Source organism: Buteo buteo, chromosome 22 (assembly GCF_964188355.1).
Source record: "Buteo buteo chromosome 22, bButBut1.hap1.1, whole genome shotgun sequence".
Lineage (NCBI taxonomy): Eukaryota > Metazoa > Chordata > Aves > Accipitriformes > Accipitridae > Buteo > Buteo buteo.
The window spans coordinates 2,455,599-2,564,820 of NC_134192.1; the positions used below are offsets into that span (position 1 = coordinate 2,455,599).

General features: G+C 41.4%; 4 protein-coding genes and 1 long non-coding RNA gene across 8 annotated transcripts in view; 3 read left to right on the top strand and 2 right to left on the bottom strand.

Moving 5' to 3' along the window:
- LOC142043136 (homeobox protein CDX-4-like) overlaps positions 1–50 on the top strand; it is an 8,573-nt gene extending 8,523 nt beyond the window's left edge. The window contains exon 3 of the mRNA XM_075053936.1: positions 1–50. This exon is cut by the window's left edge and continues 224 nt beyond it. The gene's annotated coding sequence lies outside the window, so the exon portion shown is untranslated.
- Positions 51–12,496: 12,446 nt separating this feature from the next.
- On the top strand, positions 12,497–34,754 carry CHIC1 (cysteine rich hydrophobic domain 1). 3 transcript variants are annotated; one of them, XM_075054143.1, is made up of 6 exons: positions 12,497–12,666; positions 19,874–19,928; positions 26,725–26,880; positions 29,490–29,546; positions 29,781–29,840; positions 30,636–34,754. In XM_075054143.1, exons 1-6 carry the CDS (start codon positions 12,500–12,502, stop codon positions 30,684–30,686), a joined length of 546 nt encoding a protein of 181 aa, XP_074910244.1. In that variant the 5' UTR covers positions 12,497–12,499; the 3' UTR covers positions 30,687–34,754. The 3 variants fall into 3 exon arrangements, with proteins under 3 accessions (XP_074910244.1, XP_074910245.1, XP_074910246.1); XM_075054144.1 differs by having other exon boundaries at positions 32,689–34,754; XM_075054145.1 differs by lacking the exon at positions 19,874–19,928 and having other exon boundaries at positions 12,497–12,640.
- Positions 34,701–39,001, bottom strand: LOC142043238 (uncharacterized). The gene is made up of 2 exons (XR_012653979.1): positions 38,505–39,001; positions 34,701–36,394 (listed from the first exon to the last, which is right to left on the bottom strand). It is a non-coding gene; the product is annotated as an uncharacterized LOC142043238 (long non-coding RNA).
- A 187-nt stretch (positions 39,002–39,188) lies between these two features.
- LOC142043234 (uncharacterized) lies at positions 39,189–67,799 on the top strand. Its single transcript, XM_075054140.1, is given in 17 exon segments — positions 39,189–39,263; positions 39,265–39,757; positions 40,682–40,721; positions 43,733–43,817; positions 45,271–45,377; positions 46,457–46,515; positions 47,568–47,678; positions 50,308–50,438; positions 51,200–51,324; positions 53,403–53,508; positions 54,704–54,902; positions 56,915–56,941; positions 59,446–59,503; positions 60,071–60,126; positions 61,514–61,712; positions 63,692–63,850; positions 66,715–67,799. Coding segments are annotated over 17 exon segments (2,163 nt in total). The 3' UTR covers positions 66,848–67,799.
- A 2,606-nt stretch (positions 67,800–70,405) lies between these two features.
- On the bottom strand, positions 70,406–104,175 carry LOC142043235 (ligand of Numb protein X 2-like). 2 transcript variants are annotated; one of them, XM_075054141.1, is made up of 10 exons: positions 103,974–104,175; positions 90,120–90,582; positions 87,241–87,467; positions 85,610–85,806; positions 83,898–84,266; positions 81,359–81,538; positions 80,082–80,256; positions 79,695–79,905; positions 74,649–74,807; positions 70,406–73,434 (listed from the first exon to the last, which is right to left on the bottom strand). In XM_075054141.1, the coding sequence occupies exons 2-10, from the start codon at positions 90,518–90,520 to the stop codon at positions 73,299–73,301; spliced, it is 2,055 nt and encodes a 684-aa protein (XP_074910242.1). In that variant the 5' UTR covers positions 90,521–90,582; positions 103,974–104,175; the 3' UTR covers positions 70,406–73,298. The 2 variants fall into 2 exon arrangements, with proteins under 2 accessions (XP_074910242.1, XP_074910243.1); XM_075054142.1 differs by lacking the exon at positions 103,974–104,175 and adding an exon at positions 103,405–103,637.
- Between the last annotated feature and the right edge of the window lie 5,047 nt (positions 104,176–109,222).

Here is a 109,222-nt window from a genome sequence, read left to right on the forward strand (position 1 = left end):
GGAAAAAAGAAAAAGCAAGAACACATTTCTCTGCCACCCCTTGAAAACTTGAAAGCTCAACTTCGCAAAGGACCATTCTCATTTAACTGTCTTCAGGATCTGGGACTATTATCAAAACATTTTAATTATTGCAGAAATCTCAGGGAACTTGCACTGCTAAGATTCATCACTCAAAATCTTTGAGTAGGAGGTAATTTGCTTCAGACATTGACACAAAGAATGATACAACTGAAGATTCAAGTAAACGTAGTTCTAGTCTGATCATATATATACACACAGAAAACTAAGTGAACTGATTATAAAATAGAGTACTATTGCATAAAATATAAGATGCTGGGTGTATTTGGTTTGTTACATTCTATATAATTAGAGTCAACCGTAGATGTTAATAAATATTGACGCTTAAGTGTACTGAAAAGAACGCTACTTTTTGAAAACAACAAAAACATTTAAAACACCAACACATTGCATTTAATCAAATAAAATAAATCTTCTTTGCCCTATGTAACTGAATTCAAGCATGCCAATCTCATGAGCAATAGTTACAGATATATAATATCATACCAAACCTGCCAAGATTTGTTCAATTGTAAGAAATGCAAGAATTTGTCACACACATTAGTAAACACCAAGTAGTTTGGAGGATAGAAGTATTACTTCAATCTTCAGTGAATGCACATATTATTGCTCAAAAATATGAGCACAAATGTAATGGAAACAGAACTGTTACTACGAGCAAACCACCAATATGGAAATAAAGAATTTGTCTAATGTCTTTAAACCTTTTAAGTGAAATAGTAGCAGTCTTGGACCACTGATTTTATACATAGACACTTATTTGGCGCTAAAGGCAAGAAATATCCCAAAGTAGCTGACACTGTATTTCGAAGCTGTTATCAAGCAGCTTAGCATTCACAAAGTCACAGCAAGCATGTAACAAAAGAAGCATCCACTCCATGTGCACTCCCGAAAGAGCATAAATTAAGCATAAACATGCTCACAGTGTGGTTAGCTTTAATTATTGGTCCATGTTGGCAGGTGAGAAGGTAGCAATGGTATGTAGAAGACAACTGATGAGTCTGGAAAAAGTAGAGAGAAAACCAAAAGCACTAAAAAACTGCCCAAACCCTTCAGCAGTACTATTCATTGGAATTTCATAATATGAGCGTTTTGATAGCATACAAGTAAGTGCGCTATTGGAAAAAATTTAATATTGCTGAAAAGGTCATCAGGAGCAAAGGTAATAAAAAGGGAAAATGGAAGAAAACAAAGAGGAAACACCATTATCTGGCATATGAAAAGTCATGCGTCACTTATTTCAACATCATCAAACTCCTGGTCTCAGAAACAGCACATCAAATTCTGCTTTTCTTAGTGTAAACAAGCATTGATAATGCACTGAACAACATGGACAAAACTTGTCAAAGCACTCATTATCTGGATTCAATCAATTAGATAACTTAAATTTGAAAATGTGCCTTACTGTTTCCAAATTAATTAAAAATAACTCTGTTAAGAGTAACTCCATGAAAGTAATTCTATTAGGAGTTACAAGAATAACACTCTTCAAAAATAAATATTAAATTATATAATTGTAGACACAAATATCTCAAGCTAAACTAGGATGAAAATATGTAACACAGGGTAAGATCTTACTGACTCTCAGTATTTTGTGGATGGTTCTCCAATATATTTCTAATAATCTCCTATTCATATGGTTAAAATAAATGGGCATATCTTAATGCAAACAAACTGTAAACAGAAAATCCTATGTATATAAATACTTATATAACTCAATCCTATGAGAAATTGAGACTACATCTGCATGGCTTTAATTCAGGATCTTCCAAAACTGCTTATGGATATTATAGTGTTAAGTGATTGCACAGACATTTTAGAAGACAGAAGCATGTTATAGAACATACACACAAACAGATCTACTTTTGTTTATATTAACAGAAGTTTACATGCTAGCAGACAGTGAGACACAAACATGCTGCTCTGCTTTTCGTTCAAAGAAATCCATACATTTGCTCTGTAACAGATTTGGGAGAGGGGTTTTTCCCAGTTCCACCAGCCCCTCTACCTGTGTTGTTCTTTTATACATGAAGGATGTAGAAGATAAAGATAATTTCCCAAGAAACTCATGAAGAAAGAAGACGTAATACTTTAGACATAGAAGTAAAAAGGGAAGAGGACCTTTACCTTGCTACCCAAATCTCAAATCATCAGAAGGCCTACCTCTATGGGAGAGCAGGTGATGGCTTTTGTGAAGGTTATCAGTGACAAAGAAATGGAGAGTGAGAGAAAACTTTTTTTCTAGTTTCCAGATTTTCTTTTCTGTGACCAGTTTTCAAACCAACATGGAAGAATGGCAAGTAAAGAGCTATAACCTACAACACATCATTCATTATATTTGTATACTAGAAATGCGTGGCTTAACTTAAAATTTGTCTTTCCTTCTAATTTATGTCAAAATTGAAATAAAAAACTTACATGGTTATTTACCAGGCTCACATTCAACATATTCAAAATTATCACCTTGAAGTTTCTAAACAAGCTCCAGTCTATCTTTTTGAATTGCCAGACAGTCAGGAAACACCGTGCTGTTCTGACAAACCAGGCAGAAGAGCCACTGAAGCCACTGACTGTACTTAGAACAACCACTGTCCATAAACATTTTAAATGAGACTATTTTAGACGCCAAATGGGAGTTTGAATGGGATACAAAGCACCTCCTATGACATGTTTAAAATCAGTCTTGTCAATAAAAAGTGTTCTCCTTTTTCATGATCTTCACCTTGAATTTTTTCCATCGGGTCTATTTTAAATGTATTCAAAGCATATATTCATAAGTATTTGGGTGAGACAGTCTCTTTCACGCACTAGATAATTATCTCTAAGCCTAAACACTGTATCAGATTATCTTCTCTGGCTACAGGTAAGTCAGATAAGAAGTTATTCCCCCTGTCTTGTACTGTGCATAACTGCCCCCATCTAGATCATAATGTCTCTTTAAATCTAAGAGTAGTGGCACAGCTGTTTTTCAAAATAATCTAAGCAAAAAAAAATTATTAAATTATTTTGGACTAATCAAGATCATTTTGAGTAAACTTGATTACAGAGTGATTAAATATACAGTCATATTACCAGATCAGGAGGATGGTAAGCCATAAAGAGGGGAAAATGGCAAGCAGCTGAAAGAAGAAAATTCTTACTCTGTCTCTGACAGGGTTTGGACACTGTATCTTACTGTAGCCTACACCATTTTTTTTTTTTTTTTGCCAGAATCCAAATCAAAATACAGTTCAGGACTACATGCTAGCACATTTTAATGGCCCATTAAAGACTAAATGACAGCCTGACAGGAGTCCATCCTATATTCATGTTCTGCCAAGATCAACATGGGAACACAAGGATCAGGATATGCATTTGGGTGGAGGCAACACAGCCATTACAAAGTCCCTACATCGCTATTATTTTCTGGGCAGCTGTGTTTGACTCTTCTATACTGCTTATGTAAAGGAAAAGCTTCACAAGATGTGATCCAGCCCTTATATTTAATTTTTATACTTGTGTGGGTGAGAACAAACACTAAAGGCTATAAATAACATTTTCCAATATTTATCTTTCATCCTTTGAAGACTTCTCCAGGGACTTTAATTAAACTCTCCCTTAGCACTATTAGGCAATTAAAATAATAATAAATCAAACTCCATCCTTCTCACCCAGTGGGTATCTTCCCCAAGCTCTCTCAGTTTCCTGTCTTTTTCACTTTATGTAAATAGAAAACCAGCACACTGTTTAAATTCAGCTGTTTGATTGGTATTTCGAGTTTGCAAAGTAGCGAGCCACTTTAACACCATGCTGATATCAAAAGAAAATTCTGCACCACACAACCGTCTAATTCCAGCAGCCAGAAAATCCCTTCTGACATTTATTTGAATCATCTTTATTCTTATGAGAATACTGTAGAGGTGCCAAAGCTTTGGGAACAATTGCCTTTCTCAGTCTCACTATCTATAAATACTTAATCAAGAAGGAACACTTTACCACAAACTGTTTATGCTGAGACTCAATGTGGCAGCACAGTGATTTGGCTTCATTAGCTAACTTCTAAATATTGATCTGTGGGAGAAATTAAAGAAAATTACAGATTTATCTGTAGTTACAGTAATGACAGTTTAGACTAGAAATTGGAAAGGACATTATTATAAGATATTTTTAAAAAATCGTTAATTCACAGAGAAGAGAGCAGAACTTAAACACCTAATTGGCTGCTCGTAGGTAGTAGTAATACAAGTCAAATAAAAACCTGGATCAGAAACTTGACAACCTCTTGAAACTAAGATTACTTTTGAAATTTGATCTATCTCTACATTAGGCACTTTCAGTATAAGCAGCACAGAGCTGCACACCCCTGCACAAAGCCAAAAACCTTCTAGACTTTACAAAATATTTCTATCACAAAAATAGTTTCATTAAAGCTCTCACATCACTCTTGACTTGCCTTACTTCAACAAATTAACATATCCAAATTTGCCTAATGAATTATGCATTTCTAGTTCTAAAGAAAAGAATGTGAACTTGCAATGAGATGCTGGATGCACCTGGAAGGGGAAAAAGAATTCTGCTAAATGCAACAACCAAACCCACAGAAATTACCCAGGTCTTTTTCTCATAATAAATTCCACAACATTAAACAGGATCACTTATACATTGGTTACAGTTCCCAGTCAAAAGTTACAGTTTTATTTCCCAAAGAGGAAACTAGTAGGCAATGCTAACATTTTGGGAGTTATTTCAAAAAAGCCTCAGGTAGCTATCAAACAATCTTAAAATGTGTGGTTAATATTATTTTTAGAAGAAAGTATTATCTGCATCAAAGGAATGATTTTTATTATTCAATGGATGGACTAAACACCAATGATCCTACTGAAATTATCTGCAGCATATGGTATCATGCTGTTTGGGTAAAGGTTTCATAATTTGAGAGTGAAAAACACTATCACAGGTGAATGGCTCAACAGAGGCCTGAATGCTAGATGGCCAAATTGTAATCATGGAACCGAAACCCATTATTAGCTGCTGCTTCTCATGTGCAATTGAGGCTAAAATTTTTGAAATACCTATCAACTCTTATCAACCTAATACTTTGATCCATTAACTGAAACTCCCTAGAGCCTGATATTCTTCCTATCACCCCAGATACCAAAAGTAGAGTAAATAAAACATGAAACATTAAAATTAGTGAAAACTTAGAATACTGCCTATGGATATCTCAGAGACAGGATACAGAACACCAGGCCAGTAAAAATCTCAACATTTCACATGGTTGTTTCCTACAGGTTGCAGGATTCCTCTCTGAAACCCCTTATCAATACCAGTTTTCAGGCAGCCAGCGTAACTTTCTCTGAATGAGGCGTAGTTCTGCCTCAAGACATTGGCAAGAACACGCACGATTTTAGCAGCATGCATTGGGCATGCTGCCACCTGATAGCTCTAGCTCTGAAAGTCAAACACTGCAACATCTAACGAGGCTGGCTACAGCAACCAGAGCAGCAATAAACACATCCTCCCCATCTCACTGTATGGCTGAACTAAGAGGCAACAAGAACACAGTGAGGATGGGAAGGATGAAAACAAATTCAGACACATATCTCACAAAAGTGTCTTGAATTTTCAGTGTTTGACACAATTCCAAACTGAGTGATGCAACCATGCAGGCCTCCCAAATTTCATTATGCATCACATGCTATTAAAGGGAACAGTCCAGCTCCTTAAGATTTCTCCCCACTAACCCCTTATCTGTTTTTCATGGAATAACTTCAATCAGATTCCTTTATCAACTTGGGAAATGAACTTGTATTAGTGGGAAAATAATACTTCAGCAGTATTTTGGAATTCCAAAATGGCTAAAAACATTTTCATTGAGATCTGGGCAGAGCTTTCCAGTACTGCAGAGCTGGTTCATCAACACGAGTATTACTTAACTAGTTCAGAAGCACAGGTCTCCCAACTGCATTAGTGAAAGTCATGGAATCATATCCCTCCTGCAACAAGGCTCAGAATCGATAACTAAAAAGAAATTCAACCTCTGATATGAGCTATCATGTTGTTTAAAAGTTGTTTAAAAATGTTACTGGAAAAATGTTATGAGGTTTTCAATGACAAAGATCATAAAAACATACTTGCAGTCACTTTCTATGCCTCAAAATTCAGTGTGTAATTAGAACCACCCTAAGCTCAGTTATTGGTAAACTTATTTCCATGTTAAAAAACTCAGCAGTTAAGCATGCATCACTATGTTCAGGAATAAACCCGCCCTAGGTCTGAAGTAAAAGGGCAACCTAGCAAAACTGTGGTTTGTAGTAAGGCTTATACATACTGTGCACTGGCAGAGTTAGAAGCAGTTGGATATGAAAGAGGACACTTTTAAAAGTGGGTATGCAAGGAAAAACTGAAACACAGAAGAAAGCAATTCTAAACTTAGATTTTAAGTACCTAGATAGAAGCATTCTGGACAGAGAAATACACAACTGCCACTCGTCAGGCATTCAGTAGTGATTCTTTGTACTGATGGAAAGAGCAAGACCACATACTCACAGGGCAGCTGGCAGCATGAAGGCTCTAAGGGGCAGAAGGCTGCCTGACAATGTGACATTACCATACAGCATTCAGTATGGCTTTTAAGGGCACTCAGCCTCCAGCAAAACAAAACAGACTCTGGCTTTTTGGCATAAACCTGTACGTAGTCATTGACCTCTGCCTTCTTGACATCTAGTTCATCATCCACATCCAACACAAAACACACCTCTACATTCAGTCATGTGTAAAAATCCTGTCCAGCCCCTCATACCACAGACGGATGGCTGGAGCACAGCTAGACTGCCAGTTTCATATTTAATACACTTGCAGACCATTTTCAAGCTTTGTCTTCATGCAGTTCTGTATGCATTCTGCTACAGAGTCACTGCCTGCTGCCATGGCAAATTCTTCAAATGTGACGTGAGTTCTGTGCTCAGACAGGACCATTTACTGCATCCTCCTCTCTTGGAAGACGAGAAAGTGCAAAAATCCTTTTGGAAGGCAATCTAAGTCACCAGCAGCCTAGCACATGCAGGGCAGCCAAGAAAAGAGAAAGCTTAACTGAAACAGGTTTGAAAGCAGCACTGAAAGAAGGTGGTTGTTCGCCAAAACACTACAAAGCATAAACACAGATGTTCTGACTTTACCACAGCTTAACTTGCTCCTGTGTCAAGTTAATCCTGATTCCAACAGAGGTTAAGTTCTCCAAAGCTGCTCTTGTGTCACACAGGTGGAAACAGTTCTTATAAAACCACTCTTTTTACACCACACAATGATTTTACATCAGTGGAAATGATTTGTACCAAAAGACACCTCATTACTAACCACCACATCCTACCAGCCGATTTCTTCTACAAGGTTATTTCCATCTTTCCAGAACTTTTCACGTTAGGAACTGAAGAAACAAGCTAACCAGGCAAAAAAAAAAAACCCACCCCAAAACACCCAATGCACCCCCCCCCCCCCCCAAAAAAAATCTCAAGAACTTGTACTCTGAACTCTCTCTTTCTCTCAAAAAGGAATCAGGAATCTCAGCCTGTATAGACCGACTCAGGAAGGGGGTGCCTTACAGGTGCGGTCCAATACTGTTTATTCTGTTCACTCTTTTTGAAAAGAAAATATTTCCACTGTATCAAAACTGAGGCATTCACATCTCCAGTGGGGCCCTGAAGTTCTGAATCCCCTCCACTTCTTGAGCCAATGTTGATCAAGAAACATGATGGTTCATCCAACAGCCTTGAAATACATTCTCCAAACTCCAAGAGGATATTCCTATTATGCAACAAACTCTTCCTTTGCTGAAACACCTAAGCATCTGAAATGAGTGAATTATGACAGCCGACATGACATCTCTTGTTGCATATTCTCCCTTCTGAATAATGACTGTGTGGTGGAGATTTATATGGAACAAAGAAGGAAAAAAATATATTGGCAGGAGACTCAATATCTCTCAGGCCCACATTAGCATTCACTTTCCATGTTCTCCCAATAGTGCTTTTATTTAATACTGTGCTTTGTTTTAACTCCTATCTTTCCTGTATCTTTTCAGGTTTCATGCTCTATATAAGAACACTTTTTATTCCAAGAAAGAAAGTGATTTGGGTGGATAAACATCGCCAGTGACCCATCTACTCTCCATAAATCATTCAGTTTTTATGACATAATCATTTATCTAATAAATAGCATCCTAAGAAAATATTGAAAATGGGACATCTAAATACTTCTTCCTGTGAAGCCATAAAGTTTGATAAATCATACTGAAAAAATTCCCTATAGTATTTACATCTGAAACTCAATACTAAGCAGGCATTCTTCAAATACAGATACAGGTTACAAAAGGTGTTTTTCTAAAATGGTCTATTTTTACCCAGACAGCCATCATTCCTGCTAGGAGAGAATCCACCAAAAAAAAAAAAATCTACTGAAACTTCAGCTGAACTTTGACTTCAACCTATTAATTAAAAAGCATAAGACGTTGAATATGAAGCTAGTACAGCAAAGTATCTTTTTCAATTAAAGAGACTTCCTTTCTTGGTTTGCTAATACCCTAGACACTCATTATAAAGAGGTCATGCAGTATATTATGCCAAAACTCTACACTTCCTCATTTTATGCTTCAACTCAGCAAATTCTACCACTTGTTTTAGCACCTAACAGAATTCATGCCTTAATTCCACCAAATGCTCGCTTCTGTCACAATGTCCATTTAAATGTCTGTAACACTAGCTTATTTATTAAATTAGAACACAAGTTGCACTAAAACATAGGCTTTTCAATTAAACTTGCATGATACTGCTGCTGGATCTCTCATTGTTCACCACACCTTTCCCTACCACCTGCATCTCATCATTGTCATATCTAACATTAAAGTTGTAAATCCTTGCAGACAAGTACATTTCTTTATTTCACTTTATAGGAAACATACGTCTTGTCTCTCCTTTTGTTTCATCCTTCTAGAATTTTCAAGTTTTTTATTTGAACAAAACTGAACACATGCAAGGAACAGGAAGCAAGCTTGGCTTTATAGCATCCAAGGGGGGTCCTAAGCACTCTAAAAAACCCAAAAATCTAGCACAAATCTTCTTAAAGGGCTTGATTCACATCCCAAGTCAGTGCAGAAGTGCTTATCCCAGTGAAAACTGGATCACATCAGCAGGGCACAGTGTTGTGACAATGTGAAACCCCTGACTACAACCCTCACAAGTTGCCTCTTTTGCCCTCATTTATTCACACAAGCAGGCTATGAACTGCTTCTTAGCCACCTGTAATTGTCTGTTCCCATGGTTTGTTTACCTTTCTCCTTTATGTATTAAAGTGTTATGCAGAGCAATATGCATAAATTGTCAGACAAGGCTGAAATAGGGTTAACTCCCTCGCCCTCCCTAGCTCTGCACAGTGTGGAGCCAGTTCTGCCAAAAGACAGTGAGACATCTCAGTGGCAAACTTTGCCACCCTCTTATTCCAAATCATTTATAATGATGTTAAACAGCACTTACAGCTGCTGGACTTCATTAGTAATCTTTCCCTGTTGTGCGGGCTGTCTTTAACACTATCTTTTGTTTTCTATCATTTAACTGGTCATTAAGCTATCCTTCATCTCAAAACAGCTTGGTTTCAGCAGCTGAGACATTTTTATGGAAAACTATTCTGAAATCCAAACACTCTGTATCAATGGAATCGCCACCAGTGCCATTTTAGTTTTATAAAAAACAGGCACAAAACCACACATCCTTCAGCAGACAGGGTCAGGATCTCTCCACTCATAAGGTTACAGAAATGCTGTTACAAGTGGTCAAGAAATCTTCGCTATTTCTTTCAATGTCAAGAAATCCTTGCTACTGATGTATCCACAATCCCATTAATGGGACTACTGCAAAGCCACGGTCCAGATGAAATGATGATAATCAAGAAGTACAGACACAGATAGTTAAACACAGAAAAAGGTACCAAGTATGTTTACAAACATGCCTTAGTCTAGTTAAGACAACACATTTCATATCTATCTTGGTAAGAGTTAGAAACCCTACCTGTGGTCCTCTATTCAAATTATTCCTTTGAGTAGGGAAGCACCTGCAAAAACTCTTCACTTGTCACCTTAAAGTATTCTAAGAAATGGAAACAATACTGCAAGGTTTACAAAAATCAGTGGCCATACAAAGCTTTAAAAAAACCAAGAAGTGTTGTAGCACTGTGAAGAAGATAAAGCAATTAAGTTTTCACTATTTTATTCTACAGGGACACTGTTGGAAAATGCTTCCATAATAAACTAAGAACATGTTTCATGGATTGCTCTGAAACAGTCCCAGAGCTGTCTGACTTCTACTCAGCAGCAGCACATAGCCTTGAACCAAAGAGCTCGTGTTTAGCTCTTTCTCATAGGAAATGCTGGCCAAAAGGACAGCAGGTTACATCCCCCGCAGTTATATTTTAAATACAATTACTTTTCTCATGGACAGTTCACCAAAGCTGCCAAGAACTAAGAGAATCTCAACTAAATATTAAAGCTTGTAATCTCAATGCACTGCATCAGACCTATCATTTCTTAAAGTGTTCTCAGGTCTGATTATAAGTTTTATCATTTTGACTTTCACATCAGTTAAAGCAGACATCCTGAATTTAACGGAGAATAAAATAAAGGCCAGTACCTTACTAGCAACTCCATATACAAATTTATTTCAGTGGTTTCAAGACTTTCTTTCCATGGGTTATGAATGGCAATCATGTATATACAAATGAAGATAACTGGAAAAAATATTAGATCATCAATTATAGAATTATTTTCACTTTTTTAATTTTGATTCACTTTCATTTCTAAATAGGACATCTTTTTAATATTTGGTCAATGACAGTGAAATATATAGCATCCCAGACTTACTTTCTCTGCAATTTATCGACAATATTCATCACTAAACAAACAAAAAATTTGACAAAAATAGAACATAGAACATGTATTTTAATTTCATTTTATAACAATATCTCATCCCTTGGTTATGATTTTTTTCTCAAGTCATTACAGTGGGATTTACCTGCAACTCCACATAAGGTGGATAACGTGCTGAAGTAAAGAGTATGCGGCACTCATAAAACTGTAGCTCATACAATTTTGCTTTCAGAAGCAGCAAAAATTTTCACAATCAAGCCATCTGCATTTTGCTGCAGTCTAGAAAGTCCTGAAAAAACAGCAAAGACAATTAAGAACAGCAGACAGGGATGGAGACCCATTCTTCCTCTTTCGGGAGATAAGCTCCCTTCCTTACAGTAGCTGTGGGTCAGGAATTCAGATTTGGCCATACACCAGACCAAACACATCACTTCATAGTAGCTACACTAACAATAAAACAAAACAAACACCCCCACCCACCCACCTCACCCCCCAAAAACCCAAAGCCAACACCCCACCCAAAAACTCTCTCAGAATTTTATTTCCAATTCCTCTATTGCCATTAAGAAGAGCAATCCTTTTTTGGCTCATCTTCCATTTATAGGTGACTAACATAAGTGCTTAAACTTACCTCACTAATCATTCATTGCACTTGGGGGGCAGGGAGGGAAGCGGAGGGTGGGTGGCATTCCTCTGCTCTGACCTATTGTGCTTTTCTTCCCCAATTTTGGGGCTCCTATGTGGATTTTCTTCCCATTCACCACCCCATTACCCCGCACAGGACTCAACTCGATTTCCAAACCGACCAACAGCCCCCAGACAGTCGGGTAAAGCTTCAGGAAAATTCAACAACCACTGGCCTCGTCGTTAAAACCACCCCCTCTTCCTTCACCTCAGTCTTCGCGCCCCTCCCTGCCCACAACCCCGCCATCGCGGTGAGCGTCGAGTAAAACCTAACCCCGCAGGCAGCTAAAACCGAGAAGTGACATGGGGAAGGTCTCTACCGGGCTGAGTTTTATTAAAAACGCCACAGAATTACACCTGGAAAAGGGGTAAAACCGAGAGGAGTACCCGCTCCCCCACCTCCCCTCAGCAGCCCCCTCACGACCACCGCGCCGGGGGCGGGGCGGAGGGCTGGGCGGGAAGGGGCGCGCGCACCTGCGGCGCGGCAGCGGCGGGTTCCCGTCAGCGGGGCCGGCATCACCTCCTCCCCCGCGGGCACCGCCACCCGAGAGACCGCGGCAGTCTGCGGGGGATACCAAAGTCCCCTCAAAACAGACGCTCCCGCCGCGGGCCGGGCGGGGAGGAAGGCAGCCCGCCGCTCACCCTCCGCCCCCAGCGGGGCGCGCTCCCCTCAACGCTCTCTCAGCCACCGGCGCACGCACACACATACACGCCGCCTACCGGGCTCCACTGCGCTTGCGCGCCAGCCTCCCGCCGCCGCCAGCGCACGGGGCTCCGCCCCCCCACCTCCGGTGCGCAGTGCGCAGGCGCGCGGCGAGGCCGCGCGGCGGGGGGGGAGGGGTTGAGATGAGCGTACTACTCCCCAATATGGCGGACTTCGACACTATCTATGAGCTGGAGGAGGAGGAAGAGGAGGAGGAGGAGTCCGAACCTGTGGTGCGGAGCCAGGAGCTGCCCCGGCCCCGCGATGCGCCGGATCCCGTAGCGGTACGGGGTGCCGGGCACATCACCGTGTAAGGAGTAGGGGGGGGGCTGGCGGCGGGCAGGAGGCAGCGTGACAGGCCGGTGTGGTGTGGAGGGGGAGGCGGCGGCCGGGCCGGAGCACCGTGCTGCCGGCGGTACCGTGCTGCCGGGGACACGGCTGCCCGCTGGCGGTGCCGGGAGGGGGTAAGGACACGAGGAGGACTGTGCCCCATCCCTTTTTGCCCCGAGCCCCTCTTCCCCCGCGGAGGCGAGCTGCCCGCCTTGCCGCGGTCTTGCAGCCCTGCTCCCTCTCCACCCCCCCTCCCCCCCCGTCACCTGATTTGTGAGGGGAGTTTTGCTTTTAACCTGTTAAAACGGGAAACTTCGTGTTTTCCAGTAGCTCAAGGCAACCCAAAGTCACGAAGGAACAACTGAAGTTCAGCTGGCTGTTCCGTGCAGAAGCAGCAGCTAATCAGCCCTGGCAGTCCTGGGTATACTTCTTTTTCCAAACAATCTGTTAGATAAAAAGTGAACGCCACACAGTGTGAGGATGAGCAGTCTGTTCAGACGATTTCACTGACCCTTCTCTGTCTCAGCTGAGCCATGGAGCTCCCCCCCCTCCCCCGCCCCGCACTGCAGAGGAGGTACATGGCTGTGTTGTAGTTTATCTGCTCCAAACTTAGTCGTGAGTTTGTTTTAGGCTAAGTGTTTTTATCATTAGAAGGCAATGTGAGCCAGAATGTTTGCTGCTCACTTAAACAGTTGGAACAGAAGATGAGCAAACTGTGTGATCTTATACGTAATGTTTACTCGTAGGGATTTTCTTAATATGCCTACTCCTGCAAGTGGAGGGATTAATATAACAAAGTACATCCATAACAAGCTGTTGGTCGTTGCAGTCATTTTCATGGCAGGGAGGGAGGTATTGAAATTTTTGTATTGCAGAGATCCATCAAGCTTGTGTTGCTTTCAGTCTGCCTTTGGATTGCATAAAAGAATGCACATTTTTTTCTGTAAATAGGTGCAGTGTGATCTAGCTATCTGCAGCAAAAACACTGGGTGGGGAAGGCTCTCATCCTAAGAGAACTAATGTTGGATTTGATTCTGTGTCCGTCATGTAAGTCTAAATCAGGTTTGCATTGAGCTAGTACCAGTGGATAGTTGCTCTGCTGCACCGCAGTGTACTTGCTTGTGTTGATGGCATTTCTTTCTGTCGTGACCCGAAATAGCATGTGGCCTGACTAAAGGAGGGGTGTAACACAAGCAAAATGATCAGAATACCACATACCCATCTTATTAGTTATCTGGTTTTAAGCACTAAACTGGAAAAAATGTTACGTACTTATTTGCTTTGTCTGCTGTGATGCTTTTTGTGTATTAGTGATGTTCCTTAAAGCTCCTTCTTGGCTCCAGCATCTTTTGGGGATGGGCAGGAGCATCTCCAAGAACTCTGTCAACTAGTGATGTCTACATCAAAAGAAAACAATACTTGTAAGTGATGCGGAAATCATGAGCTAGCATACATGCCCTTGTAACTTCTTGAACTGAATTCCCATCGGCTTTATTTTCCCTTTCTTCTGCTCCTCCCAGCTTTCTTCCTGTAACAAGTCTAACTACCTGAATGGTAGAAGGCAGCTTTAATCAGTTCGTGACATATTTTTAAATCACCTTATATTAACAAAACCAGTGGATGTTACCAGTAAAATGCAAATAAACTCTGGACACTACAATATGTAATCCTAACCTCCTTATTAAATGGGAAATATTTTGCTTCCTAGAGTTTCTGGTTAGTATGTATCAGCTCTGAAATTCTGTCACTTTTTGATCACACAGATGCTGCTGCTTTTGAAATCAGTTGGCTTCAGAAGCAGCCTGCTCTAGTTACTGAAGTGAGATAGAACATTGAGTAAAACTTGTGTTTGTTTTCTGAACCTGTCTGGAACATTGCTGATAAAAAATTTCTGTCCTGACAAGTCAGACACTCTATGGAAAAAAAAAAAGAAAAAAAGGGTGAAAACAAGAAAAGAAAACCAGTTATTTTTAAAAAGCCATTGTTTTCCTTGGATTTTTGTTTCAGATGCCTTGTGTTCCTCATCTGATACTGGCCTTCTTGGATACTTTTGGTGTATAGAGAAGGGATAATTCTCGAATTCCAGGGTCATCTTCTGGTCCAGCTTTTCATGTGCAGTCCTCTTATAAAACTCCTATGTTAGTAGATTCAAACTATGTATTAGTTTCTTGCATGAGAGTTTTTATTCTTATGACCTTGTCAGTGAGCTGCTGACCCTAACAGAGTTCTACTGCAGTATCCAACAGTACTAAATATAAATTCCAAGAATCTTCTGAGGGTTTTTAGCAGGATCTTGCTTTTTCCACTTACTGTTTTGCTAACCCTTTTACCCCTCTGCATGGTAAGAGTGATCATGTAAAGTGTATTTGTTTTGTTTTACTCAGAGAGAGAAAATATATGTGAAAGCAGTTAGCAAAATTTATGCTCATCTTGTTCAATGCTCTTTCACTCTAGAAGATTCTTACTTTGAAACAATTAAACATCAGTCATATTTATTGTTTTCAGAAGGCTTTTGGATTTTAGTACAGAGAAATTGCTAGGACCTAGTAAATGCCTTTTCTTTGCTTCTGAAATTCCATTTGAATGAGTTATAAACCCATTGTTCGCTGTTTCTTGCATAGTCAGTGTGACTCTGGTTGGTGTATCCAAATATCTCAACATAAACATTTTTATTGAAGACTGAGTCATATGCCTACCAAAGCAACAGCAATAACTTTCAAAAACAGAGCAGTAAACAAACTCTTAACTTGGTTATAAGTTTTTGTTTATCTAATGTAATTTTTCCATATCATTAAGTCCATGTAGATGGATAGTAATGAGGTAATGAAATAGCCATTAAGTATATTCTTCACCTTAGTATGCAGCTTGTGATTCCTGCTTAAGTCTGCAAACCTCCTAGTTTTGGATACACGTTAAGTTTCTTATTCCATTGAATTTTCTGTAGGAGTGCCCCAGGTGTCCACAGTCCAGGTGCTAATGAAAAGCATATTGTCATCAATTAGGAAAGGCAGGGAAGAGCCAGGTGCTCTCAGTTGTGATAAGATGACATTTGATTATTATCTGATATTACTCCACCTTCTGCATATTTAAAATAGCAGATTCCACGTGTTTAAAATAGCAAATGACCTCAGGCTTCCGCTAGTTACCAAGAACTTAGTTTTCCAAAACATCATCCACAGGTAAGGGTGTTCTTCAGTAGTTCTTTTGGCTTCATAGGAAAAGGTCCTAGATGAGGAAGAGAAATGTTAAGTGTTCAAAGAGATTTCAGCTCAGGGCTCTTGATGAATGTCTTCTTTATTCTTTAATGCTGGACAAAGCTTAGATGATACCTCATAAAGAATAGTATGTAGGATTTGAGTTTCTCTGTTCAAGATAGGTTAAACCTAACCTGGATTAGGTGTGGGGAAAGGAGCCATGCTGAAAGGAGTTTGGAGGGCACATTGTAAGAGAGTTGACTAAATGGGTTTAGCTTGCGTAGTCTAGTAAGACTGATTACTATCTATAAATACAGTAGCTGGATAAATAAGAACTAAGTGCTATTTAAGTCAAAAGAAAAAAAAAGTAAGCACTTGTAAGTATATCTGTTCTAGATATGAGAAGGTGTTTTTCAAAGTCTTCCCCTTTCAGTTCTGGGAACAGGAAATGTTACTTCCCTATGCTTTGTAAACTAAGGGAAAGAATTTTATAGTGTGATACCTGTTGCAGGTGGGGTTTGCAACTGATGATTCAGGGTGTTTGTTTCAGTCTTGAATTTGAGGGATTTATGAATATATCTTATTACAGCTCCCTGTGAGAAGTTGCATTCTCCCCGCTTTACAGATGGGGGAAGAAGAGATAATGGGACTTGTATGATGCTATGCATTAAAACAGGGAAAGAGAGACACAAGAACTAGAAAGTGAGGTCATCCTAATTCTATTCCAGTGTTATTTCCTATAGGAAACAGTGCCTTGCTTTTAGAGATATATGTCATCCAGTGAGAAAATTGCAACTGAAGTAATATGGGTGACTTACCTGAATTTCTGAAGGTTAGACTTTGGGCAGCTTTCACTGAGGAGCCAGAGAACTAGCCCAGAAATAAGTTGCCACCAGCTGATGTTTTAAATGATCTAAAGGACAGGTACTGGAATTTAATTTACATAGTGATTTTTAAATATACTGAATTTTAGAAGACTTCATAGGCCAAATCATGGTAGATCATTAGTCTGTTGTAGAAGGTCTAATGAAGTTACTTATCTCTTAATCAAGACTTTAGATCTTAACTTTTTTTTTTCCCTAATAACACTTCAGTACTTTTACAAAGTTGCTCACAAAACTGTAGAACTATACAACATTCTGCTTTAACATTTCTAAAAATCATTATTTTTTTATTTGGTTCTTGAATTCCACCCCCTGCTCCCTGGTCTAATAGGAGTTTAATGTTTCTGAACTGTGTGGTAAATCATCACGAGGATAGTCTGTAACAAACTTGTAGAGATGCTTTAGTAAAACTGTGCTAAAGGCCATCAGTAATGCTGACTAAACATGGTTTTATAATGCAGCATAGTCCTGTGTTCAGTATAGACAAAACCCTTTATATTAGCCATTTGCAGGTGTCTGTGTAAAAGAGATGCATTTCTGTAACAGGTTTCTTGGATGTGTTATAGCAATGGAATGTTTTGGCAACTGATAAAAGTTTGGGGGTTTAAATACGTTTCATGACATCAGCCTTCAAATTTAATGTAATAAAATACATTGTGGTCTTGTATTCTTAATAGATCTAAATCAGAAAGCACTAATTTATGTTACTCTTTATGGAAATTGGTGGTGCAATGGGAATTTTAATGAATATGTATGACCAATGAGATAAAAGACACTACCTATGGCTTAGGGAGTTTTTGAACTATGAATTGTTGAAGGTCAGAAGAGTCTTCTGGGGAAATGCTAGTACATGTTTGCTCTTTTTTTTTTTTCTTTTTTTTTTTTTCTTTTGCTGTTTCCTAGACGTCTGCTACTGGCCACTGCAAGAGTCAGTGTTCTGGGCTAGGTGGACCTTTGGCATGGTTTAGTGGAATTACTCTGTTATATGGGTAGATTAAATAACTCTGAAGTATTGCCTGAACTTTCCAGTAGTTAATTTATTATGTTGTCTCATTGCTACAACTTCGTGATCATTTTAGGTAGTTTCATTGCTGATATGCAGAAAAGTCCATATTCCTCTAAACAAGCTTGTGTATGTGCTTCATATCGTTAGTCTTTAGAGGATTTTGTAAAGACTGAAAAGATTACCTCATTTCTCTTCATGTCTCCTTAAAAATAAATATATAGTATAATAACACTTGGAAGATTTTAGTTTAAAAAGAAAAGCTACAAAATGCGGAGGCTGACTTGCCAGATTACATTCACAGAGAATGGAAATGCACTTTTATTAGTAGCCTTTGTGCTTGCCTAAAATTTTACTGGTTTTACTCTTTGTTTTTGTAGCATTAATATAACAGCATGGCTTTCCAGTTCACTTGAATATGCAGTAGCTCATGCTGTGCTGATGTTCAGTTCACTCACATTTCATGTCTAGAAACTTTCCTGTGAAAATATGTTAAATGAAACAAACACAAATAGGTGGCAATTGGTTATGGTGCTTAGAATAGCTTAAGAGACAAAGGTTGAGAAATACTTCAATTAAGATAGACTTTCTTTTTTTTAATGTTTTACACAACTAGTGCTCCAATATGCTGCTCTTTACAAGAGTCAAATCTCTGACTTAAATTAGCCATTGAAGAACTTGATTGGACTTCACCAGTATTGTTGACAAACATTTAAATTGGCTTACTGGATTTCTAGAGACACCACAAGTTATTTTATTATGCTTCTCTCTTCTTTAAGGTTTATTTTACATTTTTGTATACTTGTAAACAAGTTACATTGCCCAGTTTGGATATGTGAGTTACTACACTTTGCACATGAGCGTGTATGTATTATATAATGGTAGGGGACTGATAACATTTCAGCAAGACTAGTATTTGTACAAGTGACCTGTAAGGAGTACTTCAGGTGTCAGTTTGACTCAAAGCAAATTCTGTCTCTCCATAAAGTTTGTTTCTACAATGGGTATTACAGTACCAAATGTATTTGTGCTTGTCTTTTTGGCTGAGATCCTTTGGGGTTTTTTCTTTTTTTTGGAACAAAGATACTCAGGACATAGTTTAGCAGAGCTGACAGTGAACTTGATGTACAGTATATTTAACTTTATGTTTGAACAGAGCTTAATGTTAAGTTTGTAAAGGTTGTTAAATTACTGAATTGTAAAGGATAAAGATTTCAGTTAAGGTAGAGGGGATGGAAGATCAAAGCTCTTGTTCTGCAGAGGCTAGCAGGTTTAGCATCAGAGCTTAGTTAACTTCTTGCCTACTTACATGCTTTAAATATAATAATAAAAAAGTCGAGTCAGCCTGCATTGTTGGTGTCCTGCTGATCTACAACACTAGCTTTTTGGAAGTTTCAGTTGGTTCAGTAGTTTTGGAACTAGTGGTAACACAGGTCTACAAGCAAAGTCTAGCTTCCTGTAGGTTTCGCTGGTTATAATGAAGACTTACCTCTTGCTCAAAACCAAGAACACTTCAATGAAGAATAGTCACAGTGATACCTAAGGCTTCATTTTCTTGAAGTTCATAGTTGTATTAAAACTGTTCTTTGTGGGGGCTCTTACATGTTTTGGATGAGAGAGTTTAACTCAGCCCAAAGCAATTTTTTAAAACTATGTGGTTATAAATTTCTAAGATGATGATGAATGGGTTCTTTATAACTAGCTTTATCTGTTGCATGTGAATAAATTGCATGAGTAAGAAAAATAGCAGTAAAAGGATTATTGAACCTAGTAAAACTGGAATTTAATAGCTGGAGTTTTTTTTCTTAAAGAAAGCAAAGATTGAAACTTACTGCCATCCAATCGTAAAAGAATTTTTGTGCTTTTAGCAACTTCAAGGTATTGAAGTAAGGCAACAAGCTATATTTCTCTGCCTTGTAAATGGCCTTATGAATGATACATGAGACCTTATACAAATTTAGGTTGAAAGCTCATGAAATAATGTAAATGTAAGGGCAAAAGAAATTAATATATTTTTTTTAAGTACAAAATCTATTACATTTTTTTATTAAGGGAAACAAAATAAGTTAGGTGGAATATATTTTGTTTGTCTCTTTTGTTTTCAAGGTTTGGCTTGAGCAACAAGTTTGATACAGAATTTCCTTCTGTTCTGACAGGGAAGGTAAGTGTGAGATTAAACTGTTCTTTTAAATGGAAAGATCCAGTGCATCCAGTGGTTTCTGTTACAAATAACATGCTCATGAATCCACAGTGCAGTGCAGGCCAGCGCTGCATTGGAGACTGTTTGAACTGTATGAACTAGCTGGTTGATGACCAGTCCCTACAGTGTACTTTGAAAGAAGAAAAAATGATATGCAGTGATTGCTATCATTATTGACATTCTAAACACAGAAAAGCTCAACATGGCATCATACTGTTTTCATGCAGGCAATCTACATGAAAGCAAGACTCACTTAACCTTGCTTTATAGATATCTGGAGTTTGTGCTACCTCCTGTGTGAATTAAATTATTGCAAATACTAGACTTGTCTTTTTAATGTGTCTTGTCAAGCCTTGAGTTTATATTTAGACAGATCTCTGGAAGAGAATATTTTATCTGAAGCTTTAAGGAACAAAACATTATAGTGTTAAATCTACAGATCAAGTAGCTTTTTAGTACATTTTCAGAAATACAACAATTGTTTAGGTCTGAAAATTAGTGGTGACAGGTCTCTTGCTTTCTCTGGAGTCCTGTCATCTTACTAAATGCAAGTTTAATAAATACTCATTTGTAGCTATTAATGAAAACTTGTAGCAAAATTCTTGGTTATGGTTTTAAATTCTTTTCTTTTTTTTTTTTAAGATTTTAAAATTTTGAATTCTTTTTGTCTTTTTTTTTGTTGTTGTTGTTTCTGCTGTTTCACACTCTGGTGCTTTTCTTTTGCTTCATTTTATATCCCCCTTGTGTATCTTTTCCAGAAGTTGTGAGGAAAAAGTTTATTTGGCTCTTACTGCTTTCTCTAATGTCATACCATACAGCTATGCTGTCTCTGCAGCCTCTTGCAGTAGCTGTTGAGTCATATTAACAATACACTAAAATGCAGCTGGATGGCATCTCCTGGTTCTGCCAAATGCATCTGGGTTTTTTCTCCTTCATTTTCACCCCAGAGTATAATGAATAAAATAGTTGTGTTGAATTTGTCCAGCTTTTTTGACAGCAGTACAATTGAAAAGCAGGTTGCTATTTGGAGTTTTTGGTTGTTAAAAGACAGCCTGGGAACTCTGGCCTTGCTTCAGAATCTCACAGAGCTCAAAATGAAAAGTCTTAACTGATTCCACACAGTCTAATGTGAGGGCTGGCGATAACACCATTTGCATTTCTCTACCTTGCATGTCTAAGGTTTATTCTTTTCTGTGAAGCTCTTTCTGATCACCAAAAAGCCATAGAATACTTTTTGGAAATAACATTTTTATGTTCTTTTAGTCAAGTTGTAGTTTGTTATAAATAAGCCTACAGAAAATACCTAGCAGGAAGTGTTAAAACTTGACTTGATTATATAATTACATCTCTTTCTGTCTCTCTAAAATACATTGGTGTGTATTAAAAAAAAAAAAAACAAAACAAACCCAACACCCAAACCTACACTTTTTAATACGAGCATCAATGCTTACCACATTTTCCACTTGATTGTCCTCCTCTTGTTAAATAGACAGTGAACAAAAGTTTAATTTAAAGTTCAGTTGACTGGTTGGACTTAATTTAACAAAGAAAGGAAAAAGGAAGTTCTACTTGGCATTTACCCTTCTTGTTCTATAGATCTAATCAGTGACAACATAAGTCACATGAGCAGGGATTTGCTCTATATAGATATGCTGCTTCTGTTGAGAATCTTGATATCCTGTTATCTTTTTCTCATGTGGATTTGAGGGGCTTTCTGAGTAAGACCTTGAAAATAAATTAGTTCCCTTTTGTGAGGGGAAAACACCGATCAAATGAGATAGTAAACACATTTTTCTTACTGCCTGCCATACACTGCCATGAAAGACATTAAAAACCACAGTTGTGGGTTTTTTGGTTTTTAATGCTTTCATGAGTTGCAAGAAATAAATAATCTGCTTCTTCCTCTGGTTGTGGCAGTCAATCATGTTTATCCCTATTGAAAATGAAAAATCAGTCAGGTTTTTCCAGTAAGAAGGTTTTCTTCAAATACCCTGATAAATAATTCACAATAATAAGCCTTGTAGTCAATTGATACACCACTTTAAGATCTTTTACTGTTCTTAAAATACAAATTTTTACTTTTTATGGAGTCACAATTTATGAATAGCATAGTGACTGTTTATATTAACAATCTGTGATTAAAATGTTTACTATGAACTTGCATTAGTATGCCGCTAGTATAAGGCAATGTCATACTTTATTAAGAATGTCTGTGTAACACTAAGTTTAATGGCTTTGTTGACCATTGTGAATTGATACTAATAACATCAATGGAGTGTAAAAGATGAAGCCATTAGGTGGGGTTGATAGACTTCTCTATGGTATTGTTTTTCTTTTTAATAAATACAGATGGAGTGCTAGCTTTTTAAGCACAGGATGAAAATCTATCCAATGCATAATAAAAACCCTAAATAGATAAACACTATCTAGCTACACCTTTCTCCCAGAAGCACTAACTTTTTGGTTTTATGCCACTGTGTAGTCTTAGGAATTTACTTAGGCAAACTGAGGGTCAGGAATCTTATCTACATGATGATGATAGTAAAACTTCTGCTAATTTTCTTTTTTTAAAATCTGAAATACGCCTCCTTCTTCACCCATCTCCCCTGCCTCGTCATCCCCCAGTTTTTACCTAGTCTGGATAGTTATTATAAATTAACCTAGACCTAAGATGCATGTAATTACATCTTAGATATTTAATTGAGATGTGTTTGTTGCTTTTTTGGGGAGAGGTAAATGTGTATATTTGAGCATAAAACATGGGCAATAAAACAATAAAGAAAAGAAAAATACCAGGTGGGTCAGATGATGGGCCTAGCTAATTCAGCTAGATTGACTTAATATGCATCTTGCAGGATGAGATACAAGCTTCAGCTGGTTTATAAATACTGAGCTAGGCTTTCAAACAGTGCATTCTTTTAAATGGAATATTTTGAGAAAAGATTTGACTACACTTAATACAGAGGTGATATTTAACTTAATAATGTGATTGAACTTTGGCCTAAATTTAAATTCTGGCTAAATTTAAATTCTGTGGGCTACAGTTTTATACGATGGTTAATTATTTTAAAACAAGCATTTAAAAGCTTTTAACAAAATATTCTTCATGATATATGGCAAAATAGCACACACTGTTCCAGGTGACAAGAAAATGATGGAGGCAGTGAACCTTAAGGAAGAAAGTGGAGTTTCCTGCCCTGATCTTAAAACAACAAGGGTCCTATACAGAGACTACTGTGCAATGCATGGAAATGTAAGCCATAAAATGTGGTCTTGGTATTGTGATCCCAATGCAACATGTGATTGATAGGGTTTGTGATCACGATGATTGAAGGAGAAAGATCAGGCCTGCTGGGCTTTACTTGCTCTCTTCCTGTGTTTGTAGATTCTCTTGCATCCTGTTGTAAAATATTATGACACCCCCTCCTTTCCTTTTATGTTGGTTTGGTTTCTTTTTTTTCCCCCCCTCCCTTAAAGACCTAAAAGGAACTAATGTCACTTTACAAGGTGTACTGCACAGCCAGGAGCTATGTACTTATCTCATTCTTTTCAAGACCCAGACAGAAACTCTCCAAGAGACTTTCCAAAATTACTTAAAACTAGACTTTCTTAGGGAGCTTGCTTTGTGCAGGAGGTGCTGTTAATTCTCTGTTTGTTTGAAATACATTAGTCATTTCATATTAACCTTTCAATATCTGTACCTGTGAGAAAGGCAAGATTTAAAATTATGCCAGAAAATCAACAAAATGCTTTGGTGACTGTTTCATTTGGATACCATTTTATTATTAAATTAGAACAGTTATTTTATTTAGAGATATTTTGTTCTTTGTCACTGTGTAACAATGCTTAACTGTTACTGAGCTGTAAACTGAGAGCAACAAAACTGTGTTTTGCTTCTATTTACCACAGAATGAGCCTTATCTTGGTCACCGGTTCCTTTAGTTTCAAATGAAGATGTGTAATTGACTGACAGAAATACTGTGATTACATTTCCTAAAGGGAGAAATATGTCCAATAGTTTGGGTGAGCCAAAACCATCTTAAGTAATTTCATCTTATGTTGCAGCTAAGACATTTACTTTTACATGAAAGCATTTGGTGCATTAGCAGGTAGTAGCTTTTATAATACTATGTTAAGGTACACATCATACCAAAATTTCTGAAATAGAAATTTTCTCTTTCTTGGTGGCATCCCAAGTTAGTTTCTAGTTTAGCCATTTGCAGTGCTATGCTCTACAGGAAGGAGAGTACTTCAACATTGTTCTTATAAAGTAGCATCAAACTGTGAACCTGATGTGAACCGTGACTCCCTTAAAAGTAGCACAGAAATATGGAATCTCATCATCCCAGTGCTTTCTTATTAGGTCCCAAATTTTTCTGCCAGCTGTGATCTAAGAATCTGGTTGACTTCTCATGTTGGATGTTATCACTGATGATAAGGTTTCTTCATGGTAAAGTAAATTCTAGACTGTGCAATTCCATTGTCTTTGGTAGCTTTCTACAGCTGTATTTTGGGGTTGGGGTGTGTTGTTGTCAAGGTCCGGTAAACTTTGTGCCTAATAGAAAAGGAAACATTCTCTTTTCTTAGTGGGATTCATTGCAGAAGTACTAATGGGCTCAAGCGAAAAACCTACTTATTTTTATCTTTCAAATAAACAGATAGAATGATACATGTACAAATTTCAAAAGACTTCTCAAAGAAAGTGCCATTTGTATATATCTAAATGTTAGGAGCATGTAAACTTCCTTAAGAGTTGAGAGTGCTGATTTGTTAATGTACGTAATCTGAATTTACTTTGAAGCGTGTCTGACTGCAGAAGCTGTACAATGTTACCCATACTGCACACAACCACCCCAACTGTACTTTACTACAGAGCGTTTTCCCACACTGAAGATGAAATGGTCTTGCTCACGTGCATCTGATATTTGTTAGAGCCTAAATACAAGAAGCCAGTGTTGGCAAAGAGATCTGTAAAACCTCCCGTTTCAGATACATGCAAGTACAGGCTAGTTTTCCACATTACAATGTGATATTTTTTTTTTCTGTTCATTCAAAATGTCCCAATATGTGGGATCTGTTTCTTTTTGCCATTTTCTTTCTTTTTTTTTCCTCCAAACTAAGGTGTCTGTTGTAAAATATATTTAAATGTTGATGTTCCAGTCAGTCTAAAAAAAATTTTCTTACTTGCTCTGTTTGTGTATGTAAAAAAAATTATAAGACAGTCTATTTAATATGGGGAGGGGGGTGCCTGTATAATTGCAAAAGAAATACTTTCTGTGTACTTATTAATTCCTGCTATAAAATAATCACAATGTTAAATTATGTTCTTATATTACTAACTGTAGGTCTGGCTTGTGTACAAACCCAGATGACCTCTGACTCTATACTGCATGGTGATCTGAATAGCCAGGAAACAGATGTTGTATTTATTTACTCCCTTTCCTGCAATGTTTTAATGAATTTAGGTCTTGTGAATAGGCGGAGGTAGCAGAATCAGGTCCTCTCCATTTCCTGTCCCATAGTTTTGCTCCTTTGGTGAAAGGAGTCTTTGTCATTAAATTAATGCTTTTGTTGTTGTTGCCCCTGTTTGCAGAATCAAATGAACAGAGTTGGGCTTGCTTGATTGGAAGGATTATGTAGTAGTTGCACAGCTTTTTATACAGACTAATTCTAGGGATTTTTTTTCTTCAACATGACAAGTAGTTAGGAAAGATTTTATAAATTTTTTTTTAAGTTGTTGTGCCTGACTGGTCAAGTCTATTGAAGTTGGATCCGATTGTGCTGCTTTGTGCGTTCGAATGCTGGATTGTGTTGCAGTTAAGAGTGCCATCTTGGAGTCAATACCACGAATCTATATTTGACTTGTCAAGTATAAGTTACTTAGATTCTGTAGAGAGATGAGGGATTTGGGGTATGTAAATAGGTAAGTGCACTCACTTGTTTGTAAGAAACATGCTGCTATCAGAGGAAGGAGCTTATTTCTCATAGAAAATGTGGTTTTCCACTGTGACTCTGCAGGGGCAATATATAGAAAATATTGAGTAAGCTCTGCTGAATATTCCTTAATTTAAATAAGTTGTTTTTCAACAGCTAGGATTTATTCATAACCCTGTACAAGATGCATTTCTTTGCCTTGAATATAATCCCGTATATGTCTCTCCAGCCTTCCCTATTTTAGGAAGTGGCCACAAGTGAAGTTGTGGCCTCATGTCAATATGGACCACTTCAGGAATTTATCCATGGACAGAGGTCCACCTTCTCCCAGGCACAGTGTAGACTTGCATTGGTATGAAATGAATTTGGACAATATTATCCCTTTTTCTATGTGACACACAGGTGTATTTACTACAAAGCTGCCCCACATTCCCTTGGAAACCAGATATTTGTCATTCCTACTTTTTTTTTGGCCACCACAGCCAGTGTGTATGTTGCACAGCTGTCTCCAATTTCTAGTTTTGTTTGGGGCCACTATATTATCAGGACAGTTGATTTATTAATGGTGCAATAAATAAGGATGAGGCTGTTCATCTAACTGATGTTTAGCTTTTTAATGCAAGTTTTTGCAAAGCATGCACCATAAATGAATTTCTTACAGGAATGTGACTTTTTCATGTTCACTGAGTGGCCAGTGTTTTAGAAGATGGGGTCATGTTGTATAGTGGTATTATGGTTCATTTACATTTTAATCTGTACAGGCAGTTATTGAGAAAATACACCTGTAATGGCTTTCCACTGAAGTTCAGCACTTCTTTTGCAGGTTGCCCCAGAAGAATTCAAGACCAGCATCAGTCGTGTGAATGCCTGTTTAAGAAAGAATCTCCCTGTCAATGTAAAATGGCTGCTTTGTGGCTGTCTGTGCTGCTGCTGCACACTGGGCTGTAGCCTGTGGCCTGTAGTCTGTCTTAACAAAAGAGTAAGTACATGTTGCATTATTCTGATTCTATTTATTTTGCAATTACTGATAACATCAAATAATGTTTAATAGTATCATCCCCATTTCAAACTCCTTTTTTGTCTCACTTGCATTCAAAAGGTTATTCTGTTTTCCATTCCTTAGAAAGTAGAAAAAATGTTTGTTAATGAAGTAAATTATACCAAATTACCAATTGAATTAATAGTTTTAGGAATAGCTAATCCCATCTCAGTTCAAAGAACAGGATCGAGTATATGATAACTTAAATTTCCAGGATTTCTAAAGGTCTAAGAATTGAATTAAATGAAACAAACACAAATTTGTTTTCTATTTGGGAAGTTTAAAGACTTCCCATTTATTTATTTATGTATTTATTTTCTTTCGACAGAAAGTTGACAATTCTTGTAATCAGGTCCAAAGTAATAATTTTGAAAAGAGCTTTAGCAATATCAAGTAAACATGATCCTAATTACCTCTATGGTTTACATTTAAATTGATTTATCACAGCAGTAAATGTTTAGGAAATACATAAACAGATATAGTATAATGATATTCTTTGCAGCTACATAGTTTGTAAGACTTGTAGCCGTAAAATCTTATTATCCAAAAATGTAAATAGTATGTAGGTGCACTAGGGGAAAAAACTCTCACACTTGTCAATTTAATTATAGTAAAAGATCTTAAGTAAAAAATCTGTTAAAAAGTAATACTTCTGGCTTTTGAAAGTTTATGATCTTTAATAAAACAATCTGAAAGCAAAAACAAGGAATAGGCATTGCTTTTCAGAGAAAATAAAACAGTATCATTTTGCCAAACTTTCCAACTTCCTCAAAGAAAACCCAGTTGCGTTGACTGGTATCGCGTTTTTTGGTTAAAAAAAACCAAAATGCACTAAAGTCATAATATGTTAACTTGTTGAACTGCTGATTGCTGAAGCCTATATCACTAAAAAGTTAAAGGACTTGTTTTAGCTCATTTTATCTGCGTTTATAAACATTGTTATTGCAGAGGAATAGGCTTGAGGTATACTGATGGAATATTTGCAGTTTTAAAACCATATTTAATATTCTTGTGCTAGTGAAAATCTAAGTAAATGCCCATGTGATGTTGTAGCATTAATGTAATTCTCAAGGGTACAAACAATATGTACCAAGTAGGAGTAGGGAGGATCATGTTAACTTCTGTGGGTATGTGTGTGTCTATAAGAGCGATTTGATCACTCTAACAATCACAAGTATGAGATGGTTCTTAATTTTCTCTTGTGGTGGGTTGAACCTGGCCAGCAACTAAGCACCCACCAGCCACTTGCTTACTCAGCACCTTCCCCCCTGCCCCTAAGCAGGATCGAGGAGAGAATCAGAAGAACAAAAGTAAGAAAAACTCATGTGTTCAGATAAAGACAGTTGAGTAAGTGAAGGAGAAAAAGGGAAGAAGACCCAAGTGATGCAAAGGCAAATTGGTTGCCACCTCCCACCAGCAGACCGATGTGCAGCCTGTCTTTGGGCAGTGGGCTACTTTGGAAAGAATAGCCCCCAGTTTTATTGCTGACCATGATGTTACATGTCATGGAATATCCCTTTGGTCAATGCTGTTCAGCAGTAGCTAAAACATTGATGTGGTATCAACACTATTTTAGTCATAGATCTAAAACACAGCACCAAACAAGCTGCTATGAAGAAAATTAACTCCAGCCCAGCCAGTCCCCATACACCCATCTAGCAACAAAAGGCGTTATGAGATGCAAAGGTTGGAATATGAAACTAAGGCTATTGAAACAGGAAACAACATGTACTTTTTAATTCCAAGGATAGTTTTGTCCCTGGAAAAAATTACAAAGAAGTGGTGGATTCTCCACCATTAAGTCTTTGACTCATAATTGGATAGCGTTCTATCTTTTTTTAATGAGATTGTGTAGCTCACCTACCATTATTAGCTTTAGCAAAGAAATTGGTGGATGGAATTCTGTGGCATACCATGCAGGAACTGGAGTAGATCATCACAGTGGTATTTTTGTGACCTTAAAAATCACTGAAACTCAAAAAAATCTTCTCCTTTCCCACAGTTGTGGAAAGAGCAGAATATGAAGGTCATATGCACTTTGGTATCCAAGAGTTGAAAATACAGGCACTGTTTGTTGTGAGCTTGAGTTCTGTAGCGTTGAGATTTTTTTCAGGATTCAGATAACAATTACATTAGCAAAATCTGGAAATTACATGTATGTAAATTGTGTTGTCAGTAGCCCACCTGTAGCGAGTGCAGTATTTGGCCAAGAGAACGTGGGAGATTCTGTTTTGGCTTGGCTATGGCCGGTAAAAATACTACATTCAAAAGGATCTCTTACTAAGTAAATGAATTCTGGGAAAGTTACAGTCCTAAGTTAACAAAAAACACATATACATGGGTGTTTTTTTTCTGAAGAAGATCTGATGTTGAGGAGTGGGGAGTTGAAGTTGTAGGACTTCCATTCATAATTTCTCTTTTGCTTGGTTCTACTTTTATAAAACTAGCTTATTTTAGATTAATCTTAAGCCAGAAATGCAATAGTAAGATTCTTCTGGTTGAGGCTGGCTACTGAACCTTTTATAATGCAGTTTTGACTTACTTTTTAGACTAGAAGATCAATTCAGAAGTTATTAGAATGGGAAAATAACAGACTGTATCATAAGGTAAGAAAAGTTAGAGTGCTTGGTTTTTTCAGCTTTAAGAATAGTAAATATTTTTTTGTGTAATTGGCATGTAGGAATTTTACAGTCTTGTTATAATTCCATACTTTATACTGATCTTAAACCTGTATCTGAGGTGTTCCAGATCCTAATAATTTGATATTGCTAATGCTTGTTATCTTACTCATCAAAACAATGCTGTGGTATGCATTAATCCTTTGATAATTACTTTCTTAGCTTGGTTTGCACTGGAAGCTGAGTAAAAGGAAATGCGAAACTAGCAATATGATGGAATATGTAAGTATTCTGTTACTTATTTGGTATTCAGCATACCTATGATTTTATAGAGAAAATCCTTAACTTACTAGACTGTCACCTATCCAAGAAAATCTCTCAAAAACGTGCAGTTGTGTTTGACATACACCCATGAAGGCCGCTTTTAACAGGAGTAGCCATGGCTTATATTGAGACTTCGAAATTGTCACCACTAAACATGTCGTCTTTTCATAACAATCCTACATTTGCACTGCAGGTACACTTGTTTTGATCTCTAATTTGGAATGAGGGAGATCCACCGTGACTTTGTGCATTGGTGTGTTTCCCACACTAGGCCATAGTTGTTTAACGCTTACCCACCTTTTCCATTGGTATTCATAATTGCTTTGATTCAAATTCTTTGTGCAGAAATATTGCATTTTTATAGTAGTATGGTTTTTGTCTGGATTTTTTTTTTTCTTTTTGCTAGCTCTGAATTTCATAAAGTTTTAACCAAGACAGTCCATTTAGGAAAGCAGAATTCAAAATATTTCTGTGGTCCTACTATTCCCCATACACTTTCACGTATAGCTGTGAAGATTGTGTAGGCTTGAAGAAAAGAGATAGTCACCCCTGAAAAAGTGAAGTGTCCAGAAGCCCTGTATTTCAAAATGACTGAAATCTCTGCTTTGTTATTCTGGGAAACATTCCCTCCTTATAGAGTATCTCAGATATGTTTAGTCTTATGTACTAGCTAACGTTGCATGGAAATTGTGCTGAAGGTCTGAACTTTTTGGTTACTCTGTTCTGTTCTTGTCTTTTTCCCTTCTTCAACAGGTAATATTAATAGAATTCTTACCAAAATATCCCATATTTCGACCTGACTGAGGAACAGCATTTGGTCTTTCATGTTACCTGTCATTTTCTACCCTTAGTGCCTTGTAGATGATTTTGGAAAGAAGATGGTCTACTTTGCTGTGACTTAAAAATGTTCTTCAGTAGAGTATCTTCCTTGCTATGTTACTTTTTTTCATTAAGAAGAGAACAATTTGCACATTTTTTTATGTTAAATGAGGCTTCTATGTTGCACTCTGAATTTTTAACATTAACAATAACTGATATAGTTGCCACTAGGGATCTAACATCAGTGCTGCTTAAACTTGTTCTGAGCATGCTGCCTTATTAATTTCTATATTTGCTGTCCTCAAACATGCATCCTAATGCCATGTCATACTATATTTCATTCTAAATGTCGCAATCCTATAAACCCTCAGTAGAAATGTCCAGGTAAGCGTCTAGTAGTAATGATTTTAGTATAACTTGCTTGCATAGGACTTGCAATCAACAGCACTGGTTTTGTCCTGCACTTTGCAAAATCATCATTTACATTAGGGGGTTAATTATTTTACCCACTATGGATTTGTAAATATTGACTCTTTGCATAATGTAAAGTGTGGTATGCCAAGGTTTACAGAATGTAATATAGCTCTTATTCTATTGCCAACAGTCTGACATCATTTTATTCGTTACATTTGCTAGTATCCTTCTGATTGTATAGACCCATCCACATGCTGTTTTTATGGTAAAGCCATAATAAGTTTGTACATACTATCAAATGTGTAGGGCTCAGTTGCACTTTCTTTAGTAAATGGATGAAAAATGCATAGCATTTCTGTCTTCTTTTTTTTGTTTTTTTTTTTTTTTTAGTATTTCAGGTGGTGTTTGTAGCACCTGAAATAGGAAGTTTAAATACTGTTCACCTTTGGAAAAGTTGTATTTGTGGGGTAGATGGCAGCTGCCAAATATCCCAAAGCCTCTAAGTTAGGAATATATGGATGCCAAGTTTTGTTTTTAAGTAAGGCAAAAAAATGTTTCATAATTGGGAGACCTTCATTACTAAGGAGAAGAATTTGGAACAGCCAAATCAAAGCTGAAGTAACACTTTCAGTGTTTTCGTAGTGTAATAGTACTTCAACATTTTAACAGTTAAGTGACATGGCATCCTTTCCAGTGGAAATAAATTTTATCTAAATCAGAGTAGTGTTTCAAAATATGCTGATGGGAGGAAGTGGTCCAGTTGAAAGGGTTCATGCATATGTTTTGGTGTTCAGGTACAGTCTGAAGAGTCATAAATGCCTTGTGGAATTCACAAGTATTTTTGGATTCTTCCCAGTTTGCCCAATCTCAGGAAGGGAAGTAATTGTAGAAAAACTTACTGTAATGGCTGGCCAAAGCAAGACCACTTGATAATAGTAAGCAAATGAAAACTGATGCAAGTTCCCTCCCCTTCCTAACTAGAAATAAGAAATCGGAGAAAAAAACAGCAGATGACTTGAGTATCTGCAAATTGTGATGAATATCATCGTAAGTGTCCAGGCATTTCTTTGCAGCAACTTGACTCCTTGTGACATCATTCCAAGTCGCTTTTTAGTTTCAAGGTGACTTGGGATTTCCTCTGAATGTATTTGCATCTTTTCAGTATGCAATATTGTCTGAAAATATAGTATTTGTAAGACCATTGCATTCTAATAACCGTAGTAGGCCAGATTTCTTGTACGCAGTGTTTACAGAAGGCCAGTTTTATGCGAGTTGTTAATTCGAATCAAATTTTGTGCTATTCTTACTGTACAGCTGAGGATTGTCAGACTCCAGTGCTTACAGTAGTTTCCAATCACAGACTGATGCTTCAGATTCTGAAATCTGTATACTTAGTGCAGAGGTTTCATTTGACTGGTAGATTGGTGACAACTAACTGTGTAATTACATTTGTAACATAATGAATAAAAACCTACTGTGTTTGAATTTAACATTAGCTACACCTTGCAACTCAGATTTCTATCGCAGAACCAAGCGAAGTGTTCTCTCCAATTTATTTATTTTTTTTTTTTAGGATGAGTGTTAACTGGAAGCAGAGAAAATACTTAATGGCAGAAAAATGCAGTGTAAACCAAAACTGAAATAGCACATCCAATTCTATGTATTTCCCTTACAAATCAGTTTCTGGAGTAAATGAAGGGAACTTGGCTTAATTAACGGAACAATGGAAGTTTCTTACTGTTATGCCAGAACTTTGTTAGTAATTTTCTTTTTTTGTGTGTGTGTGTAAGAAACTCAAGAAATCTCAGCAGGTTCTTATTTTCTTCTTTATGTGACTATATTTTCAAATGTTCTTTTCCAACTGAGAGAACAGGCAAGCTGAATGAGAGCTCTAGTAATTGCCAGTAGTGAATGCTGAGCAGTCTTCAGTCTCGCTGCTAAAAGAAATCCTCTTCAGTCTGTGCTGACTTCATTGTATTCAGTTGAAAATTTCTCAAACTGATTTGTCTTGTTTCTGTGAAATGCTGTGCCAAACTGAGAGAATACCCTGAGCTACAGGAGCCCCTAGTCCCTCTGGGCTGTTCCCTGGCCACCCCGTGCTGCGATATGACCAGAGATCCAAGGCAGAACAAAACAAGATCGCGGCTTTTGCTTTCCCACCCCCATACCTTTGTCCCCTTCCTGCAGGCCTGGCCATGTCCAGTGCCACAGGCTGCTCTGCCCGCAGCAGATCGTCTGCCTCTGAGTCTCTCCTGGGCACTAAAGCACAGAATAATTAGTTTTTAAAGTTTACATTTTAAGTATGTAAATTCTATACATTTTACTTTGTCCTTAATTGTTAATAGTATAGTCTTCAAACCGTGAAAGGGTCTCTTCTTTTTGTGTTTTAATAGACGTTTAAGTATGTGGCCATAAAGCAACTAGTAAAGAATGAGAGCGCCAAAACTGCCATTTACAGTAAGCTGTAATGTTTTAATAAGTAGATAAATTTGCATTAAAATGCAAAACCAGCAAGCAGTATTATATTTGCATCTGAAAGACACAGGTTCTGTAGCTCATTTAAAGATGAAGGCAGCTCTAAGTACTGCTCTGAACTCTGTGCACTTCTGCTCTGCCTACAGGTTCTTTTTTGCCTGGCCTATCCTTTGCTTTAATATAAAGACATTCAGGTGTAATTGTATCTCACGAGACTGAAAATCTCATTTTTGACAATAAGTCAGCATTAATTGGTAAACCTGTTTATGGAGGATACTTGTTAATTGGAGAAAGAATTTGTAGCAATATAACAGAGATTAATGTTAGCAAAGCATAGTGGAAGTGGTAAAGAAAGTGCCTTGACTGGCTCTAACAAAAGAGAAAGCATTGTGCAGAGAGTGAGGAGAAAAGGGAACTAGTAAGTATCAGCAGTGTGAGTTTGCAGCAGATCTTTAAAAGCAGTTACTGTCTACCAGATCAATGTTTAATTTTTCATATAAAGATGTTGACACTAACTTTCCTTTCTAGTTTTTATCTAGGAAATATTTGGGTTTCTATCTAGTAAGTTTTGTATCTAAGGAGTATTGAAGTATTAAAGAATACTGGCAGAGCATCAAAGCTCTTACCTACCGTTTCCCCACCTGCATCTGTGAAGTTGTTTTACCGTAGGAGGAAAAAAAGCGTTCCAAGGCATGCACAGACAAGTTTAGGAAGTGTGAATTGAGTTGTAGATGGGTGACTTTAAAACAGGAAACATTTTTTGCTAAATCTGGTGTGGTCTTGATAAATAAAAAAAAGTTCCTATGCTTTTCTTGATAGGTACAAAACTCCATATGCAAAAACATATATATGTATATGATTGTCCCACTATGACAGTTTTTACTACATTCACTTGTCAACACACTACCATTGGAGCAATAAAAAAGTCAAGCTATTAATACTCAATGTAAATAATTTATCATTTTAGTAAGCAATGTTATATGATTCTTCTGCCTTTTTTGTTTTCTGTTTTTGGTGTTCTTATGGTGTTGTAACATTACTTGTACTGCTTAAGAAAAGTGGTTTTGTTTAAGCTGTATGAAACTTTGTGTTCTTAACATTTTTATTCTGTTTACAAGTGAACAGCCACTTTTTTAATAGGACCTCACATCTTGAGACTTTTTTTTTTAATTAAAATAAAATTCTAACTGAGCTCGATTTCTACAATTTACTGCACTGGCTTGTGCCATTAAAAGAAGCTGGAAGTCAGACATGCTTAATCACTTTGAGACATTTTTCTTTAATTAAATTTAAAGATTAAAACCTTTGAATAGTGCAATGTGTTTATGGAGAAAAAAAACTTTTGCGTCTCTCCCTGTAGCAGTGTGCTGATCAGCTGTGAATGGAATGGCAATAGTGGTGGGTTTTCTTTAAATGAGACACATTCCTGGTACAGCCAGATCAAGTGCTTGTATTGGGACTTTTAAGTATGGTTTGGCAGGTTTAAAGAACAAGACTTGGAAAGCTTAGGAAGGCTTTCCAAAAAAACCCTGCAGAATGATCATCACATTTAGTCTTCCAGATAATTTGTTTGGTTGGCTTACCAACCTCTCTTGTAAGGACTTCTTGTAGGAGTCTCTTGCTGCAGCATTCCTCTCCAAAAAGCAGAGGGTTTTCTGCTGTGCTATGGTAGTTGCATCTCAAAGGGAGCCTAACCCGAGCATGGGTAGTGTGTGTTAGTGAAATAAATCATTAGCTTATATAGAGGATTGTGAACGTAGGACAGTGCAGCCTTTTGTGTGTGTTAACAGGCTAGATTTGTAGCTGTGAAAGCAGGACTTAAAATTAAAGCCTTTGGCTCATCCCTGAGGGAAAAATACTGCATTCCTGAAATGGGCACGTGCAATGTTTTTGTTGAAAGTTGGTGTCCTCAGTTGTTTGGGCAAATATAGGAGCATCTGGGCTGACATGCTGTTTAAGCATGAAACTGTTACTGAATATCGTTTGAGAAATTTAGAGAATGTTACTGTGGTGTTAGGCCAAATACAGGAACACTGGGCTGACTCATGAAGCTAATACACTGTTAGGGTTTATGAGATGTAATTGCCTAGACTACTAGCAAAGGTCCATTTTAAGAATATTTGGGATTTGGCCCTGACTTCTCCTATTGGAAGGTAGTTTTAGAACTGTTTGGTAGTGAAGCTTACTATAATGTCTGTGCCAGTGTATTTATAATGCTATATGTCTGTCGTGTCAGTATCGTTCTTCAGCATAAATAGCTGAAGTATTCCAGCTGAGTTTCTTTTTCTACTTAAGCTTATAGAGATTTAAACCCTTTAGTCTTCATTTGCTAGACAAAATGAAATATGTTAGTCTCCTCTCAAAAGCAGAGTTCTCTGTTTCTGATCATCCTACTTGCATTTGCTTGCATTTATTCCAGTTTGAATTAATTTTCCTTGAATAGGGGTGGCCAGAAGCAATCGGATATTCCAGATAACGGCTCATGGCTAAGGCACCAGGTATTCCCATGTAGATAGTTCCCTCTCTTCTGTGAAAATAATGTGATCCATTAAATTTAAAGGATCACATTTGTCTCCTTAATGGCCGTATTGTACTTCTGATTCATAGCCATTCTGTGATAAATTTGGGACTTTTTCTCTTCAGTCACTTCTAGTTTATACAAGCTCCCAACAGACACTCTCATTACTGGTCCCATCAGTCCAGACTCATCATTTGACACTTTGTACTGTTGAATTTCTTGATACTTATATTACAGTAGTCCTCCTAATCCTCCAACTCTTCTTGTATATGCACTCCCATTCCTCCTGTAAAAAAAAAATAAATATATCTTTGTCACTGACTGATTCCATCTACAAAGTTAACAGAAATGTTCTTACTAAAAAGATTAGCGCCAAGGTTGATGCCTGAATTCTGCTTGTAATTTTCTGAAAGCCCTTTTACTTAGTCCCTTACCCGATCTGAATTTTTCTGTTATTTCTCCATCAGACTGAACCAGTAATTTCCTTGCTGTAGTTTGTCTGGTAGATCTAACCTGTTTGGACTTTGTTGATTTACACCTGTTTATTTTGTAAACATGTGAACAGGACAGATTTGGGGTCTAGGCTAAACTACTGAATTTTTGGCATTTTCTGTAATCACTGGATCTGTTTAGAGGATTGTCCTTTTAATATATTCACATTTTATTTCACATTCTTTTATATAAAACTGTATGATCCATGGTAGCCTTTTGAACAGTAAACTAAAATTTCTGCAGGAAAGAGATTTGTATATCTAAGTTCACTGATAACAAATACAACCTGAGATTCCTGCTAGAAAAAAACCCACTTGTTAAGAACACTCCAGGTAACAAGGGATATCCAAAATTGTAATAAATCTGGGAGGAGGTATTACAGTAGTCTTAGAGTAAAAAGAATTTAAAATTAAACTAAAAGGTGTATATTAAACAAAAGGTAATGACTGATCTGTATTTAGTGTAAATTATGTGATGTACAAGCCTAAATAAGTAATTGAAAATTACTGGTTCTCCAGACAGTACCTACAGGAATGCCCTTGGACATTGATGACAATGAAGTGCCTGAATAGGGCAGCAACAGTAAAAAGGAGTTCTCATTTTAGCAGTGTTGTAGACAAAGCACTAACATGCGTAGTGGTTGTGACAGGTGCCCTGTTTGAGATGCTTTGAAGCTGTATGACTTGCAGAATATGGTCTATTAGGACTTTCTGCAAACAATAGCCCTAAGGTTGAGCACCTAAAATGGCTCAGAGTGCCCAAATAATAATGGGGATGGCTAGGAGAAACCACAGCAATGTGGTGCAGCTCATGAACTTAATTCCACACTAGTTTCCTACATACCTGAACGTTTCATCCTTCATCAAAGATGAGTTTATTTTGACCTTAAAATGCCAGTCTATTGGGTGGTGAAATCCATAGCCCCAGAGGGTCAGTCCACATCTTAATCTGAACTAGATTTTGAAGTGCGACCTAACTGCTGTTTCTATCAAAGTACAAATAAGTTACTTTCCAATATAATTTAATTCCTATTGGGTTGGTTTTGGTGGTGGGATTTTTTTGTTTTGGTTTGGTTTTTTGTTTTGTGGGGGTTTTTTTAGGTAATTCTCAAGTGTTTGTAAGGTGCTATTTTGGGACCATCTGGAAAAAAAACCACAAAACTATTGTAAACCTGTTAATAGAGGCAACAAGAGTTGTTGGCCAGTGCTGAGGCTCTTTGTATGAGTGGCAATTTTCCACCTCTGTGTGAGTTAATCTGAAACCACTGGTAGTATATAATAAGGGCATCTCAGGGGTTGACTCTCAATATATTTTGTGAGTCCTGTGGAACAGTTGTCTAATTCCTATTCCAATTGCTACGGTGAGTGTTTGTTCAGCATTTCTTTCCACCTGTAGCAGAAAGCAGGGGACAAGGAGGAGGAATGGATCCTAGCCACACTTCGACCACAAAGAGAAGAGACGCTTCCAAGGTAACTTTTTGATAACGGTATTTTTTTGTCATTGTTGAGCGTATGGAAATGGTAACTTGCTTTATGACTCTTTATAATTTTCGGTAGCATTGAGTAGTGCTGAAAATCACATTGCTGTAAGTTTCCATGTAGTACTGATGGAATTAAGAGCTTTGAAACTCAGAAAGGGTGATACTAACTGGTACAGCTACTCTAAAGCAGAAGCTACCAGATGGCTTTGAACTGGCAGAAGAATAAGCATCAGGCGCTACACCTTCAGGGTGTAAAATGTGAAATTCACTTAACGAGCTGTAAAGCCAGAAATGGGTCGTGTAAATCCCACCCCAGAAGTACTGAACTCCTCCATAGCGTCACCAGCTGTTTTGTGAATACCGCTGTGTTGGCAGTACAGCTGTTGGGACTTGTGAAGCGAACACAAATAGCAGTGTTACTTGCCTCCAGTCGCTTCCAGAAACCTCGCTGGAAACGGTGCTGGGCTCCTCGAGCCCTGCGGGTGGCTCCTCGCAGGAGGCCCACGAGCGAGCCTCAGGCGCAGGAGCCACGATGGCTGTTTGTGCTCTTCTGCTCTCCATGTTGAGCTAATTTCAGCAGCTGAACCTCTCTGGAGTCTCAGTCCTACCTGCCTCGTTGTAAAAGACTGAAGAAAATGTTGGTGTTCTCGAACAGTCTAAAGGCGACATCCACGTTGCCAGACGTAAAACACGGGTGCGCGGCTCTGCTTGGGAAGTGGTTGTTAAACCCAGCCCGTGGTGTGGGTCGAGACCCGTACGGGATGCGGCTGCGGAGCACCACGCCAGCTCCTGTCGGCGAGATTTGCGATGCAAAAGATTGGGTCGATCGTGAGAGGGGGAAGCCGTCGCCGTTCACGTGCCGCCGGGCTCCCCGGGACAAGGCTCGACTCTTTGCTGGGGAGATAGAAACCCGCCTGTCCACCTGACAAGCGTCTGCTGTGGCTGCGGGGCAGCGCCCCGCGTACCCCCCGCTCCCCTCCGCCCTGCCGTGCCCGCCGGGGCTGCGGTACGGCGGGCGGCCCCTCCCGCCCAGCGCGGCCTGAGGGAAGCCGCTCCCGCCCTTCCCGCCCGCCTCAGGCAGCGCCGCCGCCGCCGCCCCTCATGGCGCATGCGCCTGGGCGCCGCGCATGCGTTCCCCGCCGCTCCGTCCTCCGCCGCGGCGGGGCTCTCGGGGCCCGGCTCCTTTTTGTAACGGCGGAGCGGGCGGCGCTAAAGCCCGGCGGCGGCCTCCGCTCCCACGCCGGGGGGTCTCGCCCTCCTCCGCGCCTCCCTTTCCCCCCCTCCCCTCACGCCCCCCCCGCCCACCTCCCCGCCCGCGGGAGCCAAAGAAAGAGCAATGGCGGCGCGTTAGCCAGGCGTCCTCGGCGCGGCCCGGCGGCTGCGGACCTTCCCCGCCCAGCGCCGACCGCGGCGGATGCGCGCCTCGCCTCAGGGCCCGGCGGGAGCCTAGCGGGGCCCCGGCGGCCGCCTCCGCTTCTCCTCCTCCTCCTCCTCCTCCTGCTAAGGCCGCGGGGGAGGGCGGGCAGCTCGGGGCGCCCCGCTCCCCTCAGCCCCGCTCCCCTCAGCCCCGCGGGGCGGCGGCCATGGCCACCGAGCTGGAGCCGCCGGCGGCTGGCGCCGTGCCGGGCGCGGCTCCGCTGGAGGCGGAGGAGGACGAGGAGCACTGGCTCTACGGGGGTAGGTACCGCCGGCCGCGCTGCCAGGCCTCGCCCCCCGGGCCGGCGGTGGTTTTGGGGGGGGGGTGGGGGGGGGGAAGAGGGGAGAGGGGGGTCTGTGAGGCGATGGAAAGGAGCCGGCCGCCCCTGCGGCATCTCTGCCCCGACCCCGCCTTACGGGCCGCCCCCGGGCTGGGGGAGGAACGGGGGGGGGGGGGCTGTCCCCGCCAGCCCCCGGTGTGCGGGGCCCGGGCCGTGTCAGCCGCCGGCGCTGCCCGGCTCCCGGCGGGATGCGCTAGGGAGGGGGCGGCAGCTCCCCCAGGGCGGCTGCTGGGATTTTTTATTTCTTTTTTTGGGGGGGGAGGGTAGGCGGGTGATTGGCCTTTTACCGATAACACCGTGACGCGAAGAGGTTAACGTGATGCTTTGGTAGGATGTCAGTTTCCTGGTCATCCAGATCTTACTGACCTGATCGATGCAGGTGAACCCCTGGGCTGACAGGGGGCTGGTGTGCCTGTGTCTAGGAAAAAGTGTAGGACTTTATTTAAACGTCTTTGTCCTCCGCATAGACTTTCCAGCTGAATACTTTTATGTTTCTTCTTCCCTGGCATGTTAAAAGTCTATATAAAGACCTTCACAGCTGACTTCAGTTCCTTGTGTGATGTTTGCCTTTACTCCTTCTGCTCGGAGACTTTGGATACGTATTTTGAATTTTGGTCTGTGTCGGTGGTGTGAGACTTCACTTCTGCAGATAGGTTTTGTTTGGTGGTTTTGGGTTTTTTCTTAGTTGCTCAATTTCTAGTTGATCTGTGTTGAAAAGAGAACATTGGGGTTATAGTGCCTTGGCACTACTAGGTATTTCTGTAGCTGTGACGCATTTTGTGCTTAAATTTAGCGCTTGTTTTTCCTTTCACTTGAATAATTTTATTATTACTGGTTTTTGCAGATGACACCACTGGTAAGCAAGAAGATGGACCAATTTCTGGGTAAGTCCAGAGACTACTTATTTGTTATAACTATATGCTGCAAAGAAGATCAAGCCGTGTTAAGCATAGCTTCATGAATGCTTCAGACCAGTGCTGTTGCCAGAAGCAGCAGCCTATCCTTTTCCCATCCTGTGGGGTCATCCTCAGCTGCCAGGCTTGGGCTGGCACAGCATTTATGGATTCAGCAGGTGAACTGGATCAGTCAACTGATTTGACTTAAAACTAACTTTTAACCCCCTTTTTCCCCCTCCCTGATTAGTTTTAAATCAGATCTGTTTTCTGGTTTAATTCTTGGGGAAAAAAGGTGCCTAGAGGTTTGGTCTTTGTGCTGGCCTGGGATTGGTAAAACTGTGGCCTGTCCTGGAAGAGCTAAAAACTTTGAGCCTAGGTTAAAATCTTGACATGATCAAATCAACAAATTATATGAGATCTGTGAAGTATGTGTTTTGGGTAAGACTTTCAGATAAAAGCATTGGGGACAACTCAGTGTTCAGTTTTGCTTTCCATGTATGGAAAGTGTCATCTGTCCTTGATAGTAACTCCCCTCACTATATTTGTAGCAGTGTGTATTGCACCAGCAGAGTTTTCTCTCAGCAGAAATATTACCTGTTTGCCATTTTCAAATGTAACATGGTTTTCAGAAGACTTGATCTTCACTGGACTTCTGTGTGCTCAGCACCTTCAAAAGTTCAGTTTAATATTTATTGTCCTTTAAGGTCATTGTGAATTCAGCATCTGGAATTTCTGACATTGTTATGGATGCTGTCCTACTTCTGTAGTAAGTATCCTGTGCTTAGGGAATATGAAAACTTGTTCAAAAACAAGTTTTAGGCAGACTTGGTAAATTGTTACCCAAAACCATCAAATGTGCTTTGTGAGAAGGAACAACTTCTAGTTTAGATAGACATTTACTGCTAACTTGCATAAATCTGTTGTTCCTTGCCGTTTTCCTCTGAATGTAATTTTACTTTACAAGCAGGATTAAAAATCTGAATTTCCACCAACTGTCTCCAATAACCACAAGGTGCATGAAGGAAAAGTATTAGTGGTCATGCTAGCTCTCCCCCCCTCCCCTTTGTTTGGTTGGGGTTTTTTTTTTCCTTTTCTTTGTTGCACAATGAGAATCTTCCTAAACGATGAGTTGTGGGGTGTTTTAAGAAAAATGACTCTTTGTTTGCTATGTTGTTGACGGCTGCAGCTCCAGGGATACATTGCTGGCTTATCTGGAGTATTTGTCTCTACCCATGAAGCAGAAATCAGTGTAGTGCGGGATGCAGTATCCATTAACATTCCTTAGCCTAAAGGATGTATTAAATACCAGCAGTCTGTGCAGGATACTGTTATGCCCACAATGCACAGAGTTATGGTGACATTCTGGGGAAATTAAATAGTTGCGACATTTTTTTGCATGCAGATGATGGCTGTGGACCTGTCAGATTGTTCATTCCTGGGAAGCAAACAGGTTAGGGAAAGACTGTTACTTAGCAAATGTTTATTTGAACTCCGATTCATAAATTTTAATGCACACCCACGGATACTTCATGTGACTTGAAGCTGAAGGTAATACTTGTCACTCTTCCTTAATTCAGTCATCTTGGATTCTTAAGAAAATTCTGGGGTTGAGGTCAATGTTACAAGTTGCTTGGATTTGGCAAACAAAATGCAAAAGGTTTTGGAGCCATCTGTGAGATTTTCTCCAGTGGTATGTCTTTTGGTCCTTATGTAATAGCCTATGTCTGCATCTTTGAAATACTGTTAGAAGCTGATTTTCCCTTAGACATCTTGGCTACTTTTTATAACTTAAAAGTGTCTTCAGCTGTCACCTCAGGAACTTGGCAAAAATGGGACCTGTGCTTCCTTGGTTAGCTGCTGAACCTTCATCCCTTCTTTTTGATCTTGGCTTGATTGTTGAATTTCTTTGTATATGGGGCTTTTCTAATATGGGAGCTTCAGGAACTGCTCAAATTGTTCTTGTTCGTTTGTTCTTTTTTTATGCTCGGTAACTGCTTTCTGAGTTGCATTAGTGTGATCTTTTGGCTTACTTGTTTGGTGTTTCCTTTCCTGCCACCTCTGAAATGGCTTTAATCTGACCAGTGTTTGGATTCTGTTAGGTGTTACGTATGTTTCTTTTTGAAGATAATCTTGTGTATGTTTATTATCTGACATGAGGTTTTAGATTAGTAGCAACATTTCCACAAAGTACTGATGGAGAATTGGGTTTCCTGGACCTGGGCTATTCTAATTGTCTCTTTCAAAAAACCAGAATTATTTTGAAGTTCTACTAGGTTTTACCTATGACATTAGAGAAAATATTATCTCTCTTTGTATTTTAGTTTTGTAACACTTAGCATACTCTTCTCTAGCACATGTATACCAATTTGACTTTCTTGCTTGGCTAATGCAATAAACAATGTTACCATTTGTACAAACTCTTTAATTGGAGATAAATCTGAACCTGACTACTGTTGCATTAGAACTAATTTGTAATGAATGAGAAGATTGGATGGATAATTATCTGTCCTTTCTTCTTTGAATTTTAACTACTCATTAATATGTGAGCTATTTGTAGAAACACTGAAATCACTTCTTCCTTAATTTCTACGGGATAGATGCTTACTGAATATATGTATAATTATTAGCATCTTCAAGGACAAGGTGAAGTTTTGCTTGTTATGGTCTTATTCCTATCAGTTGTGATTGTGCCGAACCAAAGCTGAAAGCTCTTATGGCTGTCGCTTATATATTAGCTGTTGAGTGTGTTTGGCTAGGCAAGCCATGCTGTGTGTCAGGCACTCTTTGAAAGCACCAAACTGATTCTTCCCAACAAAAGCAAAGCCAAGCAAGGGTGATTAATTTTTTGTCGTATAGTTGAGCTAACTGCCAGCAGAATAAACACAGTATATGAATAAAGCCATTATATGAAAGTCACCTGGACGAATGCTTTAGAAATGTTTATAGGTGAACCTCTAGATTGGGCTTGTCCACTTTCTTTTATCTGTCACATTTACTAGACATGCAGAATCTTCTCATCCTTTGCAAGATGCTCCTCAGGAGAACCGGCCTGTCAGCAATGAAGACCGAGAGATGTCACAACATGTAAGTGTTCCACTGCAAATGGTAGACTTAGTTATTTTTGTGCTTCTCGGTACTCACGGATAAAAAGATGTAAGTGTAAAGATGCTGGTACTACCTAACATGTTACATTGGTACTGTAGGACTGTACTGATAGTCAATTCCCAATGCTAACTACAGCAACAGGCTTCTCTTCTCAGCCTACCTTGTGTAGTAGGTAGCGAACCCTGATCTAAGTATTGGAATAGGCTGCCCAGGAGGGAAGTGGTTGAGTCACCATCCCTTGAAGTATTCAAAAAGCGTGTAGACGGGGTGTTCCATAACATGGTTTAGTGGGCATGGATGATGGTTGGACTCGATGATCTTGAAGGTCTTTTCCAATCTAAATGATTCTATGATTCTATTGCTTATGCCCACTGAAGAGGCACATGAGGGCCTCTGATGCTGCAGTCTGGCAGGAAAAGCAGAACGTGGTGTTACCTCTAGCTCAGTGTTTAGTATGACTTCTTGAGGGTCAGTAAAATATGGGAAACACTGGGATAGAAAGCCCAAAGTGCTGGGAATCAGTTTTGATTCAGGCTCAGACCTCTTAGAATGTAATCTCATGGCTCAGTGCTGAAAGAGTAGGAAGAGGCTTGCTTCTCCACCCCCTCTTCCTCTAGTCTTTTTGATGGCTTTATTTTCTGGTACTGTGGTATGTCAAGAGGGCTCACGTAGAGTTCTGACAAACGCGAGTGCTGTGGAGAAGGAGAGAGGGTTAGGAACACCTTCCTCGTACTTTCTTGAGGTGGTAAGGTGTTAATTCAGCTTATGCATCTTGCAAAACTGCACTGCTGGATACCTGGAAGACTTCTTTGCTTTTGTGCCCCAGCAGTGGTGCTACACTGGAGTCAAATCGGCAGTTGTAAAGTTCTTACGTAAAGTTAAGTGACTTGGGGACTGATTGTGCTAAATAAGCCAAGCCAAGCTCCTCAGCAGCTTCCTACCACAAAAGTTGTGGTGAGAGAATATTTGCTTCAAGGTTCTTAGGTGAAGCCTGGTGAATGTATTTTGGTGTTTTTTATTTGTGATTGTATACTTTCATCATGGACCTGTGAAGGAGATGTGTCAGAAAAACCCTAGCTCTTTCAGAGAGAGTAGGGAAGAGGAACTGTGGGACATGATGAAATTCTTAGAACTGAGCTAAACCTTCCCCACCTTTGGAAATCTTACCCTGATTCTCAGGATCACTTCTTCAAAGGACCTAGCAGTTTCCTCGTAGGCACCTGTGCTGAAGGCTTGTTACTTCCATGTTTTTTTGCCTCCAGAGACAACTTTGTATAGCCTTGGAGTGCAGTAGAAAGTTATGTCTTTATATCAGAATCATTCTTTCTAATAGTCCTTCATCATAGAAGCTTTGTAAGATTTGGCTTACTGTCCCAGGGAATTTATCAGGTTTATGTATTAATGAGCTCCTGTGTGCTTTTATTGTTGCTAGGCCCTTCCAAGTGGTGAAGATGATGAAGATGACAGTGATAGTGACAGTGATGATGATGACGTGAAAGTTACTATTGGCAACATTAAAACAGGAGCACCATCGTACATGTATGTGTTGCTGATTATGGCGTTGATTTTTTTTGATCATGAGGTAGCTCTGGCACGTTGATAGGGATTGAAAATGGGGATGAGAGCTGATCTCTCTTCTGAGAGACATGGGAGTAATGGCTAGAACACCAAAATGGGATTAGAAACTGATGGGCAGCTCTGTCCTGCGATTGCTTGTTGGAGAATCCATCTATAAAATTGGAGCAATAATTCATGGATCTGCTGTTGGAAAAATTAATCAAATAATTACTGTGCTTCATTGGGCAAAATCAAAGGTGTGAAGTTACATTTAACTCCTCATCTGTGAAAACTTCAAGAACCAAAGTCTGTATTGATAAGAATTTGCATAAGCTGTGAATTTACTAATTTTCAGCTGTCTGATTTTTCATGATTCAGAAATGGTGAGGCTGGATTTGCAAATCAGGAAATTATGTCACTGACTCAAAATTCTACCTAATTTGCATTGAATAAAAATAATAAGACAGCATTTTTGCTTGCTGCTAGCAGCCTTCCTCTTAAGGAAATGACTTGCCTGTGCATTGCAGCATATTCTAATTTTTCCACTTTATGGATAATTTCCTTCTCTTGTTGTAGAGGTGGTTTCAGTCTGATGGATTACTCTGAATAGCAATGCTCCATCCGTTGTCTGCAAAATCTAGTGAGCTGCTATCCTTTTCAAAATCTGCTGCTTTCACCTTTCCTCATTCCGTGATCTCTGTGGAGCTCTGCTTTCCATGTTGTTCAGTTCCATTTAAATACTGAGTACGTTCCTGGGCAGAATGGTAACTACCACTCTTTGAAATAACCTTTCCTTTCATATTCAAGACAATCCTCTTGTATTCTGTTGTTGGTCAGTAAGTTTGTTTGCTGGGTTTCTGTAGGGTTAGAGAAACTTATGTGGCAGATGAACCGCACTTTTGAGGTGTTGAAACTTAGTACTAAAAATCATAGAGAGGCACAAATAAACCCAAGTGAAGTAAGCATCTTCTGAAGGGTGTCAGGGTTTGAATATATTTTGCATGAAAATCCTCACCAAGTAATTTGTTCAAATACCAATGTAGTGATTCTTTTTCATATAGGGGAACTCCTATGAATCTAAACTTAAAAACGGGTAGAGGCTATGGAGCATCTGCTTCAGGTATTGCTGTTATTTTTATCCTTCACCTTTTGCAGTATTTCACTTATCTGGCACTGACAGCTGGAGCAGCTGCGAGTCTTGGTCTCTGTTTGGAAGGATATAAAATTAGTGCATCTTATTTAAACTAGGATTAGTAAGTGCATTTCCTAAAGATAAGCACTCCTGGGACAGTCTGGGGTCCAGGGTGCAATGGAATGATTTGATTACCCATCACTGAACAAGTTGATTATAATTCTGTTTAAATTAGAAAAAAATACACATTGATTATTACTTTCATAGTAAAAAACCCAGAATATTTCTAAACTATATTGTTGCACTGGGGCCAAACTTTCTAAATTGCCTGGAGAAGAACTTAAACTCTGTGGTCAGTACACTGACCTACTTGCAGTGTAAGAAACAAACTCTGGTCTTGAGTATAAGCCATGCATATTTCTGCAGATGAAATTTTCCCCACCATTCAGTTTAGTTTATACTATGTATTGAGACTTGGATTCTGTCCTTCCTCATGTGTGAGACTGTCCTTTCATGGGCTTCATATACTTCCTTCCATTAATTTCTTTATGCAAATGACTTATCTTCTGATTGGGAAAATAAGAACAAATTCCCCTTGAAGATGCTGTACGCAACAGATTTTTGCTGACTCCAGTTGGTACACGGTCCACTTAAGACTGATCCTGAAAACATCTTGTGTTATGAGAAAATGTGTGTATCTTGGGAGGGAAAAATTACTGTTTTGCCTGGGGAGAAAAATAATTTTTTTTCATTTGGGGTAAATTTCATGCATGCTCTAAGAATTTACTCTGTCTGTAGTACCAATCTGGGTTGAATTTGCTTCTCTGCTGTTCAACTGCAAGTGCTGTATACCCTGGCTATTTATTTGTAGAGTGACAGAAGTAATTTTTATTAAGAAGTTGATTGTGGTTACCTACGTGCTATAAAGCCAACAATGAATTCACAGTAGTGCTTTATTTTTGACTGGAATAATTTGCTCAGCAAATTAGTGGATTAAAGGCATTGCATTAAAAGTAGTAACGGTTTCTTTCTCTCCAAAGCCAAGTTGCAGCCCAAAGGTATTGACTTGGATGCTGCAGGGAATATAAATGGATTGCCTGTTATAGAAGTGGATTTAGATTCATTTGAAGACAAACCGTGGAGGAAACCAGGTGGGGCCTCACAGTTTCTTGTGGTAAATATTTTTTGCAGTTTTAGTTCACTCTCTTTAATTTCACATGTAATTTCTGTCCATTTATTGCTGCCAGGCAACAGGAAAGTCAGAACAATGCTTATTGCTCAGCCTCTAATGCTTGTCTAGACAACCAGTGACATTTACCAATTGATCAAGCCATGCTTCTACCTAAAATTGGGTTGCATTTACTCTATTAATTTCAATTCCCTAAAGGGAGCAACTCCTTTTCTTTAATGTTCTATTTTATTAATTCCTTAGTTCCAGAAAATATTGTACTGATATCAATACAATAATGTTTGTTGGCCTTTAAGTCAATCGAGTAGGATCAAGATTTGGTTGTTGACAACATGTGGTCTCCTCTTCATGTGCAGCAGCTTGCTTATTCTGTCTCACCATGGCCAAGCTCAGAGTCATCCCCATGCACCCTCCTCATATGGGTCCTGGGCATGTCCACACTTCTGCAGGAAAGTACCACTTGCAGAGGGCAATGATGATGGGAATTACCACTTGAGTGCATGTCATGATAGGAAAGCCATCTTTTTGTGTTGAAATCTCCGGCTGCAAACAGTTGAATAAAAGGACGGAAAACGCTGGTTACTCTTACAAGAAAGGCTAGGATTTTTCTTTTAGAAAAGCTGCATTGCCTAATTCTTTACTGGATTCTGCCCCTAGGTGTGTAACTGTGAGTGAGCAGGTCCCCACTTATTTCTTCTGGACAGTATTATCTAGACTGTGTCCTGACAAATAGTACTTGCATAGCAGGTTTTAATATGCACGTGTTCTCTTTTGTCTTCCTGATTAGTATTAGGGAGATTTCTACTCGAAAGCCATTTTTGCACAACAGCTGTAGGATGCTGTGAATAAACTTCTGTTTTTCATCTGAATTTGATACAAAAGTAAACGAAGGAACCAAAGAGATCCAAATTTTTGTTGTGCTACTCTCACAAAATATGCTATGATGAAGCAAAAAATCCAGTTGCCTCTTCTCAGAAATAATTCTCCCTACCAGCCCCTGTACTTTATTTATCTTCCAGCAATACTACTATGCTAAGTAGCGCTTTTATAAGGTGGTCTGTGGTGTGGGTTTGGGATCTCTTGTCCACCTGAAATGAAGGGCATCAGAGTATGTAACAGTGCTGATAACTACATGGACGTGTCATGGTATCAAACCAGCACTAAAGCACTCTGTGATGAACAGTAGCTAGTACAGACATAACAGAAAATGTAGCCTTTCTTCTGCAGGGGATTTCCCATTGTTTGTGAAGTGAGAAAGAGGGGTTTGGGAAGAAAATAAGTTAGAAGGAAAACAATGAAGTTAAGTTCAGAGATGAAGCATAGAAATTGTTGTGGTCATCCTGACATCCCTGGACCAGAATGAAGCCAGCTAGCCTTAAAACAGTATTGAAGTACAAAGAGAGGAAAGATGTCCGCAGAGGTGTATGGCCTGTAAATTTATTTTAGATGGCAAGCAGCTTGTTACTCAACAACCTTTCAGGTTTATATCCTTTACGATTAATTGTTCAGCAAGTTGGTATCTCTTTGAGTGAGGGAGAGGAAGAAGAAATACGGTGTGGAAGAACTGATAGAGGGCTGAAATATAGGCTGATAAAATAGATATGCAAATGTCATGTTGCTGAGTCTGTGTTGGTGCAATTTGCATATTTGGGTGGTACAACAGGAAGAGCTGCCTACCTAGAAGATAAACTTAAACCTCACTATGTAGATCCAAGCTCAGCATGGTCACAGTGTTTTGCTTAGCTGTTACGTATCAGCTCCTTGTTTAAGAATTGGTCTGTCTAGGAATACCTTTGCGAGGGGGATGTTTGAGGGACACCTCAGCAGGGCTAGGAGATGCTTTGTAATGCTTCCTGTTGTGAGGTATGCCTTACAGAGTTAGTTGCAGCTCTGTCCCTCTGCATCTACGTTTTCTTGGCAAGCAGTTTGTGGCCACCTCTGTTATTCAGAAGTGCTCGTGCTGAATTGGCACATTTCACAGAAGACTGTTAAGTAAGGTAACAATCTTGGAAGGCTGTAGTTAGGATCGTGACTGAACTGTAATTACTTGTGTAGTCTGAGACATATCAATAAAAAACTTCCACTTTAGCCCTGTTTCACAAACTGGGTACGTCCTGGAATCTCTTCTCAAAACAGCAAAGGCAATGATGGTCAGGAGCAGAACGTGTTGGTTTAGCTCTGCCAAGAAAAAGGTTCTGTGGCACCATCCCATTTTTGTGGTTGTAGCTGGAACAGTCATTCCTGTGCTGTCCCCAGCACTTGGCTCATTTGGACAATTGCAAGAAACCAGTCTGAAAAAATCTGGTTGGTGAATAAGTGGTTGCAAGCATCTCTTTTAATAGCCTGCATATGTGCTGTATTTTATGTCCCAAATGGTCCCACTGCTATTCAGGCTGTAGTCCCCCTCCCACCGAAAGATGCCGCCATCTCCTCTGTGACACTCAGCGGCTTTCTGACAGAACGAAACTGAGATTAAGCTGTGCTCCCTAGAAGGTTTTTGTTTTCTTAACTCTTAATTTAAGCAGTTAAAGGACAATTAGAGAATGCAAGTCTGTTAGAATCCCTGTGTGAACTTCTGCTCCCTTTGTCAGGTGCTGATCTTTCTGATTACTTTAATTACGGATTCAATGAAGAAACATGGAAAGCTTATTGTGAAAAGCAGCGACGGCTTCAGCTTGGACTGGATCCTGCTCCTCCCATCAGCACTGAAAATAAGATCACAGTAGGTGACGTTACTCCTGGATATGGCTACAATAAAACTGTTTTTGTAATCACAGAGATGAGCGTGTAAGAGCAGAAGATACCTTAATACTTAACTGTTCTATGTTCCTTTCAGTGATGAGAAATACAAAAATATATCTTTAATGATTAAATCTCTCTGCTAAAAATCTTTATTGAATGAACAGTTTCAGCTGCCTGGCAGGTTTGGAGCACTACACTAGCAAGACTTGAGTGAATTTGCAGTTGACTTTGAGGGTACCCAGCTATAGGGGTGTCTGGCTGGAAGATCCTGTGGATGTGAGAGGTGTAGAGAGGGGAGCTGGGCATCCATGGCTGTTTTGCGTGTTGCTGTTGACTGTTGCAGTTGTGTGGCTGCCTTTTGTGCTTGGAGGCTGCTTTAGCCATCAGCTTTTGCAGAAGTCCATCAGGGGGCCAACCGGTGTTAATCAGAGCTTCAGCCAAAGAGTCAATACAGTAGGTATTACTATTTCCCATTTTGACTTAAGGACTACATGAAAAAGGATATGAGATTATTAAACTTGGGGACTTCTAATGGGGACAGTGGACAGCAGGCTGAGGCTGGAATAGCCAACTAGTTTACAGAAATGTCTGCCACCCTGACTGAAGAATAGGTTTGCTTGTTTGCAAGAGCCCTGTGATTGTTCCTCAGGGGAAAATTCTTTGCTGAGGGTTAATCTCTGATGCTACATTCAGTTGCAAGTAAGGGCATTAAACCTGTGTGTTATGTATTGCCTTCCATAGGTTCAGCAAGGAAGAACAGGCAATGCTGAAAAAGAAGTGGAAAACAACATCATCAAAACAGAATTCAAAACAGACTTCTTGGCTCTGGTGGGAGGGCGCATGAAGGCTGGGCCTCCTCCTAATAGGTAAGGGATGATGCAGACGTAAAGCCTGGGTGCACTGTGTTCTGCATGGGGGTGGCTGGGATCCACCTGGGCCATATCTGAATCTCCTCAAGCCTGAAACAGAAGAAGCTTTTGAACTTTATAGGAAGCTGCTGTGGTGACTCGTTAACTATTCTGTTCAGCAGTGCTCTCCTGAGGGTTGTGCAACCCCTACCTACCCATTTAGCTCTCCTTGGTGACATCCTCAGTATAGTACTGCACAGAGGGGGAAACCTATATCCCAGCTGAAGGGACACATCTCTGGGAGTAGAAAAAAAAAAGGCAAATACCTCAGCTTTGAGGGCTTACATTGCTGGCTGCTTGTGCTTACTTGGCTTATTCTTACTCCCACGATCTTAATCTTTGCCTCCTTAAGTGGAAGTGGATTACATGTTTGGCAGCTGATAAGAGGAGCTATTGGTTTCTGAATCTGTATGCTATGCTGCTTGATGCATGCTAATTAGTTATTTTTTCCAATGAGAGAGAGGATCCACAAAGCTGGATAAAGCAAAACAATTGAGTCATTTTGATTGGCAGCTTCTGCTGGGAAAACCACTTTGACCTTATGAGGTTGATGGGTTTTTATCAAAAGCTTCAGAAAAACAAAGCTATGTGAAACCAGAAGAGCCAGAGCTTTGGGATCTGGGTGTTTCTATTGCTTTATTCACATATCTTTTGCACACCTGGCTTGCAGAAATCAGTCTTGCATTCCAACTTTCCACTTTGTCTGAGAGAGAACCAACTATATGCTTCAAGTATAAGCTTTAAAGCTCTACTTAGTCTGTTTACACTTGGTGGCATTTCTGTCCCCCTTCATAGTGCCATCAGGTCAGTCAGATTTGTTTCCAGCTGTTATTCCTGTCTCCTGAGACTTTCAAAAATTTACACCACTGCAAAATAAGCTGATCCTATTGTAACTATACGGTACTTTTGTCCATTTTAACTTGAAGTGTGGTTTTGAAAGTATTGATACACGAGATTCTGTTCCTGCAGCAGAGCTTTTGGTCAGGACCAGAGTGAGTATCTTCATATACTGCAGCAGCATCAAAACCATGGGCTTAGCAATGAGTTGTTGGGTTTGGGGTTTTTTTGTTAAACAAAGATTTCAGTGAGAAAACTTTATCTCGACAACTAGCCAGCATTTTTATATCTACTTTGTCTAAATTTCCCACTGAGATAGAAATTTCTGCAGTCTAACTTGAAAAAGTGCTGATATTTTTCTGTCCTAACTGCAGGAAAATATGTCTGAGGCTATACTTACACAAATCAATTGTTGCATGAATATAGGATGAGGGATTCTTAAACTTCAGTTGTGGGTGCTTCTCTCTCTCACAAATCTTTACTTGTGATGACCTTAAAACAAGCTACTATAAAAATGTTCTTCCCCTAAAAGTGACCTGGGTATGGAGATAAAAGAACATGGAAAACTGTAGATTCTGTGACTGATTTCCACTGGTGCATAGACAGCACTGTTTCTTGGCTACATTAGTTTATTTTTTTTTCAAGGATCCAGCCTTGATTTCATTGAAGGCAGTAGCAAAACTTTTGACTTTAATAGAAACAGAGTAGGCTCCAAGGAAGTGGGCTAGAAAGTGTCTGAGAATCTGATTTGTAAATAACTTCAGTGGTATCAGCAACACTTGGAATATTGGACAGAAAGTAGGAAAAAATTGGGCTGATAACATTAAAGGCTTCTCCTGATAAATATTCTCCACTTTCTCTGAGCCTGATCTGGGAATGATTATTCAAATCTGGAGAGTGAGTAAAGGATTTCAGCTGTGAACCAGAGCCTGCAATCCATGCTATTACAGCCTTATGTGGTGATTCTTTGGATCTTGTTTCCAGATGTTCAGAGAGACGTAATTCACCCCTGCCAGCAGAGCTCAAATTGCTCAAAAGTGAAAAAGGACTACTTATCCACCTCTTGTCCAATTTGAGTGCTGCCTCTAGAGACTTTTCCCTGGTGGAAGAGAATGTATGAGAGAAGTCTGTCTAATAGTGGGGAAAACTGCTCCTTCTAATGTCTTTGAGCCTAAAAAGATGCATCTGCTTTGTACCAGGAAGCTGGGTGGAACAATTGATGTGATCGGTGGCCAGGCAGGCACAATTAGGAGAGTAGAAGGAAGACGTCGTGATAAGCATGCCTCTGAGGAAAACCCAATTCAGGTAAATGTTTTGCACCATCTTGACAAATTTCTGATTTTATTGCACTTCTAGTGAACCCCGAGCAACTGTCTGTGCATTCCTGACCTCCCATGTCACAGCCCCTCTACTGTCAGGTTAGAATCTCCAGTTCTGCGGTGGAGAACTTCTACCTGGGGCTTGTGTTTCTTTTTGCTTTGAAGTAATATTTAGTCTAAGTGTCATTAGATGCAGCCCACGCTTCAGACTTAGGGTGGGCCTGTGTTACTGGATCTTGTTCCTTACAGGAAATAAAAGCCTAGGGTTTAAAACTGGACTCAGTTCTGATCTTGCATGTCCAGTGTATGACCATAATGTTCTGGTTAGTTTCTAGGTAGGAAGGTGCTATGTGTAGGGTTTGAGGACCATCTGCTGAGAGCTCTTCTCTTCACCACATTCCTCCTACCAACCACTCCTAACTCATCAAAAAAAACCCAAATATGGAATCTTTCCTCTGCCTAGACACAGTTCCTGGTTTTGTTTTTACATGTGGTTTTGTGGTCTGTTTGTTTTTGTAGCAGTGAATTTTCCAAATTTTGCCAACAATGGCCCAAAAAAGAGTTTGCCAAAGAGAAAGAATTTGCTGAGAAATGGTTGTTGTTCCTCCCATTTACAGGCATTGATACCTGTATTTCCAGGTCATTCTGGTATCTCTGCATATTGATCATTCCTTCAGCCATAGTGGGTATGTGACCTGCTTTTGTCAGACAGATGTGAATCCAGTCTTCCTTTGACCTACGTGGGCACAATCTAGAGCAGAATTTGGCGTCTTGCTGCCCTTGGGAAGGATAAATTGGGTTAAATAAAATAAGGAAGCACTACTGTGTCACCCTCAAATATGACAGCTTTTAATCTGAAGCCTGTACCAGTGGCAGTTCCCATGAACAAAAGGTGTTCATAACACTGAAAATGTCTTGCACAATTGTGTATACAGCTAGAATCTAGTCTTGCTGCTGTTCTGCGTAAGAGAAGATATCTTACTAAGCATATTGATTTCTTTGATCAACCTTCCTTCCTCTCCAAAAGATGCTATCCCCTGGGTATAGCATAGCCTGGTCTTTCCAGGTATTGCAGTGCTTCCTATTTTGGTGATATGTTCCCTTTATGCCAGCACAGTGAAGTCCTAGCTGCAGGAGCAAAGAGATTAAAATGCTCTCTTCTCATTTCTCTGCCTTCTAAGGTCCTTGGAGACCATGGAAGTAAGCCACAACCCCCACAGCAGCCCCAGCAGCCATCACAGCCCCAACAGCCACCTCAGCAGCAGCCGTTTGCACCACCAGCAGGCCCACCGCCTCCCCCGCTCGCTGGGCCACCTCCGCCACACTTCCTCCACCCTCCTCCACCAGTTACTTCTGTTCCACCTCCCCTGCATCCTCCAGGTACGTGTTCACACAGCGATATATGGCAGTCGGAAGCTGCAAGTTAGGGCATCCCAGGCTTGGAGCAAACCAAAGGTTTAATCGTTAAATGCTATGGGACAGTTGAGCAATCGGGTAACAGGTCCTTAGACCTGGCCAATCTTTGTTCAGTGTCTCCATCAGCCTATTTAACACTTGCCCTTGAATACTTGAAAAATGGCAGCTGTTCCTTGAAAAAAACTCTAGGCTTTGTTTCTGTGAGAGAGCCTTTGGGTGCTACCGATCCATTTGCTTTATTGATAAACGTAAAGAAATGGGTTCCTTTTTATCTGTGGAGGAAGCTAAGAACATAGGAATTGCTATCCTGTGTCAGATCAGCAGCAGGCTGTTTAGCTCAGGATCCTGTCTGGCTATGACCAATTCCAGATGTTTCAAGGGTGATGCTGGAATTGGCAATTCTGCAACAGCAGCTCTAACAAACAACTTTCCTCCTAATCCAGGTCAGTTCTTGGTTGGTTTGTGCCTTGAAATAACAAGATTTGTATCTTTCTGTGTTTGTTTCTGTGCATTTTATTATACTGATTGCCACTGCAGGATGATTCTTGCTGCTCCTAGAAGACTCTAGTGTCCAGTGCAGACATTAGAGCAATGCTTCATTTTGAAAGCAAAATATAAATAATATAAATGAGATCATTACCATGGGTTTCTAGCCTGTTGGGTGTGGTTGGTCCTCAGCATTGGCAAGTTTGTGTGCTCTTACCAATAACCAGATGGGTTTGTATTGTGCTAAGAGCACTTGGCACTTGAGGAGATGCTGTCAAGATAAGTCCTGTGTCTGTGGGAATGCCCTTTGCCCCTGCAGTTACAGACTGAGTCCTGAAACCTATTGAGACATCAGAGGTAAAATTTCTAATTTTTTTCTACTTTGTTGTCTTGAGCACCATGTTACAGAACAGTCTCTTCTCTTCTGTGCATGTAATAACTCAGTTTCCACAAGGTTTCTTAATGCATCTGCAACATGAAGGCCAGTAGTACTCTTTCTGGGCACCAGGCAAAATAGGGCAACACTGGTGGAGAGAACAAAGAACTTTGCAACTGAAAAGACCAAATACTGCACACTCATGCGGCCTTTCCCAGGTGGCATAGGGTCGTTTTAATGTTGACCCTTTCCAGTGCAAGTTTACAGACATACTGGCCATGGCCTAAGACACACGTTTCTGTCTTCACTTCCTACTAAGTCTGCGCATCTTCTGATCCAACATGAGTTTTGTCTGTGCCCCTGTTGCTTTGGGCTCGAATAGTGCATTGAGGTTGATGCGAAGGCCACACTCTGGGCTTTCCCTGGTCCTGTAGGCAGCAGCCAGACTCTGAGAAGTCACCAGGAGCATGTCATGCAGTAACTCCTATATTTTGCACTGGCTCCAGATGCAGAAGATACAAAATAAAAAATATAGTCAAGGTTTTTAATCTGAGGGGGATTATTACTGCAGTACTCGCTGGTGGACCATGGTAGCTTTTCCTACTGCCTTTCATTAAAATGATTGGCAAAATCAAGATAAATTGTTCACTCGTTCTTTTGGTTGTGGACTAGGTTGTCTGATTTCACCATGCAGTTATGATTTACATTTTTTTTTTAAATGTTTTTGAAAGTTTTTTGAAAAAACCAACCAACAACAAACAAGCAAAAGGGCACACTGGCATCTGCAGCAGGTTCTCCTCTCCAGCTTCTTCAGTTGTTCTGAAGTCCAGATCAATTGTTCATGTGTTGACACTTGGAAAAAGGAATTCTCCGGTGTGAGAGAGCAGCAACATTTAAAATTATAATACAATAAAGGTAGAGAGATCATCATTTGGGAAAATTATATAGTTTGTAGGGTAGTTACTGCTTAATAGCACCAGTTTTTCTGCTGGTCTGTTTGTGCAAATATGTGGAATTTATTCACAGGTGTGCTTTCAGGTTTAGCTTGAGGTACAGAGATGACATGCTTTACCTGTTGTCCTCACTTGTTTTGCTTGCTTGTTTATTTCTGTAGGTCTGCCACCACCCGGTCCTATTCCAGGTAGGTGTTAACTTGCTCTTAATAACAGCGGTGATTCTGAACACAGATGGCCCTATCTGAGCATTTGGGTACATGAGATAGGATGACACCAAGACCCATTTTAGAGCACAGTTAATCTAAGGCTAATAAACTCCAATGCAGGGTTGAACTCCAGCTGCTTATCTTATATTCTGGACCTAAATAATAATCTGTAGGGCTTCTTAATACTATCTTGTTTTGTCTCTGAAGACCAATCTAGAAAGTGGAGAACTTCAGATGGCAGAAGCCAATTAGATTTGAAATGGTTTAGTTCTTGTTATGGCATTTGCACAGCAGAAGTCTGAGTGACAAATCGGTGCTTTGTATAGGAATTTGGAGTGTGAGAATGAGCAGAACAAATGCCATTTCCTTCAGAAGCCTTTGCTCCCTGGTGTGCAGTAGAGATGGTGAATGCTAATAAAGAAATATAACAACCAATCTTGTGCATAAGTTAAGAACCCCACTAATTCAGAGCTACTATAGAACTGAGTTTCCTCTAGCTGAAAATTTTTTTTCTACTGGAAATTTTGCCTAGTTCAGGGAAAACAAATTTAGCTGTTTCTGTAGCAGACCATTTGGAGCGATAGTTCTGACTGGATGCTGTACATCTGAAAATCCAAGGCCAATGGTGACCATGTACATGTAGTCAGGCCACTGCCTTTGTGTTGTACTGTATACTTGATTCATGTACTTGCAAAAGGTCTGCACCCAAAGCACTTTGGGCTTGATGTACTTGTCCTCACTATGCGTCAGACATGTTGGACTTGATTCACAGCTTTTGTGTCCATGCTTTTGTATTCATACTCTGCCCTGGGCTTCCCAAATGGAAATATGGAAAACCTACACTAGCTGGGCTGTTCCTCAGACCAAGAAAATTCCTGTGTTTGTTAAAATGTTGCTTTTCATGCTCCTCTCAATGTACAATAATATTGCAGAGCTGGGTTTTGTTGTTGTACTAGAAGGAACCCCCTCGTAGTAAGCTTGGATTTAGAACTATATCGTAGTGAAACTGGATGCAAACTGGTCTTGATTGTAGACATTGCAGTGCCCAGTTGCTAGTCAAGTGCGTTTAGATTAAAGTTGTTTGGGAGGAGCAAGGTGGACGAAATGACCAAGCTGTTGCAAAGAACTTCCACTTCAGGTAACTGGGTTGAAAAGGGAGATGAAGGAGAATACATGTTAATTATGATAATGATGGTGATCCACCACCATTAGAGTTAGGTGTTTATAACAGTAGTGCTTTGAAGTACTTGCTCTTCGTGAGCAGGTGTGATTGAAATGCTCTAGGCATTGCATTTTATTGGAAGATCTTAGGAAAAGGAGGGGGGAAAAAAAAAAAGCATCCGAGACATGTCCCCCAACTTGTTTGCAGCTTACATCTCCACTAGCTGAGCTGGAGACTTCAGGCTACCTCTTTTTGCAGTGAGATGCTTCTAGGGAGAAGTTCTCCTGACCCATTTTAGGTGTTTACAGTAAGAGGTGATGAATTGTCCCACGGTTCCACTGACTATGCTGGCTCAATCTCGATTGACTTGAAAAGGAACCTGGAGCTGCTAGCTTCAATGTAAATGACTGCAGTTAGATGACTCCTATCCTTTGTATCAATACAGTTTGCTTCTTTTTTTGTTTGTTTGTTTAATGATAAACAGGAATTTTTATGCAAAGTTAAGCCAATGGGTGGTTAGTCTGTTCTTGTTGGCATTGGTAACTGCCTATAGAAGTAATGGTTGCTTATAGTTATGGATACAAGTTTAAGAAGTTCCCTGTAGGAGCAGTCAGCACGTCCTTCTCGTGTTCAGATTGGTCAAGGCTGAGAACTTTGGCTTCCAAGGCTTATATCACTTCTGGAAGTGGCCTTCATAAAATTCTGCTTAATTCTGCTTTCTTGAAGATAGCTGCCTTGTGGTTTTGTATAATAACTCTTCATGTGTTGGACATCGGGCCCATTTTTCAAGTGTCAGACCTTTCAGACAACTCTCTGCATTGTTGGTGCTATGTCTTCTCATGGTTTTTAAGTGTATATGTGCTCAGAAAATTGGCTTTCTTTAAAAACAAACAAAAACAGGTGAATTGTATGTTACATACTTTGAAAGAGGCAAAGTTACTCATTTTAATCAAGGAGCAGTAAAACCTTTGCTGTAGTTGCAACATGTCTGCATCCCAAGAACCAGACTTTTCTGTCTTCCACAGGACTGTAAGGGTTAATGTTTACTCTTTAATGAATCTTATGTTTAAGATGAATAAGCCAAAATAGAAGGTAGTTCTTCCTTTATTTTTCTTTCCATGGCCCTACAGAACTAACATAGCTGTAGGGTTTTAATTGTGGTGGGAGATGCAACCCTGAAGGAAAATGATTCCATTTCAAACAGGGCCTTGTTTAGAGTAAAAAGATGCTTTAACTGCTTTTAACTGTAAACAGCAATGAAGTCTTGTTGCCTCATGGCAAGCTGTGAGATCTTTGTGATGACTTATGCTTCTTTGTCTAGGGTTGTTCCCGCCTCCTCTGGCACCACCACCAGCTCTCCTCATTCCAACCTTGGATGGGTAAGACCACACCTGGGCTGAGGCATCAGTACAGCTCCTCTGTAGTGAGGAAGGGTGGAGGATAGGTCTAAAACCAGTGCTGGTAATTCTTAGTCTGGTCTTGGATTGGGGGGGGGGGGATGAGAGCAGAGTCCATAGGGAATCCTCTGTGCATTTACCATGATTTGTCATATTCATGACGCAGGAAGGAGTCAATAAAATCTTGGCATGTGCTTAGGTCTAGTGCAGAGTACTTGATGGTGCTCCAGATGTTTTCTATAAAGATTGTCCAGGTGCTTTCTAAGCACTGGTTATTTCCCAGGAAGCCTGCCTGATTTACAGAGGGGAGGGGTAAAGCAGGGCAAGCAATTGAGTTACAGCAGTTTCAGAAGCTGTGGCAAAGCAACTGCACCTGTATGCATTTCTGATAGTTTGCAGTGCAAAGTGAAAGGGATTCCCTGAAACCATGGGTTTCCCATGAGGATGTTCCACAGACCTTCAGAAAAAATGGGGTAAACTTGCAGCACAGACATACCTGCAAGGGGTCACTGGAGTTAGTAACTTGCATCCTTTTCTCTCTCTCCAAAGCCAGCCAGCCAGCTACAATAACAGGCAGCCTCCTCCATTTGGCTACAACTCTGCAGGTGAGCACTGAAGATAACAAACGATCAGACTGCTTATATCTCCATTCTCTGGTATTGGGTAGTTTATGCTTTTCTTAAGCTGATGGACATGATGCTTGCTTCAACTTCATGGTCTTGCTTGTGCCTCAAACTATCCCAGTCACTAGGCACACATGCTGAGTTCGACTACATCATAAGGTGTTTGGAAAGCTGAATGTTTTGCAGCAATGGTGAATGCAATTTTGTAGTTGAGCACTAAGCCACAGATGACCGTTTTCAATGCAGATACCCAGCAACAGAGAAGCTTCTCCCATGTGCCTCAGCAACGTGTTCTTGTCCTTGTTTGCACACATACTTGCTCATGCTCACTCACACCCTCCCTTTTCCCCCACCCTCAGCTTCACATCTCCCTGAGCTTTTGAATGCCCTCCTCCCCCACTTTATCATCTTCCTTGCCTACAGGCACGTGCAGGCATCTGTCTCCTTTTGTTTTGTAATGGAAGAGGCAGTGCCAGAATTTCAGCAAATTTCCTTCCCTGTTGTAGCCCTGCCAGCAACATCCGTGTCCTTTCCCATTTTCTGAGTGACCAGCACTTGGAGTGGCACCTCCTCGCTATGCTGAGCAGGCAGAATCGCTGGCAGCACCACGCCGTCTCCTCTGCAGGAGATGGTTGGAGGAGTGGGCAGCGTGAGGCCTTCCTGAGGAACAGGAGCCTCAAGTGCTGTCATATGTGCAGCATTTCAGCAGCTGGTACCGCCTGGGGATATGACCTCGCTGGCCCAGCTGAGCAGGCCCCAGCAGGCCAGTGTCTGTATGGGGATGTGCTGGTGGCTCTGGGCTCATCAGGTGGCATCCTTCATTAACAGCTGGTGCCCCCAGCCCTCCCCAGCTGCCACCTTAGGTGAAAAGGTACCTGGTGAGAAGTGAGACCTTGTAAGGGTGGCCAAGAGCCCAGGGCTAACTAAACACAGCTGGCTCAGCAGCAGGAGAGGGCTGCCTCAGTGATGCAGGCACCTTTGACCTCTAAGCCAGGGTGTCTGGGAGGGATGGATTGAAACTTTTCTCAGTGGAGACCTTATAGCATGCCCTATATAGCAGGACCTATAGAGAGCAAGAGCTGGGGGAGTGCACAGCCCTTGCAGTAATGTGCTGTGTGAGGGGCTAGGGAGATTTTGCAGTGACGTCTGTAAATATGTGGTCTTGCTTGCGTCTTCCTCAGGGAAAAGGTGTTGACATGTTCTTAGCAAACTGCTGGCAGTAAAATGGGAGAGTGAGGACAGGAGGGAGCTGGGCCATTGCCTCCTTGGATTCAGCTGTACCTCCAAAGGGTATCTTTGGGAAGGGAGGGACAGGGAGGATGCTGTTAATGCTTCAGATGAACAAGGATTCTTCGCTCTCTCGCTGCAGATTCAGGTTTCATCAGCTACCCACCCATCTCCACGTCCCACACGCCCTGGGTGACGACGGTGGACAAAGGCACAAGCAGTTCCAGCAGCAGCCATTGGGAGTACTCAGGCTCGAGGCGTGAGAGGGAGCGGGAGCGTGAGCGGGAAAGGGAAAGGGAGAGAGACAGAGACCGCACTCCGACCACTAGTGAATACAACAAGTGAGTGCTCTTTTTCGGCAGCTTCTGCTCACAGCTACCCAGTAGGAAGCTCTGGCCTTGCCCTGGAGCGCAAGAAGGTGTTTGGTCAAGGGCTGGGATTGTAGATTTATACCAGTTTAATTTTCTGCAATGTCTGGGGAAGAGATACTTTGGATCAATAACTAGAGGACAAACTAGAAGCCAATGTCACTGGCTGATTCCCTGTGTCTGTTTTTTTTGTTTAAATCCAGTAGAACCAGTTACACTTGCTCTCCCACCTGTAATGTGAGGCCAGTAGATGAAATAGCCCCTCTCTGTTTACTAGGTATTTCATGGCTCAGTGTGAAACATTGGCCATAGAAGCTGCTGCTTCTTGTCTTCTAAATGCAACTGTCAGATCAAAGGAAAAACCACCCATGCTTTGCTCAGCTCTCCTATAGAGGCTTTCAGGGCAAGGAGTGCCGTTCACCAGGAGTCAGCCATGAAATGTAAATCCTTAACCAGGCGTTTCTGGGAGCAGTGCTGGAGACAACCACCTTGGTGGAAACTGATGTGATCTCAGGTGACAGCAGCGCTGGGAGCACTTGGGAAAGGAGGCTTTCAGCCTCCCAGTGTTAATCTAGAGAGCTAAAGTGAAGGCTATGCTGCAAAGACTCTTTCTAAACCCATCACTTTTTTGTTCTGTCACAGGCAGCGTCAGTGTTTTGCAGGCATCAGGGTCAGAAATACCAATAGTCATTCAAAACATGATCAGAATGCGCATTCCCAACAGAGGGGTGCTGCCTGCCGGGGAACTTCCCCTCCCAGGGGGTGAGCAAACAGGACAACATTTTCCTAACCTTCCCCCCCCACCCACCCCTTTTTTTTTTCCTTACAAGATTGTGGGCACTGTGGGTGGAAGGAGGAGGAACAGAACAGAAGACAAACTTGCTACAGTTTGAAGAGCTCAGACTCCCACACTTCCTGAGCAGGTTCATGCTGCAGCCAAGTCCTGTGATCAGCACTCCTGTGCACACTGTTAGCATTTCTGGGTGCTTTGGAGCATGCTGACCTCTAAGATCGTGCTTGCCAAAGCAGGGCAAGTAGCTGTGCTCAGTGGAGTCCTTTGGAGCACTCCCAGACAATTGATACTGGACATTTGTTTGTCTAGCTTGTGAGTGTTAGGATGATGTTTCAGACTTCCTTTCTCTGAGCCTGAATATTGTTTCCCACAGTGGGACTTGTTAACCCTTTAGATTTTTGGCTTTCAGAAGTTGAATAGGGACTATGAGATGTAGAGGGGAGTGTGGGATGTATCTGAATTTGGGGTACATCGTGCCCACTCCTGTATGTGGATTGAACGAGCTACCTTGAGCAGATAGTTAGGTATAGGCGGAAAGACCATGTCAGCTGTACTCGCAATTTGAGTCTTTGAACTCGTGAGGAAGCAAATTGTCCCTTAGTCTAACTCACACAAAAGAATTACAGGTTTTCTGGGACAGTAGTGTTGTGAGGTAAAATCCAGCACCAGAGGAGACAGAATGATGAGAGGAGCACGTTTCTGTTGGTTTTGAGCAAGGTAGCTGGATGTCCTGGACATATGCCAGAAGGATTGTGAGGGCAAAAGCCCTGAGACATTGGCCACGTGCCTGGTGCTAAGGTAGTCCTTTGGCAAATCCAGAGAACAAATTTTGTAAACTCTTTGCATTGAGAGGGTAGGAAAAAGCCATGATATTCAATTGTTTGGGCTTACGAGCGATGTAATAGGCAAATGGAGAAAGTTATTTCACTGTGGTTAGAAACTGGGATTGCGTTGCAGCTTGGGTTCAATAAGCAGCAGCAATTTATTGTTACAGGTTGTTTTTCAGGAGCGTCGTGAATAACTCAGCCTGTTGGTAGAGTAAGAGGTGACAGATTTTGCTGGTGAGGATGGGGTTCTACAGTCCTGTAAACATAGCTCCTGACTTTCAGGTCCACGAGTGGTGCGTTCCTCTGCCTCACTTCTCCTTTTTCTTCTTAAGTGATGATGAACGATACCGCTACTACAGCCGAGAGCGCAGCTACGACTTTGAGCGTGACTACCGCCGGAGTCGAGATCGCAGCAGGGAGCGAGAGGATCGACACCGAGAGCGCAGGCACAGAGACAAAGAGGAGAGCAGCAAGCATAAGTCTTCAAGACGGTAAGAGCTGTCTAGGGTTGAACTGGGCTGTTGGTGGGAACACACCTTAGCTGTAGACAAGAAGCTTGATGTTCTTAGAGTGAACTGTCACCCTGGGTCATACTGGCTTCCTGTGACCTGCTTGCTGATGTCCTGAGATGTGGCGCCCAGGCAGAGAAAGTGCTCTCGGGCATGTACCTGGGCAGGAGACAAAACTATCTGTAATAGGGAGAGGAGCCCTTGGTGTTTGTAAGTTCTCCGTAAGGCAGCTGGCAGGATGTCGAGTCACTGCCAACAAAATTGCAGCTCTGATTGACCAAGGAGAGGTTAACCTGTGCTAAACATCACGTCAGAACAGCATAGCTCCCACTGCTAAGAAGGTACACACAAAGTAAAATGCAAAACCCTAACAGAAGCATCAGCTTTCAGTATTATGTGTTCTTGTGCAGAAGAGAGGAGCTCTCTTCAGCCTGTAATCTGAAATTTCCTTTTGGAGCAGGAGGCTGAGCACTGCTTGATGGGAGCTCTGTGCCCACTGCTTCTGATAGTGAGGTTGATGATGATCTGGACAAAGGTGAAACTTTTGGAGCAGAGCAGGATGTCCTAAAATCCCAGGTTTTCTGGAGAAAATGTATTTGCTACAGATGATCTTCCTATGAGAGCATTCTTCTAGCGAAGTAACAGGTCTGGTCTCTGGTCTGAGGCAGTACCCAGTTGCTGTGTGAGTTTGCATCCTGGTAATGATGAGCAGACTTGCTCTTTTTGGTTTTTTGGTCCTTCATCTTAGTTCCTTCTTTTAGATAATTCATGTCAGCTCTCTAGGTAATTGCCCTTATTTTGAAATTGGTATCAGAAAAACTCCTACATAGTGACTGGAGGTAAAAGGCTGTTCTCATCCTTAAGGAGATGAATAAGTTTTCAAGCAAGGACTGATTGCTGAAGGGTTGGAAACAAAGTGATGGGAAGAAAGGCCAGGACCATAATCAAAATTGAATGCAAAGCAAATGGAAGTTGAGCTGATACCAGACTAAGAAGCCAATAGCTTTAAGGATTATTACTCAGCTTCCTCTACTCAGAACTGAAATCTAGTGTTAGATCCCTGACTGCATGAACAGGATGGAATTCACCAAAGTGGTGTCAGAATCTGCTTGAGAGCTCGATTCACAGAACTGGGCTACTGCACGAGGTGGGAATGAGCTGACTTTTCCTCTGCTCCTTAAACCACACACAGGTGCTCTCTGTCTTGCTCAGAGTGGTAGGATGGGAAGTATTTGTTAACAAAAGCAAGTGGAGGAATACTTTTTGTGTAAGGCCACTTTGAGTGCATATCAGAATCCCTGCTTGAGGCACTTTGAGATTTGAGCCTGTTTAAGGCATTTGCAGGAAGATGAAAGGGTTTTGTTGTAGTTTCCAGTTTACTGCAAATTGTCCAGTCTGAAGGAAATCACTGACGCTTGTTTAAATATTAAAGGACAGTCGCATTGTTCAAGCATAACCCACTGCCACTGTCCACAAGGTGGCTGAAGAAGTGTTGAGGAGAGGCAGCAGCCTTTTTTTTTTTCCCTTTGGTTTTGGGTTTTGGGGGGTTTTGACTGGTTTTTTGGTTTTGTTTTTTTGTTTTTTTCATTTTAATGACTGTGAAACCATTTATTAAACAAGTCAGAAAATTACTTGAAGCCAGGAGCTTTTCAGCCAGAGCTTCGGTGGTTCAGCCAGTTAGGTGTCTCTGCTGCTAAACTGGTATTCCAGCTGTGGTAGGAATTTGTCTCTACACATTACTCTGTTCCCACTCGTGGACCTGTGTGTCCGTACTGTGTGACCATACGTCTTCCTGTGATAAATTTAATCTGCTTTTTTCCGTACTCTGTGCTGTGTTTTAATTCCGCCACCTTCACACCATGGTCAGCAGCTCACTTGATTTTCAGCCTGTGAGGAGAAATAATTGCATGTTTGAGAAGACTCAGAAAATCTTTTCCCAGGAGGGGCCGAGAACCAGAGTGGGCAAAACCAGAGCTCCCACCTTCCCACTTTCCCAGATGGGAGACAGAGGCTGAGCCCGGTGCGGGGGGGTTGTGTCCAGCACGCGGTGCGGCTGGCTGTGGTCGGTGGTGCAGGGCTCAGAGGCATGCACAACCTCATCAAAGTTCATTCCGGCTGGGATTTCTCTCACGTCACAGGAATCCTGCATGAATGTCCACAGCTATCCAGCTGTGTCCGGAAGACAATTCTGGGTGAGGAGATAGAGGAGTTTTAAACCACAAAGCTAGTGAAGTGCCAGGTCATTTATGTGTAAGCAGAAGTAGAAACAGGACCTGCCTCCCATTAGGAAACCCACGTTTCTCTAGCTATGTTGATCCCTTTCTTGCCTCTAGTCCAGGGATTTCCCCAAGATGCTCAGAGGAGTGCGTGTCAAACATCTCTCAGATTTAGGACGCTTCCTTCTCTCAGCAGCCTCAGTGCTTCACATTGAAGCTCGAGATGCATCAAAATCATTAGAGCTCCCTTAGGAGTGGGAAGGACACAGAGATGTTGCTTATAAAAACTATCTGAAAATTATTCTGACAGCAGTCTGCGTAGAATGCTGCCTGCCTAGGCTGTGTGCTGATGCAGCGTGTGGTGTAAAGCAACCACCTCCAGCGGCTTGCATAACCTGCCCTTGGTTCAGCCACATGCGATATCAGATTGTCCCAAATAAACACGATGAAGCCTTTCACTGGCACCGTGATGCCCTCAGCACTTCTGGTCGGCCTCCTGCTTATTGTAGATCAAAGCGCTCCGTCCTTGCGCGTGCCGTAGAGTCAGTGCGTTCGGGTCTCTTCTGTGGCAGAGCTGTGTTGATGCAGGCTCTGATGTAACTTTCTTCTCCCCTTTGTTCCCCACCACAGCAAGCAACATGAGAGCGAGGAGGGGGAGAGTCATCGGCGTCACAAGCACAAAAAGAACAAGCGTAGCAAAGAGGAGAAGGAGGCTAGTGAAGATGGTGCCCAGGAGGGAGAGGAGCAGGATGCCAAGGAGTAACCCAGGCCCACCGTCAGCCGTCAGGAGGAACTTACTCCTTTTGAACCAGCGTGGCATTGGTGATGTTTTGTTTCAGGGGGTTGATTATTTTTTTTCTTTCTTTCCAAGGGAAGAGAGGCTGACTCTGGGTGAGCAGTGAAACATGTTGCAGTGGTTTGAGAGCTGAGGCTGCACATGCAGTTAAACTTTTTTTTTTTTTTTGATACGAGACAAAATACAGCAGTACTAGTATACAAAGCACTGAGCTACTCTACTCATAAACATCCCTAGGGAGAACTTTGTTGTATCAGATCCTATGGTTTCTGATGGAAGATGGCTTCAGCTGAAACTAATGCATTTAGGTAATAGTTTTTGTTTATTTTTTTGTCATCATCATTCCTTTTTGAAAAATAGGACAGTAAGTGTGACTTGAAATTTATTGTCCAAAGAAAAGTGTGATTTAGATCCTGAGAGCCAGCTTAGAGTCTGGCCTCTAGTAGTGAAAAGTCTCATCCCCAAATAAATTTCTTTATAGCTACAAAAATATCTTCTGATCTCTCTGTGGCCAGCTGGGCGGCATGTGAGGAGGAGCTGCTTTTACTGGTGGGTCACAGGGTCCTGCTTTGGTCTGATGGCTTTGAGAAGCCGTCATGTGTGTTTACGCAGGGTGTGCAAAGACTTCAAGCCTACCTTTTTTTTTATCCATTGCAAAAATAGTTCTATCATATATTATACCTGTAAGAGGGAAATCAGTGGAAGACCCACAGTAAGAGCATGAGTCTCTCTTTTATTAGTTTTGACTAACTTTTTTTTAAGAGTTGAGCTAAATAGTCTAGCGCAGTAGAGAACATGAAGTCCCATCTAGTGGTTTGCCCTCATGGGGTTGGCTTATTTCTATTTGGTTATCACCAACACTCCTGTGCAATGCATTCCTTCCCCCTAGATCTCAAAATAAATTCAGTCAAATTCCAAAGTTTGTTCAGACTTAGTATTGGTTGGGGAGGGTGGCAACAGTGATGTTTCTGGGTGGGAAGAACAGGGGAAATCAATTGTGAGGGGTTTTGGTCTGTCTAGTACTTAGGATACTGCACTTCTGTTTGTGTGAGTCCACAAGTGACTTATTTTTAAGTATCTTCCACTAGCTAGACTTGTTATTTAAAACTGTCTTAAATATTTGCCCTAAAATCTTATGGTTCTGCAGTGTTACGTATATTTTTTTGTACTGTAATCTTGCAAGTCTGATTGTCATATGAAGCTTACAACCTTAGAGACTGGAGCCAGTATAGCACTATGATAACAGTTTATATGCTATGACAGTGCATTTGATGAGTCACTAACTGCAAAACCTGTGGGGAGAAGAAAAAAGAGTGGGATTTTTGTTTGGTTTTAGTTTTTAATGTAGCTGTTTATACGTGCTTTGAGATCACGGGAAACGCGCATGCAGTGGGGTGGTGTGTGCACTGAACCCGAGGTAAAGGGCAGGGCTTGGAATCGGGCTTCAGAGTATTCCTCCCTCTGCAGCCATGTCAGAGTTCTGGTAGAACGCCACGATTTAGGAATACGGCCTCTCTCATCGGTCGCCTGTTTGGGCATCAGACGAGGGCAGCGGTGCCTTGCTGAGAGGCGAGCTGCAGGAATCCCAGCTCCTGGCACTGAGCCGGTGGAGCGAGGGGAAACCTCCTGGCGTGCTTCTCCTGGGGTCAGGGTGGCGGGTTTCAGCTGTGATTGCCCGATCGTTTTCAGGAACTTGGGATGAACTTGCTTTTATCCAGTTGTGGCGTCGTGTGGGCGGAGGAGAAATCAAAACAAAACCGGTGAGAAGGATTCGAGAGTGCTTGGTACGTGCCCCCTGGAAACGCTTGCCTGCAGTGCAATGACAAATGTGCCCACTCCCCATCTCCAGAGCACAGGCTCACTTGCACAACATGGGAGTGTCAAGTGGGAGAGGGGCCAAGCATCCTTGCCTGTGCCTCCATAAAGAGCCTGTATTCTGTAATTAGGAAATCTGGTATATTTTTTTTTCCAGAACATGAACTCTGGCAGCTAGCACCAAAGGAAAGGCCAGGCAGTGCCCCCCAGACCAGTCTGGGCTGGTTTTTGCCTGTCTTGAATCAGGGGAAAATGCTGGCAGTAGAGTTTTACACTAAGGTAAGTCTAGGGTTTGGCCCCCAGGCAGTAGTATTGCTTCCGTTTTTGCATGCTAAGGTGTATGTGGTGCCTCTCCACAGGTGGATAGAGCTATCTGACGTCCACTCCCCTTGTCTCTTGCTCTGTTTGTGGGGGTGACAGAAGCTACTCAAGCTGTAAATAGGCATAATTAATGGTGATGACATCGAGTCTGCATCCCTCTGCACCTGGGCTTATTGGTGGTGGCGTGGGAGAGGGGATGAAGAATCTTGTATTGACGAGTCAGGGCTGCAACTTCCTCTTGTGTTTTATTTGAATGTTTTTACAGATGGACCCGAATCCTTCACTGATGTTAGCAGGCTGTGAATTTAAGGGAAATAGTTTGAAATGGTTTTATTTTAATGAAATAAATACAGGTGAAATGTTTGCCTTTAATGTATTAGAGAATTCTAAAGGTGGGGCCTTGGAAATAATCTTTACTTGCATCAGGTAACTACTGCAGGTTTCACGGTCGTGTTTGCTGGGGGTACTGAATGGTCACTCTAATAATTCTCAGAAGAGAAGCCAGTTCTTGGACTGGTGGCATCGGTACTTGTACTGGACCAAAGCTGGAGCTGAGACGTGGGCCTGTGCATTACTGAGTGCAGAATGTCCCGGGTGCCCAGTATTGCCGAGAGGGCGAACTCCACAGCCGGAGAGGAGCACTTGCACAAGCGTTACTGTGCAAGCGTGAGCCGGCTTTGTGTGGAGAGAAGGTGTGAGGCATCTTGGGGAACCTCGGGCAGGTGTTCAGCTCCTGACAGTATGAAACGGGCACAGCTTTAACGAGGAGAGAGGCTGACTTCATTATGGTTGTGCAGTGTATAGTTACTGGCAATGATGTCTTTCTCCCAGACCATCAGAGTCGGGGATGTTTTGTGCTGCCTGCGCTGCAGTAGTCGAAATCGCAACAAAAGCAAACCCAGCCCCCAGCCTGGATGCGCGGTTCCTGTGGGAGCAACAGCGGCAGTTGCGGCGTTGCCTCTTAGTTGCTGAGCTGTGCAGCACGCCGAATCAGGGAGTTAAGCCTCATTAAATAAAGCTTTATTTATTCTCTGGGTTAGCTTTTCAGTCCAGTCAGTGCTGAGCCCCGCAGGCACCAGTGGGCTGTGGCCAGTCTCACAGACAGGAGCGGGGGCACAGCTGAGGGGAAGGGGCTATGTGGGATTTACTTTTGTCCAGGTTTTTTTTCCCAGTCACAGCTGTAATATATTTCAGGGTAGTCCAGCCCCTTTCCTAGGAGAAGCAGAAGGCAATTAAGCTATTTCCTGCCTCACAAGGTCAGTTTCTTGGAGGGGTGTCTGTTGTTGAGGTGACCTATTCTGGGGGCATTAGCTGATACACTGGGAAGACAGGTTAAAAAACCACAGATAATACATGTTTTTCAGTAATAATAAAATAATTTATGAAGGCATCAAAACAAATTCAACATCTATTAACAAGCTGATCTTGGAAACAACACTTAAATTACTAGAATGTTTTGGTGAAGCTGAAGGCACCTTGCAAAAGAGTTGGAGTAATAGTAAAAATCATGCTGCCTTCTGCAGCATCCTCTTCACTTAAACCGTCTGACCACCAGCGGCATGGCTTTTTCCTACTGTGCTTTATACAAGTGACATTTGGTACAAACGGTAGGAATTGCCCTCTCTCTATCTACATAAATATTTACTGTTCCATACCAGGCACAGAGTCTGCACATTGATTGGAAAGAGACAAAAATTGCTTCAGGTTTTTCTGTTCCTTTGTGGCAGATGGAGGTCGAGTGACTAGTTTTCCACAGGCACCTTTCTGACTTTTGTGAATTATTTTACTCTCAGCGGTCAGTAGGAACAACAGGAAAAAAAGGCCCCAGAGCCCAGCTGGCCACGCACCGTTTCTGCTGTCAAAGTCCACAGCGGCATTTATCAACCAAACAAAGAGGCCCCACCGTGTGCCAGGGAAGCTTTTGTGGGGATTGGATCCTGAACTATTTCTGTATAATAGGCTCTGATAACAGGCCCTGCTATATACTGCCTTAAGCTAACAGCCAAAGGAAGTGAAGTCACTCTGTGTGTAAACAACTAAGTCATCTAGCAAGGAACAATTCTACTCTGCAGTAATAGCTAATTATGAAGTAGCCAGGCCTAAGAAAAGCACTGCTTAAGACAATGACAGGCACTTACCTGCAGTCAGCTTACTACAACAAGGAATTAAACATTTGTTCTAGGTAGCATTTTTACTGGGGATAGAAACTCACTTGATTGATTCGTATAATCTGAGCTGGCCTCGTAAAAGGTACAGCAGAAACAGCATAAGAGGAAAGATCTCGCTCAGTGCAACCTGGTTTGAGAAAGATCTGTCATTTCTACTGCTGATGGGCAACTTTCTTAAAAAAAGGAGGGAATTGCTTCATGTGGAGTTTGCAGGTAGGAACTTAGAAAGGTGTCATAGGTCAAACCAACCTGCTTTGGCTTCAGTTCTTTTATTGTAAATGTTAACTATAGAGTGGGTTTGCACTGAAGCCAGACTGGGCACACTGTCCTTCTGGAGGTAGCTTGTTTCATACAGTTGGTGCAACGTGGCCGAGGCAGCCAGCGACCCTCTGAGCTCACCCGGAGCCAGCGAGGTGATAGTTTGCTCCAGCTGCAAGAGGGACGTGAACAGAACTGCAGGAGCTAATCTCGCATGCCTGACGGTACAGGTGCTGTGTCAGGTACATCCTCCTCCCCCCTGCCTTAACTCTGCATCTGATCACTGGGAAACTGATTAAAAATAAGACAGCATCCTGGGATAGAGGTGTCTTGTAACAGGACTGTTTACTTAATTTATTTTAATTTATTTACCTTCTGTGGGAAAAGCTGGTTGTTTTATCAAGTCATGAAACCAGGGAAACTAAGCTGAGGAAGGGGATGAAAATTAAACAAATTCCTTATCTCTGGCTACTGTGATACATGCACTTGACTCGACTTCTTAATGGAACTAGTGGTAGTTTGGTGGAGGCTCCAAAGGAGCTAAAGGCCTAAGCCATAACCAGACCACAAACTTCTCTAGTGTCAGTCTGTTCTCTGAAAACCCACAAAGGAGCAGTGCCACCGTGAGCATCGATGCGTATGAGCTTGGAACACTGATCATGCGATTAACACGTGCATAGAGGTGGCTTTTCCACACCTCATTTATCAAGGAACCAAGTTGTGGGGTACAAGGAGCCTCATGCCTACCTTTGCCATCGCTTGTAATTTGACTGCAAGCCAGCCACTTTATTCCATAAATATGACAGCCTGAGTGAGCCGCCTTTGAGCTCTTCCAGCACTAAGCAAGCTGGCTGTGTGGTGGTGATCATCTCCCCTAGAGCTGGGACACCGCTCAGAGTTGTGCCTCAAGGCTGAGAGACCTTTCACCAATGGCAGATCTTTGGTAAGCAACCAACTTTGTATTATAGTAACCCTGATTTGTGTCTTGGTAACTGGGAAGCATTGTTAAATCCTCTGTACAGTAAGGAAGAGTGAACTTTGCCATTGAACTTTGTTAAAGTTGCACTTTTACAACATCGTATTTCAATGAAGCCACTTTTGCTAATCCCTTTGACAGACTGCTTAAAGAACCGCTAAATTGCCCATTCACAACAAATCAGTGTAGTCGCGGGATCCTAAATCAGGATTTGCGACAGCTCCGTGGTGATAGGACCTTCATACAGGTCAACACAGCTCCGCCATGCTAACCTAGCAGCTCTTCAGCTGTCAGCTACAATTGGTTTTTTTAACATATAAACACATTCATTAGGTTTCAGTAACCTAAAAATACCAAGACTGGCGGCTGTCGGAACTGCTTAATTGGGTCCCCATCCTTACAGTTTTATTAGTGGCTTTTAAAAGCACATATAAAATGACTCAATGTCCAAGAATGGCAGTCAGAGATCAGTAGCAGAACTGTATTAAACTAGCAGGGGAAATCAGACAGTCATGCCTGTTTTAACCTGTTCAAAATACTAAATGGGAAGCAGAGCTCTAAAATTGAGGAAAGCGCCTCAAAGGCAGTTTGTAGAGAAACTGGAAAACGACCTTTCTCTGCAACACCAATTCTAGAGAGCTTTAATGAGCCCAGGAAGCTACAACAACTGTTCAGATTAACTGTCACTTTGAATCCAACCCCCAGATTTGTTGATAACATTTCTTTACTGTGCTGAAGTTTTCTGCAAAAAGGAAGCTAAAAGTCTTCCATGGCAATACACTGTGTAGCAGGAGTTCATCATTCCCTTGGTTTATCTGTCATGTGTTTAGCTTTGTGCGATGTCCAGCTGATACCTGAAGCACGTGTTTTGTTTGAACTTTCACACGAGGCTTCCCGGCCAGGACACCACAGTAAGCGTGACTTTGTTCCTTTGCTCCTTCAGCATTGGGATTAGTTCCGAGTTGCTCATTCCTATTGCTGGCACTCCATTTACCGCCACTATTTCATCTCCACACCTAATCAGAAGACAGGAAACATGCTTGTCAGGACTTAATTATTGTTAACACTGCACTCTAGAACCCTCAAGGTCGTCTAGCCCACCTGAGCCAAGATCATCAACTCCTTGTTGAAGCAACTTTTTCACTTCTGAGTCAAAGACGGCAAGGGAAAAGGAGGACACTGCTGGTACTTGAGTGACAGTAGTGAAGGTCACCAACAGTGTGACCAGCTGGCCAGTCAGCAAGGGGAAAAGTTACAGAAAACAAATTTTTGCTGATAAACACATTCATCACCAAGGTCACTCCTCCAGCTACTTGACTAACAGTCACTAAGGTGAAGTGCTCAACAGAGCTGAAGCACGTGGTCACGTTGTAGCTCAGTACAATGGAGGTTTGAGAGTCCTGCTTGATCTGCCCCCCTCTATGGCACACCAAGCCATCTTCTGAGTGGTTGTACCATTCAGCTGTGATGACGTGAGGTGCCAAAGCCAGCCAGCTACCTTCCTTGTGTCTAATGGGGAAAGCACATCGCTGTCCGAGCACTCAAACAGGAACCCAGCTGACCCCAGTCCTCCCACTAAGGCTCTGACCCAGCTCTGGTCTTTCACACTGTTTTCAGGGCAGTAAAACCCAGCTCCTTGCACCAAAACAATGTCCTCTGCAAGACAGCAGCCTCACTTCTATTTTTTACTGTCCTGCACTTGCAGCCTGCTGCATGCTTACTGAGAAGCCAGCCCTGCTGGTTCCCAGAGATAACACTGGGTCCTCCGGCTCCACTATTCACTCCTCCACTCGCTGTGATTACCAACAAACAGGTCAGCAAAGCTCTGTTAAAGTTTCCTGCACAGGAGGGCTTTTGTTGCTTCCATTGGGATACTTTTCCTAATCCAAGAGATTTTATACTCTGGAACCCCCAAACATCCCCCTTCTACTTTTATCCAATTACTTAATTAAAACCTTTACAGCCTTTTAAAAATGTAACTTAATTCCTTTTAGTTGCACCTTTATAGAGAAACCAGACTACTCATTAATATAGGACTTAGTTTGTTACAACTTTGGTAATAGTATTAACTGCACAAATGAGTGTCTTAAGGATTAGAAGTCATTAACTTTTAGGTCAGCTTTTTAAAAGGGTAAAAGACAGCCCCTCAGTAAAACTCTGCATGCTGACGTAAGTACCGATAGCATTTCTGATACAAACACCAGAGACCTGCAGGGTAGCTCATACGTACTTCAGTTTCCTGTCTCGGAAGGCAGGAGTCCCAGGCACTATGGTTTTGATGAAGAATGGCTGGTTTCCTTTGCTTTCCTCAAAGCCTCCGACAATGCTGAAGCCCCAGCTTTCCAGGTTACCTTTGCTAAGGACAATATCTTGACAGCAGTGAAGGTAGCTGTGAAGACAGGCACGGTCAAAAACAGAAAGCTTATGAGCATGTTTCAAGGAAAACTGCCTGACCAGAAATTTATGTGTTCCTTTGTGGAAAGCACAGCTATGTAAGAGCCTCATATTTATTTCCTTTTTTTAAGGATTTGAGGCATCTCCTTTGCAGGCCATGTTACAGGGATAATTCTTAAATCTGAAGATGCCAGTCCTCCAGAAATCTTTTCTCAGTCTTGTCAGTGCTAGTTTAAGAGTTAACAGAAAACTACCATTCTCTAAAGGCGTTTGTGACCTGGAAGATTCATGAATAACTTCATGAATTCTACTAATGAACACACACAGTACTAGTGACAAAAACAAATTAATCGTGAACAGCAGTTACACCCATGCAATTAATGAGAACAGAGCTTTTTTATTCTGTCTGTATACTACACGCTTGGTACAATGAAGGCATTCAGCAGCTACGTATCACTGATGGAAAGCAAGCATATGAGGTATGGCAGCCTTTCTTCTGCTGACTACCCAATCAGAGTATGAAAGGTCTTTCCTGCAGGACCTACACCCAGGGCTGCCGTGTACAGTTAAGCTACTGGACTCCTCCTTGAGAGAGAGAGCGCACAGGCCCCTGTTTTTGAATGCCAGCCACCGAGGTGCATCTTCTCAGTAAGCCGGGGGTATGCTGTAATGCCAGGGCTGCCTTGGGGAATGTGATACGTAAGTGCTAACAGCACTTGCTCCTTGAGTTTGTAGCACAAAGACACGCAAAGCCTTTGCGAGGCGTCTGGAAAGGTGTGGCAGGAGCGCAGGCAAGCATCTCGAGTACTCTGGCTCACAGTCAGGTTACATTCTGGCATGAGGCCCTGCCAGAGCCACACTGTGTGAAACTGCCGTTGATCGCCCCACTAAGGTATTCCAGCAGCTAAGCTTTTCCTAATAAACGTTTTTGCCTCCAGGGCTTTGCTTGAGCAGTTTGCAGATGAGTTTCAGATTTCAAAAGCCTTCTCGGTTAACTTCTCACTGGGAGAAAGATCCAATTATCTACTTTCAAACTGTAATTTACTTTTGTTTGAGTTCTTTGCTCATAAACACTGGAAGACCCAGCTCTAGCTTACTGATGCCTCCATGGTTGTCTTCTACTGGTACCACACAAGTGTGAAAACACAGCTATAAGAAATGTACATGGCAGCTAGTGCAAATAAGTAGCCCAGAAAGCAAGGGTGGTAAGCACTACATCACCAGAGAACATAAATAAAAACATTAGACACATTCTCCAAGAGCTGAAAAAGGCTGTTTGCTAGAAATAGTTTTCTGTATAGAAAAGGGTTTTTAGGAAGAGAAACATGAATTTACTATAATGGAAAATGACTGTGGGAAAAGAATTTTAGACTCTACAGAATGTAAAAGTGCAAGTTTTATTCTGACAAACACCCTGCTGAGTTTGCAGTTCTGCATCCTTTTCAGAGCTTGTGGAGTGCGCCGCTCCGGTGGGGCCGTGGCAGGGAGCACCTAACAGCTGTTGCAGAAAGAGCTCGGACTTCACGGAGGCTGGCTTCAGATAAACCTCAGGGAAGAAGGCAGGAAGAAAACTGCTTCTCCACCCCCTGGGAATTACCTATCCATAAACCACACTGTGCACAAGTTACCACTTTCAAGAGTCAAAGCTTTTACAGAGAGAAGATAAATGAATCTGTAAGCTTCATATTTCTAGTATATTTAGGATTCAGTGTGCAAGGAATTAGGACACGCCTGCCCTCCAAACCAGCATTTTGAGATGGTATTTCATAATATCAGTAGCTGGTATTGATTTAACATAATACTGTGAAGAAATCAAGTAAAGTTCTTATGCTGTCTTCTGTAATGTATACAGTGATGAGGATAAAAATTCAGTAGCAGTAAGTAGTAGCATACAATTAACTTGGAACACTGACTGCCACCATTAATAACAAACCAAAGAATGGAGAAAGAGTAAGTTTACAAGGACAGTAGAGCTACCCATAGTTGTATTACAAGACAAAAAAATCCAAGAAAGATACCAGCCACCTGGTTCAGTTCAGCCAATACTAGTTGCCTGAAGTTAGATGGAAAAATATTACTACACCCCTCTTACGGGGATGTTTGTATCTTCATTGAAAGTGTGCAGCACTGGCCATAGTCAGAGGTGGAAGATGCTCCAAGCTTACACACCAAGTGCCGCAGTGTGAAAGTAGCCTTAGGAGCACAGAGTGTTTTTCTTTTAGGAAGAATGTGACCAAGATGCTCACGTTACTACTCCCTCTGTTACCCAGGGTCCCACAAAAGGCACAGGACCAGGGCTGTCGTCTCCCTCTTAAAACACTTCCACAACTGTAGTCTGACACATAACCCAAGTTCTGCAGGATGGGCTACAGGGGCTCTACATTTGAGAAACAGCACAACAAGTGTGCCAAGATGACAGACAGTATTTGACGTAAACAGAAAACGACAGATAAAAGAATCAAGGCTGGAATTAAACACTGTGTGCTTAAGTGCTGCAAGGACCGAATACACTTCCTAGCCTTGAGCGCCAACTTCAACTCCAGTCCTTCAGCATAAGGTTCAGCTTCAAACTAGAAATAATACATGGGTTTCCTCTAAGGAGGAAAGGATGTTTCTGCTGGATCTGAGTAGTAACTGGAAAAAAGAGCTGAACAAAACAAAATTGCACATACTATCAGCAATAAGCTTTAAGCTTTCACACTGTACTGCAAAATGTTTTAGCATACAAAGGCTATGTCTGCTTTAGGAGGGCAGCCCAAAAGGGACAGGTCCAAGTGAAACAAGTGGTGCTGAAGACACAAGGTCTAGTTTTGGTATATTTCAGGGGATTTTTTGTAATCTGGTGTTAGTGTGGTACACACCTCTGTTTGTGCCAGAGTGCAGTGGGCATTCCTCTGCAGCACTTCTGGTTTAGTCCTGTTCAAGAGGAACCCAGTTTGTGCGGGTCGAGACCTCTCTGCAATGTGAACCAAAATACAGCAAGTGAAGACAACTGGGATCCTCTCTTCAACTGCACATTCCTGAGCCAAACTAAAATGCTAGTGTAGAGGCACCCTGAACATTTCCAGCTGACAAACAAGGGTGCCATCTCAGTTTACAGATTCTCAAGCAATAATTAAAAATAATCTGATTGTGGCTGGCACAATGTCAAATATAAAAACCTTGCTTAGCTGAAAGGCAGAGTTTTAGTGGCTTTAGGGAAATAATTCATTCTATGGACAACCAGCTAGTTGCTACCAGGTCTCACTGTGAGCAGATGGGAAAATGAGTGAGGAAGCACAAGAATTACAGCCATTTTTATTTCTGGAAACAAGAAGGAAGATTTTGTCAGATGCTCCAATTTAATAACCTTGCTTTGTGCCTCCTAACCATCCTCACACCCACAGAAGAACGGCAGACAAATTCAGATGCCTGAATTCAGGTCGGAGTAAGAAAGGAAGACTGAAGAGCAGAAAGGGCATCTGAAATCATTGCTCCTTGCTTCAGTAGCAAGCTACACTAACAGCCAAATGAAGGGGGGCTGACATTAATACCAACAGCAAAAGAATTTCAAGCAACATGTTAAATGGCAGGTCATGTCAGTGTACTCTTGAAATGAAGGCTGGTGACTGATGAGCAAAGAGTGGACTCCAGTCCCTGTAGGAGAAAGTGTGGTGAGGCTGCAAGCCAGCAGACATCTAAATAAATTGGAAAAGGAAGAAGGGAGAAAGTACAGCCAGGTTTTGCCTTGCTATACTTTGCTGCAGGAGCACCCATGAGGAACAAACAGCAGCCAGCATCTGAGGGTTTACACTCAGGTTTGAGCTATCAAGGTGCAGCTCAGGGCTGGTTCATACTAGGCCTGCACAGAACAGACTGGCTGATTCCCTGGGAGAGCAGAGGGAACTGGTAGGATGGTGCTGAGTTCAAGTCACAGTCGCTCGCAACACAAAAGCTACCTTCCTTGGGCTGTTTTGTTTAGCATTTACAGGCTGCTAAGTAACACAAGGATAACGTAACAGAGGTTTTGTTAGTATTTCTTCTTTCAGGTGCCTGAAGAAACAAGGCTATAAATAATCTGGGCTTCCCACAGAAGGGTTTGGCTTTACTGTTCCATGTGCATCTTCTGCACGGTCCTCCTCCAGTCAGCTGGAATGACAACAGACTACCTTTCACAGCTGAATGTATTTTGATGAAACTGCAAAAGTGAGCAAACCAGAGGTTCACCCCTCCAGGAAGAAGACAGAAATTCAAGCTTTCAAAGCCCCAGTGCTGTCATCTGGAACTTAATTTATTGCTGCTAAAACCTGCAGCAAGTCTGTGGTCCAAATCTTCGCAGCAGGAAAACTCAACTATTCAGAACCATTTCTCCTTCATGCTAAAGATGACAATTATGACAGCCAAAAAGAATTAGACTGACAGAATGCCTGCCCCTAACTGAGATGATCAGATTAGAAACTATAAAACAGCACAGATATCTGTTGGCTTCTGCTACGCAATCCAGGAAGAGCCACAGAGTGATTTCAGTTAATGATACTTTAGCAGGGACTGTACCTATGTTGACTATATGTCAACTCAGATGCCTCAAATGCCAGAATCTATACTTCTTATTTTCCATGTTAGTTCTTTTAGAAAAAAAGGTTTTCAGGAACTTCTGAAATACAGTTACTGTCCAATAGAAGTGGGGGAACAATGGGTCACACCATAAAAAGCAGTGGAATTTTCTTATGCATTCATTATACTGTGATCTTGTTCACAAATAAGACTTTCCACTGCCTTAGAGCTAAATGAGAATACCAGTAATCCTTCCAAGTCAACCAACAAAGCAATTAATTTCTAGTGTTCTAGTGAAAGTCAACTCTGTGATTGAACAGATCTCTATACAGTCACCGAACAAACATACCTAGGCAATCCAAGCCATGTGATCCAGAGGGGAGACCAGCTGAATCCTTGCTCCTTGATGTCCAGAGACGGCTCCGGCGAGTTCAGTGAAATTATTTCCAAGGCTTTCAGTATGACTGAGTGGGAAGCTGCATTAGATTTCAGTGCTGAGACAGCTTCATAGTAGTTCAGATGAGTCAAATCAATGCCATTTATGCTCAAAAGTACATCTCCTGTTGATTAAATAAGATAGGATTATTACAGACCTTTTGCTATGAAGCCCATTTCTGCCTCAAGGCCTCATGTGGAACCCTGTTTCCAGCCTCACTTCAGTGTCCAAGTCCAACTTTCACTGAAAAAAAAAACCAACCCACTTCCTAAAGGATAAAGGGTCTGAGAGCCTCCTTACCTCGCTTGATTCTGCCATCCCTGAAGAGGCATCCAATGGGCTGCACACTAGTTACATATATAGGGAGTTTGTTTTTGTTATCTCTTCCGCCTCCAATTGTTATTCCTAAAGATTCCTTTGGTTCCTTTTTTATTGCAACTGTCTTTTCATGACTTATGTATCCCTGAGGTAAATCCTACAAAGGAATGACAGTACAACATGCAGTTCATTAATGCAGTTAACATGAGAAGCCCAGGTCTGGAAGAAAATAACAGAGTATCTTGTATCTTTAATCCAGAACATTTCAGCAATGCTGCTGGATGGCAAAGTCAGCTTCTCACGTACTTGCTCTGGGTAGAAATACTACCCTGTACTTCCAAAGAGATACCACCACAACTGAGGCACTACCTTCCTAATGATCCCACATTCATTTGCTGTAGAGAAATGCTCACTCTGAGGAGGACAATTTTGCACTGAGGACCAAGCTATGAACTCATTTCAAGGCCATTCATATCCAGCAATCAACCTCTCTCTGACTACTACTAAATGTTTAGGTTGCAGTGAAAGCACACATTATAGCATATGCTGTAGAAACAATATGTAAATTATATTCTAGGATTTAAATCAAGGAACCACACTCCAGCCATTTATGACAGCTACTTACTAAATTCCAGAGGCTTTTAAACACAGAAGCCTAAGCCTTCGTAGCAATTTTTCTCACTCAAATGGAAGTTCTAAACATAGAGCAAATCTCTCTTGGTACAAGAGACTGGCGATTCTCCTCTTGCTCATACTTTTTCTTATAATATGCTAACAGATGGCAGACACAACACAAGTCACAGGACCACTACAGTGTAATTTGTGTAGTTGCTACTTCCGTACCATAAAGCCCTCTAGCTCCAAACCAGGAGCATAACTTAGTGTAATTGTGCAATACCCTGAACACATTGTGCTTGATGGATGTCAAGAAGCAGCTCCCAAGCATCTCATGGATGGTAAATTTCCCACTGCCCTTTCTGGACAAGAAAGGATTAAACACTGGTTCCACATCAACATTAGAGACATTTGAAGAGATTTTTCCCTAAAACACATTTTTCCCTAAAAACTCTGTTTCCCAGTAGGTGACAAATGTACAATTCTCCAGTAGCAAAAGCCACAAACCTGCTGCTTTTCAATAGCTCAGGAAGAAATGGAGCTACTGATCAGTCTTACATGATAAATCACCATCACAGAGCAAACATAATAGATCTGCTAGACCAAGAATAACCAGCACTTTTGCCATTCCTTACAAAACTTACCTTTTGGTAGGTAGATTTTCGTCTATAGTGATTCTGGTCTAGTCGTCTCCGATGGTGCACCGGGCTTCCTCCATTGCTGCTGCTGCTGCTGTTATTTGATGTGCTGCCATCTTCTACCGGGTCCGACAGCTGTACGCCTGGCTGCCTCAAGATGACAAAGTTTACTCTTGATTCAGTGGTCTGCCAGGAGAAACAAAAAGAGTGTAAATAAAATAGATGGAAAAATAAATTAGAAATTAGGGACAGCCCCTGTCATTTTCTTGGAGAGAGAGAAGGGTTGGCATCGGTTTCTACAAAGGGTCTGAAACTGCTATGCAACATGATGCAACGTTTTTTTGAAGAGCCACAGAATCCTGTGGTGAAAAGAAAAAAGGAATTAGCAAATGTTAGTCAGAAGAAGAGGAGTAGAGGCAGGCTTCACTCCTGCCTCCCTCCCCTACAAATGCCAAACAAGAGAAAGTGGGAAGGGATGATTAATTCCACCACTTCAGTACAAAAAACCAAAATAGCATATTGTGTTGTGGCACAAAACGAAGAGAGCTAAAACGCTGACTGGTCCACACGATGGATGACCGCGATATGAGTATTGGATGCTTTTTCTTTTATTGTAAAGAACCTTGTTAAAGCTCTTTCCCTCCCAGCTTATGTACCACATCTATTGTTCAACATCTCCCACCCGTTTTTTTCCCAGAGTACCTGAAGACATGACCTTTTGTCTAAGATTGCTGCCAATTAAACACTTAACCAGCTGTATGTCTGGCCTTGGCAGAACTACAGGGAAAGTATTCACTATTGTTACTGCTCTTCTAATTTGGTTTGTTCTTTCAGATAATTTGACAAAACCTTATTGTGAAGGACTCCATTGGGGTAAGGCGTATGTGCTTACTTGGGGCATTTCCTGCAATGGATGAGAGAAGTACAGTTGCCGCTCTCACTTCTTGACATGGGACCCTGTTTCCCTGGTGCCACAGCACCCTGGCAGCAGTGAATTTCCTGGCCTTGGAAGAGGGACTGCCTCAACTGTTTTGGTTTTTTTTTTTCTTTTTAGATTAGTACAGGAGAATTTTGTTTTCTGAAACAGAATTTAAAAGCCTTTTGCCCAAAGTCACTTAAGATAAAGCAATTTTTTTCCAGATGGGTTGGCACACATCCATTTCTTAATAAAATATATTGTAAACATTGCGTCCTAAGATGGGGATTTGCCCTCCCCTTCAACCAGGAGTACCAGACTATGTACAGTACATAAGGCTGTGCATATACATATATATATATACAGCTGTAAATGGTACTTTAAAATAGAGGTAGAAGGACTGTTTTCTGCAAATGGTTTGCAATCAAAATTAAAATTACATTTAACCAAGACTTTGAATTGGCCCTCAGAAGAACAGATAATGTTTAGAAGACTGTCAGTTTTACACAAATGTCACTTCAAAAGGAATTCAATCCCCAAACCTAATGAAGGTGATTCTGAGACTTTGGTTACTGATTTCAGTGGCATCATGAAAGAGTTCCCCAAATGGGAGTTACATTTGCCCATTACAACAGAAATACAGCAGCACTTGTGGGATGCAAGCAAAATTCTAAGAGGCCATGGAATGGAATCACATATATAACATAAAAAAGGATCTCAGTACTGGAACTCTGCTCTTTCTCTTCTTTTCTCCCATGCTACTGCACCTCTCTGCTGATTACCAGGAAGAGAGCTGGCTCTCCCTCACTGCTGACCTCAGATCCTTTCCGGGCTATAAACAGTATGTGATGAGATGTATTGTGTTGAGATCTTTAGATAAAAACAGAAACTGGAGGTCATCGCCTAAGGAGATAAAGAATTTAAACTGATCTACATGATATCTGCTGCACACGTAACAATCCTTAATCCTTAATCAAAATTCCTTGCCCACTCTTTTCACCAAAACATTTGGCATGCTGCAACAGGAGTACATTCCTATTGCACAAGGAAAGACCACCTCTCTTCTACCCATTTAGTATTTTAGAATCTTTCCAGCCTGAGATGCCTCATGTTGTTTTTCTAGACTCCCTTCCCAAATAGAGGTATAATGGGAAGAGAGGGCTTCAAATCAGTCAGAAGGGTTCTGTTCTGTGCTGCCAGCCTATCACATCTCCCAACACCTTCAGTTTGACTGTTTGAAGCACAAGAGGCTGTCCTAATCTCTCATTGTCTCTGCTGCATTTATCTACACAGTGCATGCGAATATTCAGTCTGCAAGAAAGGCTCCCAACACCACACCGCAAAGGAGATCCAATTGCCTTAGCTGAACTAAAGTGCCATGAGCAACTGCCTTGCTTCAGACTTGTCAGAGGTGACTCACGATGGATTCCCACTCTTCATGTTTATCTTCATTTGGAAGCAGTGCTTCCCACACATCCGCAGGGAAGTCACTTTCCCAAAGAGATATTTCAGGGAATGCAGTTTGCTCCAGTGTGTTCTGTTAGCCCTTTGGCCAAAACAGGAGCCCTGCCATCAACACAGACAGCTGCGGAGTCATTAGCCATACAACCTCACCATGTCATACATTACCTGGATTATCTGCGCAGCTGCCTCGGGTGTTCCTTGCCTCAAATCCTGGCCATTTATTGACAGGACTCTGTCATTCCGACTCAGCTTTCCATTTTTGGCTGCCAAACCTCCCTCTAACAGATCTAGAATAAAAATCCCTGCCTCATCAGTCTTCCTGATCAGTTTGATTCCCAAGGGTTCAGATCGGTCCCTCTTTATCAATGTAACATGGATCACTTCCCTATTTGTAACAGAAGTGGAATCCTGCTGTGCAGTCTTATTGGAAAAACCCTTCTCCTGCAGGACCATGAGGTGGAGAACAGGACCTGGGTGGCGCAGGAAGGAGACAGCTTGGCAGTGAGTCACACTGCTGATGTTGACGCCATTCACCTAGAAAGACAAACAAACCAGAGTCACTAATCAGAATGTACATAATTTAGGCACTGTCCACAGTGCGGAACATCACAAAGTTGGAGACCGGATGTACAAGTCCCTGTGCAATGCTGTGACTGAAGCAGCTGCTTCTGATGCACATTAGAGAGCAGAGTTTACTAAATTAGAATGCAGAAGAAAGCAGATGAATTTAGACCATAACTGATGGTGAATAGCTGAGGACAAGGATAAGACAGGACAAATCACATAACTAACAAATCCGAAACTGCAAAATATTAAATCATTATATCCATCCCATGGCAACGCAGAACTGGTTTCCCTTAACTTCCAGTGTTCAATACACACTTGGAAGAGAAGACTCAACTGGAGACTACCCATCCTCACTTTTAAGTTGAAGAGCGGTCCATAGTCAGCAAGCTTCTGGAATCATCAGTGTAATCACACTTTTACCAAGGTAACTCTGAGAAGCTACTTTTCACTTTGTCTGTTGTCACATAAGACTCTGTGCAGTCTTCTTTTAGGATGCTAATAGGTCTACTAAGTGTGGGCACCTGCCCTATTTACAGCGCAATCAAGACTGAGACACGTACAATTCAACTGGATAAAACAGAAGGTACTCCATTGGTCTAAGAAACCACCTCGGAGATTGTATCAGCCACTTGTGCATGTGGGGCTGCCAGTCCTTACTGAAGTCCACAGTTCAACAGCATAATTAGGTCTTTATGGCTTGTCAAATGATTGGGCAGCTATAGCCAGGAGGTGCTAACAGTTCTCTCTGCATGTAGGCTTTACTGCTGCATACAGGCTTCTGTTGCCTTGAGTAGCCCACTGCCATGCAGCGTGATTAATCTGGAAACTAAATCTGGCTCTGGGTCAGTACAGGATGAGGTTAGTGCTCTTTATTACTCACATTACATATCTGATGCTTACTGCAAGTCGTAAGGTCTTAAACTTTGGACCTGCCCATTGAGACCATGCAGCTTAAGCAACACAGTAGAGCAAGCAATTATAACACTTCCTAACTAGAGCACAGTCCTTTGGAGAGAAATGGTGCTACTGGGTGAAATTTATCAGCTAGAAATCTTTTTAATTTATCCAAAATAGTCTAAATTTCAAAAAGCTCTTAAATATACAAGGTAAATATGAGTATGACTGGAAGGAACCTCAAAAGTCTGCTTCTCAGCCCCAGCAGATACACAATGCTACTGACACACAGGTCTGATCAGTGCTTTTAAACCTTCAGCTGTAGAGATTTCCCAGCTTTTCTAGGCAACTCTGCTCCCCCAGCCCTCATCTCAAGTCAAGAGAAGCAATGAGACTACCAGTGGGGTTTTATATACCTCAAGAATATGGTCCCCAGGTGCTATTCTTCCATCTGCAGCAATGACAGAATCCCGCAAGACTTCCTGAACAACAATGTTTCCTAGTGGGGTGTCTTTACCCCCAACTATCCTCATCCCCAGCTCTTCCTCTGGGTCTTCTCGGTGAATTTCAATTGTGGTCGTTTCAGCCACAAGACTAGTTCTCTGAGGAAGGTCTGATTGTGGGAATTGAAGAGAAAAAACAACACATTAATAGAATTTTCCTTCACATAACACCACAAGATTTGTAACACTGGCAAGTTGTGTCCCAAGTAGCGTCTGGAGGGAAAGCAGCTATCAGGAGAGGGAACAATACGTCAGATTAAAAACTTAAAAAGCCGCTGTTTCTTCACAGTTTCTCCAAAATGTTTCCCATCTTCTCCTAGCTTATGGCAAATTTAAACTCCTTCATTATTATCCCTTGAGTTTTATTAAAGGGCAGTCAGTATGTTTCACTTACCATTTAGAGATTTATTTTTCTACTGTGACAGCTGGCCTACTAGAAGCACACACACAAAAAACACCAATTTCCATGATACCCATTAGAAAAGGGGACTACTGAGCTGTAATTACTGGTCTGCCATTGTGGTGACTTTACCACAGGCAGCTCAGTGCAACTTCCCTCCTCTAATTTCCTTTCCTCCTCTTTTCCCATCCCCCCTGTAAAACAGGAGTAATGTTTACCTATTTACAGCATACTGAAGACTAAGCAATGCTTCTCAGACACTTTGAAGATGAAAGTTGATGTTAGCGAGTTATATTAAATCTACCAGCACTGCAACATTTAAGCAGGCCCAACACTCTAATGAAGCCAAGCGCACTGCCTGTCAGGGTGAACTGCAGTTGTCACACAAGAGATGCAAAACCTGCCCCAAGCATACTTCGGGAAAAAGCCAACAGAGAATTAAACTGACCTGTGTATTAACTCTGGCACAGGCACACCAGTTGCTGGCTCCAGCACCTGCACACTTGGAAACTGAGACTGACCTTGTAACAAGGCACAGAGATTTCCACGCTGCTGCCTTTTAATAGGGGTTGAGACAAGCGGTTCTAAACTGAAGTGGAGATGGTTACTTGTATCTGCAAGGATTTCATAACTGACTATTAATCCAAAAACTAAGTTATGCTATGAAAACACTCTTGCTGCACACCACTAGGGAGGTACTGACCACTCCAGGAAACTGACCGTATATTTAACTTCCTTAACAAGATTAAGAAGAAGCTGGAACATTTCCTAATTACTAATTATTTGGTTTCTGTAAGCGCCTTAAGTGCTGCGTGTTCCCATTGACAGGGACTGCCTTTGTTTCTGCAAAGAATACTGCAGATATTCACTGCAATCTAACACAGATTCTCCAAATTGTTTTGCACAGACAGTTTTGTGCTTGTGAGCAGATCCTGCCACACCTGATGCACGTGAATGCATCTCTCTCCTGCTCAAGGACAAGCTGAGGAAAGAGATTACTCCGATGGCTACTAATGGCTTAATAGCATTAAGGATATCCAAGAATGTTGGGGACACTTTAAAAATTGAATTATCTGAGATAATTACCTCATTTTTATATTATAAAAGATAATTAGATAATTACATTTCTGTATCAAGCTCTCACCTTCTTCGCTCTCCTCAAAAGCTGGATTAACCAGTCCAGGCTCTGCAGTCCCTAGCGATACCACAGCAGCTGCAGAGCTTTCTGCCACAAGTGACGATCCTCCACTTGGTACCTCTGGATCCTTGGGCGTGTTTGTCTCCACCTTGGTAGGAGGATCTTCCTTCCCTTTGGAAATGGGATTCTTTTTCCGCTGTAGTTCAGATTTGTATTTCTTGAAACCAGGACACCTAGAGAGAGATTGTCACTGACTGTAAGTGGCGAGTCTCTGCCTATGTGTTTAACCCAGCACATGCAAGTTCTGACTGACAAAGGTATGTGAAGAAGCGTGTTCAAGATCTCATCAGCTGCAAAGCTTGTATCACAGATGCTAAAATTTATTCTCATTTGACCTTCAGCTTCTACTTGTACTAGTGTCAGCTTAAAAGCAGGCTTGTTATTTTCTTACTTTCAAAATTATTAAGCAAATTATTTTAAAAAGGAGAATGCAATAGGAACGGGAGTCTCCCTTGCTAAATATTTACCTGGCAAACACTTGGTGAAGAAAACAATACCTCTTAAAATATAAGCAAATAGTTAGCTCTGACCTTTTAGAGATGACTATGAACTGTATCTTTATTCAAATGAAGTGGCTCAAGTTTCAAGCTCAGCCTTGAATTAGGCTTTGTTTTTAACAAACCAGTAACATGCAAGAGCAGCAAGCAAGGCTTGCTTTTTTTTTTTTTTTTTTGCTGAAAGAGACCTGACTGCCAGATGACACTCCACCTCCAGTCCACGCAGGTGAAGGCTCTACTTGAATGGGAGGAATTTAGAGTTCATAATCCCACCAACTGCTCCCCACACAGAGGTTCAAGAAGTAATTCTACATTCAACAAAATCTACTCTGTACGCAGCTACACCACAGCCAGCCTATCTCAGCAAAAATGAGTGAGGAAAACCAATCTCTTTTATCAAGAGTACTTATAAAAAAGATGGCAGGTGAGGAGGGTGATGAATGCAAAAGCATCACTTTCAGAGACATGAGTAGTATTGGGTGTTTACCAGAGCCACTTCTCAAATTAAACTTGACTATTTACATTCTGGCTAAACAGGTCTCATCCCAGTATTACTTCCTCTGGTTTATTCCTAGTCATTTATTCGCCAAGCAGTAAGATGACCCTGAAACTTAAAAGACAGAAGGCAATTGATCCACTTGTGCACATGTCCCTCTTAAGATGTCAAGAAACAAATTCATTTTGCAAAGGGCAGAGAAATCCCCCATAAAAAAAAGTTGCTAGATGCTTCTTATTTCCTTAAGTCTCCTGCTACCAGTTAATCTCACTTAAAACTAAAAAACAGGACACCTAAATCTCACTGTAATTTTTTTTCTCTTTTTTTTTTTTTCCTCTCCATTTTTCAGTCTAACTATGCTCACAGCCCAGGTGAAACAGCCCTGATTTTTAGAACACACCCTCCCCAAGTAAGATACAAAGAACTATGAAATGTGTAAGAGAACGATACAGTTTCCAGACAGGTCTCCAAGGTAAACATTTAAGGGTGCCTCCCTCTTCTGTGTTTAACTTTTGTGCCAGAGGGATTAGCAAGTGACCGAAGTTTACTGATACCAGGGTAGATTTACAGAGCAGAGAGGAAGGCCCAGCCCTGGTATGGGCCATGTCCCCAGCTACACAACAGCTGCACAGCTGGGCAGCCCTGTCCCTGCAGTCGAAGCATTCAGCCCTGGCTGATAACAAGCAAGCAGTACAAAGAGCTAGTTCAAGAAAAAGGAGATTATAAACTTTCACAGATTGAGGGAAAGGGGCACCTTCCCTCAATTCCGCTGGCTTTAACACAAGCTCTCAACTGGTGGGTACCAAAGACAAGCAAGAACCACAAGGATAGATCCCTGGCTGGAACTGCAAAGGTATCCTAAGTGTAACTGTTCCCTGCACACTGGTTGACCTATTTTTAAAATATGTCATTGTCACAAAAAGCTACAACATAGCTAGAGGGAAACAAGACTGTTGCATTTCTCATTGCCCACTGACAAAATACACACTGCCAGTGAAGGTCTGCTTCCGCCTGCAGTAGGGCTTGTACTTAGCTCCCTTTCCTGCAATCATTAACCAGGTAGGAACAAGTGTTCTTCAAGCACTGTGGCAAGTGCTCTTTGTCACCTGCACTTCTTTTAAAACTACAGTATTCTGCCTGCCACCAGCTCAACCAGCAGTGGAAGCACCAAAACACATCTCTGCTGACAAGCACAAGAAAACAATAGTCTCCCTTCCTCTGCACGGGGCGGGGGGGGGGGGGGGAGAAAAAAACGTATTTTTCATTTGCCTCTCTTTCTCAAAAAAAATGAGCGAAGATAATGGAATTATAAGTAGGTGATTCAGCAACTGCATAATGTGCAGCTTGGAGGGACTTACATTATTTGGATCAAAGACTTATGTATTGCACATCTTAATTGGACCAATTAAACTGGCAACACTGCACGATTCCTTGCTTCCAGAGTGTTCACTTTGTGCCTGTCTTTCTTCTCTGCGCTAGTGAAACAAGAATAAGCATGTTTATAATAATTTTCAGAGTCAGGTGCCCCAGATCAGGACACACAAACTTATATACATTTGATAGGTTTTGTGTCTGCGGACAACTCGCATACAGGCAGGCGAGCACCTCACCCTTCATCTCCATAGCACATGTGAGCTGGCCTCCCTAACACACACAAGCACAATTACACTGTCTTCACCTACCCACCTCTCTGGCCTCACCCTCTGTCATTTCTGGTGTCCCACCTTGCCCCAGTTTAAGAACTGTTCTGAGAATGCATCTTTCTGGTCAGAAGCACAACAGACAGATGGCATTATACAAGGAGCAATAATATAATGTAAATGGTAACGCACCTGTTCTGCAGGTGAGCTTCTAGTTCACACCGCTGCATTGTCTGCTGACACTCTGCCTTGAAAGGACAGAAGACAATCAGCTTATCCAACAGGTTTCGTACTAGAAGGCTGGACTTGTGGCACTGCTGGAAAGAGAGCTTTTTCCGATCCATAGGACAAAAGTTATACTCCTGCATGAAGTTTTCAAGGCACTTGAAACAGTACGTATGTCCACAGGGAGTGTCCATAGGTTGGAGCAGAGGCTGAAGGCAGATATGGCAGATGAGTTCATCGTCCACTTCATCCTGGAAGTTGTAGAGATGATTGTCCAGCAAGAGGTGGAACTGACCACATTCGCAGCAGAGTTCACCAACTTGGGACGCGTGTTCTTCTGCTATGGGATCAGCCATGATAGCCAGCATCAGGCGTTCTCGGCCCAGCAGCAAGGAAACTTGTCACGTAGTAGCTGTCTGACAGACGACCTCTAGTAAAAGGGAGAGAAAGAGAGATTTCCAGCCAACTGTCTACTCTAGATCTATCCAGTTAAAAATTAAATTGTATTCCTGCCTTAAGTTCCCACCAGTATCTTCACCCCCCAACTACCACCTTTAGGGTTGTTCCTTCCAAAACGACCCTGTGAATGATCAACCCAGGGATCAGAGAATGTGTCCTGGTTTCAGCTGGGATAGAGTTAATTTTCTTTCTAGTAGCTGGTATAGTGTTATGTTTTGGATTTAGCATGAGAATAATCTTGATAACACACTGATGTTTTCAGTTGTTGCTAAGTAGTGTTTAGACTAAGCCAAGGATTTTTCAGCTTATGCTCAGCCAGCAAGAAGGCTGGAGGGGCACAAGAAGTTGGGAGGGGACACAGGCAGGACAGCTGACCCAAACTGGCCAAAGGAACATTCCATACCATGTGACATCATGCCCAGTATATAAGCTGGGGGGAGTTGGCCTGCAGGGTGGATCGCTGCTCAGGAACTAACTGGGCATCAGTCAGCAAGTGGTGAGCAATTGCATTGTGCATCACTTTTTTTGTATATTCCAATTCTTTTATTACTTATTACTGTCATATTATTATTATTATCCTTATTATTTTCTTCCTTTCTGTTCTATTAAACTGTTCTTATCTCAACCCACAAGTTTTACTTTTTTTCCCTGATTCTCCCCCATCACACTGGTGGGGGGGAAGTGAGTGAGTGGCTGCGCAGTGCTTAGTTGCTGGCTGGGGTTAAACCACAACAGAATGCAAGGACCTCATTCAGCAAAATATTTAAGCACATGGATAAATTGAAGCTTAAATTACTTTACACATACCAGCGACACAGACTAGATAAAACCCTGCCAAGCATATGAACTAGAAAAGCTGAGGCAAAAGCTGCATGTTCTTGAGGGAGAACAACCCAGAGAGGGAAGGGAAAGAAAGGATAACCAAGATAGTGATTTTTAAATTGACAATTTTGTTCTCTGGCTTTCCAGATTATATTGAATAGTTTAAAGATATGCATGGTGAAACATCAGTGTGGGGTCTTCTAGGCTTTTGGGTTTTGGGGTGGGGGGAGGGAGGAAGCAAAAGAAACTTAAATCTAAACCACATTTCCTTCCTTTTAAGCCCACTCCCTTCAAAAAAGTTCATTCTAACAAACAATGCATTGTTCCCCATGCCTAGGTTCACCCATAGAAACAAATTTCCTATAAAGGAATAAAGCTTCCTAAGTGGAAAAACATAAAGAATTGTCCACGTCACAGTTTGTTGTAACATTACAGAAAGGCTTGAGCTTCAGCTTCTTACAGTTAGGGAGAATAAGATAAGGGGCAAACTGAGTTCTTTGCAGCTGCCACTTCACTGATTTTAATAGAGATGTCTCCAGTCACATCCCTTTTGAATCTTGCCTATTGTAATTAAATATAAAATTCACCCAAGTTTGCTAGCAGATTACTCTACAGGCAGAGGGACTATGGCAGGAAGGATTTTTTTTAACCTGACAGTTATTTTAATGAAGTAGGAAATGAGGTACTAGATGAAGCTAACACTCTACACAGTGGGGGGTTTTGTTGTTGTGGTGAGGTTTTGGGGGGAGTTTGGGGTATTTTTTTTAAGTTTATGTAAAAAATCCCAGAGTCTTTTAAAACAAAAAAATTGCAGAACTGTGATGAAGTGGAAAATTTCTGAAAGACAACACGGAAAATATCTGAAAGCAATTGCTTTATCTGGAACAGGTAAAAGCCTAAGCAAGAGTGAACACTGGTCTGCACCAGTGCCTGGAGGACATGGCTGGCACGCAGCAGCAACTTTGGAGGAGGGTAGGCAAGAACAATAAGATAGCAAGAACGGCAAGAAAAAATTAGTCATGGGTTTCTAATAAAAATCATACATCACGCCAATTAATTGTCAAGCATAAGTCAGCTATTTAATTAAAGGGATAACGTATCACCAACAGAATCAAGCCATTTTAGAGGCGAATTTTTACCTAGCCATAGAAACTTGTTCACTTCAAAAGATTAAAACACTACTGTCACGGTTCCAGGTGGGTACAGGGCACGAGTTGTTTGCTGCTTCTCCTGCTGCTGCAGTGCCAGAAAGCATCTTCCCCTTGAGGAAAGCACTTAGGCTGGATGTTCAGACCTAGCTCTTCTCTTTGCATTTACTCCTTAACTCTCGCATGACTGACTCGGTGCTCCCCAAAAGAGAAAGCACAGTTCACAGAGAGCACAGAAGCAAATCAAAGCAGATGTATCCATGCCCTACTCTCTTAGAAATACCCCTGTTCTTTGGTACTTACCTCCATCTCAAACAGGCATCCCTACTGTTTGCTTTATAAAAAGTCTTCATTTTATCTTGAATTATCTTACAAGTGAAAAGGAAACATTTCAGCATCAGACAATCACTTAACATCACCTACCAATTCTAATCAATCAGCTCAGTTAATGAAACACCAAGCTTCCAAGGCAAACATCTACCAATAAGAAATACTTGTGCTTCAGGTTGTAGTATTTGCATAGAACTTTGGCAGGTGATTAAACAAATCTACTTTCTCAGCAAAAACAAACCCCACGGTAATTTTGCTGATAAACTACTTTTATATGGGGGTTTTCAGATTATTTACCAAATTCATTCTCTGCTCTCTGTGTTTAAAGGTTATACAAGATGAATCCCATTTATGAGTCATTTCAAAACTTGTGGAAGATAAAAGTATCACCACAATCTTGCTGCTTTTTTCTTCTCTGTAATCCTAAGATGTTGTGCTCTCTCAATTCTAGATCCTCGAAAACAAGGTGTGAAGATTTCATTCAAAAGTGCCAAAGTAAATTTTACTTTTACACCACTGTCCTTTCAGTAGGGAGGACACTCCTGCAGACACCAGGGAACCTAAGCCTGACACCTCCGTGATGAAAGCCAGCCCACACCCTTCGGCAAGGCAGGAGTTAGTGAGCAGCACAGGGAGGACAGCAGGCTCAAACAAGCCTGCTGCTTGTTCAGTGATTCAGTCAGAAAGCAGATGTTCTGTAAGAGGAAAATTGCTAACATCTTATTCAGCAAAGATGACTACTTCAGCGCAACAAGACAGATCTTAAGTGTCTGGAAAACGCACTGTTTCAACAGAACAGCCATGGTAACCCTCAGCTTAAATAGACCAGTTTCAAGAGAGTCCGTCTAGAGTTCCTGGGATTCTAGTTTTGGAGGTGAAGTGTATATGAAGACATATACTCAATCTTTTGCAGCTGCCATCAAATTTCAGTTACTCATTCTAAACTCTGAAGGTCAGATCAACCCCAACAAGCCCCTTTGTTCTTGTGTTGCTCTTTTTGTTATACCATTCCCCCTCTCCAGCTTCCTTCCAACAATGCCACCTTGAGTGGCATGTTCCCTGCTCCTGCCTTTCTCCCTAGTACTGGGATCTCTCCCTAGGCCCCACACGTGTTAGGTTACACACAACAGACATAATATGAGGGAATCATAAAATAAGGGCATAGCTTGGTCCCAAGTTACTACTTATTGACTATATGAAAACATTAAAGCCTGACATACATATGTTGCTGCTAATTAACTCTGCTGTTCTAAAAGTATAATGCAAGGAATGCCTCTGGAGTCTGAATTATTTAGAAATTAATACACCCCATTCCTATACGTGACAAAGAATTGAAGGAAATAAACCAGCAGAAATCTCTTTTATATTTCCCCGTTTCTTACACTGTGTGGGCTAGAGAAAAGATTTCTTTGGGACCACCTTTATCTTTAGTGTGTTTTTTAATAAAATCACTGTTAGCTTTTTTTTTTTTTTTTTAAGAGTAGGATTTCTTGTACTGTAACACTGACTCAAAGAATAGACTTTTCTTTTTATTTTTTTTAAAGGAAGACTTATCAGGTTGTCTAATCTATTTGCCTGCCAAAGCAAGACTATTCCTGACAATATTAGCACATTGCCTATTCTTGTTTTAACTCTGCTAGGGCACAGAGCCTCAGATATACACCCCCTCTGCACATCTACAACGCTGTTAATAGCTCTAGTAGGGAGTATGCCAAGAACCACACCAAGAGCAAACCACTCAGCACCATTCCTGATGGACAAACCCTGTTCAGTTCTCCAAAGCACCCCGGACTTGTAAACAGAACTAATGAATTACTTCTACAGCTTTTTTTAAAAATCCTTTTTAAAAAAGCATAATTATCTAAGAAATCTTTCCAGTGTCATGCCTCCACTTGCACTACAGTGACTGAAAATGAACTGTGGCTGTGGTACCTGGCTACACCAAGAGCAACATCCCTGCTTCCAATCTTCTCATTTGAAGTCTCAGCATTTCTGAATGCAACTCTTGCTCCTTGTTTTTAAGGCATTTCACTGCCATTGTTAGCGTGGAGCACAAATTATGGCACAACTCCATCCAGGCCTGTCTGCTCATACAATTCCAGCATTTGACACCAGTCACTTTCAGTCATGAACATATTTACCTTAAGGACAACTCTTTGAGGTATAACATTGTTGCTATTCACATTTAAAGACTGAGAAATGACATCAGGAGAGGCTAAAACACAGACCTGCAGAGGCATCAACTCATGGGAATTTAACACCTTAGTACATCTCTGAATATGATCTCAACTGACCTACCTAAGATCCCATAGGAAGTTCCTGGCGGCGGGGGGGGGTGTCAAAAAGAAAATCAAGACTGTTTCTATTAACTAACTGATTTATAAAACCACAAGTATGGTAAGTGAGCCAGAGCACATTCCATATTGCAAAATATAGAAACATGCAGCCAGTCTGCAGTTAAGGACACAAAATAGAAGCGTAAAATTTTTTCTAACAGATTAGGATGACTAGAGGAACGTCTCATACTGCTTTAGTTAAAAAATAATTTAAAAAAAAATCATCAAATTACTAGTTCTCATTATTAAAAACCTACTTGTACCATGGAAAATATTTTGGAAATACAATGCTTTTATGCGCCTGTAGGTTAGCATTTATATGTTGATATAGTCTTTGTTACCAAAACCCCAATATAAAAGTCAGCTTTGAGATTGCAGGGTGCGTGCCCCACGTATACAGCTATGTAATAGTTCACTGCAATAATTATGCCAATTATTATATTTATAACTACATTTCCCTGGGAGACTGGAAATGCAACATTCCAACTAAAGGCTAAACAATTAATTAATTTTTTGGGGGTGGACAAAACAAAGCCAGCACATTGTGGATTAAGATGACTGAGGGCACACACCAGCAGGGCACTAACCCAAACCCCATCTTCTTACATAAAAGCAAGTTCAAGATGGATTCTAACATAGCAAACCCAGTGCTCTAGCAATAAAATGTAAGAAAAAGCGGCAGAAATTTTGCTAAACTTTTTGAAGAAATTTTTTACTCAGTTAAGAATTTTTGTGTTTCACAGAATGGCTTTTTTTTTTCCTCATTCTAGAGACAGAAGTACAGTGTGAAAGTGTTCTGTAACAAGTTTTTTTTGCCGAATTTCATCACTACTTTGGACAAGGATTTCACGTATGTGAAATGGGACAGGTTTTATATGAAATGCACTACTGTCCTGCCTGAACATTTCCAGTGTGCTGCTGCAGTGTTTCACAACCATGAGTAAACTGTCCTTAGTTTACAGTAGTGGCACAGAAAATAGTGTTGAAATATCAGAGGATTTTTATAAGCAATATTTAAAGTAGGTCAACTTTTACAAAAACCACAATAACGAACCCAAGAATAGTTTCAGGTGGTTATACAATGTCCTATTATCTTTCTTCATTATTTTCTGATATTGCTGAAGATCAGGCCACTGAATGTAAAAGTAGGAGGTCAAAGCTTCTGTAAGTGGTAAATTTATACTGTTAAATAAGAAGCACCCCTTTCGCTAATTAACCTTGCCTTCAAGCCAAAGGGTTTCTAATAAGCCACCTCCAAGAGTAACTGCTCAGCACTTATATGAACACTTCTAAATCAAAACTCTAAATCACAGCTGCTTTACTGCACTCAATGTAAAGGAAGATTGACAATTTTAAAAGTTTTCACTGCCCCCATCATTTATGCCCATGCTTTAACCATCAATTTGAAATTAAGTTGTATTCTAACTCCCTGGTGTTTCTGTGCTCGTTGGACAATTTTGTATTTAATCTGCTTGAACTTCTGGGCAAGTATCTGTTTTTTCAACCAGAAAACCAATTGTATTTTCATTAATTGTAATCAGAATCATTATCCTGTTAGACTAGAAAAGACTTATTATTGCAGGAAACCCTATTCTGAGAGATGTGCTAAAAGGCTTGGTCGACTAGAGCCACACTATCCCAAGGAGTTGTCTCCTGAGCAACTTTTGCAATATTAGCTCTCCAACACAGTACACGGATTTCCATTTTCAACATAATGCACTTCAAGATAGATACTTTAAAAAAAAAACAAAAAAACAAAAAACTAGTTTGTTAATATATTTGAAAGTTCAACATAAGAGAAGATCTCTTTGCTTTGTATTACTTATTTTAAAAATCTTACTAGCAATCAACAGCTTAAATTGCAAACATACACCTAATTTTAGGAGGAAGAAAAGCTAACATGAAAAATGAAGAAGTTAGCACTTATAATTAATTTCTCTCACTACCATATGATCTTAACATTTGCTTCTCAGTTCAGTTAATGATACCACAGAACAGTAACTGTATCATCAGGGACCCAGCATGCTAAAGTAGCAGGACTGCACAAACGTAATTTCAACAATTAATCCCAATTCTTTCTACAGAGCAGGAGATTCTGGTGTTATCGTTCAATTAATACTATCTGGGTAACAAGAACCAATAAATTTCCTCCCTCTTCCCTTCTTAAATAATCAAGTAGTGGTGTAAAATGTTTTCCACCCACACTTTTCTTCCAAGGGGATTAAACAGTGACTATTTTAACATACCGCTCTGAAAAATGGATAAATTGAATGCCATCAAAAAGAAGTGAAGACAAGTTCTGCAAAAAAAGCTGTTTTATTTATATTTCTTCCTGCTTTCTCACCTTTGCTAGATGCTTCTGCTATATCCACCATCCTTTCTACACCCTGTCTTCCACATAAATGTGCAAGTTGCTTGTTTTGTGCTCACAAGAATTCTTCTGTTGTACCACTCAAATCAATTTGCTTCTTTGCAGAATTTGATCCAAAGACTCCTATGGAAGTTTCACCACTGGCAGCACGCGTGGTGCTTCTTTATTTTTCTTTGTATGTTCTTTATTTTTTTCTATTGTGTCTAATCATCTCTCTCTAGGAAATTAAATACCCCTACCTCCACCCTCACCTCACCCACATTTTGAATTTGGCAGCTATCTGTAATTCCATCCCCAAAAATCAGTTTGATGTTTGTGGGAGAAGTTTTCTATAGACAAAGAAAGAAGGAATCCAATGCTATAATTTAAGGATAAAGTACCTAATCTGTAATTAATAACCAAAGCTCCTCTTGCAATTAAAGCAAAAAGCCCAAAACCAAAACAAAGAGGGATTAGGAGATTTGATGTTAAGATTTAGGTTCATCTAAATATCTGGTAGCACACTTGCTTTCCAAAGAGTTTAGTCTGCTTTTGAGGACAGAAGGTAAAGATCATGTGTCTATTGCCTATATATGAATAGCAGATGCTCTTACCACATCGTTGTCTTTCTGTCTACCTGTAAATTCTTTGTTTATAGAAAGAAAATAGCACCACGGTTTACAGGATCTGAAATAAGTGTGTAATGTGCAGAGGCTTGTCTTGGGTGTAAGCCTTCATAACTAGCCAGCCCTGATAGCTATTACTCTTGCAGTAGCCTGACGAAAGAAAACCTGTACATCATTGTCCATTTGTGATCTGGGTGTTGTATTTGTAATATAGGTCAGAAAAAAAGCAGATGATTTCTTATCATAAAATTTCTGAAGCATACAAGGGAAGAAGCAGACTGTGATTTATATAACTGTATGTTTTTAAAAGTCGCTGTTTGAATATCCTTACCAAGCCAGTCATCATCATATATATTTAAAGGTAATGTGAGAAGGGGGGTAGGAGGGAAGAGAGAGAGAGACACTGTTGCTTTTGGTAGACATATGGTATTTCTATAGCTCTAAAACTTGCTTGTCTTGTGAGAAAGTCCTACAAAGCTTTAATCTCTCACACTCTATCAAGTGTTACTTTAAAATGAAACAAAATTAAGCATGAAATAATTTGTTTTCTAGCTTAGTTTAAAAACACAACAAAAAAAAACCCAACAAAGAAACAAACAAACAACACTTCTGCAAATATTGTTTTCTACATAGCTTTACCATAAGCGATCCAGCAGCATGAAAGCAGCATTTTGCACCTGGTGATGAAATATTTCCTATCAACAGACAGATAGTTACAGTTGCCAACATCAGAAGTATCAGATTAGGGTTTTACTACAGGATAAAGCAGCACAGAACTTTTCATTACCCACACCAAGTCAAATTCCAGTCTCGGTTACAGTAGCACTATTTTTTTTTTAATCGTGCTCTGTTCCAAGTTAAAGAGTTTGGCACAATCTATGACAGCATCCCTTGATATAAATAGGCACTTGGAATCCAAACTCCGCAAAATAAAACCAATGATCAGTGACAAACACGCAGCATGGCTGAGAGCACTGTTCTAGAGGGACCATCAAATTTCCCCCAGTCCTGTCTGTTTTTTCTCAACGGCTCCAGACTGCCCCAGCCTGCACTTGATACCATCACCAACAGCAGGGCATATCACCCCACTCAGTATACAATACTCCAGACTTCCTTTCACGGGGTAAGAAGGCGTTTTATCAAAACCATTGCAAAGTACTTTCTAGCCCAAGCTTGTTCCTGCTAACTAAAAAAGCTGAATTAAAAGATAATTAAGTCTGTAATTCCCCTTTACATTCCATTTTACCATCAGATCATGGTAAAGGGGAAAGAAAACAAGTTATCCTCATTTAAACAAAAAACCCAACACCTAATTCCCTAGACCACGTCTTCTCAATCTGCGGTTCCTTAGGGTGGTGTGCAGCTAAGTTTGAAGTTAGCTTAAACTCCCGCCAGTGCCTGTAGGCAGGCAGAGCTGCTCCTGCTGCTGCAACCAGTAGCTGAAATGCCCTTCACCACAGATGGCAGCTCATAAGTAAATAAGTACTTCAGTAAAAGTACAAAAAAAAAATAAAATCTGGATTAAGAATTACATTCCCCTAGAGATCTACAGAACAGTATTATGGCTCATTTTTAAAAGACTTGAGACACATTCTGCTGCTTAGGACATCTGTACTACTGGTTTATGAGCTTAAGTACAGTTACACATGTAATTTAAGATGCCTTTTCATCATACAATTTCTTCTGGTGCATCTTGTTGACTTTAGACTTAAAACAAACAACCCTCACAGCTAGGGGGAAACAAAACTGCAAGAGGAATTTTTTATTGGTTTTGGGTTTTTTTTTAAATCTTATCCTGATTTAAATCTGTGTCCAAACTGGTATCAGAAACAGGTGTTTAAGAACCATTGTTATCTTACCTTATTGGGCACATATTTACAAGGTACATAAATTGACAATTATGTTATATTTTCCCTTGTTCTAAAAATAATTTAAAAATAGGTGTGGCTGTCTCACCAGTTAAGAGCTGGAACAACAGACCAAAGTCCTTCCGCTATCCACAAATCAATGCAGCAACTACATTCTTTCTTAGCCACCCGTGAACGACCTTAAGTCACGGTATAAGTAGGAATGGGGAGGCAATCTCCCTTCTCTGTTCAGTTTTCAGCCTCTTGAGATTACTAGTAAAATAGCCAAGTAGCCCCAGGTGTTAACCTCACAGGGAACTTTTTTTTATCCCAAGTACAAAAAGACCCAGAAGACCCATTATGTTTATTTTTATGTATCCTACTTGAAATAATCATACAGCAATTTTTGTTCACTACCAATTGAGAACATGTAAAAGAGGATATCCTCAGATCTAAGGTTCCCAGGGCAGGGACTGCTTTATCTTTTTAGTTAGTTCTTTTCTATTTAGAGACCTGCAATAGCGCTTACTAGGTGAGAAGAATTTATCTGTTATTTATTAGTCTAGGAGTGGGAGGTTAATAAGTCTGAGAACTTTACAAATAGGGCTGATCAGGATTTACTGGACTTCAAACAACTGCAACACAACTGACGTCACTGGTGAACCCCTTAAACTCTCAGAGGAGCAGGTCAAGTTTTATCTCAACCCCTTTTTCACGGTCAGAAAATCAGCTTTTAAAGAGAGTCTGCTGCAGCTGTTTACAAAACTTGCATTAGTTAAGGCCCAGGCAGAGAGTATATGAAGCTAGACAACACTTTTTTTAAAAATACATAAACCCTTCCAGTACTTCCCTTCCAGAATATTCCAAATAAGGAACACTACAGTCTTCAAACAAAATTTGCACAGGGACTCTCTAAACTCAGAGGACCACTATATATACATAAAACCAGCCTTCACCTGTAAACTGCTGATTGCCTCTCCAAATTCCTCCAGCTTTATTCCATTTCCCTCCTTCCAGCCTTGAGTGTTTTTTCCTGGACCAGCAGAGTAATTCCTGCTACTCGTGTTCATCTAAATCCCCTCTAACACTTACGATAGTTTATGAGATACTGGCTCATGGGTAATTTCTTACCCAAAGTATAAAAAAAATTGCCAAATATTTTCATATTTTCAAACTCAATTCATGTCAAGAAATTTCTAAGCTAAGAGCAACGTTTTATGTGTTATAAATCAGGGAACATAAACTGATGAAGGACTTTCAAATACGATTCCTAACAACTGTCTGAACAGCACCACTAAAGTAAGCTGAGAAGGAAAAGCCAAACAAGAGGGTTTTGTATTAAACCAGCAAAACATACTCAGGCCTGTGAGTAAGACAACAGCTGCAACTATTCTGGCAAGATACACACAATCAGAATGAAATGATGCAGCTTAATTTTCAAATTGAAATCAATATAGCAGTTGCAGCAGGATTTTTTTTTTAATGCAGAAAACAAGAAATATATGGCAATGCACGAGGATGAGTAACCAAATACACCGGGGGTGCTTTGCGAACTACAGATATTTTATTCTGCAGTTATATTCTTTTAAGTTTATTCTTATTATATTATTAAGTCTAAGACTCTACAATCTCATAAGCATGTGTAAATTTATCTATTAACCATACTTAAGGAAGTACAGCACTACCATGGTTTACAAAACCATTAACTACAATTTCTAATTGAAGTTACTGGAATTGCCATTCAGGTAGCACTTACGTTGTCCAGAATAATCCTCAACCTGTTTCATCAGGTATCTTTGAACCTCATGGGGTTTTTTTCAAGGTCATTTAGCTGCCAGGTCCCTTCTGGAGCTGTTTCTTCCACCTTTTACAGCTCTTATTCCCCAGGCCATATGGTTGAGTCTGTTTCTTAACTCTTGCTCACTTCCCTCACTATTCATTTGGTTAGAAACTTTACACGAAACTTGTCTTTCAACAGATGAGGTTCCTTTTTGCTGCACACCACAGGTCCTTCTCTCCATTTCATTTCATTGGAGTTTTATGCTAGAACATCCCCGTTATTTAAATGAGTTACATATGCATCAACCTTGCATACACAGAGCAGACACATAAATAAGGTGAATAAAGGTGTGCATTTACAGCACAGCTGAGTTTTCTAACAGCTAGCAAACCCCATGAAAGTTTGGCCTCCTGTTTATTATTTCTCTGCTGCATCCTCAGCCATATGACTCCTTTGTTTTTCCCTGCACAAGCACTGGTGCTGTTCTGACTTCATGAGCTGCTTCAGGAGCAAATCCCTTTGGGGTAGGGAATAATTATTACCACTGCCTTAGCCACTTTCAGCAGCAGACACACTACATCTGCTTAGGTACATTGTAAAAGAAGAGTTTGAGTGTGTAACTTAAGAGAAAGAAGTTTTGTTTTGAAGGAGCCATGTGCGCAATCTGCTTTCTCTTTGCTGGAGAACTGCCAAAAGAGCTCTGGCCTTTAAGCATCAAGGACAAACATCAGCGCTGTCCCTCAAAGGCACAGCACACAACTGGTGTTGCTGCAGGAGGATAACTACAGTTCTTTATACCACACCACGCCACCCAAACCTTGGGCTGCTCTGGAGTCCTGAGAGGCTAAAGGATTAGACTGGACAACTCTGGGGCAGTGTGACAGTGACAGAAACTTCCCTGGGCTGCCTATTATCTCCATAGGCTTGTATGCTCTGACCCTGCCCCAACATAGCCTTTGCACAGCAGAGACCTCCCCTAACACTTACTATCTGCACTTGAGCTGGAATAGTGTTTCCTGCGGAGACTTTATACAGTTCTGGTCCTTTCACCTTGGCTAAAAAACTGGAGCAGAAAGTGAAAATATGACCCTTTTTGGTTTGGTAAGCAACAGGGAAATACTCATTTTGCAATCCTTACTTCACCAAGGTAAAATAGGACCAAAAAAATCACTCAAGGAATTGAAAGTGCCGTTTCAAGCATGGCTTATAGCAAACTAAGCCTGCACTGCCACCGAAAGGGGCAGTCCCGCTCTCCCTGCCACCTCCTGTGCTGGCATCAGCTGGCTGCTGCCTGCTCTGTTCGTTTTCCATCAGATAACGAGGCTAATGTCAAAAGCAGAGGGACATCTGGCGCATACAACCAAGCAGCGAAGCAGAGTGGGATCGTCCCTTTAGCGGCACACAGCCTCGCCCCACTTTAAACCCCCCGTGAAAACATCTAAATGAAATAAAAAGCATTCCAGTTATACAGTATCCCTTAAACGTTTCTTTCCAAGCCTCTTACAAACCTCTCCAGAGCATTACCTCATATTTAACATCACCTGTATTTCTTACCTTTAAGGCATTTCCAAAACATCCCCATCATCCCATTGCTCTCCTTCGCCTGTTATCTCAGCTTCTGTTTATAGGCTTTTTCTGCATTAATTACCAGCACAGCACCTGAAACTTGCCAACTTAGTACCTCTCCATCTCCCGGCAAAGAAATTTTGCCCTACAGCCTCCCTCCGACCCACGCAAGCGGCCAAAATCGCCGAGTTTGTGGCGTCCTGCAGAGGCCCGAGCGCTGCCGGTCTGCAAGACCGACCTTTGAAGAGCGAAACCCTTGGGGCAGGCAGTCAGCCTTCACCTGCGCCGCCCAGCCCGAGCCGTCCTTACCGCCCCGTGTAACGATACAAGATCTCCATTTGCCCCCCCCCCGCCTCGCTCGGTCATGGCTGAGGAACCCTCCGCTGAGGGAACTGGACGCCGAGGGCAGGAGCTGCCGCCCTCAGCCGCTTCCACAGCTGATCCGCGACCCCCCGCGGCCTCCCGCCCCTCAGCCCGCCGGCGGACGCCTCAGCCGCGGCGGGAACCCCGCGCCCCTCACACACCGAACCCCCCCCTCCGTCCCATCCGCAGCTCACCTGTAAGGCGCCGGGGGCGGGAAGGGGGGTTCGCTCGCCCCCCGAGAAGGGGAGGGAGGAGGCGAGGGAAGCCCAGCGCCAACTCGGCCTGCGATCGGCGGCGAGCGCGGCTCGGCTCCAACCAAGTTTCCGGGCGGGGAAGAAAAGTCGAAACCTACGTGAGAGGAGGAGGCAGCGCAGCCGCCCAGGTGTCGCCCGCCCGCCCGGCACGGCTCAGCCCTGCCCTCCCCTCAACCACCACCGCGTTCCCCTCCTCCTCCTCGGGCCGGCCCGGGCCGCCCACACCCCCGGCAGCCCTTGCTCCCGCCCTGCCAGAGGGTGCCGCGGCGTCGCGGGGCACGTTCTTCTCGGCCGTTCCCCTCAGGGTCTGCCCCGCTCCCCCTCAGGGTCTGCCCTCAGGGTCTGCCCCGCTCCCCCTCAGGGTCTGCCCCGTTCCCCTCAGGGTCTGCCCCGCTCCCCCTCAGGGTCTGCCCCGCTCCCCCTCAGGGTCTGCCCTCAGGGTCTGCCCCGTTCCCCTCAGGGTCTGCCCCGCTCCCCCTCAGGGACTGCCCCGCTCCCCCTCAGGGTCTGCCCTCAGGGTCTGCCCCGCTCCCCCTCAGGGTCTGCCCCGCTCCCCCTCAGGGTCTGCCCTCAGGGTCTGCCCCGCTCCCCCTCAGGGTCTGCCCTCAGGGTCTGCCCCGCTCCCCCTCAGGGTCTGCCCCGCTCCCCCTCAGGGACTGCCCTGCTCCCCCTCAGGGTCTGCCCTCAGGGTCTGCCCCGCTCCCCCTCAGGGTCTGCCCCGCTCCCCCTCAGGGTCTGCCCCGCTCCCCCTCAGGGTCTGCCCACCCCCGAGGCCGGCGGAGCCCTCGCGGGGTCGCCTCAGGCGGGTGTCTGAGGCGGCTCTCCCCCGCTCTCTGGGTCGCGGTGCGGAGGTGAAGCAGCCGCGGAGGACAGGTCACCTGCGGGGGGTGGGGGGGGGGTGTCACCTCGGGGAAAGACCTCGGGCCGATCGTCCCGGGTACCTCGGCCCTGTGGGGAACGGCCTCGCCTCTCCTTGAGGGAGATCTCCGCTTGCTTTCTGAGGTGATTCTGCTCGCCCCCGGGGACGTTTCCTTTCCTACCAGTGCGCTTAGGCCTCTGCCGTAGCAAAAACCCCCGTGAAATAGAATAAAGAGCAAAACCTGATGCTGTTCTGAGAGCAAGGAGCAAACTGTAGCTCAGCCGGCTGAAAAAAACCCACAGAATTTGAGGGGAAACTATTGTTTGCATTTACATTCTGCCTTCTCTTCTGGGCGATAAACAGAAATACTGACAATACAGAAGTACTCGGCTTGCGCTTGCATTTAACTTGTTGGCAAGGCAAATCGTAAAGGTCTAGGAAATTGGTGAGCTGGCCGCCGAGCAGCTGTCGTGCCGTGGGAGGAAGCTCTAATGCTGTGGGGCTGTGGGGTGCTTCACGCCGCTTTGTGGCTGGTAAGAGCCGGGGAAGGGGTGGCACTGGAGGTACCAGAGTGCTAATTTCTGTGCTGTTACTGTAAACTGTAAATAGGTCCAGCTTCCAGTGTTCGGATTTACGGAGCTCCCTGTAACTCTCGTGCTTCAAATCAGCAAAAGGCCAAACCAGGTGGGGTCTAAAAGTTGTCAAGCTATGTTAGCATGATGTCCAAGCTAGGAATTCCACCCAAAGGAAGATACCTTCCTGGATGTGTATAGTGCCTTTCTCTGAGCCAGTTCACGTTCGGGTCCATGCGGTGAAGTAGCACTGTTTCAGGCCAGAAAAAAACACCAAACCCAACCCCCCAAAACCCAACCCATAGTATCTTCTGGCTTATAATTTCTTTCTCTGGTTCATCACACAGCTTTGGAAATACTCTTACTGCAGTCAAGAGGGTCATAAAGTAATAAAAAAGATGACATTTCTGCCAATAAAGAAAAAAAATAGAATTAAACCATAGTTTTAGAGGAGGATCTTAGGAAGGAAACCGTTGTACATTAACACAAGTAATAAGCAGTGCAGGTGGAACTAGCACACACCTGTCTGCATTTGATCATTTAGGCATGTCCCGTAGTTGCTGAAGTAGGCCTAAATTGAGAGAGGAGTAAGTGCTTTCAATGCCCAGAAAACACCTTCTCTGCTTAGTAGGGCTAGGGATCTGTGTTATTCAAGAAAGACTGTTCAACAAATGTTGATAGAAAGAGAAGAGATTGTCTTTTATTTCAGACATGGACTAATTTGGCTTAATCCACCCATCCTGTGTTAAATTTCCTATGTAATCTTTTTGTTTCTTTGCTGCCTCACTCACTAAATCCTTCTGTTCCCTGTTTTTGTCTCTTGAAGTCTTTTAATGAGGGGCTGTGGGCTATGCTTGTGGGTGTGTGAGAGGATTTTTGTGTTGCAAAGATGAGACCGTAGGAGATGCACCATGTACCAAAAATGCAACAAGACCCTTTCTATTTTTCATTTAGATCATTGTTAGAAATCTAATGGAACTAAGGTATGCCAGCAACACATCTTTGCTCAGCGAGATCCATGTTACCACAGGACATGAAGTGTAAGGTATTTTTGCAGGGCTTGGCTGAGAACTGTGATCTAGATTTGCAAAACCATCAATTTTAGTTAGACTAAATTAATTGTTTGATAAGATTTCCTCTGAAGCACCAAGGCTGAGGTGGCTGAGAAGGATGGATAGCATCACATCCTCAGACCGTTCTGAACAAAAAAATAGTTTAGCAATAAAGTGTTTGACTGGTCTGAGACTCTGTGCAATTAAGCTCTTGTTTGGGGAAGGAACAGCAGCCAGCAGCAGGCTGGAGCTGTGTAATGTCTGGAAGTGCATTGCCAGCTCAGACACGAGCACTAGAGCCTGGTGCAGAGACATCAGGCTGTGTCTGCACTGTCGGCCAACCTCACACCAGAGCCTGTACTCATTAAGCCAGAACTCATTTATATTGAACGCTGGCTTGTGTGTAAACAGGCAAAGGCTTAAGCTAAGCTCTGTGGAGCTGAAGCACTCTTGAGGGGAGAGGTTTAAACCTTAGCACAGAACTAATCTCTCCTTCGTGCAGCCTGCAGCTCAGTCAGTGAGGACAGGAAATGTGTGGGTGAACTTGGGGTATTAGGAAGACAAACCCCAGGGAAATTTCAAATGGATGCAAATCTTTAAAATTAGGAATTCTGTCTAGCTAGCACTCGCTGGAGATTTTTATCATATACAGTGACCTGTTTTCCTGAGTGGACAGTGTGCCCATATATAATTAAGATATGGTGAAAGTTTATTGTATAAGTGTGCTGGAATTTTGGTTTGGCTTTGCAATAAAGGAATCACACTGAGTCATGGTTACTAAATGGACTCATGGAGGATACAGGTCTCTTCTGCAGAGCTAACACAAATGTAAGGAACTGAAATTAATTTCTTTCCTAGTCCAGGCAAAAGCAGCCACATCGTAAATAAGGCTGTGGCTTGATGACATGAAGTCTTTGCTGTATTACTGGTTCCTACCCGCTCCTTGGTCCTGCCCTTGCAACACAGCACACCAACCCTTAGCTGTGTCTGCAGCTCTTTGTGTGGCTGAACTGTGAACCAGATCAGGATGCTGATCCATCTGAAAAATAAACCAGGTGAAAAATCTCTATAAATATATTTTATTTTAAATATATAAACATATTTAAAATAGTTGCATATATTTTTTTAAGCCGAATAGATCAGTTTGCCAATCTAGTTTATAACTCAGAGATTACGGTGGATGATAGTCTACCCTACTAGAGATTACGGGTGGATGATATTCTACCCTACTAGTACAGAAGCAAGCAGTTAGAAGAGCAAGGTGGCTAAATATGAAACTGATCCTGGTGAAGAAGGATCCCAAACCACAGATGACTATTCAGTCTGCAAAGCGTAAATGGATTGCTCCACTGGATTTTTGTGCTAACAGTTAATGTGTTGTGTAAATCTGAATAGCAGCCCATGCAGTTTCAGGTGTAAACATTTTGCCTGAAAAACATCGCAACATTGGGGTAGAAATAGTTTCTTGGGTAACACTCAAATTATAACTTCGGTTAACCTTATGTTGATGAGAATCTCAGCCTGCTGTCTCTTCACTGGCACTTCTTGCAAACCCCACAATCTGTTGCTCTTCACTCTCTATTGATTTTGAAACACCAAAGTTGTTCTGCAGAACTTGAGGAGTTTTTATTTACTAGCAGTTCTGTTAAATTACTTGTGTAGCTTTTGATAAACAAGAAGACTCTATGAAAAAATACAACAATCTCAGTTCAAGCTTTTATCTGCTCTAACTGCTGATAATTTCCTGCGTGTGATAGTGTAATTGGTACAGTAACCGCTGTGATGCTATGTGGAGAAAGATTATGGGCCACATACCTGTGCAATGCATATGTCAGAATTAAAATGCCACTTTCTGATAAACAGAATTAGATATATCAACTAAATATACTCACATGTTTACAGAATATTAATATTTTTTTTAATTTCATATGAAGATATAGGGGTTTTTGTAAAATCTGAAAAAGAAAACAGAAAATAAGCAAACAATACGAAAAATAACAGTAGGCAAATTGAATGGGGAAGCAAAATCACATCAAAGTTTTACAGATTAGTTTAATCCCATTAGCGCTGCATAAAACTTGGTAACTGTGTGTGTTTCTATCATCCTCTTGTGGGAAGGTGCAAAGAATATATGACTGACTGACACAGTATTAATTTGGGACTCAACTTTGATGTTTCATCACAAACCAACCTAAATTCCCAACCCACACACAAGAATGTAAACACAATTAAAAAACAAATCCCACAAACAAGGAGAGAGAGTCATCCCAGGAATTTATGATTAAATGGCCTGGAATCTCCCTTTTGTGGAAAGCAGAGCAATGGAAGTAAGTGTGCGCGAAGACACAGTGGATTCTGGTAAATCCAAGGCCCTAAGCACATTGTTTGGATTCATTCTGCCAGAGTCTATAGCACTTTTGTTCCTTTGCAGTATTTTGTTATGTTTGCTGCAAATTATTGCTACATATGCATTGCATATTGTATACTTACAGGAAGTAGTCAGAGTCCCAGTGTTTGAAATTTATAAATGAGAGCAAACAGAACATTGAGAAATATAGTATAAGAATCTTGTATGTGTTGGTAATGACTTAGGACTATTTTACATTATCTTTCCTTGTGGTGTTTTATTAACAGTGGTCAGTTACTAACAATGTTAGAGTATTTTATCTGGTGGATCTGTAGAATGTTTTCATTAGAAGTAAACAG

What these genes read in the sequence shown, in the direction of transcription:
- CHIC1 (XM_075054143.1), top strand. Translation starts at nt 12,500, where the DNA reads ATGAGCGTACTACTCCCCAATATGGCGGACTTCGACACTATCTATGAG. An exon ending in GGTGCCGGGCACATCACCGT is followed by an intron (nt 12,667 to 19,873) that starts GTAAGGAGTAGG and finishes TTTGTTTTCAAG; the next exon opens with GTTTGGCTTGAGCAACAAGT. An exon ending in TAGTCTGTCTTAACAAAAGA is followed by an intron (nt 26,881 to 29,489) that starts GTAAGTACATGT and finishes CTTACTTTTTAG; the next exon opens with ACTAGAAGATCAATTCAGAA.
- LOC142043235 (XM_075054141.1), bottom strand. Translation starts at nt 90,520, where the DNA reads ATGCTGGCTATCATGGCTGATCCCATAGCAGAAGAACACGCGTCCCAA. An exon ending in GAAGCTCACCTGCAGAACAG is followed by an intron (nt 87,468 to 90,119) that starts GTGCGTTACCAT and finishes ATCTCTCTCTAG; the next exon opens with GTGTCCTGGTTTCAAGAAAT. An exon ending in CTGGGGACCATATTCTTGAG is followed by an intron (nt 84,267 to 85,609) that starts GTATATAAAACC and finishes TTGTCTTTCTAG; the next exon opens with GTGAATGGCGTCAACATCAG.